The 125,335-nt window shown below is 39.5% G+C and overlaps 3 protein-coding genes across 13 annotated transcripts; 2 read left to right on the top strand and 1 right to left on the bottom strand.

The window, feature by feature from the left end:
• Window positions 1-18,483: 18,483 nt before the first annotated feature.
• Window positions 18,484-64,607, top strand: LOC109413080 (outer dynein arm-docking complex subunit 4). Of its 2 annotated transcripts, none has more exons than XM_029857289.2 (6): window positions 18,484-18,673; window positions 42,747-42,869; window positions 42,940-42,978; window positions 63,467-63,556; window positions 63,690-63,843; window positions 63,912-64,599. In XM_029857289.2, exons 1-6 carry the CDS (start codon window positions 18,644-18,646, stop codon window positions 64,286-64,288), a joined length of 813 nt encoding a protein of 270 aa, XP_029713149.1. In that variant the 5' UTR covers window positions 18,484-18,643; the 3' UTR covers window positions 64,289-64,599. The 2 variants fall into 2 exon arrangements, with proteins under 2 accessions (XP_029713149.1, XP_029713148.2); XM_029857288.2 differs by lacking the exons at window positions 18,484-18,673; window positions 42,747-42,869; window positions 42,940-42,978 and adding exons at window positions 50,670-51,238; window positions 62,929-63,020; window positions 63,208-63,368 and having other exon boundaries at window positions 63,912-64,607.
• A 12,533-nt stretch (window positions 64,608-77,140) lies between these two features.
• Window positions 77,141-118,120, top strand: LOC115257693 (SHC-transforming protein 4-like). 10 transcript variants are annotated; one of them, XM_062842360.1, is made up of 9 exons: window positions 77,141-77,459; window positions 77,819-78,104; window positions 92,557-93,133; window positions 106,190-106,260; window positions 106,348-106,585; window positions 106,652-106,939; window positions 107,000-107,147; window positions 107,210-107,424; window positions 113,364-118,120. In XM_062842360.1, exons 3-9 carry the CDS (start codon window positions 93,017-93,019, stop codon window positions 113,568-113,570), a joined length of 1,284 nt encoding a protein of 427 aa, XP_062698344.1. In that variant the 5' UTR covers window positions 77,141-77,459; window positions 77,819-78,104; window positions 92,557-93,016; the 3' UTR covers window positions 113,571-118,120. The 10 variants fall into 10 exon arrangements, with proteins under 10 accessions (XP_062698344.1, XP_029713096.1, XP_062698347.1 ...); XM_029857236.2 differs by lacking the exon at window positions 77,819-78,104 and having other exon boundaries at window positions 77,141-77,412; window positions 92,604-93,133; XM_062842363.1 differs by lacking the exon at window positions 77,819-78,104 and having other exon boundaries at window positions 77,141-77,412.
• On the bottom strand, window positions 85,672-91,621 carry LOC134290796 (uncharacterized). Its single transcript, XM_062857997.1, has 3 exons — window positions 86,757-91,621; window positions 86,494-86,669; window positions 85,672-86,447 (listed from the first exon to the last, which is right to left on the bottom strand). The coding sequence occupies exons 1-3, from the start codon at window positions 91,619-91,621 to the stop codon at window positions 85,672-85,674; spliced, it is 5,817 nt and encodes a 1,938-aa protein (XP_062713981.1).
• Window positions 118,121-125,335: the final 7,215 nt, after the last annotated feature.

Here is a 125,335-nt window from a genome sequence, read left to right as displayed (position 1 = left end):
CCCAATGCTGATTACGCAAACTCACTGAGTAGATGGCGGTAGTGAGCAAATGTCAAGCAGATTCAAAAACGATGTGAGCGCCATGAGCGAGAGATTTACGAACTACGGAATATTTGAATAATCCGTTACAAAAGGGAAACGATGGGAAATGAGCAGAGTAAGACGTCTGTTTGTCTGTGGTGTTAGGTTCGTGAGTGCAAACTTTTTAAAGGGTAGAGGACCATAAATGGTGAAAAAAATTGTTCTACGTATATGGTAAAATCTCAACCGTTACGTACATAGTTATTGAACTTTCGATGTTTTTGATTGATTGATTTGTCTACATTTAAGAGCCAAGGGCTGAAGGCTGGTTCGTCTCTCCGTTTTTGATGATTATTGCCTTAACTGGCTATAACTTTAAATTGGCCAAACTTATCGCAGTTTTTTCCCCTTATTCGAAAGATTATTGAATTTTCTTAACAAATGGCATTTTTGAATCGTTTGGTTTAGTTACATAATTAAGTTTTCTAAAGCAAAATAGCTCAAAATAGTGTGTTTTAATTTGTTTTTGTCAATTATCTTTGACACTTGCGTAATAAATTAAAATTCTTTCTTTGGCAAAATTGTGGCCCCTACTTCATTCTACAATTCGTTCTTTGACACCAAACTTCTAGCTCTTATCGTTTTCTTGAAATTTTGATTTAAATGTGCGGCACAGTGCGCAAAAAATTGCTAACCTTGACAGTTGCAAATTTATGTTCTAAAATGCAATGTTTAAATCGAAATTGCAAGAAACCGATAAGAGATAGAAGTTTGATGTCAAAGAACGAATTGTAGAGTGAAAAGGGGCCACAACTTTGCCAAAGAAAGAATTTCAAATGAGTGTAATCAGTTTCGTACCTTTTAATTCCGCCCTATTTTGCTTATCCTTTAACAGTTAAGCGTATTTCGACTACCACTTGTCAAAGGATAAGCAAAATAGGGCGGAATTAAAATATACGAAAGTGATTACACTCATTCGAAGAGGGTATTCTGCTTAGAGGGTTCGAAAAGTCGGTACAAAGAAGAATTTCAAATTATTACGCATTTTTCAAAGATAATTTTCAAAAACAAACTAAAACACACTATTTACTCTAGAAAACTTAGTTATTTCACTAAACCAATCCATTTAAAGATGCCATTTGATAGAAAATTCAATAATCTTTCGAATAAGGGTAAAAAACTGCGATAAGTTTGACCATTTTAAAGTTATAGCCAGTTAGGGAAATCAGAGTAAAAAACATGAAAAGTTCAATAACTAGGCACGTAACGGTTGAGATTTGATCATATACGTAGAACAATTTTTTTTTCACCATTTATGGTCCTCTATCACCATTTAAAAAGTTTGCACTCAAGAACCTAACACCCTGTATAAGTGAAGTTCCGTCCGATACAAGCAAGTAGACGTAAAATCGAGTCGAGCATGCACAAGAATGACAAGAATGTTCGAATGAAATGCGAGGAAAACGATAATTTTCCACATTTGGATAGATTGTCTAATTTTAAGCTCACGCATTTTAAGCGACTGCGCGCTGATTATATGGAATGCACCTATTAACTACCATCCGCCTCCTACACCTTCCATTTGCTGTCGTAAATAGTAAGATGGAGTCGTCTGGTATATCATTAAAATTCATAGCGGGAAATGCCAGAGGTCGTATTGCCCCATCTCAAGGTGCGTGTTGTCCCCAACAGTTTTTCATCACCCAAAACGTAACACTTTTTCAAAAATGTTATTTTGTTTCGGTAAAATTGATATCACGCGGACCAAAAGTTGCCGTCTCTTAGTCCTATAAGTAAACTAACTTTCAAAACGCAAGACACCCATAAAATCATCTTAATCTCAGTTATACGACCACGTTTGCTTAGGGGGTGCACCTTCCCCTATGGACTTCAGCTGCGCACAGTTACGCTATCTATTAATTTACGATGCTAAATTCCCTGATTTCCCTAGATTTGCCAGGGTTTTGAAATTAGTTATAGCAAATAAACAGATACTCAGAAAACTGCTTAAAAAAAATCCTGATTTGGAAAAAAATTTGTTTCGGAAATTAAGAATGTTTTAGAAAATCTGTTGGAAAAACTTGAGCTTCAAAACGGTGAATCGAAAAGGAGAGCGCCCAACATAGCTCTGGTCCTCACAAGTTCCTACCTCATGCTTCCATGGGGGAAGCGAGAACAAAGACCGCCAGCTAAGAGTTGTGTGCTTAGCTGGTAGTGCAGCCTGGGCACTGTTGTCCTTCTGACTTCAGCTAGATTGAGGAAGTACGTCTCGAGCGTCTGTTCACCAAGGAGGTGCGGCTCAAACAGCGTCTGTTCTGGCATCCAGCGGCTGAGTATGAAATGCTCCTCCACCGGAAGCTATACCTAAGGTGGCAGCCCCATCACGGTGGATAGGGGGCCTTAGGCCAACAACCTACTGTTTCCGAAACCCAAAAAAAAAACGTTACTGAAACCGAAAATGAATGATTACGAACTGATTTAACGGCAGCGACTTTTAGCGCGAAACAACGGACAACAATTGGAACTTGGAATGTATTAACCCTAGCCCAACAGGGTAAACTGGCACAACTAGCCAATGAAGCATGCCATATGAAGATCCTAGCACTGAGCGAAGTCCGTTGGCCGAACTTTGGAGAACACAGATTGACGTCGAGGTGAACACGCGCCTCGCCACCGTGGAGTTGGTTTCCTGCTTAGCGCTCGCGCCAACGCTGCGCTCATGAAGTGGGAACCTATTATTGAGAGGATAATTCAGTACCAAATTTTGAAAACGACGTATAATCAATGGTGTAGCATTGATTATACGTCGTTTTCAAAATTTGTTACTGAATTGTAGTCAGATTCAGAACACGGGTTCGAAACCTCACCATAATCCAATGTTACGCGCCATTACCGATGCTGTCGAATTGCAAGATAAAGAGAACTTCTACAGTCAACTGAATGCTGTCGTGGACAATATTCCAAAAGGTGATATCAAGATCCTGATGGGCGACTTCAACGCGAAGGTTGGTTCCGAGAACTCGGACTATGAGCACGTCTTGGGACACTATGGTCTCGGAGAAATGAGTGAAAACGGAGAGCTGTTTGCAGAGTTTTGTGACAACAATAACATGGTGATTGGGGATAGCTCTTTCCTCATCGACCAATGAACAAAGTGACATAGGTTTCCCGTGATGGCGTCACGGAAAATCAAATCGGCCACATCTGCATCAGCCGAAAATGGAGACGGAGCCTTCTTGATGTGTGGAAAAAACGTAGCGCCGACATTGCATCCGACCATCATCTTCAATCGGCGAGATCCGACTGCGCATTTTTATATTAAAACCGCACACATTTGCACTCACACTGAGGAGCATGCCATCCCTGGTACAAACCGTTAAAAAAGGAACAATGCACAGTGGTCCACGAACCAGATTTACGAGGAAAGATGCATTCAACGCCATCAAATGAGTTTTTAGGCAAATATGGTCTTCTACAAAGTTGTTCCTAAAAATAAGGCCCTCTTTTCAATATACATGAAAATTAGGGTGGTCCATATTTTCAAAGGAATTGGTAAGCAAACTTTGTTATTTGCAAGAATAACTGTATACATTCTTCGGAAAAGTTGTAGATCTATCAATTTTGAGCAAGTTTGCCCAAGAAACGTTTTATGTAGCTTAAAAATTGACCGATCTAGAGGTATTTTTCTGAATAAGCATAGGGTGGTTCAAGAAAAAACGGTTTTCTGGCGTTAACTTTTTCAGTTTCGATTTTTTATCAAAGTCGCCCAAGAAACACTTGTAGAGCATTTGAAGACGCGTCGTTTCGTGCGCTGAGATGATCGTTATCTCTTTTGGTTCAAAAGTTATAGGCATTTTTCTTAAAAAATCATAGTTATTTAAAAAGGTGTTATGACGGGTTGGGGCAAACATAAAAAATATCTTTTGCCCGCATTCAAAAGAAGAAATGTTGTTATAAAACATATCAAAAAATTAAAGGGGTGTTATTTTTGTAACTCAGGTGAAAAATACTTGAAAAAGGCCTATTTTTTCTAGAAAATCATCAATATCTTTTAAAAGGAATGACGTAGCAACATTCTCAGCGCACGAAAATGCGCGTTTTTGGAAGCTCTAAAAGTGGTTCTTATGCGACTTTGACGAGAAGTTTGAATCTAAAAAGATAAAGCAATAAAACGATTTTTTCTAGCGTGACCCTATGAAAACTATGGGAAAATGCTCCAAATTTGGTCAAAACAGTTTAATCCCTTCATCTTTTTTGTTTCAAATTTCTCATCAAAGTTGTCTAAGAACCAGTTTTATTTTTTATATGTTTTATAACAACATTTCTTCTTTTGAATGCGGGCAAAAGAAATTTTTAATGTTTGCCCCAACCCTTCATAACACCTTTTTAAATAACTATGATTTTTTAAGAAAAATGCCTTTAACTTTTGAACCAAAAGAGATAACGATCATTTCAGCGTACGAAACGACGCGTCTTCAAATGCTCTACAAGTGTTTCTTAGGCGATTTTGATAAAAAATCGAAACTGAAAAAGTTAACGCCAGAAAACCGTTTTTTTTTCTTGAACCACCCTAAGCTTATTCAGAAAAATACCTCTAGATCGGTCAATTTTAAAGCTACATAAAAATGTCTTCGGCAAACTTGCTCAAAATTGATAGGTCTATAACTTTTCCGAAGAATGTATACAGTTTATCTTGCAAATAAAAAAGTTTGCTTACTAATTTATTTGAAAATATAGACCACCCTAATTTTTATGTATGTTGAAAAGAGGGCCTTATTTTTAGGAACAAATTTGTAGAAGACTATATTTGCCTAAAAACTCATTTGAAGGCGTTGAATGCATCTTTCCTCGTAAATCTGGTTCGTGGACCACTGTGCAATGATAAGTGAGTAGAGTTAGACGTCTTTTTATTTGTGCAGGTATGTATGTTCACATCACTTAATTGGAAATTAACTGCAAGTTTGATGATAACTTCTAGTCTATTTTTATTACTTATTTATTGTTTATGCACAAACACTATATATTTCATTGATATTTGTCGCTGATTCAATTTCAGGAAAAGTTTTTCTTTACCCATTACCCTGCACTGTTCATGTTTCCACTATTCCGTAGTAACTAAACCTCGTGATTCGTTATGCGGTCACATTTTCTGTTTAGCTTCTCCTCAGTTTTCGAAGTATATATCTATGTAGGTATAGCTAGCTTGGTAGCAGGTTGTCTATAAATGGTTATGATTTCTTTTGGATTTGTTTATTCACACGAACCGTAACATCTGTATTTTGCCATCGCGATGGTAACCCGCCGAAAAACTATCATCGCAAACAACACTGCCTGATCTTTGTCAAGTTCCTTCGATTCACTAGTTGTGCACGAGGGTGAACACGGTAACAAGAAAGGGTATATGGCGCTTATTGAACCCAAGCCAAAATTGTTATTCTATTAATATCTGTGTTTCTGATTCTAACGTTTGTATAGTGACTAAATATTTCAAGAAATTTCACATTCTCCGATTTTCTTTGTATCCTTAAAAATCGTTGTAATAATCATTATTATTTAAAGAAAAAGGCGAAAATTATATCATCTCAGAACTTCTATATGTGATACGCCCTTTCGAAACGATGGAGAACACTCGGTTTCCCACCGAGAAAAACTTTTCCGAAAAAGCGTCCGAACAAAAACAGGAAGAGGGTGGCTAATTTTCCTTTGCTTTATGCCTTCTAAACTTCGTCAGTTCACGAACACGTGAGTGAGTGGATGAGTGACTGACTAGAATGCTAGTACTATGCTGAGGTTAACAGTAGGCGGATAGGGGAAATCGTCAACCGTGAGACAGCTGGAATATCTTCTATCTTCAAGCTTCTAGCTTCTAGCTTTTAGCGTCTAGCTTCTAGCTTTTAGCTTCTATAGCTTCTAGATTCTAGCTTCTAGCTTCTAGCTTCCAGGTTCCAGCTCCTAGCTTCTTGCTTCTACCTTCTAGCTTCTATAGCTTATAGATTCTAGCTTCTTGCTTCTACCTTCCAGCTCTTAGCTTCTAGCTTCTAACTTCTAGCTTGTAGCTTGTAGCTTCTTGGTTCTAACTTTTTGCTTATAGCTTGTAGCTTGTAGCTTCTAGCTTCCAGCTTGTAGATTCTAGCTTCTATCTTCTATCTTCTATCTTCTATCTTCTATCTTCTATCTTCTATCTTCTATCTTCTATCTTCTATCTTCTATCTTCTATCTTCTATCTTCTATCTTCTATCTTCTATCTTCTATCTTCTATCTTCTATCTTCTATCTTCTATCTTCTATCTTCTATCTTCTATCTTCTATTTTCTATCTTCTATCTTCTATCTTCTATCTTCTATCTTCTATCTTCTATCTTCTATCTTCTATCTTCTATCTTCTATCTTCTATCTTCTATCTTCTATCTTCTATCTTCTATCTTCTATCTTCTATCTTCTATCTTCTATCTTCTATCTTCTATCTTCTATCTTCTATCTTCTATCTTCTATCTTCTATCTTCTATCTTCTATCTTCTATCTTCTATCTTCTATCTTCTATCTTCTATCTTCTATCTTCTATCTTCTATCTTCTATCTTCTATCTTCTATCTTCTATCTTCTATCTTCTATCTTCTATCTTCTATCTTCTATCTTCTATCTTCTATCTTCTATCTTCTATCTTCTATCTTCTATCTTCTATCTTCTATCTTCTATCTTCTATCTTCTATCTTCTATCTTCTATCTTCTATCTTCTATCTTCTATCTTCTATCTTCTATCTTCTATCTTCTATCTTCTATCTTCTATCTTCTATCTTCTATCTTCTATCTTCTATCTTCTATCTTCTATCTTCTATCTTCTATCTTCTATCTTCTATCTTCTATCTTCTATCTTCTATCTTCTATCTTCTATCTTCTATCTTCTATCTTCTATCTTCTATCTTCTATCTTCTATCTTCTATCTTCTATCTTCTATCTTCTATCTTCTATCTTCTATCTTCTATCTTCTATCTTCTATCTTCTATCTTCTATCTTCTATCTTCTATCTTCTATCTTCTATCTTCTATCTTCTATCTTCTATCTTCTATCTTCTATCTTCTATCTTCTATCTTCAATCTTCTTTCTTCTATCTTCTAGCTTCTATCTTCTATCTTCTATCTTCTATCTTCTATCTTCTATCTTCTATCTTCTATCTTCTATCTTCTACATTCTATCTTCTATCTTCTATCTTCTATTTTCTATCCTCTATCTTCTATCTTCTATCTTCTATCTTCTATCTTCTATCTTCTATCTTCTATCTTCTATCTTCTATCTTCTATCTTCTATCTTCTATCTTCTATCTTCTATCTTCTATCTTCTATCTTCTATCTTCTATCTTCTATCTTCTATCTTCTATCTTCTATCTTCTATCTTCTATCTTCTATCTTCTATCTTCTATCTTCTATCTTCTATCTTCTATCTTCTATCTTCTATCTTCTATCTTCTATCTTCTATCTTCTATCTTCTATCTTCTATCTTCTATCTTCTATCTTCTATCTTCTATCTTCAATCTTCTTTCTTCTATCTTCTAGCTTCTATCTTCTATCTTCTATCTTCTATCTTCTATCTTCTATCTTCTATCTTCTATCTTCTATCTTCTATCTTCTATCTTCTATCTTCTATCTTCTATCTTCTATCTTCTACCTTCTATCTTCTATCTTCTATCTTCTATCTTCTATCTTCTATCTTCTATCTTCTATCTTCTAACTTCTATCTTCTATCTTCTATCTTCTATCATCTTTCTTCTATATTCTATCTACTATATTTTATCTATCTATCTATTAAAAACGATCTCACTGATGACTACCCTTCCCTATTTAATAACGGTCGATTATGGCCTGTGTGGCGGGCATGACTTTCCCCAGCATGAGTCCCCCACAGGAGTACATACTGCGGTTCGGATGTTTGGGACCTACAACGCCGCCACGCCTCGACGACCAATCGTCGTTTGTCTGCCGGTCGGAATAGATCAACGTCAGGACCGATTTCGCGCGCGAAGACCTGACGCCCGAATTCCTTCCTAGTTCTGTCTTACTGATCGTTAGTACGGGCGATTCCGGAAATTGTGGGCAGTCTAAGTCAATTTATCCCAATCATGGAATAAAAACGTCTATGAGAGTGTCAGTATTGCGGTGCCATTTCCGTGGAAAACCCCGTCTTTGTGGTTGGATTCCGACGTAAAAATAAATTCCTTGTTCAGTGTTCAGGGTTTACATCGTACACGTGTGTGATTGATGTGCGATGATGTGAACACGTGTGCAGAATGCCCCGAAGCGGGAAGTGACGCGAAAGGGCGTGAATATCATAAAATTTATGGTGGTTCGTGAAAATTGCGCTAACTGATTTGTTGATTGAATGCGATTGTTTTGTTGATATGGGTGCATTACGAAATATGCCGTTGTTTACATAAGTGTTTCCCGCGACATTTGGATACCACAAAGGATAGAACGAGGAAACGCCTCCTGATTGAAGGGGGAGTGATTTTCTGGAGTTGAAAAGGTATGATACGACGTTCAAGAACAAAATCAATTTTGAAGAATGAAATTTAAACGTATTTATTGTCATATTGGTTCACAGAATCGTGGAAATTTGGGAAAAAAATGTCTACCTGTAGATTAACCAATGATTCCAAGTCATACACACTAAGATTTTTTTTGCCGAATCTCGGCAAAACAATTGCCGAGAATGGCACCGCTGAGTGCTCGGCAACCAGCTCGGCAAAAACATAATTTGCCGAGATCTCGGCAATCGCAAATTTGACGTTTGTTTTCAAATTTGCTGAGAATCTCGGCAAAAAAACCTACTGAACTTTGCCATTTGGGTTTGTTTTTATTGTATTTATGCATAAAAGCAAAATGAAAAAAAAAGCCCAAAATCAAAATTCGAATCAGAACAAAACCAATGCAAATTTTATTGTTTAATTCATCAAATTTAGCACTTTGAACACTTTGAAGAACCAGTTTTTTTGTTTTATTGTCGGTAAAAGCCATTAACCTTCCGTAACTCGCGCGGTTGACTATCTGCGTCAGCACCACGCTAATGCTGAGTACAAAAAGCGAGATTTTTTCAACGTGTTGTACAAAATACAACAGCGCGATCGTTCGAGGGTTAACTTTTCATAACAGTCCAAACTCCAAACAACGACTTCGGCGGTCAAACGGTCACTCTGAATAATCTCTCCCCGGACTAGCAGCATCTTGCGACCTGTAAAAAAGCAATAGATTTTAATATTCACATAAAGCCTGCGCACTTTAGAATCGGTACACTTTCAACCGGCTGCCGCTCAAAAACGGTGTCACTTGGAAAAAAGTGTTGTTAGAAGCAATTGAGGCTTATCTATTGTAGATTGTAGGAAAAGTATAAAATTTGCTGTTTTTTATATTTTTAGATGAACTATTGATCTGAATTCGTAAATAGTGCCAGTTTTTTCTGCACACATTGAGCAAAAACCAATCATTGTCAGATTCAAGATTTGTGTAGGAATATATAATTATCAAACCCACCAATTACGCAGTATATAATAGTTCGTGGTATTATGATTGTTGATTAAAAGAGGTAAAATATTCCATGAGAGTTTTAAATTTTCCAATATAGCTATGGTAAGCCTTTGAAGGGTTTTATGGAAAATCAAAGACTTGCATAGATATTAAGGTCAAAAAAGTTGTTTTCGCATAAGCTTTAGTTTGGCAAATACGCATACGGGAAGGATACTATACGAATAGTATTGGTATTCAAGAAACCAATGATTTGATGTAGAACAATATAAATAATCGTGGCTCGAAAGCTGTATGGACTATTGCTGACGAAATTCATTGGATGTGTTTTGATGGCGTGAAATATCTAACGATTTTTTTTAATAAAACTGAATCTACTCAGAAATTTTTATTTGTGATCATATAATCACATCTATAGTTCCATAATCTATATGGTTTTCAGTGTTTTATCCATGAAAACTATCTTATTTTGGGTTTATTATGAGGAGTCAGCCTTATGACTGTTAATTTCCGACTACTGTGAGGGAAAACTGCTAATAATTCCAAAAATAATCCAGGTTTCTATATGAATTAAGTTGGGCCACTTGAATTGGGGAATTGTAGATCCAAAAAACGGCCTCAGGAAATATTTATTCATAAAAAATTAGTGTGAGTAAAATTATGTTTTGAATATAGCGTGAATGGCCAATAAGGCTATAAGTTTATTATGGTCTTGTGAACCATATTTGTCAAGAGTTTAATGTCGTAACTTGTTTTGAGCATATGTTTGATGGGTATAATTTTGTTTCTTGTGGAAATATCAGCCCGTAAGCTGTGAAATTTGAAAATATTGACGATCATTGGTTTTTGCAGAATAAAATGGCATGAATTTCACAATCAGGTCAAAATTTTATCTTGAACAAATAAAATCTGATTTTTTCATATTTTTCTTACAAAACACAATAAATAAGCTTCATTTGCATCTTATAACATTTTTTTCTAGGTTAACCCGTTTTTGATCTGCAGCCGGTAGAAAGCGTACCGATTCTAAAGTGCGCAGGCTTTAGCATTCTCAACTTACTTGTAGAGGAATCTAATAAATACGTTTATTCTACGGAATCTGCGCAGCTTTATCCGATATTTTACCGTTTTCCAGCGCAATCTCCGGCTATATTTCTTTTCCACTCTAAGAACTCTAACTGTGGCGACGGTAGTGACTCGTATGAAAAAAAATACAGAGAAATTGACAAGTAAATTGCCGAAATTCGGCAAAGGAGATGCCGCCCAAGTAACCAGTAAGCATTTAAAATAGCATTCCTTCAGCATTATAGTAGCCTTTACGACAAGGCGTTAAATGCTAATTAGCCGTATATGCACCTATAGTGCTACCTCACAGCAGGTTTTGGCAAAATAACGGGCTGTCTTAGTGCTATCCCTTCAGGAACGTCGTGACGAAATGTCAAAGAAGCGTAACTTCTCGTCGAGCAAAAAAAAACAAAAATAGATTGACGTCTGCTTCTCGTTCTCTTAAGCCTGCTTCCCCGCTTCATCGTCCTTCCATATTCCAGCCGGTGCTAGGTGGTACTTTTTTGCTGATTTTTGTAGTGATGTAGGTTTGAACTTACGATCCGGAGCTTGATTAATCATATCTGCTTCGGATTCTGTTGCTCCTGATCCACGATGCTAAAGCTGTCCTGGTGGCGTGCGTTGATTTAATCGCCAATATAAAGAATGATTCGATAACAGCTTCAGATTCAACATCCAAAACCTGTTTTCATAGAGATATTTCATTGTGGTAGAGCATTACGATCCCTTCTTTTAAATATCTGTGGAATAAGATTGTTTCTTCCCTCTTTCAAACAATCCTATGATCCACCAAAGCATCCACCTATTCGGCACATATTTTCCGACGAAATGATAAATAATTGGTGATTTTTTATGGATAAGTTCCCAATGCAATCCAGTTGCAGTAATGTTTTCTTTGGTGCGTTTGGATGAGTAGGGGAAAATGAAGAAACAAATAAGATGCACAAATTTGTAAACAGAAGCATAGGCTCTGTAAGAGAGAGACAAAATATGTTGCCAAATGCGTAACATATCTCCCAACCTTTTTGCTTCTAGCATTTAAAGAGCAGTTGAAAAGCATTCTGTATGCTCCCAAGTGAAACCACTTCAAGCAGTTGAAATGCCAATTAACAGCCGAAAGCTTTTGAGCAGCACAGCTTATGCTAACTCAAGGCAGCTATGCATTCGAACTGCTTATGTAGGGCAGCAAGCAGTTTAAATGCGTAATACGGGCTGATACACGGCTTATTCAAATGCTTAGTGGTTACCTGGGCGGAGATTCAGTGAACTTTTTTGTTGAGATTAGTAATTTTTTTGTTTGCCGACTAGTTCAGCAAAAACAAATGTCAAATTCCAGTTTGTAAATATAAGTTACTGATATTTCGGCAACGACTTTTGGTCAATCTCGGAAAAATGACTTTGGTTGCCGAAATATCAGCAAAATCGCGGTTTGCCGATTCAGGTCAACATTTTTTTCTGCCGAGCTCAAGATTATTTTTTAAGTGTGTACACTCAGTCAAATAAACTTAAGATTACCATAAGACTCAACTTATGAAACGACCTTTAAGGATAAACGGGTTGATATCCCGCTTCAACAGTGCATCCAAACTTCAAACGCACAAATCTCAAGAAGCCAGCTTTACACAACAAAGCATTTTATTATTCTGTTCTTGCTCACTTGTAATAAGCCTAATAATAAGAAGATCAGATGCACTGGTTTTGTTTACGAAGAGATTTGTGCCCTCGAAATCTTGAGTAGGTGCCAAAGTCGGCCATTTTGGGGTTCTAACAAGTATGTCCTTAATCAATTTATAATTTGAATGACTTTCATAAGGTCGTTCTATGGCGTAGATTCGTCTCGCAGTTTGGCCTCTATATGTACATGTTTAGCAACATGATATTCTCAAGCGTTGGTAGCCGTGTGGATAAAACCCGAACTCAGTGATCCCGACATTCATGGATCGAATGCAGTCTGCATCATTTTAAGATTTTTTTTGTTCTTTTCATAAGTCTATCTTACGAAATTTGTCATAGTAAGCACGATCAATTTTCGTAATATATTCTTAAGGTATCCATAAGTTTAAGTTATAACGAAAATTCATAAGGTATTTCGATGAATTTCGAAAGTTTTTTCGCTGAGTGTGGGATTTGCCACTAAAGGCTAAAGGCAAGGCTCGGCAAGCCTCGTTGGATAAATGTACGACTCGTGCTGAAAAATCATCTTTTTTGGAACTCGTTGTATAAATCGCCCCCTTAATGCTAGAACTAGGTAACTCGTTTTGGAAAGTGCGGATAAAAATGGCTGGTAAAACTTATCCTGGTATAAAACAAACTCTTTGTTGGTCTTAAAAGTTGAATTAATATGTGTTTTCGGATTTTCAATTGGCAAACTTGTGTTTATTGTGGTGTACGTTCAGATATAAACAAATTACTTGCGATTTCGCAAAACCAGTTACCTAGTTCTAGCATTAAGGGGACGAAATAACTATTGTGAGGGCCGACTAAATGTGGTCATAATTCCATCCGACCCTTTGGATGGGCAGATTCTCCTTTCTTCCACTTCTTCGGTGGCTGTTCTGTTTCAAAAATCCAGGTTCTGGTAGGTGACAACTTTTCTGAGCCTGTCTTGATGAGAGCATCTGCGATTTTTAGGGTAAAAGGGTATAATACGCCCCATCGGGGCAAAACGCCTCCCCTTCATTTTCTAGCGATTCAAGCGCTTTTTGCATGCGTGATCGATTAGAGATCTTAAATATTGAAGAATAATTGCCATCTAGCTGGTCTGTTAGTTGATTGGTACAGAAAAGCAATAAAAATATCAAAAAGTCTGAAATCGAGGCTTTTGGCGTAATATTTTATCTCTTGTAAACTGACTTCATTGTAAACGAAGCTAGTTCTGTTCGCTTGTGTTATTTTGCAACTTTTATGCAGTTGAACACTTGTTAAAAGACCCTCCTAGGAAAAGCATGTGGTGGAATTAATCCTTGGTACAGTTTTATCACGGGGCTGGACGTTTTTCTTTTGATTGGGCGTATTGCCCCGTTTGTTTTGATAAGGTAAATTTTGGAACGTTTTCGAAAAACGTTTCAAAGCTTCCATAGCCGTCCCTCCAAAGGAAAAGTTCTCATGCAACACTTCACTGACTTTAGGAACAACGATTTGCAGTGGACAATAGATGGCAATTTCAGATATATTGACATTTCTGCTTAAGGGCATATTATTCCTGTTTACCCTACCAGCTTCATTGTTGGTTTTGAGCTAGTGAATGATGACACCCGTATCTTCCCTCAGCATTGGAGTTGGATCATTTCCGACCGCTACTGCACTGACGTAGTCGTTTCTCCCGTTGCCTTGGTCTCCTGTGTCTGCGCTCACCAGGCCATTCAGGTGCTCATCGAAGTGTTGCTTCCACCTTTTAGTCACCTTCAGAAAGCCGGCACCAGAAGCACGTTATCCGTTGAGCTTCTGGTAGAACTTTTGAGTTTCTTGTGAACCGCATAGCAGTTCCTTATACTAGCACTCGAGCACTGCATATTGCAGGATTACAGCCCGAGCTCCACTCTTCTACAAAATCGCTCTATACTCATCGTCGAACTTTTCGTTCCATCTCGTCGACTCCGCCCCACATACCCGATGGTGCTCCCGGCTGCGTCGTTGATGGCTACCCTCGCCTGATAACGCTGCATCAAGATTCCACGTGTATAGTTTCCAATGGCAAATCGCTCCTAGCACAGTGGCATTTAACTCTCCTAAGATTTTAGGTTTTTGGCACCACGATGGCATAGTGCATGTTCAGCGTGCAGTACCTGTCTGGGTCATATTGATCTCAACATCTCACTAGGGGCGCTAACAGAACCATCAATCATTGCTCTCAAACTTTTAAGATGCAAATCTCGAATTCTACTGCATGAAATAGGCTGGAAATTTGATCGTTTGTATGCTCACATGTGATGAGCAATCGACTAAGTTTTCATCTAGATCAGTTCACTGCAACTTAAAATTTGCATCGTCAAAGTTTTGCGGATAATGATGAATGAAAGAGACGGAAGATAGCAAAATTAACACAGTGTCCCATATCAACTTAACGCTTTGAAGCCGGAATTTTCCCAAACGTATGAATATAATGCAGAATTTTTTTTCCTGTATATCCTTGGTCATCCAAACTGTTCTTGAGTTTAGATCTTTAAGTCTATGGGTGTAACGGTAACTTCTTTCATTACACAAAGCTACGATTTGTAAGCTATCATGTCTAGTAAGTCTTCTGAAAGCTCAATAGACAATATCCGATCAGTCGGGATATCCTAGTCTGGGTCTTTCAAATTGTTCTTGAATTTAGAAATTTAAGTCTATGGGTGTAACGGTAACTTCTTTCATTATACAAAGCTACGATTTGTAATCTATCATGTTCAGTAACTCTTCTGAAAGTTCAATAGACAGTATCAGATTATTCGGGATACCCTAGGTCATTCAAACTGTTCTTGAGCTTAGTCTAGTCTAGTCTAGTCTACACATACACAGCCAGTGGAGCGGACCTGGTGTGATGGTTAGAACACTTGACTATCACGCCGAGGACCTGGGATCGAATCCCACTCCCGACAAACTCACAAAATGTGGGTTCTTCCTTCGGAAGGGAAGTAAAGCGTGGGTCACGAGATGAACTAGCCTAGGGCTAAAACTCTCGTTAATACAGATAAAAAAAACATACACAGCCAATCATTGAAAGAATCCTGGAAAATGATATGATCGACTACTCCTATCATTTTTCTTGTCATTACTAATGGTTGCAGTGCATCAGAGATGCATTACAAGCATAAAAGCGTATCAGTACACGGGGACATCTCGTACCAACCGTTCTGTTAAAAGTTAGAATAAAATTCTGCTTCGATCGGAGTGACTTTGCTAAGAATGTTAATGTCACTCCATGTCCTATGGAATCCCGAGATGGGCAACAGTATATCCCCCGTATGCCCTGGCTCTCAAGCCTAGGCTTAAGCGCCTTTACCCGCTCTCTGAAACGAGTTAAAAAGTTATGGTATCCAGCCCTCCTCAAATACATATGTACCCGTAATATTTGGATATTGCTGATATGAGTACAAACAGGAAAACAAATCAGAAAGATCTCACCATATTGATTTTAATTAGGGCCTTGTGCTCTATCGTTTTGTCATCGACAGGTAGAATCAGCATCAGCATCACTTTATAAATTTCGACTATATGACATTTCCCCGAATGACCCATTACCCCGAATATTTTTTGTCCATAATGAATTGTCTATTTGCTTAAATGAAGGAAAGCCATGCCTTTAGTCCCGGAATAAACTAGCTTGATTGATAAAATTTTATTCTGCTTCTTAGAGAACTGAAACACTTAGAAGAAAGTATATTCAAATCCTTGACCGCTTCGTAAAAATTTTTGACCAATCTAAGTAAAAGAGCAGCCAAAAGCCAAAAGGAAAATATCATTATTGAACTATTGGTTTCAGATCATATGAACGAAGAATAATAATGAATATTAAGAATAATGAACTAGTGATCATGTCACTATTCTTTATGCCTGAGATGAACCAGCCTCGGGCTGAAAATCTCATAAATAAAGACATAAAAAAAATTCTTTATGACAGTACTCCTTGAAAGAACAACCGATGATTAAAAGAAGGAAAAATCTCTGATAAAAGTATTACCAGTTGAAACGCAAACAAATTCCTTGAAATAATAACTAGAAAGAATAGTCTATGTTTGAAAGAAGGATACACATCTGATGATCATATTAGCAGTTGGGATGCCATAATGTTCCTCAGTAGCCTGGTTAAAAAGAACAACATATGCGCAAAGAAGGAAAATCTTTGTTTAAAATATGGCCAATCACTTGAAGCACCGTTAGTTACCCAGAGCGGGTCTCCAGATAGGCTTGCGGATAAATTATTCGGGGCAATAGGTCATTCGGGGTAATGGAATTCGGGGTAATGGGATTCGGGGTAATACAATTCGGGGTAATGGAATTCGGGGAAATGTCCTAAAGCCATATATTTCACCTCTTCCAAACAAAATCGAGATACATTTGTGGGTGTCAGTTTTTGCTCATTAACCAAAAATATGGCCATTTACCGCGATTGATTATGCAACGTCACTCAGTATGTCAGATATAGCTGATGTTACGTGTGTAGACCTGAAGTTCTGAACTCAAAGATAGTTTGACTGACCTGGAACATTCTCATAGTGTCTCTAATTGACATTTGAGATTTCAAGAGCTTTGCGGATCCCTGCAGATTATGCAATACTTTTATATATAGCGAAAACACATAAAGTTATTCTTCTAGATTTGAAGTACATAAAATTATTCTTGTAGATTTGAAGGACTTCCTTATAGAACAGTTTGGACGACCCTGAATGTCCCAAAGATTTATAATAAGCTAGTAGACTTCAGATTGCTCTAGTATTTAGCTGCGGTTGATTATGCAACGTATAACAGATAAAGCTACTGTTACGAGTTTAGACCTAAAGTTCTGAACTCCAGTGTAGTTTGGTTGACCGGGAATATCTATATAGTGTCTATAAATGTCATTGTAGGTGTCAAGAGCTTCACGGACCCCATTAGGTTATGCAATGCTATTATTTGTGGCGAAAATGCTTAAAATTACTTTTGTAGATTTGAAGAACTTCACTATAGGACAGTTTGGAACACCTAGAATATTCCAGAATATAAAACACCTTTTGATATTATTGATGAAGGCTAAACGAATACATATCAATGTAACCCACATCCAAGTTCAGCTTTTAGAACAACTGGTATGTCAACTATTTCGTTTTTCCAAATTTCATAGTGTTCAGGATTTTCTAGATGATCAATAAAGTCACAAGTACAAATATGCCCATTTTTTCCTAATAGAGGACTCAGTTTGCAACAACTTTGCCGAAAACAGTATTCTATGTTATCGAATCGGTGAATTTATACAGCGGTTTCTATGTTGGGGTCATATATGACCCCTCTGGCTCCAAAGGGTTAGGACTGCAGAGTGATTGCACAAATATCATTGAAGTACTTTGTTCGGTCGATACAATGTACAAATTTTCTTGACCCACCCAGATGTAAAACTCATTTTAATGCTGCATTTTGTTAATGTTAGTGATAAACATTACGATCAGGCCATGAACAAGGTTGAGGTAATCTATCATTATGAATCTATCATTATTAGGCTCCGTATAGAGCCGTTGAACCGAAACTACCTATATTGTATTGATTATTTAGCTTCTATTTTCACGTGGCCCAAACATTAAAAAGTACTTCTTCGAACGATCCCTTCTAAATCCAGCTGTGAAGCAACAGCAAATCAACAACAGCCCAAAACTTGAAATGGTGAACGGTGAAAAGGATAATTAGCCACCACCGCCCTCGACCGTGCCCTTTCAACTGCAGCCTTTCGATTCTACAGCCGCATTTGACATACCTACCAAAAGCGTTCAAGGACTTCTAATGGTACGTGGGTTTTCCCTACAATAGAGACAGGAGTGGAAGGGGCTGGCTTAGTTCTGTTGTCGGAAACATTTAGCTGATGGTTTCGCCGACGATGGATGCCGTCATTGCCCTCGGTGTAGGTGGTGAAGCGTTTGTTCCGCAAAATGGAAATGGATAGTAATGAATCCACCTAATGGTCGTCTGAATCTCCCATTGTGAGCGATTGAAAAACATTCCCACACCCGAAAGTAAATTCCAACCGTATAAATTCCGTGCATTTGGGAAAACTTCCACATGATTACAAAAGGAATCTTAGAATCTTATTAGTCCAGCGATTATTGGTGCTTTCCTGCTAGCCTCGGTGCACTAGATTGGTATAATGCCATGTCAAGCGCCGCGCCGCACGTGGTTGGCAATAGAAATTTTAAGCTTCGTAAATGTGCATCCCGATGGGCAACCGTTAGTTCTTTGGAAGCTAACGAGAGCGAAAGTCGAACGCGCGCGTAAATTTTCGTAGAACTCGGGACAAAGTTGTTCGGATTTCGTCTAAGTAGAATTTGAATCGCTTCAGAGTTGTCATCTTTACAGTACTGAAGGATTAATAAGCTGCCAGCAGGATGAATCGTCCAAGATTCAACATTCCTTTGGTAATGGAGTTACTCGGCGTGCATATACAGAAGAACGATATGGTGGGATACAGCGAGAAGGGATTGGAAAGTTTTCAATGTGAAATATTGTCACGGCAGAACCCAGCAAAAGTTTGGGAGTAATTTACGAACCTATTAAAACTTTTGTAGCTATGAAATAATTATAACCGCAAGTTTGACAACACGCGATTGTTATTTTTTATTCATACCGTGTGCTTTGTTGGTAGTAAACTTTATTGGCACATATGGCCAATGTAGAAGTAAAACATTAAAGTTTCAGCAAGACGTAAGGAGTAGGGCAAAGTGGGGTAAGATGCCATTTCTCAATCTTTCATCTTTCAATGATAAACAGCTTCATTTTCAGGCATTCAAAGTGGTAACAGTAACATGACAATATTTTCTTGATACTTTAGCAATATTCACGAGAGTAATACATTTTCATCGATGTTTATTTAGCGTTTCTAAAAGTTAATTCGTAAAACGGTTCAAAAAGTTGTTCAAAAAGTTAATCTGCCGTGGAGTAGATGCCACTTTGTAAAAAACATTCGAAAATTACGTCTATCGCGAAAAATGCTCTTGAGATCCCATATCCCCCCTCTCTCCCGCTCTTTCGTATAATCAATATTTCTCACTTTTACCCCCCTAAACGATAGTCGTCTTATTTGAATGACCCCTCACATGGATAGTGTAGCCATCAACAACCATGCGCCTCCATATGGTTCTCAGCTTAATTGCAAGCAAGAAAAACCAGAAGTTGCCTATTTTCATTGGGAAATCAAGATATTTTCCTTGGATTCGCCTGCCTGGCTTCTAGAAGGATGTTTAATGTAAGCATATCTTAATACCATTCACTTATCCTCTCTTCCTCTTCTTGGCGTAACGTCCTCACTGGGACAAAGCCTGCTTCTCAGCAGTTCTATGAGCACTTCCACAGTTATTAACTGAGAGCTTCCTCTGCCAATGACCATTTTGCATGTGTATATCGTGTGGCAGGCACGAAGATACTCTATGCCCAAGGAAGTCAAGGAAATTTTCTTTACGAAAAGATCCTAGACCGACCGGGAATCGAACCCGTCATCCTCAGCATGGTCATGCTGAATACCCGTGCGTTTACCGCCTCGGCTTTATGGGCCCACTTATAGTAATGATCAAATCACATTCAGGAATGATTTAATGAGTTGGATAATTTTACCCCATCTTGGCATTTTGAACTTTGTTCCCCTACCGGGTAGAAACAACCCCATAAATGCAAATTTCCTGATTTTACTTTGGCTAACCAAACCAAGTTAAAATTACAATGTTGAAATGCTTTCCCAGGTAACCAATAAACATTTGAATAAGCGGTACATCGGTCTTATATTTGCTTGTAATCTGCTTGCTGTCCTAGCATAGCAGTTTGATAGCTTAGATACCCTTAATTAGCATTCAAAATTCATTTCAAAAACCTTTTGCTGTTACGTAGCATTTCAATTGCACATTTTTTTTGGGATTAGGGCATTCAAAATGTCATTTAAAGCCACAAAACTGCTTAAAAATAATGTGTTGCTGCCATGTTTAAAGCACTGAATTCATTTTTCATTTATGTGTCGCATCGTCGCGTCTATGCAAACTATTATCGACGTCTGTTGAAGCTCCTTTATGTGGTAAATGGATTACTCATGTCATACAAAACATGGCGTAGTGAAAAAGATGATTTTACATTTTCTGTACCCATTCCAATCTTTCTCGCTCAACTTCGAACAAACACTTCAAGCGAAATAATGCCACCTGATCAGAACGAAACCCAATCACTACAAAGTCAAAATAGAACAAAAAATCAGCGCTCTTTACAGCTTCAATTTCAGCCTATCCTGTAGCACGCAGGAGCTCCTTCCAACACGTTCTATCGTATATTACCGTCATGCGGGGCTTCTTTATACACTTTTTCAAGGTTTTTCAACTTTATGACATTATAACTCCCACCCAAGTAGCACTTGTAACTTGCGGAATATTTTAGAAAAATAATAAAGATTGCATAGCCGTTTCACTGTAGACAATCTTATATTTGCAGTACACATTCTGGTTGCTCAGACATCCCAATGCAACCTTATTTTGGCAGAAGCTACATTACCCAAGTAACCAGTAAGCATTTAAAATAGCATTCCTTCAGCATTATAGTAGCCTTTACGACAAGGCGTTAAATGCTAATTAGCCGTATATGCACCTATAGTGCTACCTCACAGCAGGTTTTGGCAAAATAACGGGCTGTCTTAGTGCTATCCCTTCAGGAACGTCGTGACGAAATGTCAAAGAAGCGTAACTTCTCGTCGAGCAAAAAAAAACAAAAATAGATTGACGTCTGCTTCTCGTTCTCTTAAGCCTGCTTCCCCGCTTCATCGTCCTTCCATATTCCAGCCGGTGCTAGGTGGTACTTTTTTGCTGATTTTTGTAGTGATGTAGGTTTGAACTTACGATCCGGAGATTGATTAATCATATCTGCTTCGGATTCTGTTGCTCCTGATCCACGATGCTAAAGCTGTCCTGGTGGCGTGCGTTGATTTAATCGCCAATATAAAGAATGATTCGATAACAGCTTCAGATTCAACATCCAAAACCTGTTTTCATAGAGATATTTCATTGTGGTAGAGCATTACGATCCCTTCTTTTAAATATCTGTGGAATAAGATTGTTTCTTCCCTCTTTCAAACAATCCTATGATCCACCAAAGCATCCACCTATTCGGCACATATTTTCCGACGAAATGATAAATAATTGGTGATTTTTTTATGGATAAGTTCCCAATGCAATCCAGTTGCAGTAATGTTTTCTTTGGTGCGTTTGGATGAGTAGGGGAAAATGAAGAAACAAATAAGATGCACAAATTTGTAAACAGAAGCATAGGCTCTGTAAGAGAGAGACAAAATATGTTGCCAAATGCGTAACATATCTCCCAACCTTTTTGCTTCTAGCATTTAAAGAGCAGTTGAAAAGCATTCTGTATGCTCCCAAGTGAAACCACTTCAAGCAGTTGAAATGCCAATTAACAGCCGAAAGCTTTTGAGCAGCACAGCTTATGCTAACTCAAGGCAGCTATGCATTCGAACTGCTTATGTAGGGCAGCAAGCAGTTTAAATGCGTAATACGGGCTGATACACGGCTTATTCAAATGCTTAGTGGTTACCTGGGTCCATATTCCAGCCGGTGCTAGGTGGTACTTTTTTGCTGATTTTTGTAGTGATGTAGGTTTGAACTTACGATCCGGAGATTGATTAATCATATCTGCTTCTGATTCTGTTGCTCCTGATCCACGGTGCTAAAGCTGTCCCGGTGGCGTGCGTTGATTTAATCGCCAATATAAAGAATGATTCGATAACAGCTTCAGATTCAACATCCAAAACTTGTTTTCATTGAGATATTTCATTGTGGTAGGGCATTACGATCCCTTCTTTTAAATATCTGTGGAATATGATTGTTTCTTCCCTCTTTCGAACAATCCTATGATCCACCAAAGCATCCACCTATTCGGCACATATTTTCCGACGAAATGATAAATAATTGGTGATTTTTTGATGGACAAGTTCCCAATCCAATCCAGCTGCAGTAATGTTTTCTTTGGTGCTTTTGGATGAGTAGGGGAAAATGAAGAAACAAATAAGATACACAAATTTGTAAACATAAGCATAGGCTCTGTAAGAGAGAGACAAAATGTGTTGCCAAATGCGTAACATATCTCCCAACCTTTTTGCTCCTAGCATTTAAAGAGCAGTTGAAAAGCATTCTGTATGCTCCCAAGTGAAACCACTTCAAGCAGTTGAAATGCTAATTAACAGCCGAAAGCTTTCGAGCAGCACAGGTTATGCTAACTCAAGGCAGCTATACATTCGAACTGCTTATGTAGGGCAGCAAGCAGTTTAAATGCTTAAAACTGGCTGATACACGGCTTATTCAAATGCTTAGTGGTTACCTGGGTATATTACACATTGGTTACCATCTCATCTCTTATGCGACGAACGACATGTTGCACAATGGCTCCACCTCCTGCGCTTTTTCGGTGACATAGTTGTAGAAATCGACGTTGCAGTCATTCAAAATCGATTTTTGAATTTGTCGCGTAGAAATTACCGTGATTTAGTTGTAACAAAGTGTGCTGCTTGGGCAGAGTAGCGAATGGATTTCCAAATATTTACACATAATAATCGTGAGTGTGTATCTAAGATGTATGCAAAATTTGAACTAAATCCATCAACAAACAAAAAGTTATTCATACACCAATCGGACACATCTCATATGGAACCAGATGGGGCCTACTTTGAACATTTTTAACTATAACAAAACTGCATTTGAATTTTCAGGGTTATTACTGTAGTATACTATATCGTACATGATTTCAATAAATATACGCGTGGAACGGACCTGGTGTGATGGTTAGAATACTTGACTATCACGCCGAGGACCTGGGATCGAATCCCACTCCCGACAAACTCACAAAATGTGAGTTCTTCCTTCGGAAGGGAAGTAAAGCGTGGGTCCCGAGATGAACTAGCATTGGGCTAAAAATCTCGTTAATACAGATAAAAAAATATACGCGTTCTGTTGCTACCTTTGATATTATGAGCAGTTATAACATAGACAGTCTGAAAAAAGGAACCACCAATCCTTTATTTAGATGAAACGGTCATTTACAATGTATAACTATACAAATATTCGAATGTATATTCCACGTTGATACATTTTGAACGAATTAATAAACCCTTTGAAATTTATGAACTGTAGAAACAATGCTTACAGAGCAGATGTTCTGATACGTTATGATTGTTTTTACGTTTTATTCGATTTTCTTACGCCTCCTGACAAGCAATAAAGGGTTTGCTTGAAAAACAACTTCAACCAAATGAAGGGCAGAATATTGCGTCATAATAGTTCCAAAGACATCAAACAAATTTGAACCATATTTTGAATTCAAAAACTCCATATTAAAAAGTGTTCAAAGTCGCCCCGCATTTCAAAAGTAGCCCCGCACGACGGTATTTTCATTTGGGTTATCTTTGGGTGGAACATATTTCAAATTTGGTGGACGTTAAATGGGCTGTCCACTTTAGAATAGGTATCATAGAAAGAAAAATATTTTTCGAAGCCAATGAATCTGACTTATTGTATTTTGAAGGTAAATATAAAATGTGTTGTAGGTAAATATAAAATGTGTAGTTTTTATTTCTTTTCTATGAAATATCGATCTTAATATGTAATTAGTGCCATAGTTTTTTTCCGCACAAATATTTTTTTAAGTGAATCTACTCAGAAGTACATAATATGTGATCATAATATAATATACCGTAAAACGGGGTATCATTGATCAGCGGGGTAACATTGATCGGCTTGACCGACCTCATGAAATGTTCAAATAAGCATTTTTCATTGTATCAGTTTCTACTCTTGAATGGTATTTCGTAATCTGCTATTATTCAGCTATTAAATGACATGTAATTCATCTTGTACCGACTTTTCGAACCCTCTAAGCAGAATACCCTCTTCGAATGAGTGTAATCAGTTTAATCAGTGTAATCAGTTTCCTTAAGTCATTGCCTACCTTTAGGCGTTATACGTGGTTTTGGGGATTTTAGTCCTAAAATTACTCAAAAAGTACAAAACTTGTAAGAATTTGGACAACATATTTGGAATCAGTGATCCCACATTTAGTAAGTAAGGGTATTTTCAACACAAACGAACATTAATCAATGATATGATCAATGTTACCCCAAATCAACAAAATGACAAAATAGATTAAAAAGCTTATTTAAACATGTTTAAAGTTTCACAATACTTTTTCGAATAGCGTTTAAAATATAAAACATGTAACGTTTGCTTCAACAAAAGAATGATTCAAGAAAAACGGAAATTCTGATCAATGTTACCCCGGATTACGGTATATTGAATCATAATCTGTATGATTTTCAGTATTTCATCCATGAAACTATTTGATTGGGAGGAGTTCGCCTCTCGACTTTAAAATTTTTGATACTGCGCAGGAAAATTGTAAATAATTACAAAAATAATCCAGGTATTATGAAACATATAAGGTCACTTGTATTATGGAATCGTTAGTCCAAATAACGATCTCAGGATATAGTTTATTCCAAAAAATCAATTTGAATGTAGCAAGAATGGGTAGCAATAAATTGTATATGGCCTTGCGAACCTTACGTGGTAAAAGTTTGATGTGGTTTTTGGTTTTGCACATGTCCTTGATGAGTACAAATTTGATTCTGGAGGAAATACAGGGGGTAGCCAAAATGTCTGGGATAGGCAACTTTTTTTCTGTCCCAAAAAAGTTTAACATGCTGTAACTTTTCATAAAGTGCATCATAAATTGTCAAATTTTGAATGCATGTTTACCTATTATATGTGCATCATTGCACAGTGGCCGGAAGCCGGAGAAAACCTCAAAAATCGACTTTAATATTTTATTTTTCTTATATTTTTCTTCCATTATAGATACTTCAACTAAGAAACCCGCAAATTTTCAAGTCATTTGGTCAAAAATTGAGTCTTGTAGATTTTTTCAAAGTTGAAGTTTTATGTGCTACAATATTAGTATTTATTGTCTTGATTTTATGAGCTTCCTTCATGAGTTCGTTCTAAAAGTTAGGAAGACTTGAATAATGTGACATTATTTTTTGTGTTTTTGGGTATGAATTACCATTACATTTCAGGGATTGATTGGAATTCAATCAGAAAATTATTATGTTTTAACAATATGCAAACATATTCACTTTTATGAAATTTTGGAGAAAAACTTCCTATTAAAGAGATCCAGTACTTGTTTAGGAAACATCAGAAAACGACGCCGTATCCCGAATCTGACGAGCAATTTTGTCTAGTTTTTGGCTATATAGGTCACTGTTTGCGCATTTTTGCGCTAAGCGCGAAAATTTTTTTTTTCTTTTCTGTCATGCCACAATGGAGCCGCATGGTTGTGGAGGAAGTGATATTGTTTGATAGTATTTGAACATAGTTCAAATTGGCTTCAGAATACTAACAATTTAGTGTAATTTTCATTCTTGTGAGAGGCTTTCACCAAGTAAGATGGTCATAGGAGGAGGGGGTGGGTTTGTCTGATAATGTAATGGCCACAGCTTTAATATTTTTTTATATTTTTTTTTAAATATATTATTTTTTGTCAGAAAAACACAAGAAGGTGGGTGCTCCTGTAAAAAACAGTAAGCTGGAGAGGAAAGGAGTGATGACTAAGTATGAATAAGCCTTTATTTACTTAGACACTACCTACATGTTTCTGCACCAGATACAACTAACTCTTTTAACCATCAAAATAAAAGAAGAACAAAAAAACATGAAAAACATGTAAAAATAACTACAAATCATTGCTCATTGATTTTAACTGGTCGTTTCTCCGATTCATCTTAATCGTTAGAATTGCTCAACACCCTTGGAAGCAATCTCTTCACGAACTTCTATCGAAGTTTCAATATATAGTGACAAATTCGTCGACATCTACGCGTTTTTTTCTACACGCACGTCGCTACAGTTCAAAGCAACAATCATCTATAAAATATAAAAGGAATTCTCTAAACGACGTAAAACGTTACGTTAAATATTTTTTTGCGTAAACGTCACGATCGCAATTTAATGAAACGAACATTTTACGCTCTTAAGTGAAATCCCTTATACTGGTTTTTAAAACTTGAAGTTTTATTGTACCTATGTTATTCATGCGGTTACGTTAAACACATTTCTACTGAACGACACACAAAGTGATAAAGATTTAGAAAATATTTTCTGGAACTCTACTGTTCATCAATATGATTCCCGATCTCTAATGATCGTTTATCAAAAACTCCTTTCAATATTGCGAATATGAATTGCCAATTCTTTATAGATAAGGTTGTTTCGGTTGCTTCGACAAGTGATAGCAGAGATCGATGTACCTTACAACCCAAACTCGGAAGAGCATATATGAAGTTGTTGAAACGAGATTGATAAAAAGCAGTTCAAATTTTACGCAGTTCACTATATTAGACTATCTGACCCCATAACGATTGAATTAACACATCTCCGATAAACATAAACGATTTTTTCTAATGATTTATGTAGTTTTGAAGATTTTGGACCACCCTAACAGCAACAAATACACAATTATAGTTTATTTCAATACCAATACATGATTTGAGAACCCCCAAATTAAAAGGTTAATCAAAATCTACGTTCAGAAAGCATATCGTGATAGCTTATCATCGATTATTTTTATACGCTTTCCATAATCAGCAGCTTTCAAAATTTTGAACCACCCTAATATAGTAAAATCAAAATATATGAAAAGTTCCATATCAGAAATAGATTTAGGAAACTAAAATCATCATAATCTGTGAATTTTAGCAATTTCGGTTAACATTTGAGGTTTTGTCCGACTTTTGTATGGAGGCCCGCCACTGTGCATTGGTACAAATTTGGGCTCGATTGGTTAATCCTTCGCAAAGCTAGAACCGTTCTCGTGAAACACTATTTTTTTAGGCAACTAATTTTCGAACTGTCATATGATCTCGGAAACCAGTGAACCTAATTGAATGAAATTTTTAACGTCTATCAAAAATATATTGATATTTATTACGACGTTATAAAATTTAATATTTTATCACGACGAATAAAATTAAAGTGGTGTGACATTATCACCCATATGGAGGAAAATAACATTCTGTGTTAGATGTTAATCTAATCCCATCCGAAGGGGGTTTGGATTGTGAAAAGAAGATAACCATTTGCGATTGTGGAATCGAGTTCAGTTCTAGGCCTACTGGCGACGGAGATAGTCGAGTGACTCCGTAGCTTGAAGGAATAGAAGCGCCCGTCTAGCGAATTGGGAGTCGTAAATTCGAGTCTCACCGGCATACGTGGATTTCTTTTCATAATTTCAAATCTCAATATGTTCATCGAGCACATGTTCTGTTGTGCACATGGATGTCAAAGCATTTTCAACATTAATATATTTTTTTTAATTCTTAATCACTTAACCTAATTTGCAGCTCTATTGTCCACTGGGGCACTACATGAGCAATTTCAATTGACAGCTGCACATACATTTTGTACAGCGCCTAGATTCTATTCTACTTTATCGAACTGGTTGCCTTTCTGCTGCTTTCACTTTTTCTACATTGTACCTAGTAGAATGATGAGCACAAGAATGATGATGGATGGCCGTTGTTCCTTTCCAGTCCGATTGGGGGTCCATTATGAGTAGCAGTTCGCCGATGTCCAGGTATACGGGTCCGTTTGAGCCATGCGGCTCAGAAGAGGGTCAGTGTCAGTTGCTCTCGGGGAAAAGCAACTGACGAAAAATTTCAAGTGCCGGGGCTGGGAATCAAACCCAAGACCATCCGCATATGAAGCGAACCTGTGACCAACTACGACACGGGCCCCGGCTAGCATTAATATATTGTTGATAAACGTTCAAAAATTCATTCAATTTGGTTCACTGGTTTCCGAGATATGACAGTTCAAAAATTAGTTGTCTTAAAAATATGTTTCACGAGAACGGAATTCGTACCAATGGGGCACATATAATAAATTGACAAGCAGTCAAAATTTGAGAATTTTCGATGCACTCTATGAAAAGTTACAGCTTGTTGAACTTTTTAGTGAGAGAAAAAAATATTGACTATCCCAAACATTTTGGCCACCCCCTGTACCAGGTTGTGAACTTTTCAATTGGCCCGAGCAAATGATGTTTTTTTATGCTGAAAAAAATGCGAATTACAAACTTTGATCTTAAAGAAATAGAAACAGCAAGTTACATATTTTTTCCTCAAAACATAAGCTTCAATAAACTACATATGCTAAACATATTTTGCTAAGTCAAACCGTTTTTAATCTGCAGCTGGTGGGAAGCGTACCTATTTTTAAATGCGCTCGCTTTACAATCTTGGCTATTATAGCCATGGTTACTTTTGGACGTTGAACACGATTGGTTGAAGTTGGTGTATCTGAATTTCTATTGCTAGAGATTTTTTGAGAGAAGTAAACTTAGCCCGATTTAGGATGCCACTAACCAGACTGTGAGCTTAGTGCAACGAACGAAAGCATATCGTATTCAAAAATATTATTATTATTTTTCATATTAAAAAATACAAAAATTGAAAAAATGTACAATAAGGTGTCGAGTCGAACCACTTGATCATTTTTGGCACTTTTCCGCTAATACTCGATCGATTTCGAACCAATTAATTTGAATAGATACTATGCGTATCTCTCCGCGTACAAAAAAAATCAAGTCAATTGATTCAAAATTGACTGAGTTATAGCGGAAAAAGTGCTCATAATTACCAGCCCAGCCGAAATGGCCCTATTTCTCAAAAAATGACTCGAAAATATGACGAACTGGAGCAAATTTCAATCAGAATTTGGACTCAGCGGCAAAACACAGTGGTCTTTGAGAAAGACAAAACGTGGTTTGGCTGTGTAACTTTGAAAGAAAATGAAGCAAAGTTTTAATCATGTCTCAAATCATTTAGCATACTGTGTCCTAGGGTGCCATTGATTGTTTATTTACTTAATTCTAGAATATATTATTAAATATTTAAGTTTTTACTTGTGATGCGTGATTTGTTTGTATGAATTTGAATTATTCTAGTCTAGTCTAGTATAGTCTAGTCTAGTTTACACATACACAGCCATTCATTGAAAGAATCCTGGAAAATGATGGGACCGACTACTCTCATAATTTTTCTTGTCATTATTAATGCTTGCCGTGCATCGGAGATACATTGCAAGCATTAAAGCGGCCAGGCCTACTGTGCAGCGTCATTAAGCAATACTGTGAGAATCAGTTCCGAACTAGATTCCACAATCCACATTAAAACCGTGAAACGGGGACATCTCGTACCAACCGTTCCGTAACAAGTGGGATTATATACAACTACGTTGGGAGTGACTTTGCTAAGAATGTTAATGTCACTCCATGTCCTCTGGAATCCTGGGATGGGACAAAGGTATTTTGCCATATGCCCTGGCTCTCAAGCCTAGGCTTAAGCACCTTTACTCGCTCTCTGAAACGATATCAAAAGTTAACCCTCCCTTACATACATTTATCCGTTATAATTCAAAGTTATTTTTACAAGTATAAATAGAAAAAAAATCAGAAAGATCTCATCAAATTTACTGTCATCTTGATTGCAATTGGGGCCTTGACATCCATCGGTTTCTCCTCGGTAAAGCCGAATCCAGCAAGCGTGTTTAAAGCTTATTCTGATAGAAGCTTTGCTGTTGAGTTCACAATTTCACATTTTCTTTTTATTAATGCTTTTAAGGGAACGACTGTTACTTTAACTGGAAACTTTTGGTGGCTACGCAGTCTTTATTCTTTAAACGGGTTTATTGTTTACCCAACGTTTCGGCACTTAGGGATGGTGCCTTCATCATCCCTAAGGGGCTGTTCATAAACCACGTTGTCATTGGGGGGGGTGGGGGTTGGTGTTGGGTTCGGCCAATGACCATTTTGTATGGACAAATAAAAAAATTAGTATGGACTAATGACCACGCGGGGGGGGGGGGGTTGAAAAGTCCCAAAAAAAAATGACCACGTGGTTTATGGACAGCCCCTAAGTGCCGAAACGTTGGGTAAACAATAAACCCGTTTAAAGAATAAAGACTGCGTAGCCACCAAAAGTTTCCACTTTTTATTAATTTTAGTTAAAGTTTTGCCATTTTTCGTGATTTTCATTAACCTTAAGCACTTCTTATCCACATAAGTACAAAGACACAGAATCTTGAAATTCACTAGGTATGGCTTCACAGGTCACACATTCTCCTCAGCAACAGAACAACCGACATAATAGCTATCTGGATGGTCCTTTCTGCCTGGATTCCGGAAAACTAACACGTACTGCGGAACTGTGTGTTATCCAAGCCGCAAGATAACAGGAACACATTTCACTCCTTTTTGGTTTATTTTCAAAGATCATCTACAATCACTTTAATAATTTTGTTGTTTTGCGTAGCACCATGAGCTTTTTCTCACTTTTTTCCACCGACCGAATCGATAAACGTGGAAACGAGCAAAATTTGACGGACGATCTTTGTTTTAATGAATTTGAATTATTCGAGTCGAGTCTCTTACTAAACGAATTCCTATTAAACGAACTCCTACTAGACAGGGGTGAGCGTTATAGGAGACTAAGGGTCTGTGTCAATTGGCGAACTAAAATTAATTTTCACTTAAACTTGACATTTCGATAATTATTTCATTAGGAAAACTATCAAGTTTAAGTGTTGAACTGTCAAATTTAAGTAAAAATTAATTTTAATTCGTCAATTGACACAGACCCTAAGAGCTTATGGGATTTCGGCTTTTTGGGGGTGTGGCCTATTATCTCGGGTGTATTAAAGACCGGTCCAGAAAGTATGGAGCCAGTAAGAAAATACTGGCATTTCATAACTATTGATGACTTGATCTTTTTGAAAGCTACATCCTGTTGGTCAATCTATTTTCTCAGCATTTGTATGACGGTTTTTGCGGTTCCAACAGTGTATTTCAAAATACATGAACTTTCAACGGAACATCATTGAAAAAATGTGCTCAAACGATGTACAGAGTTTGAAAGGTCACTTAGGAAAAGAACAAAATATGGTGGGAGTAAGTGAGAAAATTGTGCAACCAGCAATTAGCAACCACGATGGAATAATACGTTAAAGCATAGGCAAAATTGGGTCAAAAATAAAGATCCTGCTATCCCTCGTTTGGATAAACAAATAATAAAGGTGTTTGAGCACAACAAAAAACCTTCTAACTAACACAGAGCGGGGTATGACTAAAAAAGTTACCATTTCGAATTCCAATGTTCATCGGGGCAAAGAACGTTTGAATTTTCGATCCTATAGTAAGCAGAAACAGACAAAACGGAGCCCGAAACAAGAACCATCGATCACGCCCAGACAACTAAAGACTAGGTGCGTCCATACTTTCTGGGGCAGTCTTTAAGAGTTAGCGCAATACTTTCTTCGACAAAGTTTTAGGGCTTGATAAAATCTACCATTTAGAACTTTGGTTCACATGATTAGTTGGCAACTTGGCCGCTAGAGGGACCATCAACAGTTTGATGCTAAATTGCACTACAGGAACCATATCAGGTTGCCAAGCAAACGTTACGATATGCGACAGCTCAAGACCCTGATAATTTGGAAGGATAGTGTCTTCGGGAAAGTTGTTGGGTACGCCAATAACTTACTGACGATGAGTTGCGAAGTTCCAAATTCCTCCACTGGGCGGCGCTAGTGAGACACCAACTTTCTAAGTTATCGGGGGGAGCGATACTAGTTTTGCCAAGCCGAAAAACCCCAAAAAAGTCGAAAAAGTCGAAAAAAACCGGTAAACGCCACCCAGTGGCAGAATTTTGAAACTAGTGTTTATTTTTATGTCATACTGATCAACTTTGCCGAAGACACCAACTTTCTAAGTTATCAGGATTCTGAGCTATGAGATTTCTAGAATTTGCATGTTTACTAGCGCCGCCTAGTGGCAGAATTACGAAACAAGTGTTTATTTTTATGTAAGTTTATGTTATACTGATCAACTTTGCCAAAGACACCAACTTTCTAAGTTATCGGGATTCTGAGATATGAGGTTTTGAAAATTTATTTGCTCACTAGCGCCGCCCAGTGGAGGAATTTCAAACTTCGCAACTCATCGTCAGTAAGTTATTGGCGTACCCAACAACTTTCCCGAAGACACTATCCTTCCAAATTATCAGGGTCTTGAGCTGTCGCATATCGTAACGTTTGCTTGACAACCTGATATGGTTCCTGTAGTGCAACTTAGCATCAAACTGTTGATGGTCCCTCTAGCGGCCAAGTTGCCAACTAATCATGTGAACCAAAGTTCTAAATGGTAGATTTTATCAAGCCCTAAAACTTTGCCGAAGAAAGTATAGCGCTAACTCTTAACACACTCGAGATAATGAGCCACACCCCCAAAAAGCCGAAATCCCATAAGCTCTTAGTCTCCTATTAAGCGGATTCCTATTGCGCCCCCCGACCAGTGATCTTATAAGAGTCTCGACTGTACTTTGTTAACCACTAATGTGTTAACCAGTAATGTTTTGTATTCGCATCACAATTTATGGTCTCAGAATCGCAATTTTGAGTTGAAATAGTTTAGCAGAAGACAGGATACATATCGTTTTTCCGCCAAACAAAAATTTTCATTACTGACATTTTGAAACTTATTTAATTACGGTTATATAACATAGCGTATTCTGGTGGTATTCTAAACACTGGTTTTGTGAAATTTTGTAGCGTTAAACATAATGAGAAACATACTTATGTTTTCTCTGATTCTTATAGAAAATATAAGTAACATCACAAAGATGTTGCATAGGCTCCACCTTCTGCGCTTTTTCATTTGTAGAGAAGTCTTAAAAACATGGTTTTATTGATTCAAATCCAAATATTCTAACTAGTCATATTGAAGTCAATGTAATTCCTATAGAATATGCTGTGTTACATGGGAGTGTTCCTATAGTGGTGGGTCCCATAAGAGTTCAATGGGTTGCGCCACTTTAGGAACCAATGTTAAGTTTTACCTCCATAACAGGAACCGTGTACTGGTGCAAGTAACTTATTAGGAAAAGCAGAAATAAACGATGGTTATTACATTTTTGCTAGCTAATTTAAATGAAAAACTACCGATTAACGTTTTCAGACTTTTTATTCAGAGGTGTTATCAATTTTATTTAATAATTTTACTACAAGGAGCTACTAATAGCACCACTATTGGTACGTTTATTCTATAGAACATGAAAAACGTTTATTTATCTTATTTTGTTTCTGATTCCTTGCTTGCCTCCGGGCCGATTCCGCAAAACTTGTGTCTTGCGTCAACTAACATTAATTTGAATCACCTAGTAACGACCCAAGTGCAAAAACTAAACCATTGCGCTCCGTATCAAAATTGATTGCCTCTGTCAGAGCTTATTTTGCCAACCAAATCAAAAGCCATAAATCACTTCTGGCCGGGTCGGTTGTGTAGGAAAATATAGCTCATCATTGACGTTCTCGACCCAGTCTCGGCAGTCAGAGTGTTTCGCTGCAGTTGTTGTTAAGAATTCCCAACGTGGAAACTGTAACCAAACGTAAATAAAATCGATTATCTTATTAGATTTATGTCACATTTCGATGTTGTTTATGTTGGGATTGTTTTCGCGATTACGCTAAACTGATGGAGAAGCCCAGGCCGACGACGACGACGACTGCCGCGGTTCCGCAGTCAGTTGTTTTGGTTGTCGAACGTTGTACGATCCACGTTGTTTCTACTTATAGCTAGGGTACAGAAGGGCATTTCACCCCATCAAAGCAAATGTGACCACGTTCCCCATAATTCAATGATTGAGCTGTGAATAAAGAACCAGAAGCTCCATATACTTTACTTCGAAGCAACAATGATAGAAAAAGGACGCATGGTAGTTAATATATTGATACAGGTTCAAATAGCCATGCTGAATTTGGTCTTTTGGTCATCCGAATTTAAGCATACGTATTAAGCATTACACACTTGGTTTGCTTCTCATTCCTGTATTTTTGTTAGAAATGTACACGCATGATGCCGAAAAGGGCGAAGATAGTCGGTGTCCAAATTGTCTGTTTATGAAGTAAATTAAACAGAGGAGCCGAGGATTACAAAGCGTGCTTATAATCTATGTGTCCTTTAAATTAGATGATATTTCCAAATTTGAAAAATCTTCGTTCTCTGATCTGCGCTAAATTTAAAATCCAGTTCACATTTACAGCAAATAAAACTATTATGATAAAATGACGAAAAATAGTTTTCGGGAGCGATTTCAGACCTTTTCCCCTACCCGTTTGCATTTCCGTCGATACTGCTTGTTTATTTCAGTATACGCTGTAAGGAAGTTTCGCGTTGCAATCAATGAAGCAAAGATCAGAAAATGTGCCAGCTACATTACATTGCCTAGTATCACACACCGATTTTCTTGTTACCAGTAGGTAGTTGTCGACAGATTGAATTATCTGATAAGTATCTTCATGATTGTATTGAAATTAGCCGGTGTATTAGAACATTGAAAAGGAATATGTACACATAAATACTACATGTATGGTTGTTCAAATTGTCCAGTTTATTCAAGAGTTCGTGTAAAGTGTATGATGGTTTTTTAACTTTTTTTATTCTGATTCATCACAAATTTATAAAGGGGTTTTACTTGATTTTGAAAAGACAATAAATTATACATACAGTGCTTTTTTTGCGGTAAGAAAGGATTCATTTTGATTTATTCAGTTAACATCAAATTCATGATAATACCGAATCAACAATTTGCCGCCATAATACTCGATTTGCAGCTGCAGCTCTCCAACGTCGGTCACGCCCAATGCTCGCCAGGTCACGCTCCACCTAGTCCGCCCATCGTGCTCTCTGCGCTCCACGTCTTCTTGTACCAACCGGATGGTTAGCAAACACCAACTTTGCAGGATTGTTGTCCGGCATTCTTGCAACATGCCCTGCCCACCGTATCCTTCCGGCTTTGGCCACTTTCTGGATGCTGGGTTCGCCGTAAAGTGCATTCATTGTCGAGTAAAAAAAAAAACTTCGATTTTTGGTACTTTGGCCGAATACGCCTAAATGCAAACTACCTTCCTCAACATCAACTCCATCAACTCAAAATTGGCTTCCCGCACGCAACCTCGAAGTTGGGTGGATTGAACTCACTTTTGGGTACTTTTGTTTCTCCGTGCATGGTACATTTGGTGCGGGCGTGAATCTTTTTTAACCGCAGTTTCTTCTGGAGCCCATAGTAGGCACGACTTCCACTGATGATGCGCCTTCGTATTTCACGGCTCACGTTATTGTCAGCCGTTAGCAAGGAACCGAGGTAGACGAATTCTTCTACCACCTCGAAAGTATCCCCGTCTATTGTAACATTGCTGCCAAGGCTTGTCCTGTCTCGCTCAGTCCCACCTACCAGCATGTACTTTGTCTTAGCCGCATTCACCACCAGTCCGACCTTTGCTGCTTCACGTTTCAGGCGGGTGTACCCCAAGTAACCACGAAGCCGTATATAAGTGCATCAATTTTGCCATATATTGATAATTAAAATTATGAATATAATGCTGCATTACTTTAAACACCCCATTGAAGCAATATTAAAGTCGAAAAGGGCCCCACTAAAATCAAATTAGTGCCACATATTGCAGCACGCTGACAGCCATTGCTAAAGTAATATAAATGCATGTGCTGTACATTTGCATTTGACATGCTTGATACGTGCAACACGAAAAACCAAAACAAAAATCTATTTTTAGCACCGTTTCGTTATCGACGGTACTGATGCCCTCACACATTAATGTTTTAACCATTATTTTTTGTAGTCGGATCGGGAGTCGAACCAGAAGTGTTGATGACCGCTAGATGAGTTCCATACGCGCTGGCACCTTGGACCGTTTCTGCTGCAGTGATAACAACAGATATTTCATTAACTAAAAGGAAAATGTTCTTCTATCTCAATCATTGTAGTAGAGGGTAAAACGACTATGTCATATGTAATAGAATACAGTAAACTATCACATTCCGATAAATTACTGAAAATTACATAATGCATTTTAGAAGATATTTAATCAACATAAGAAAATAAAAACCTCGACTAAAACACCCTTCGCACATTGCTCATATGCTAATTGTGTTTTCTATCGTTATTGGCATGTGATTGCAGCCTACAGAAAAGAGAAAAATTCATCTCTAAATAGCTTTTGCTGTCGTCGATCGGTGGCTCAAACGGGGATTAAGTTGGTCGGGAGTCGAACCAGAAATGTTGAAGACCGCTAGAGTTGACCGTAAAGTTGTTCAATCTTCTTGATTTCATTTGTTTACCATTAGAGTCAAGCTTTTATAATTGTATTGTTAGAGCAAACTTTGCTAGTTTGTACATGGCATTTATTTAGTTTTTGCAGTGTTGAATTATTGGATTATCTTATATCACCTTTTAATAAACCCGAATGTAAAGAAAAATGCAATGCATCATCACATTGATAATGCCAATCTAAAGGATTATTGCATGACAAGTGTGGAATTACTGCATTTCGCATTGCAAAGGTTGATATTCTGTCTAATTCGTTCAATGTTATAATGCTTGTGGTTACTTGGGACTGTTCTGCCACCGTTCCAAATGTTCTAGCAATAATATCCATGTCATCCGCAAAACAGACAAATTGGCCGGATTTCGTGAAGATCGTACCCCGGCTGTTGAGCCCGGCTCGTCGCATAACACCTTCCAGGGCGATGTTGAATAGTAGGCAGGAAAGTCTATCACCTTGTCGTAGTCCCCGTCGAGATTGGAATGAACTGCATAGTTCACCCAAAATCCTTACGCTGGTCTGCACACCGTCCATCGTTGCTCTTATCAGTCTAGTCAGCTTCCCGGGAAAGCTGTTCTCGTCCATAATTTTCCATAGCTCTGTACGGTCGATACTGTCGTATGCCGCTTTGAAGTCGATGAACATGTGATGCGTTGGGACCTAGTATTCACGGCATTTCTGGAGGATTTGCCGTACGGTGAAGATCTGGTCCGTTGTCGACCGGCCGTCGATGAAACCGGCTTGGTAACTTCCCACGAACTCATTTACTTTAGGTGAAAGACGACGGAAGATGATCTGGGACAGCACTTTTTAGGCGGCATTCAAAATGGTGATCGCTCGAAAGTTCTCACACATTAACTTGTCATCTTTCTTGTGGATGGGACAGATTATCCCTTCCTTCCACTCCTCCGGTAGCTGTTCGGTTTCCCAGATCTTGACTACTAACTGGTGCAGACAGGTGGCCAACTTTTCCGGTCCCATCTTGATGAGTTCTGCTGCGATACCGTCCTTACCAGCCGCTTTGTTGTTTTTGAGCTGGTTGATGGCATCCTTAACTTCCTTCAACGTGGGAGTTGGTTCGTTCCCGTCATCTGCTGCACCAACATAGTCATTTCTTTCGCTGCCTTGGTCCTCCGTGCCTACATTCTCTTCGCCATTCAGGTGCTCGTCGAAGTGCTGCTTCCACCTTTCGATCACCTCACGTTTGTCCGTCAGGAGGCTCCTGTCCTTATCCCTGCAGTTTTCGGCTTAGCAGTTTAGCCTTTGCGGGATGCGTTGAGCTTTTGGTAGAACTTACGTGTTTCCTGTGAACGGCACAGCAGTTCCATTTCCTCGCACTCCGCTTCTTCCAGGCGGCGCTTTTTCTCCCGGAAGAGACGGGTCTGCTGATTCCGCTTCTCTCTGTATCGCCCCACATTCTGTCGGGTTCCATGTTGCAGCATTACCGCCCGCGTTGCATCCTTCTCCTCCAGAACCGCTCTGCACTCCTCGTCGAACCAATCGTTCGTCGACTCCGTTCTACGTACCCGATAGTGCTCTCGGCTACGTTGTTGATGGCTGCTTTGACTGTACTCCAGCAGTCCTCTAGAGGGGCCACATCGAGCACACCCTCGTCCGGCATCGCTGCCTCGAGATTCTGCGCGTATGCGGTGGCGACATTCGGTTGCTTCAGCCGCTCCAGATCGTACCGGGGCGGCCGCCGGTACTGTACATTGTTAATAACGGAGAGTTTTGGGCGCAGTTTAACCATCACCAGGTAGTGATCAGAGTCAATTTTAGCGCCACGATAGGTCCTGACGTCGATAATGTCGGAGAAGTGCCGTCCATCAATCAGAACGTGGTCGATTTGAGATTCCGTTTGTTGTGTTGATCTCCAGGTGTAACGATACGGGAGGCTGTGCTGGAAGAAGGTGCTACGAATGACATGTTCTTAGAGGCGGCGAAATCAATGAGTCGTAGGCCATTTTCGTTCGTCAGCTAGTGGGCGCTGAACTTTCCAATCGTCGGTCTGAATTCCTCCTCCTGGCCTACCTGAGCGTTTAGATCCCCTATGATGATCTTGACGTCGTGGTTTGGGCAGCGGTCGTACTCGCGTTCGAGCTGCGCGTAAAATGCGTCTTTGTCATCATCAGTGCTTCCGGAGTGAGGGCTGTGCACGTTTATTATAGTAATGTTGAAGAATCGGCCCTTGATCCTCAACCTGCACATTCTTTCGTCGATCGGCCACCATCCGATCATGCGCCTCTGCATGTCGCCCATCACTATAAAAGCTGTTCCCACCTCACGTGTGTTGCCGCAACTCTGGTTGATAGTATGATTACCTCTAAATGTTCGCACCATAGATCCTGTCCAACACACCTTCTACAGCGCTACGATTCCGAACCCACGGTCCTTCAGTATATCGGCAAGTATGCGGGTGCTCCCGATGAAGTTGAGAGATCTGCAGTTCCACGTACCAAGCTTCCAGTCGCAAGTCCCTTTTCGTCGCTGTGGTCGTCGCCATTGGTATCGGTTCGCATTCTTCTCTTGTTGATTTTCCGGTGCTAGTCTTTTTTACGGCTGGCTTGCAGCGCCTGACACCAACCCACTAACCCAGGGAGCTGGGCTTACCTTCACGGAAGCAAGGGTTCTGCATTGGCATTTCCTCCAACTGTAGTGCTAAATAGCTAGGCTCAAGCGCCAGTCTTCGCCGGGAGTGGAAGGTTATAAGAGTCTATTTTCTGACACAACGATGCTTATGACATTTGTACAAAATTCTAATAGACTTGGACAAGTTTATTATTGAGTTTAGAAAAAAACATGTTTATGAAATTTTTAATGATATTTTTTTTGCATAAGGGTTTTTTTTATATTTCTGTACGGGTCTGGGCCGGTCTCAGATTTGAATTGAAATTTTTTCCACAGGCAGGGCTCATGGATATATGAACAAAAAAAATGAACAATAACTCAGGGTCGCCCATTTTTCCGGAAAACTCAGGGGGATTTTTTTTTGTTTTCCCGTGACACTACTTACTTTGAAAAATCATAACTCAAGAACAAAGCATTGTAGAAACAAAGTTTTTTTTTAATAAAAATGAAAGCAAATTTCTCAGAAATCCATAAAAAATATTAAGGATATTTCATGAGCTTTAAACGCTGAAATTTTTGAATGCACTTTTTTTTCGTTTTTGAGTAATGGTCAATTTTGTTAAAAAATGTCCAAATGTGCCGAATAGAAACAAAGATTATTAATGAAAATGAAAACAAATTTTCTCGGGAATCCAAAAAAAAATATCAAGTGGAAAAAGTTTTCCACAAAATGTTTCACCGTTGAGAAAATTCACAAGGAAATGCCGGAAAAAGCTATGCCGGAACTCGCGGAAAATTTTCAAAAAAATGTTTTGAGTAGGTAATTTCACAAGCGTTCTATGACATTTCTGGAATGCACTTTTTTTCGTTCCTATGTTATGGCTAATTTTATGAAAAATACCTTATTTACACCTTGTCTTCAAAAATATTTAAGGTGGCTATTTTCTGAAAGTCCTCGCTTAACAAGTAAGGAAAATGTACTTGGTTGCTCAAATTGATGGACTCCCCATTAGTTAGAGCCGCAACAATTTTTGCAGACCCCTCGATTTTGGTAAAATGGTGGCTTATTTAAACCGTCATAACTCGAAAGTTTCTCCAAAAACCACCTCAAAACGAATTGTTGTTGAAAAGAGGAAAGATAGAGCTACTATTTACAATTATAAAAAGTTGGGTCGCCCGTATTGATTTTGGCCGCCATCTTGGATTTTTATACCAAAACATTTTTTTCACCATGATTCAGTAAGTTAACTGGAGACTCTATATCGCCAGCTAAACGTTTTTATAGATAGGTTGTTCCTGAGACTTCCATCATAGATCCTCTCAGGCTTTCTATTAGAATTTTTCACGAGGTCTTTGCAGGACTAGCTCCCGGGATTTCTTCCAGAGAATTTTCCGATATGCTTCTAGAATATATCGCTGGATTCCTTCAGGAATTTCTTCAGGAAATCACAGGAGTAGCCTCGGAAGAAACACCGTTAGGAATATGGGAGCACTAAGCAGTGGAAACAATATGGGGAGGCATTCCTGCAAAAAGCTCGAGAAAATATTTGAATACAACCTTGTTCTAGTACAAATCTCAGCACTTCGGTGGAAACTTTGTGAGAAATCCTGGGAAGAAGTCCTGGAGAAATCCGCAACTCCGGAAAGAGCATGAGCATATATGTATGACCGTACAATTAGTAGTTGCAACTCCGTGATTGACCAGAACAATCGAAATTGCACAAGAAACCAACAAACGGAGCTTGGGAGTAGCTACCGCCCTCAATGTGCATTTTCGAGAATTCCACGCTTTATTAAGTCAATAAAGGTGCCGGCCACGTCCTTACGGTTATCAAGGAAGGGAAGGATTGTTAGTGTGACGTACGTGGCTACTAGAGACCGAGAGCACCTCATCTTCTCCACGACTGTCACGGGAAGAAGTTCATGTTTGTGGGGGTGTTGTTGAAGTTACATGATCTGGATTCAAGTAAGTAAGGGTCTGTCCATAAATTACGTAGACCCTGTAAGCGAATGTCCAAAAACTCCAAAAAACTCCGGAAAGATGAATAAAAAGAACCAGAAAGCGAAATACCGCAACAATCCTGAGAGAAACTTACATAGAAACCCCTAGAAAAAATCCCACGAAATTGTTTTCGGTAAAACACAGAACCTCTGGAAGCAATACTGGGAAAACCTCTGCAATAAATTTTGCAGGATTCCCGTGGAAAACTCGAGGAGACATTGCATTACTCGGAATCTGGGAATTAACTCATCACCTAAATGGACTTCAAAGTTGCAAATGAGTTTAAAGAGGATAAAAAAAATTGTAAGTTTAAGTCATGCGAGATTTCAGGGGGCCTTCAAAAGAGTACATATTAAGATGATTAAAGAGGAGTTTCCAGACGTTTTAGAGGGCCTTCATCAGGTTTCAGAATGGTTTCCGGGGGGCTTAAGGAGCTTTCAGGAGAGCTTCACGAGGGTTTCAGGGAGGTTTCAAAGCGTTTCAGTGGGAGTCTCAGGAGGAATTTCACAAGGATTTCCGGGAGATTTCAAAGGAGTTTTACATATTTGTTTCAGATGGATTTCAGAGGGCTTTTCAAGACAATTCAGGGTGTTTCAGAGGGGCTTAGGAAGTTTTACTGACTCCCAGGGCCCAGGTGAACTTTAGATGGAGTTATGGGAATTTCAAAGCGTTTTGATGCGTTTTAAAGCATTTCAAGGCGTTTCAGGGAGTTTCAGAGAAGTTTTAGAGAGTTTTGGGTGGCTTCACAGGCTCTCAGCTTCAGAGAAGTTACAAAGACGTTCTAATGCGTTTCAAAGAAATTTCCTGATAGTTTAGAGGGTTTCAAATGGTGTTTAGCATTCTTCACAGGCTTTTATGTGAGCTTAAGGGGGATTTTAGGAGGATTCAGAGCTTTCTGAGGCTTTTCAAGGCGTTTCAATTCCTTCTGTCGGGGTTCAGAGAGGGCTCCTCTTGATAGATTCTCAGTTGAGCTTCGGGGGGTTTCATATGGGGTTCACAGCAGTTTCAATACATTTCAAGACATTTTAATGCATTTTAGGGCGTTTCAGGAGATTTAAGAGGAATTTTATGGAATTTTATTGGCTTCACAGGCTTACAGAGATTTCAGAGGCATTTCAAGCGCATTTTGTGGCGCGATTAGGAGGGGTTTCAGTAGAGCTGCCAGACGTTTCAGACTGATTACGTTTGAAGATCTGACGATCTTTACTCGGATACGCTTAGACATTATTGAACTTATTGAACTAGTTAAAACTTGCCTATGTTAGTATAAACTTTATCCATAATACTGTGACCAAGAATACTTTTGGGGAACATTAAAAAGTTTCTAGAATGTTGATCATATTTTTCTATAGTTGATTTCAAAATGTTTGGATATAATCCATCTAAAATGTTTTACAAATTGCGTCCACACTCCTCATGTGCTTTTAGGGATTTCTCCACAAAATGTTCAAACAATTCCTCATTGGTTCGTTGAAAAATAAATACCATACCACCCTTGAATAGATGTTGCAAGTTTATCAAGCTTCAAATGGAGAACATTAGTACCTCCCAAATTGCAGAAACATACATGTCGTCAATCAATCTATTCCTTTACCTTTTGACCACGGTGTATCCTGCCATACATTTTCTAATTCACCAATCTTCCAACACTTTCAGCGGAATCAAAAGAAAACCATGAGCAAGCCAGCGAAAAAGCGCCCCAAAAGCTCCAAACCCGTGGTGGACGAAATCGAGGTGGCGTGTAAGAACCTTCGTGATGAAGCACTCAAATACATGAAGGTATGAAGCTTTTAGTTTAGTACGGTGAATAAATTGTGTTCTAAGCGTTTGTTTGTTTGATTTGTTTCAGGTTCGAAACTTCAATAAAGCTCTGGGCCTATACGATCAGGTAAGGATTGGACAGGTGCTATTTTTAGTAGTAGTCGTTAATTTGCACTCCAAGCACGAACTTATATTTATCGATGTAATAAAACCTGGAGCAATGGGTTGATTTGGACTGATATGGCGATTATGTATCAAAACTAACACCATTGTAATACTGGACTTCAGTGATGATAAACAGACAATCAGTTATAACAAGTTTCAAGGCGAAGCTACGTAGACTCAATTTTGGTCATCTCAGACCCCTCTCCCCCTCGTAGAGTTTTGCCCATACAAAATTTTTCAAATCTGTATGAAGCGTATACTTTGGCCAGGTCTCCACCCCTTCCCCATTATAGTCAGACCCTGAATACCTGGAGGAGCTCATTACCTGTTGATTCTTGGAAACCAGCTTGTTGGTATTTGCAAACGAAAAAGTTAGTGTGAGAAATGTTTCACGTAGAGTCAATAAACAAAAGGAACAAGGCAACACCACACGGTACGGTGGATATAGACCACAGGGACTGGTTGTTGGTAGGTGGTAGTGGTGGATCCTTGCAATGCAATGTATCATTTGCTGTTTGGAATGGTACGTTCGCGAAAAAGGCCTCACCTGTCTCATCACGCAAACCCACGCTACTATGTCCGAAGGTATGCAGGATTTTGCTACCAGTTACCACTTTTTCAGTTTTTACGCTTCTTATGGGTTAAGAAAGTAACTATATCTTTGAGATTTTGGTTTTGATTATGAAAGTGAAAACAATCAGCATTAGCAATAAGCAAGTCGCCTGAAATCCTAGGTGGTACAGTCTCAAACCGCTGTTAAATGGGCTGCTTCCTTCCCATTTGTTATCGAAGCACAGAGATTTGTGGCTTATCACTGACTTCAAGGGGTGGTTTCTTTACCCTGGCTTAAGCGTTAAACTAGGTTTAACTATATGGGAAAGCCAGGGTTACCGGTTTAGCCGAGGTGAAGAAATCATCCCTAAGACAAGTTCTGCGCAATCCTTGGCCACGTCCTTGAGTCATCTGAGGGATGGGAAAGGAAGACTTTGGACACCTAAGAGAGGTGGAGAGACCTCTACGTTCTCTCAGGCCTAGATGTCAGGGGAGTTTGGGTGTTGTTAGCGGAAGGGTTAAGTCCAAAGGATACGTTTGGTCAACTTTTGGACACCAACGTTTCAAAACGATATGCTGGAACAAACTCACCAAATTTCATTTGTTTAGCGTTACATACCTCCCAAGTAACCAAAAGTTCCGCTTCCCATGACAAAATGCACTTTCAAGTTCCGCGAAGTTCAGATTAAGTTCCAAACGGAACTTTCTGGCTGCTTAAGAGGCTAACGATGAGCCTTGCTGGAACTTCGGTCACAAATTCCGGCAAGGCTAATTGTTAGCCTCTTAAGCAGCCAGAAAGTTCCATTCGGAACTTTATCTGAACTTCGCGGAACTTTAAAGCTGCTTAAGATGCTATGTCGGAACTTTGTCGGAACTTTCAAGTTCATGGAAGTTCAGTTCAGTAGCGTTGTGTTTCAATGAAGATTAAATTTATTTCTTTTACAGAAAACAACTGTTTAAGCGTACACGAATAAAAGACAAAATGAATATATCAAATCAATGAATACTAGGTTTGATAAAAAAAAAACTGCCGCCCATCGGATTCGAACCGACAGTCGCTGCGTGAGAGCCCTACGCTCTACCGCAGTACTACAGCTGCGATTGAGCGGACAGCAGGTAAAGTCTGACTTGAATCGATTTTCTGTCGGCAGCTAGTTTTGCACATTTGTACAGTAGTGAAGTTAGCTTGACTTTGTCAAGTGTCTTCAGCAGCACAGCGGTAAGTCGGCAGGCTATCACGCAGGAGGTTCCAGTTCAAATCTACATAGCAGCATCATATGTGAAAATATAATTATCAGTAGCAATTTCCAGACGTGAATCACAAACCCCCACGAACAGGGTGTGATTCTGAAACACATTTTTGTTTCTGCATGAATTTTGACAAAGTTCTGTCAGAAGCTGCTTAGAAGGCTATCCAGCGTGCTTATGTGAACTTTCAAGTTCCAAAATTACTTAAAAATGAAGCTGCTTAGAAGGCTAATGAGCGACCTCGAACAAGCTGCTTAGCTTATAAAGTACCCTTTTATCTGAACTTTTGGTTACTTGGGCTAACAATTATTAAAAAAAACTGAATACATTTTACGCCACAACACTCGGTTCGTTGCTGCACCTGGTTCGCTCACCTTCCTCGCTGCACTCCTGGTTTTCTTGTACCATCCTGATATCTCTTACGAAAACAAGCTTTGCAAGTTGTTGTCCGGCATTCTAACAACATGCCCTGCCCATCATATCTTCCAGAGCTCGTGGATCATTTATCGCCGCCACATACTTTTTTCTGCACATCGTCAAAGATGGTTGTTGCGAAGAGGCATTGGTGGAACGACTCTTTCAGCGGACATGTAGAAAGCAAACAACTGATTGCTGTTCAATCTGCTACAAAGCTGTAAATATATTTTATTAGATTCGTCAATTACAATGATACATGAAGTAACACTTACGAATTCGGTAACTACATAATAGAAAACAGATGATTTCTAACCGTCACCTCCTCACTAAAATTCTTCTGGGGTTAGCCACATTTCTTCTGGGGTTAGCCACATTTACACTTCGGTAACTACATAATAGAAAACAGATGATTTCTAACCGTCACCTCCTCACTAAAATTCTTCTGGGGTTAGCCACATTTTCTTCTGGGGTTAGCCACATTTTCATTGGCGTAGTGTATCTTCCACCTGAACACGCTACTGATCCTAACTATATCGAACGACACGTTGAGTGCATAAACCATGTTTGTGACTCCGTTGGCTTGTCTGACATGCATTTGTTATTTGGCGATTTCAATCAGTCTGGCCTCGTATGGAAGACTTCTTGCAGCGGTCATTTATATCCTGATCCTTGTGAATCAAACTTCAATGGTGCCAGCTCTGCACTCATTGATGGTGTGTCGCTATTAAATATGAGACAACTCAATCCTATTGTCAACAACTATGGTCGGAAGCTAGACCTTGTTTTCGGAAACGAACTAGCCTCTTGTCAGTGTATTGTCACAGAAGCTGTTGAGCCGCTCGTTATGATAGATGAACATCATCCTGCTCTGTCTGCTTCCCTGAAATGCCCAAGAGCAATGTCTTTCATTAGATCTGAAGTAGTTCCACATTTCGATTTTCGAAAAGCTGATTTCGCTGCGTTAAACCATGCTATCTCAGCAGTTGACTGGACACCGCTGCACACTGCTGATAATGTCAACAATGCTGTGGAAATCTTTACCCACACACTTACCGAGTTGTTCCGCGTACATATCCCCATTCAACGAACTATGCAAAACCCGCCGTGGTCGAATAATCGACTGAGAACCCTGAAAACTGAGCGAGCTAGAGCTCTGCGACATTACTCTAGAAACAAAAACCCTAGTACCAAGCGAGAATTTCAGATTTGTAGTAATGTATACAAAAACTACAATCGTCTGCTTTATTCACAGTATGTGCAGAGAAAGCAAAAGGAGCTGAAGCGCAACCCCAAGCGTTTCTGGTCGTTTGTTAACGAAAAGCGTAAGCAGAATGGATTGCCGTCGATTATGTCATATGATACCGACTCGGCTGCGTCTCCAGCGGATATATGCAGATTGTTTGCATGTCATTTCTCGAGCGTATTCAAACAGGACAATGCCTCTTCGCAGCACATAAACGCTGCCCTTAGGAATGTTCCACAGGATGTGCTGGGAATGCAAAACATCGTCTTCTCAGAAGCGGACATCAGCGATGCCATCAATAAACTGAAGTCTTCGTGTCAGCCAGGGCCTGATGGCATTCCACCGATCGTACTCAAAAGATGTGCTGTAGCACTTTGCGCTCCGCTGACTTCGATTTGCAATCAATCAATTGCCCAATCGACTTTCCCGGATGAATGGAAAGAGTCAGTATTGTTTCCTGTTCATAAAAAGGGTGACCGCGGAAATGTAACCAACTATCGTGGTATCACATCGCTATGTGCCGGTTCCAAACTGTTAGAAATTCTTGTCAGCAAAATTTTGTTCCACGAAGTTAAAAATCACATCTCATGCGACCAACATGGTTTTTATGCTGGTAGGTCAACGGTAACCAACCTCACTGAATTCACATCGTTTTGCTTACGAAACATTGAAGACGGGGTTCAAGTAGACACCATATATATACATACTTGAAAGCTGCGTTTGACCGCGTTGACCATGCGTTGCTTTTTGCGAAGGTGGAAAGGATGGGTGCTGCATCGAGTTTTGTTCAGTGGCTTAAATCGTATTTGGTAGATCGTCGTCTGTGTGTCAAAATTGGAACAGCTCAGTCCAGTTACTTCTCAAACCCCTCTGGTGTTCCCCAAGGCAGCAACCTTGGCCCACTTCTTTTTTCTTTGTTTTTCAACGATGTGTGTGCTGTACTGCCTCGAGGATGTCGGCTATTATATGCGGATGATCTGAAAATTTACCTGATCGTGAACTCGGCTCAGGATTGTCGGGAGCTTCAAAGACTCGTCAACGTGTTCGCAGAATGGTGTGGGATCAATGAATTGACGATCAGTACGAGTAAATGCTCGGTAATCTCCTTCACGCACAAAAAAGATCCAATCAATTGGAGTTACAACATTGGTGGTGAACAGCTGGAAAGAGTTTCGGTGGTAAAGGATCTTGGAGTTCACTTGGACTCCAAACTCTCCTTCAGAGAGCACTACTCCGTGATTATTGCAAAGGCGAATCGGAATCTTGGATTTATCTTCAGGATCTCCAAGGAATTCAGAGATCCATACTGTCTACGTGCGTTGTACTACTCGCTGGTGCGATCCGTTCTTGAGTATGCTGCTGTGGTATGGAGTCCGTATACTGGCACCTGGATATCGAGAATAGAAGCCGTCCAATCTCGGTTCATTCGTTATGCGTTGAGGTTTCTTCCCTGGCGTGATCCTATAGAATTGCCCCCATATCAGAATCGCTGCCGACTTCTCGGAATGGACACACTTGCCAGGCGACGTCAGCTGGAGAGAGTATTATTTGTGCAAAAAGTGCTTGTCGGTAGTATAGATGCACCTAACATTCTTTGCAAGATCAATATCAATGTAGCATCTCGTAGCTTAAGACGCTCTAATTTTATTAGATTACAGTTAGGACGCACCAATTATGGTCAGAATGAACCAATTCGTGTAATGTGTTGTTTGTTCAATCGTGTGTATGATTTGTTTGATTTTTCTGTTAGTTTAAACTGTTTCAAGCAACGTTTGTTAATTTCAAATGCGTTAATGTAATTTTAATTTAAGTTTTATTCATGTAGACACTGTTGTCAGATGAATGAGGGGGAATAAATAAATAAATAAATAAATAAATAAATAAAATCACAACCTGATGGGGGTATTATCATCAGCCGAGCTTTGTCTTGTGCTTGAGTTACATGATGGTGTTCAATTTTGTTGAATCTAAAGTGCGCTACAATGCGCAACAATGGTCCTATGCTTCAAGTGCTTGTATGTTCTCCTTGAGCATATTCCAGGTCTCGTTCCTGTAGAGAACCAACGGTTTTTTCAGCGTTTTATACATGGTGCATTTGACGCGAGGATGAATCTGTTTCGACCGCAGGTGCATGTGGACTTAATAGTAGTCCTGATTTCCACTGAAGATTCGCCTTCCTATTTCACGACTAACGTTGTTATATGCCGTTAATATGGATCCTAGGTAGACGAAGTCTTCCACCACCTCTAAAGTGCCCCGTCTATCGTAACACTGCCTGCCTCGTCGTTCGCGGTCCCGTCTGACAGCATGTACTTTGATTTGACGCGTTCACCATCAGTTCGACCTTTGCTGCCTCATATTTCACGCGGGTGTAAAGTTTTTTCAGTCTAGTCAGCTTCCCAGGAAAGCCGTTTTCGTTCATGATTCTCCAAAGCTCTTCGAGGTCGATACGGTCGTATGCCACTTTGAAGGCGATGAACATGTGGTGCGTTGGGACCTGGTATTCATGGCATTTCTAGAGGATTTTCCGTACGGTGAAGATCTGGTCCGTTGTCGATCGGCCGTCAATGAAGTCGGCTTGATAACTTCACACGAACTCTTTCGATTAAGGTGACACCCGACGGAAGATAATCTGGAATAGAACTATGCAGGCAGCATTCAAAATAGTGATAGCTCTTAAATTCTTACATTCCAAATGATCGCCTTTCTTGTAAATGGGGCATATTACCCCTTCATCCCACTCCTCCGCTAGCTATTCGGTTTCCCAGATCCTGACTATCAACCGGTGCAGACAGGTGGTCAACTTTTCAGGGCTCATCTTGATGAGTTCAGCTGCAATACCATCCATACCAGCTGCTTTGTTGGTTTTGAGCTGATGAATGGCATCCTTAACTTTCCTCAGCGTGGGTGTTGGTTCACTTCCATCCTCCGCTGCACTGGCGTTATCATTTCCTCCGTGGCCGTGGTTGATCGTTCAAGTGTTGATCGAAGTGCTGCTTCCACCTTTCGATCACCTCACGTCCGTCCATCAAGCGGCCTTTGTCCTTATTCCTGCATATTTTGGCTCGCGGAAACCGTTGCGGGATGCGTTGAGCTTCTGGTAGAACGTCCGTGTTTCTTGGGAACGGCACATTTCTCCGCAATCCGCTTCTTCCAGGCGCTGCTTTTTTCTCCCGGAAGAGACGGGTCTGCTGTTTCCGCTTCTGTTTGTAACATTCCACGTTCTCTCGGGTCCCTTGCTGCATCATTACCACCCGCGCTGCGTTCTTCTCCTTCAAAACCGTTCTGCACTCTTCGTCAAACAATTCGTTCCGTCGATTCCGTTCCACGTATACCCGATGGTGCTCTCGGTTGCATCGCTGATGGCTGCTTTCACTATACTCCAGCAGTCCTCTAGAGGGTCCGCATCGAGCTCGCCCTCGTCTGACAACGCGGCCTAGAGATTCTGTGTGTATGCTGAGTTGACATCTGGTAGTTTTAGTACTATATTGTACCATGGCGGTCGCCGATACCGTACATTGTTGATGACGGAGAGTTTTGGGCGCAGTTTGACCATCACTAGGTAGTGGTCGGAGTCGATGTTGGTGCCACGATAGGTCGTGACATCGATAATGTCAGAGAAGTGCCGTCCGTTATGATAAGTTAAGACGTGACCGGTAATCATTATTGACTTTTAAAACAACGATCTCTAGAATTATGCACATTGAGTAGAGGGGGTTAGAAGCGAAGGGGTGTAAGTGACAAAACCCACTTTCAAGTGAACGAGGTTTAAAGTTTTTGGCCAATTTTTCATCCCATACAAAATGTATGGAGTTTTAAAATCAACCCAATTTTCTCTAATTTATAGTAATTTTTCCAATCATCGGAGAAACAATTTTAAAAAAGTTCCTGAAAGCTTGAAATCTGAAGAATTTTATGGTATGCTCAGCTCTCATAATTGACCAAATTGATCACTTACACCCCTTTGATTCTGGGCCCCTCAGTAGTAAACCTTATGCAAACCTTGCGTATCGCGCAATTAAGATTATTCAGGTCAATCATAGAGTAGCAATTATGAATCAAATGCCTATGATTTTTGTAAATATTTATTACTACTGAATACCATAAGAAAGTGTCAATCCCACCAAAGGTGAATGCATTTCCTACGATGTTAGGCATTCCACCGACCCTAAAGTAGCTGGCATGCAGTTTAAGGGTTCTGGGCTTCTTTATGACAAATCGATTATCAAGTGTTTGTTTCCATGACTCTGTCGGTATCACCAAAGGTGTAGTAACCGTTCCAACAGTTCTCGCTCGGGGTGTCGCGATAGAAAGTCAATAAAAATACTTGAACATTCTTCCACCGCTAGTTCTACATTCCGTTGCATTGTGCTGGTCGTGTGTCCTTTTGCGAATTCTCTCGGTTTGCCCATTAGCTGGAACTGTGTCATTTTGGGGTGAATTTATTGTGCAGTTAATAAAGCAACCGAACGTAATTTACAAAGATGAGCAAAACGGCTGTCGCCATCCTTGGAGGGGACGACGAATTGCTTCAAAGTTTCGTACGTGTAGGCTTGCAGGAAGGCGAAGATCAGCATCACCATCACCAGTCTCAACAGTCGAGCCATGCCACAGGCGGAAGTTCCGGTGGGGGCGGTGGCTCGCACCAGCCAAGCTCTACGCCGCATCAGTTGCAGCAACCGAAAATCGAAACCCACCTGGTGCGACAATATTCGGACCACTTTTCCGAGGTCAGCGATAAGAACGCAACACGGAAGTACAGGTATGGCGTGGTATTTTTTCGAAGTGGAGTATTCATGAAAAACAAGGTATCCAATACACATGGTCAGTCGTTTCACGTTTCTGGGATATGAATGAAATGTTTATTTAGGTGGGTTTAGGTTTTCAAAAACTTGTTACAAATTGATTACTCTTCGACATTATATCGAGCACAACTAACCATCAATTGAAATAATGGTTGTACTAGGTGTGCAACACTTTTCGAATTTGTTTAATCCAATTTTATCCAGAAAGTCTTTTACTTCAAAGATCAGAAAAAAACTGAAGTTTCCGAAAAGATCATGTAGGGCACTAATTGGTATACCTTGAATATATTGTGATATTGATATATGCATGGACATCCATTTTATTCACATAAGCTAGTATGACACTCTTTGACCAATGCCAAATATTTGACCACTTTTGACAGTTAAATTTTGACCAAGGTGTACCTGGCAAACAAAAATATTTGTCACTCTCGAAAAACGAATAGGGACAAACAGAGCCAAATAAACTGCCAAAATTTATCTGTCAAAAGTGGTCAAATATTTGGCGTCTGGGCAAAGAGTGTAATAGCACCCATAGCGTGAATCAGAAACTCAGGAGTGAGAGTCGACGTAAACCTGAAACATACACTGAGGAGCATGCCATACAGCTACGTAAAGGTACTGTGTAAATTTTCTGGTATCAACACAAAAATGTGTAAAACCAATGTTGCACAAATTTTGTGTGGTTTGGTAAATATGCATCATATGCTCATGTTCGATCTCGACCCGTTGTCGGCGTCATCTCTGGCTGATTGATTCCATCCCAAGCATGTGCTGAGCAGAGATCGTGCATTCAAAATGTTATCAATTGTTCTATTCCTCATCGCAATAGCTCTATTATCATCGTCCAGCGTGCAGCATCTCTGCTTTGGCGCCGCTACACAAGCGCGCCAAACTGCAGAAAGCAGCGCGCGCGGCAAATCCAATAAATGATTATTTTATCCAATTGTTCACCCGTACTTGTGCGCCTATAAAAGGCGCACCCGATTCGAATGTAATGAGAATAGTAAGTGAAGATCACTCCCGAGCAGGCGCGTGCCTCTCGGGGGCAAATAAATCCAAATAGTTTGAAACAGTAGTTGTTTTCGTCGTCGTCTGGAACCCTCCTCTCCTACCACACAACGTAGAACCCTAACCCTTGACGAAACAGCTCATTATCATAAGAGCAGACCGATTAGAGCATTTATGGTAGTTTTTTTCCTCCCCTGTTGGGGAAATTAAGCCACTGCGTCCAAAAAGCTGAACTTTTGTGGCATGTCCTGTTTTAATATTCGCATCTAGACAGCTAATTGTCATGTGTCAAGTAATCAGCTTCTGCCTCGATGCGTCGTCTCCCAGTCAGGTGCTATGGAATTTATAAACTCCAAGACCTTCCCAGGTTCTGCACACCAGATCTCACTGGGTTGCAAGCAACCACTATTTAGAAATCTTTGCCTGCGCGTGTATAAAGCTCCACAACTGCCAAGCAGATGTTCCGAGGTTTCACGTTCCATATTACAGAAACGACAGATATTACTCTGAATCAGGCCAATATTTTTCAAGTGATACCTGCTCGGGCAGTGTCCAGTTACTAGGCCAGCGTATGTATGTTTTCTGTATCTCTTGTTGAGCTCTAAGAGCTTTTTGGTGTTATAAGCATTTGGTGTTATAAATCGTTTTGACTGATTGCAATTTTTGACATCCATCCAATTGGATATCACCCTCTGCTCAGCCCAGCATTTCAGGTCCATTTTTATTGTACAGTTTGATATACCGCAGAATGTTTCTGGGGCAGCAAACTGTAAATTGGAACCACTTTTAGCAAGCTCGTCTGCCATTTCATTCCCTTCAATGCCGCAGTGACCTGGGACCCAGTATAAGTTTACTGAGTTCCCATGGCACAACCTGCGCAGTGAAAGAATGCATTCCCAGACAAGCTTTGAAGTGCATTTGTCAGCGCATAATGATTTTTGTGCAGCTTGACGGCAGCCTATTTAATGCACCCATAGATAAACGAAAGTGCACCATAGAAAAACAAAAATGCACCATAAATAATTAAGTAATGTACCGATGAAATGCACAGCATTCTCCATAAATAAATATAAATGTTCCATAATAAATTAAAAATGTAGCGGTAAACCAAAAAAAAATTTAGTCAAAAAGGAAACATTGTATCAATAAAAAATTAAATAAAACACCATAAACAAATAAGTTTGCTCCATAAAAAATAATAAAAATATCCATAAATAATGAATATTTGCTCCATAATTATACCATATTTGCTCCATAAAAAATTGAAATTGCACCATAAATATCATCAAATTGCACCATAAACAAATTGTAAATTTTACCACAAAGAATGTAAAAGCTACATAAATTTAATCTTATTGTACCATTGCTGCAGTGTCCAACGACATATAGTTTTAGGATGTGGATGGGATAATGTTAATAAGTAAAGAAGAAAATAAACAGAAACCATGTACCAAAACACGCATCTATGAAAGAACGACTTAAAAGATGGAAACACTATGAATGCAATTTACCGGATAATCGCTTCCTGTTCGAACTCGCTAACGCTCACGGGATAACATCTCTGTTTGCATTATACCGGGAAATTCTTGGATTTGTGGATTACCTAGAACCGAATCGACACAGTTACAACGCATCCACAGGCTACGCCGCATGTATTAAAAGAATCCGCATTTTGAAAGAAGGGTTAACCATATTCTTGGAGTTTACATAATATGTAATGTAAATATATTATATTTATTAATGATTTCAATTTGATCGGAAAAATTATCAAAAAATTAATCCATGTTTTATATAATTATAAAATAAACTAAGTATCCTGATAACAACTGACGTTCTTTTTATTAGATTCTTTTTAGATTATCAGGAGGAGCAGAAAACGGGCTTGGTGGTCTAGTGGCTACCGCTTCTGATTCGTATGCAGAAGGTCATGGGTTCAATCCCTGGCCCGTTCCTTTCATCCTACTTTATATCTTTCTATCCACTTTCTCTCGCTCTCTCTTCTTTACATATACAACTAATGTATATTCATATGTTCATAGTCTTCACTATAACGCCTACGATTTATGCAACCAAAGCGTGCTGTGCCGCTTGACCTTATTCACCTTATTCACCACACAATCTATCACGAACACTATAAAAATAACCCTATTCCATGGATCGCATCCGTGCGTGGATAATCCGTGGTTGTGGGGATGCAGAGGTGATCTCGGTCTTAAGTAGCAACAACCAGTACACTAGAATGTTAGAACATTCCTTTCCCTTCCCAACTGACTATAAGGACGTGGCCGGCGCCGTTATTGATCAAGAATGTATGAGCTGCTTAAATTGCACTTTTAGAATAAGTGGAGTGTCCCAGCCCTTATTCATTTGGATCCCAGTGCAATTGGTACCAGCTCAGATCAATCACGGAGGAGCAACCATTGACATGTATAGTCAGATTTGATTTTTTTTAAATTAAGGCAGAAGGAGCAGAATATAGCCTTTTAAATTCACATATTACTATATATTTACATATTTCCAGTGCTACTAGCCATTGAAATACTGCTAATGATGCAGAATTTGATTAATTTTTGTAGATTTTGCATTCTTTGAGGTAAAATTTATAGTTTGTTAATGGTGCATTTTGATGATATTTATGGTGCAATTTTAATTTTTTATGGAGCAAATATGGTATAGTTATGGAGCAAATGTTCATTATTTATGGATATTTTTATTATTTTTTATGGAGCAAACTTATTTGTTTATGGTGTTTTATTTAATTTTTTATTGATACAATGTTTCATTTTTAACTAGAAAATTTTTTGGTTTACCGCTACATTTTTAATTTATTATGGAACATTTCTATTTATTTATGGAGAAAGCTGTGCATTTTCTCGGTACATTGCTTAGTTATTTATGGTGCATTTTGATATTCCTATGGTGCATTTTGTAATTATTTTGGCCGAAATAACCTTTTACCCAGCTTGACTATCTGAGAAAACACAAATATTTGCATATCTGTATTTTCTCTCAAAGCAGATATTTGCGCATTTCAAAATAGCAAAAAATCTCCGCTTGAAACACCGTAGGATAGTGTCCCATCGCCACTGAAATTTGTATTCCAGGTTCGTAAATTCCTGCTCCCGTTTTTATTACAACTTTTGAGCCATCTGTATAGAATTTGATTGATCCTTGACGAACAGTTGGACCTCCGACTTCCCCATCTGCACGAGTTGTTTCGAACACCATGGTTCTCCACAGGTTTCATCTGGTCTTTAATCATTTCCATTACTGGCATATTTTGGAAGTATTGTGAAATGCTCAGGTGACCTTCAAGATCACCTGACATAAACTTTTCAACTCGTTCAAGTCTCAGCAATTCCTTTTCTGCTTCTAATTGCACGTACTCGTGCAAAGGAAGCAGATTGAGAATCGCATCTAAAGCTTTTGATGGAGTGCTTTGAAACCACATTATTATTTTTGATTTCAAGCCCCACTTTCTTCCAATAGTTTTGGCGCACTTGTTGCCTTACCGATCCAGGGCTCAATTTGAGCATTCCAGTTCAGTTTGGAATCCAGAATCAAACCCAAGAATTTGACTCAATCACTGGGATGAATTTGTATCCCTCCAAGCCGAAAAGCTCTTAGGTTGATCTTCCTTTTCCTAGTGAAAGGGACCATTACGACTTTTGACGAGTTGATGCTAAGGCCCTCCTTAATACACCATGAATGTGTGTAGTTTAGGTCCCTTTGCATTCTCTCCTAAACAGTTCCGTCATACTTTCCTCTCACTAGTATGACTATATCGTCTGCAAAGCCCACAGCTTCGAAACCCTTTTTCTTCAAGCCTCTTAGAAGATCGTCTACAACTAAGGACCACATTAGTGGTGAGAGGACTCCTTCTTGAGGGAAACCCTTCGTTGCCATTACTGTTATAGAAGAACCTCCCAGCTCAGAGGTGATTTCTCTTTTTGCAAGCACAGTATAAATCCAATGTATGATACAGTCAGGTCTTTTATTTCGCGGTTTTCATTTAAGCGGCCGCGTAAATCAGCTAAATCTGAGGCGGTGTTTATTGTCCTACATATTTGACTCCGTAGAGATTAAACTAGAACATCCTTCACCTTCCAGAGATATTGTATCATTATCATTGGAATCCACACTTAGAATCGAACCTGGAAAATGGGTTTCCATCATTAAATCCAAAGTTTCACGAGGAGTTTTGGTAAAAGCTCCATCGTCGCGCTTTAGGTTTCCCAATTCATTTGAATGATTGAAAGCGTTTTCTGTAGTCTTGCAACTACAGGAGTGCTGTTTATGTTTTCACATGTCAGCAGCCAAGATTTTCTTTAGATTTTCGTATTTCGTTGTTGTATTCAGTCAGGGCTTTCCTGCATTGAGTCCAATCTCCCGTTTGTTTCGCTCTATTGAACATTTTACGAGAAAATTTTCTAAGGCGATCCAGTTTGAAGTTCCACCATGGCACGTGCCATCATGGTTCACCAAATCGAACGCAGATTTTAAGTCGGTATACAGGGTGTTAGGTTCATGAGTGCAAACTTTTTAAAGGGTGATAGAGGACCATAAATGGTGAAAAAAATTGTTCTACGCATATGGTCAAATCTCAACCGTTACGTAGTTATTGGACTCCCCATGTTTTTGACTCTTATTGCCTTAACTGGCTATAACTTTAAAATGGTCAAACTTATCGCAGTTTTTTTGCTCTTATTCGAAAGATTATTGAATTTTCTATCAAATGGCATCTTTGAACCGATTGGTTTAGCTAAATAACTAAGTTTTCTAGAGCAAAATAGCTAAAAATAGCGTGTTTTTATTTGTTTATGTCCATTATCTTTAAAACATACGTAATAAATTAAAATTCTTTCTTTGGGAAAGTTGTGGCCCCTGTTTTACTCTACAATTTGCTCTTTGACGCCAAACTTCTAACTCTTATCGTTTTCTTGCAATTTTGATTTAAATGTGCAGCACAGTGCGCAAAAAAGTGCTTACCATGACGATTGCAAATTTCTGATCTGAAATGCGTCGTTTAAATCAAAATTGCAAGAAAACGATAAGAGATAGAAGTTTGATGTCAAAGAACAAATTGTAGAGTAAAACAGGGGCCACAACTTTGCCAAAGAAAGAATTTTAAATTATTACGCATTTTTCAAAGATAATTGACAAAAACAAATTAAAACACACAACTTTTAGGCTGTTTGATCTAGAAAACTTAGTTATTTAACTAAACCGATCGGTTCAAAGATGCCATTTGATAAAAAATTCAATAATCTCTCGAATAAGGGTTTAAAAAGTGCGATAAGTTTGACCGTTTTAAAGTTATAGCCAGTTAAGGCAATAAGAGTCAAAAACATGGGGAGTTCAATAACTACGTAACGGTTGAGATTTGACCATATGCGTAGAACAATTTTTTGCACCATTTATGGTCCTCTATCACCCTTTAAAAAGTTTGCACTCAGGAACCTAACACCCTGTATATGGTGTCGATTTGTCCTCCTGCTTCCATTTCCTTTAAAGCGAACGATGTGAATTCGACCAAGTTGGTGTTAATCGACCGTCCAGTAAAGAAACCATGTTTGTCCTGCGCAACATAATTCTTCATGGCAAAAAAGAGTACGCGGCTCACTAAAGTTTCCAATAGTTTAGATCCAGTACATAACGATGTTACCCCTCTGTAGTTCTGAATGTGCCGCTTATCACCCATCTTGAAAGCAGGGAAAATGACTTCCAGCTTCCAGCTTTCTGGGAATTTTCCCAGCGCTATGGATTTAGTACAAAATTTAAATCATTTAATGATTAGTAAAGGATGCCACAGTGAACTTGCACATCTCTTAAGAATGATTGGTGGAATTCCATCTGGACCAGCGGCAGTTGATGATTTCAGTTTGTTGATCGCATAAAGCATATTATCTTCGTCAAAGCCAGTAAAGGACAAGGCAACTACATCACTAGGGGCATCATCAAGTGCAGCTCGAGTCAATAGAGTACTGCAAGCACCGGTCTAACCTCACTTTGTTTGACAGTTCAGCGAGCTTGTTTACAAGGTGTTAGAATTTGAACGACCGGCGAAAAATTTAAATCTCGTTTTCCGTTCCGATATCATTGTGATAGGTAAATGTCGAGTATATTCAGCTATACTAGTACAAAACCAATCGTCCAGCTCTCATTATACCGAAGTTCTATCGAAAAGCAATTTTGCCGGATCTTGGCCAGAAACTAAGTCCATGTAAACAAGCTCTGTGAACTGTCAGTGCATAGCTTCGTGACGTCATCTTGCAGTATCCTATTCTTCATCATCGGACTGTTGTTGAAACACACTACCAAAGTGTTTCGCAAAAAGGCTACAAACATTCTTTTGAGCTGTTTGCAGTTTGTGATCCCCGAAACATGCTACAGGGAAGCCCGCTTTGCTTGCGCTTCTTATTCACAAAGGACCAAAATTGTCGAGGATTGTGCTTGTATTGTAAAGCTTACAATTGGGAGTCTTATACTTGTTTGTAGCTAGCATAAATACTTGCTTCGTGTAAACATTTCTGTTGTACGCGCCTTCGTTTCAAATGCCGTAGTTGACCAGTTGACCATGGTGGGTGACAACGAGGTCGAAAGACAGGTACGTAATCCTGGAAGATAACGGTGAGCGTACTGTTGAATCTAGCAACTGCTACGTTGACGTCATCAGTAGCTTCAAGATGAGACCAATCCACATGTCTAAGAGCTAATCTTAGCGCATGAAAATTTGCCTTACGAAAATTGAATTGCCCTGTGTCGTCTATGTCCTCAAATCGTACAGGCGGCGAGCAGTCCAGGAGAGAAAACATCGGGGGATGAAATGCGTCAGGATTTACCAACGGATCCGAAACCGGAAGTATTTCACAAGACTCATGTCTGTCACCACTCGCGAATACAAGATCCAGAGTACGGCCAATAGAATTCTTGATCACATTTAGCTGCTTGAGATCCAGAAGGGACATGTCATCTAAGAGAGCAGAGCAGGTAACATGGAAACCCGATACAACAGGATCGGGGAAGGCAAACCCTGAAGGAGCGGTATTTCCGACTAAATTCGGTTGATTTCAATCCCCAAACATCAGGATGATATCAGCTGGTGATAAGCGGTCAGAAATGGCCCTAACAGAATCAAGATGATCTTCAATTGTAGATTTAACCGTGACCTGATCAGGACTGAAATATACGACACCGATGTAGACATTGACTCCACTCAAACCTATTTGGACGTAGACTTGGTCCAATTCGACAGTGGTTCGCACGTAGACTTGACTTGAAGAGAGATGATTAGCTGTAGCAATCAATACTCCACCTCCTCTCGATATTCCTGTGACGGAAAAATTTCGATCATCCTTGTATACCGCATAGTTGCTTCTGAATAATTGGTGGATAGATGCTCGTCGTTTAGCCACGTCTCCGTTAAAACGATGATGTCATATTCCATTTCAGATACTGCCAAGTAAAACTGGTCCATTTTGGAAGACAGTTACTCTAATAGTGACTCACCACTGTTAATATCAGTGTCGAAAAAATTCAGCACAATGATGTTCAATTTGTGTGAAAACGAGCACAAATAAACAAACACAGTTACCCATAGACACGAGGCCGAGAATGAACATGACAAAGAGAGACGAGACAATGAAAGCGGCGTCTTGTGGTGTCATCCACTGTAATTGAAGTTCAGTTCAGCTGAACTTCAGCTCGATGAATTCGAATATGAATTGAAATTGATTTATTATGGTTTAGGCATACAAATACCGATATGTTACCTCCATTCAATGCATTATAGTTACTTTTGGTGAGTGATGCAAAACAACTGCATTTTTTGCTTCTGCATCGTGCTTAATTAAAAATAATCAGTTGAAATTGAAAATACTGACTTTGAGTATCAGTAGGTGATTGAAGTTCAGCAGACAGCGGTCAAAAGAATTTCGAAAGCATACATTTCTGAGAATGCCGCTCGGGTTGTCAAGACGACTATCAAAACAAAAACAAATCAACGACGCTGGCGCCGCTGGGCGTCGGTGCAGACGACCGTATTTTGACAATTGTCGTCACTGGTTAATATCCCTACTACCCCAAACCGTGTGATGCGCATTGGCGTCACAGCCAATGATAAACGATTTGTTGTTTTCTTTACAGAGTTGAACAAATGATGCGATCTCAGGAAGAGGTACCTCAGAAACATCACCAGGAAAGTAAGCTGAAGCCTCAGCGATCTCAGTTTTACCCCTAGTGGTTGGTACCTTTACCATGACCGCAACAATGTCCTTTCTGATAAACTCTGTAATAGGATAGCATTTTAACGTTTTGCGTACTAAGACTGCGGTTCTGGGAGAATCTTGTTGCTCATCATAAAATAGTTTACTATTTTGTGTCAGAATCCCAAAACTCTTTCGTTTATTGGACCATGGCTCTTGAATAAGCGCCACTTCCAGTCCTTCTTCTTTATACCTTCGACACAACACAGCAGAAGCACCTTTTGCGTGATGAAGGTTTACCTGTACGAACTTAATTCGTGTCATGGAAAATTGCATTTACCCACTTTTATTAAGCCTCGGAATTGAGACGTAAGAAAAGTAGCCGATTATCCCGGAGACAAATAAGGTCCACTGCGTCATTGCTCCGTTTAACACAGTAAGGGCAAAATACTGTGGATGACGCCCTGGTACTCCACAGGCTCCGTGCACGGTTAAGTTTTTATTAGACCCCTAACCATTCATTCCTAAGCACGGTACGCTTGACACCATGAATTAGAAGTCGCTTGTTTGGTGGACTTTTACCACCGGATCATTTTTTTTATTAATGTTTATTTTAACTTAAATGCTAATTCTACACTACCATCGGATCCGTAGTGTAATCCGTAATCTTTTTCTTTTGTTGGGTTCGAGGGACTTTAACCCGAAGGTCATTCGTCCCTTATCGCAAGCACCTTTCGTAATCCGTAGTGTCATTCGGTGTCAGGCCATTCGGCCGAAGGTCATTAGGCCGAAGGTCATTAGGCCGAAGGTCATTAGGCCGAATGGTCATTAGGCCGAATGGTCATCAGGCCGAATGATCATTGGGTCTTCTTCTTGCCGTTACGTCCCCACTGAGACAAAGCCTGCTTCTCAGCTTAGTGTTCTATGAACACTTCCACAGTTATTAACTGAGAGCTTCCTCGGCAAATGACCATTTTGCATGTGTATATCGTGTGACAGGCACGAAGATACTTTATTGATGCTGAATCTACTGATATTTTACCCATGAATTTTTCCTTCTTTTAAACATAGGCTGTTCTTTCTAGTATCATTGCTAAAATAGTTTTTGGCGCAGAAACTGCTGATATTCAATTCATAAATTTTTCCTTCTTTAAAACATAGGCTATTCTTTCTAGTTTCATTGTTGAAGTAGTTTTCGGCAAAAAATTTTTGGAAAAAGTAAAAACAACAGATCTCTTTACAGGCCCATAACGGCTGATTTTCAATTCGTCCTGATGACTATTCGGCCTAATGACCATTCGGCCTAATGACCATTCGGCCTAGTGACCATTCGGCCTAATGACCATTCGGCCTAATGACCTTCGGCCTAATGGCCTTCGGCCTAATGACCTTCGGCCTAATGACCCAGCATCGTGACATTCTTAGTCAGTTCAGGGAACTGCTACCGCCACTACACGGCTATCTAGGCTGATCGGGAATAGAAATTAATATTGATGATGATTATGATAGTTAATATTTTTTTAGTTTTGAAATGATTAAATACGACAAAAATTCCTTCAAAATCAGTTGAGTGTCGACGGAGTATCGGTGAAACAAGAAACTTACCATTTGATGGAAAGGGGAATGACTTTCTTAGTCTTCGAATCAAGAACGATTTTTTCTACATTCCCGACGTTTCGACCTAAGGATTTCGCCTTTTTCAAGGGTCGTAGTGTCTACCTTGAAAAAGGCTAAATCCCTAGGCCGAAACGTCGGGAATGTAGATAAAAATCGTTCTTGATTTGAAGACTGAGAAAGCCATCCCCCTTTCCATCAATGTTTCCAGTCGTTAAACCCTATACTTACCATTTGTGATCTTGATTAAAGCGCCAGTTCAGCGAATACGGAGTTGTGGGTTCGAATCCCACCAGAACGCGATCTTTTTCATAAATTCGTCTCTCAATTTGTCAAATAGCATCATTCACCAGACAAACAGACGTAACGTGATGACCTTTCAATGTCCCTTCGGCGGAATGTCTTTTCAGCCTTATGACTGATCGGATAAATATAAATAAATATTCTAAAATAGTGAGTTTCTGAACTTCAGAATAAATTCTCGTTGAAATTTCTGAAATTATGAACTACGAGCTCGCGGCAAATTCAGCAAGCTGAAGGTAGACAAAGTCGGAAGGACGCGGTATCCGAGCCATGTTGCAAAACTGTTGGATAGAAACCCTGATTGTGTTCTGTGTGCAAATTTTTATAAAGATGGGAACATTTGTAAGCATCTCATATTTAATCCAAATTTATTTTGTAAAGTTGGAATAAAGCAAAGAAATTTACGATGGATAAGCAAAAGAATAACATGGTGTTCTAGGAATTCTGTTGAAATTAGAACCAACGACAATGGAGCCAATTTTGGTATGCATTTTAACTTTTCGATTATATTGTAGGGATCTTTTCAATGAGCCGATCGACATGAAAAAACGACGTTACTTTGATGAGGTGTACACTGACAAAGATCGAGCTGCTGCAGTTAGCATAGGTAACTAACGATTAACGACCCAGATAATCGATGAACCATGAGATGCTTCATGTTTATAGTGTTGTTGTTATTGAGCGTTAAGATTCATATATGAAACTAATTTCTGTAGTGTGGTCTCCATGGTTATCTGGGAATTATCTGCCCTGTTTGATTGTAATACTCATCCTCCGTATAACATTCTATTCAGGTAACTTTGACATCAAGCAAAACCTGCTTAATAAACGTCGTCAGGAGCGCCATGAGCAGCTACAACTTCCGGAGGAAGCCGATCCGGGAGCCATTCTGGCCCTAGGAATGCGTGAGATCAAAAACCGTAACCTGGACAACGCTGTTCATTTTATATCCAAGGCACTGTAGTTTGCACAATTATAGTTCAGAAATAAATGTCTATTCTAGTATTAGTATCTTAAGTTAAACTTTTGTAACGAGAACTTTTTCTTATCTAGGCTCTGGAAATGAACACCAATGATCAGAGTGCATTGGTGGCCAGGAGTAAATGCTATCTGCAGTTAGGCGAGCCAGCTAAGGCTTTGCAGGTAATAATAGGGTGTCAAAAATAGGCGGTAAATGTTAGAATCTTTAATTCTATTAAATAATAAGCTAATATTAAAATGAAAAACGTATCAAAAAGAAACTTAGAAATATGTTGATAATGTAATTTAATTCCAGGATGCCGAGACTGCACTGTTGCTAGACAAAACAAATATTAGAGCAATTTATCAGAAAGCTGAAGCACTATACTACTTGGGACAGTTTGAACACAGTCTCATGTTTTTCCATCGTGGTTTGAGATTGAGACCAGAGCTTGCCAGTTTTCGTTTGGGTAATTATATCGCTGCTTTCTTGCATGCATAGAGCTTCATTACTGCAATATTTCCCTAAACATTTCAGGTGTTCAAAAGACACAGGAAGCAATCGAAAACACCATCGGCAGCAATGCCAAGAATCAGCCACCCCAGAAGAAAGCACCCAAAGTGGATAAGCCAAAATCGGCCAAGAAGCCTCCGCTGACTAGGGAGGAGCTGGATAAGCGGGCAGCCCGCCGTCTGCTGGGCGATCTGTACGTGGACAAAGAATATCTGGAGAACTTGCTGAAGCATCCGGATCTCAAGAAAGCAGATACCAACACCGAAGGCGTTTCGGAATTTGCAAAAGATGCTATCAATTTCTTGAACAACAGGCAGGAGTTTTGGCGCCAACAGAAACCGTGCACAAGTTTGAATTCAAAGAAGCTCAATGGCAATAATGGCGCGATGCCACGATGGTAGAAACAAGTTAATGTAATATGTAGTTCAAAGAGAGTTCAATAATTGTTCAATAGAAATGAAAATGTTTGATATTAGTACATTCATTTCGGATTACTTCAGTCCGTGTTGAGTTTACTGAAAGGAATAAATTAAAATTGTCTAAAATCTGCAAATTAAAAGAAAAAATCATGTTTATCAATAATGAGGTATCAGATATTACATTATTTGTTTCTACTGATTAAAATAACTATGAAATGTCCAGATGTATCAGTTTGAAGCCGAATATTCATCGAAAACTAATTACAAAAATTATTAAGTTTACTGTACGTATAACTATGAATACAATATAACAAAATATAAGGATTTTTTTATTTATGACTAGCTGTCCCGGCAAACGTCGTACTGCCTGCCTACTGTGTTTTTTGACGTACAGCTTCACAGGGACGTCCCCCGCAAAGTCATCTGTATGGGAGCCCCCCGTTCCAGCGACCGGAGAGGTCCCGCACCAAGCTAAGAACCTTCCCCGGCCCCAAAAATACCCACATACAAAATTTCACACCGATCAGTCCAGTAGTTTTCGAATCCATAGCGGTCAGACAGACAGACAGACAGACAGACAGAAATTCATTTTTATATATATAGATAGAAACCCTTAATGTCTTGGGTCGACATTTCCGCTTATGTATTCAGAATTGTAAGGATTGGTAATAATACGGGTAAGTAATCCCTGATAAAAAATATCATAAAAATACGATAATTTTATCAACACATTTTTTTCGAAAATTTATTCATCTATAAAAAATGCAATAGAATTTAAAAAAAAGTCCCTAGAGGAACGCTAGCAAAAAAAAACCTAAAGCAATCTTTTGTGAAACTCCTAGAGTAGATGTATTTTAAAGAGTTCTTTGAAGGAATTCTAGAAAGATTTTTCGAACGGATTCCTATAGATTATCTTGGAAGAATTTCGAAAAAAAAAATGATTTCTTGGTTATTTTAATTTATTTTTTAGGACATCTTCAAAAGAATGCCAAGATGGGCGATTAATGCTTGAGGTAATACCAAGATAAATCTTTGGAGAAATCTCAGCAGGAGTTATGTGAGGGAATAATTAAAAAATCTTTGAAGAATATTTGGAGAAATACTTGACTTCCGAGGATAAATAATAAAAGGAATATTTGGAGGATCTCATGAAAGAAACCATAAAGGAATGTTTGAAGAAATTCTAGAAGAAATACTCTCCCTCTGGCGGAATTCTGAAGTAATTTATTGGAAAAGTATCTAGTTCCGACAGAATCATTGGAGAACTTATTGTAGTAATTTCTTTCTTAAGAATTGTAGACCAACATGTGAAAAGGGCGGAACAACTATTGTAAACATCTTCTTCTTCTAGCTCTCCTTGGCGTTTTCGTAGAAGGGAGCCTTGGAAGAGTCAGTGTATCTGTTACTGGTAAATGATTTCATATCATAACTGATATCCCGAGCAGAGTCTAACAACAACATGATAGCAAATTGAAAACTCGATTTGTAATCAGCAGTAAATTGATATCACATTTTGATATCTGTTTGTCTTGACTAAATTTGATTTCAAATTTGGATTTCATTTTGCTGTCACTTCAAACTATGTATTATAAAAAATAAGTTTTTAGATTATTTTAAAACTTCTAGGCAACCTTGTATAATAAATAACTCCAAGAATATACCATTAGTGTAATTATTTTATGGTATTTAGGAGCTCATATCAATTGAAAAAAAAAACTATATTTAACGATTTTTTTATTTTTTCTGACTGATAGCAAAAAACAGTTATCAAATTGTTATCATTGATAGCAGGAATTAATTTCAACTTGCAGTTACGGGAACATTTTTCTGCTATCATTTTTGATGTTTTAACCTTTTAACGACAACAACCTGAGTTATCATAATTTGCAATATCACAACCTTAAAATTTGTTTTAAATTTGCTGTCCCGCCATTCTGCTTCGGCGTCCACTGATAAGCCAGCACCCATCGCCTCGATTCCTTCAGTTCACAGCGCAGGTCCCTCAAGGTACTAGATCCTCACCAAATGTTGGTCCCCTTACCGCCTCTCGGTATCTCAACGACTATTGGCTCCCGGCTTCATCGCATCTTGATACCTCATCGTCTCTTGGATGGTACCACATCTGGGTTTCCTCGTTTCCAGAACCACCACCGTGGGCCCTGGGCCCATAACCTGTTGAAAATTAACCTTTCGTAACTCGCGCGGTTGGCCACCACCGCCAGCATAACGCCAAATTAAAACAGACGACGCTTTTTGTCCAATCCCAGGCACTGAGATGATGTCACTACTAGCTCCAATGCCTCTCCTTTATTTCATCTAGGTTACTTACCTTACCGATCAGGCTCTCTGCTGGTGTCGTTGTCGTTGTGAGCCCAAGTACCGTAAACCGGAGTCAAATTGATCTCCAGGTCGAAATTGATCAGAAGTTTTTCTGATAAAGATAAAGCATACTTGAAATAGTTTCCTGGAAAATATCGTTTAGTATCAGATTCGAACAGCATGATACTTGAAAGGGAATTATTTAAAGTATGTTTTATCCAATAGAAAAACGTCTGATCAATTTCGACCCGGAAATCAATTAGACCCCGGTTTACGGTACACGAATTCTTCAACCGCCTCGATTTCATCACCGTCGATATAAATTCGGGATGGCGGGCGCGGTGATTCCTCCCTGGAGCCCTTTGCCATCATGTACTTTGTCTTCGACACATTAATGACTAATCCGATTCGCCTGGCTTCACTCTTTAGACGGATGTACGTTTCCGCCATCATCTCAAATTTACGAGCAATAATATCAATATGATCAGCGAAACCAAGCAGCTGAACGGACTTCGTGAAAATCGTACTACTCGTGTTAATCCCCGCTCTCCTTATTACACCCTCTAACGCAATGTTGAACAGCAAGCACGAAAGACCATCACCTTTCCGTAACCCTCTGCGGGATTCGAAGGGACTCGAGTGTGTCCCTGATACTCGAACTACGCACATCACTCGATCCATCGTCGCCTTGATCAATCGTATCAGTTTATCCGGGAATCCGTATTTGTGCATAATCTGCCATAGCTGTCCTCGATCGATTGTATCATATGCCGATTTGAAATCGATGAACAAGTGATGTGTGGGCCACGTTGTATTCGCGGCACTTCTGCAACACCTGGCGGATGGCGAACATCTGGTCCGTTGTAGCGCGTTCACCCATAAATCCAGCCTGATATTGCCCCACGAACTCTCTTGCAATCGATGATAGACGGCGGCATAAAATTTGAAAGAGTATCTTGTAGGCAGCGCTCAGTAGTGTGATCGCGTGATAGTTTCCGCAATCCAACTTGTCGCTCTTTTGTAGATGGGACACACGATACCTTCCATCCATTCCTCCGGTTTTACTTCCTGCTTCCAAATCTTGGTAATGAACCAGTGTAGTGCTCTCACCAGTGCTTCCTCCTCTTCCTCTTCTTGGCGTAACGTCCTCACTGGGACAAAGCCTGCTTCTCAGCTTAGTGTTCTATGAGCACTTCCACAGTTATTAACTGAGAGCTTCCTCTGCCAATGACCATTTTGCATGTGTATATCGTGTGGCAGGCACGAAGATACTCTATGCCCAGAGAAGTCAAGGAAATTTCCTTTACGAAAAGATCCTGGACCGACCGGGAATCGAACCTGTCACCCTCAGCATGGTCATGCTGAATACCCGTGCGTTTACCGCCTCGGCTATATGGGCCCTTTGCTTCTCCACCGTATTTCAGAAGCTCTCTTGGTAGTTGATCTGCTCCAGCGGCTTTGTTGTTTTTCAACCGGCCAACCTCCTCCTCAATCTCTTGGAGGTCAGGGGCCGGAAGTCTTTCGTCCTGTGCGCATACTCCTAGACCTGTTACCACGCCACCTTCGGTACTTGCAACGTCGCCATTGAGGTGATCATCGTAATGCTGCCGCCACCTGTCGACCACCTCATGCTCGCTCGTGAGAATATTCCCGTAATTATGTCGGCACATGTCGGCTTGTGGCACGAAACCTCTGCGCGAGCGGTTCAGCTTCTCGTAGAACTTTCGTGTGTCCTTAGCGTGGTACAGCTCTTCCATCGCTTCGCGATCTCGTTCTTCCTGCTGGCGCTTCTTCATCCGGAAGACTGAGTTCTGCCTGTTCCGCGCCTGTCTGTAACGTGCCTCGTTCGCTCTCGTACGGTGTTGCAGCATTCTCGCCCATGCTGCATTCTTCTCGTTTTTCAACTGTTCACATTCGCCATCGTGCCAATCGTTTCTGTGATTCGGAGTCGCGAAGCCTAGTGCTGTAGCCGAGGTACTACCTATGGCGGATCGGATGTCCCTCCAGCCAGCTTCAAGTGTAGCTGCTCTTCCGTTGGTAGGGCCACTGCTAACTGCTGCGCGTAGTCTTGAGCCACTTCTACGTTACGAAGTTGCTCGATGTTGAGTCGCGGCGTTCGATTTCGACGCGTGGTGATAACTGTCGATAGTTTTAAGTGCATGCATACAGCTACTAAGTAGTGATCCGAATCTATATTCGCTCTGCGGTATGTGCGGACATTGGTTATATCCGAGAAGAATTTACCGTCGACTAGAACGTGGTCGATTTGGTTTTCTGTTTGATGGTCGGGTGATCTCCAGGTGGCTTTGTGGATATCTTTGCGGGGGAAGAAGGTGCTTCGGACTACCATACCACGAGAGGCTGCAAAGTTTACGCATCGCTGGCCGTTATCATTCGATATGGCGTGCAGGCTGTTTCGCCCGATTACTGGTCTGTACATTTCCTCCCTTCCTACCTGCGCGTTCATGTCGCCGACAACGATTTTCACGTCACGCGGCGAGCAACCATCGCATGTTTGCTCTAACTGCTCGTATAACGATTCTTTCTCGTCATCGGGTCTCCCTTCATGTGGGCAGTGGACGTAAATGATGCTGAAGTTGAAGAAACGGCCCTTAACTCTCAACATGCACATCCTTGCGTTGATCGGCTGCCACCCGATCTGTTACCCGCTAACCCACGCAAGCTAGGATAGAGAGACAATTACAGGGTCGATTACCCTAAGGTCGCAATACTAATACACTGCCTGAGAACTCACCTTCAGCAGGAGCATACACATCCACGTGTGTTGCGCGACACGTGCCCAGCGGTGTTGACAAGGTGGAAAAGCCGACAAACAGTGTCCACGAAAAGGTGCTCAAAGGCTACCCGAGAAGAAAATTCTACGCCAAACCACAGTGGGCGAGGCTTGAAGACTCCTTTGCGAGTCCGGTTACGCACAAAACAAGAGAATAGTGGTGAAAATTCTAATAAATGGCTTGCCTTCTAAATAACTGTCGCTCTATACAATCTCTCATTTTACATCATGCTAATTTATTCGCCATGCATGGCATTTCTAATAGTGACGTCACAATGGTTTATAGGTACTTGCGGTTTTACATTCTGTTGGCCAACGAGCGACGAGCGACGAGCGACGGGGGGGGCTGGAGTCATCTGGGGGACCAGCGATAGCAGCCGGCAGGGTTGCCAGTTCGGTGACTTTCTGGCCGGAAGCAGTGGGGATCGCCGGTTGAACCAGCTCGGTATCCAGCTAGCCGATCCAAAACGTGGCTGCGAGTCCGAAAGGATGATCCGCCGGGGCACGGGACAGGTTTGTCACACCGTTACCCAGCGATAGTATTCGGCAGGGCGTATGGCCGCCGGGTTGCACGGGACAAGGGAATGTCACACCGTGGGGGTCGGGAAAGGGCATTCACATGCGCGACCCACTAGACGTCCGTTGGGAACTCCTGTACGTATGGGTACGCACTAGATGATCTGCAGACACGAGGCTCCAACAATGGCCGGAGGACAATGGCCGGCCGCGTGAGAGAACGTAAAGGGCACGGCGTGAGGTGGTCCAAAATGGCCGGAGCGAGCGCACTTTCTGAAGTCTGTCCTTCCTTCTTGACGTAACGGGAGCCAATTGGTATGGCGAACCAGTGCGCTGGCGGGAAAGTGGCCCTGCGTGACCTGCGAAGGAGATATCCACCCTGTTGCTCCTCGGAGCGTGGACGGGAAAAGAGAAAAAGGCCCGTAGACTGGACCTAACCCCAGTTTTAGTACCTATCACTATGACGTCACTTTACTAGTTTTATCTAAGCACCATATAAACCGTGTTTACCTTTTTCTCGACGTTTTTACTATTATTTGATGATAGCTATTTAAACAATGGTAGGCTTTTGTATAAATTGCTGCTAAACAATGGAACAAAGAAAGTCACATTATCACAACGTGGTCACATTAACTTTTCCCCTATAAACTAACCGTACTAACAATTACGTATTTCCTCCAACTAACACTTTTATAACTTTAAACTTTCTTCGTTTTTTACTTAGACTCCTAGAAATAAAGACACTTAATTAGAAATATCACCACTTTTCAAAAAAGGCTTGAACAAACGTTGCACGAATTAATTTAAGTACCGACGCGCACTACGACTCCCTCGGTAGTATGGGACAGACTGATCTTCTCAGATTCTGCCGAGTAATCTCTAACTCTAAATTCGTTGGACGATTTCTAACGAAGTTTTACGATTATATTTCGTTTGGCAACTCTTCCTCTCTTCCAACACTCATGAGCATGTGAGAGTCGTATGCCGAACTTATTATTTTTGTTCGGGCTCAAACCGCTGCCAATGAAGTATCTCAGTGTCGGGTGTTGGTATTGGGGTCTTATCGGTACTCACTTTTCATACTGGTAAGAAGTGTCCTCTCACCGGTATGCTGTGAGTTGATACACGGTGGGCTTGATGGGTACGGGAATTTACACTTGCGGCGAGGCCAGCAAGCAACCATTTGGAACCACAGGTTACAGATCAGACGTTGTCGCATCTTACCCAACACTATAAATCATGTTCCCAGTTCATTGGTGGTGCCAAAGCTTTGGTAGAAGGTAGCCGCTCGATGCCCGCTTTTCCACACTTTCTGTCCAGTCCAACAAAGTTTCTGCAACGCCACGATGTCGAAGTTGCGGGAATGTAGTTCGTCGTAAATTATTCTGTCACATCCTGCGAAACCTAGTGACTCGCAATTTCATGTTTCCAATCGTAGTCCTTATTTCGTCGCGTGGGTCTTTGCCGATTGTATCGAGTCGTATTTTCTCCTATGTTATTCGCAATGGCGATTTTTACGGGTGGCTTTTTGGGCCTACGCCAACACTCCTGTCTCGCCGGAGGGCCACCGTGCCAGTTCTGTTTAACGTCCCAACCAACACTGGGACGATCACGCTGATGGGGCTACCACCTTGGATCTAGCTGGGCGTGGTGCAGCGTTTCTTACTCAGCCGCTGGATGCCAGAACAGACGCTGTTTGAGCCGCACCTCCTTGGTGAACAGACGCTCGGATCGTACCTCCTCAATCTAGCTGAAGTCAGAAGGACAACAGTGCCCAGGCTGCACTACCAGCTAAGCACACAACTCTTAGCTGGCGGCAGTGCTACAATTTTTCGACAGGCCTTTATGATAGCGATATTTTGCTTTTTTCATTTTCTCCGTTTTGGTTTTCCTGTCAATGTTGCTTTCCGATCAGCAACACGGGAGTGAAATGACATAGGTACTCACACTCGCACGCAGCGTGCTGAAAGCGAGAGCTGACAAGGCTAAATTTCTATTCAATTTTCTGTAGTTGAGTGTTTTCACTCGTGGTAGCGTATAGGGCACTCACTCTCACCAGCCATTGCTTGAGACGAATGGCCTTTCAGCATGAGTAGTGTGTGGAATGTGGATGATTGGGAATTGATCTTGTTGGGTCGCTCACGAATGGAGCTCTCGAACTCTGTCAGTTCTCACATCGAGGAACTGGAAACGACAGCCGCAGTCATTCATTTTCGGCTGAAAAACAGGCACTGAGACTGATATTTTGCAGGACTGGCTGGCGGTCTTTGTCATCGTTTAACCCGTGGAAGCATGAGGTAGGAACTTGTGAGGACCAGAACTATGTTATACTTATGACACACATGTGATACAAGAATCACTGTACAATGGATCATTGAAGCCGACTTTTCCGCTACTCACCGCATCAAAACAAAAGCGCCACCGTATATGGACGATAACACAGTGACAGCAGTCGAGTTACGTCAAACACACAAGGCTACGGTGGCGCTATCTGTTCATTTCATAGCGGCCGTTTTAGTTATTTTAGTGATCCATTGCGCTTGAAATGAGTGCCATACTGAAAATTCTCTCAGTTCAAGTCAGTCTTGTTAAAATTTTCTTGACACTACGTACCGTTGTACAGGAATCACACTCGTATCACATGTCTGTCCGGGGTATTAGACGCTCTCCTTATCGACTTACCGTTTTGCAGCCCATTTTTCATCTAGGTATACAACCATTACCACTAGGTGGGTCGATCGGTGGACGATCTGCGGACCCTTCGTAGAATGCGGAACTTGAGACACACAGCCATGGACTGAGCAAAATGGACATTACGTCACGCTCTGAGGGGGGAGGGGTGTCAGCAAAGTGTGACGAGCCAACGAAGATTTTTGGTGATCTCATACAAAAAGTGTGACATAGGAGGGGGGATGAGGGGGTTGAAAATCGGCAATGCTTACGTGTTATTATTATTATTACTTTATTATAGAGATTTTCAGCCCTAGGCTGGAATGCTTACGTGCTTTTCACTAAATTCCGGGTATTTTATCTATGTAAATACAGGGGATAGACAAAATGATCGGGACAGGCAAAATTTTCACTTTCCAAAAAATGTTCAACCAGCTGTAACTTTTCGAAAAGTGCATCGAATATTCTCAAATTTTTAATGTAAGTTCTTCAACTAAATGTGTAACAGTGGACAGAATTTAGAAAAGATCGGACAATTCTTCACGAAGTTATAAAGGTTTTTGAAAAAGATATAATTATCCGATAGCCAACTTTGAGCTGTTATACCTCCGGATTCAATGAATCGATTGCAATGAAATTTTGAACATTCATGACTTATATAATGAACTCTGAAAAACATTTGACTTAACTTGAAATTTTTAACAAGCGAGAAAGTTATTGCGATTTTATTTTTTTCACGATTTTTTAGTAAATTGGTCTGTTTTTAATATGCATCCCATTACTTTTTCAATTTATTGACGGCTATGTTGTAACTTTCCTTCAAAACGCATTTATATATCAGTCAATTAGAGGGAAACTAAATGAACTATAATTTGCATCTTGAATTTTGAAACGATGTTGATGTTTTGAATAATTTGGTGTTTTATTAGAAAAATAATCTAATCGTTATAATTTTCTTCCGTGTTAAGAATATTAAGTTAAGTCAATGGTTTTTCATAGATCATTATATAAGTCATAAATGGTCAAAATTACATTACATTCGGTTCATTGAATCCGGAGATATAACAGCTCAAAGTTGGCTATCGGATAATTTTACCATTTTCAAAAATATTTATAATTTCGTGAAGAATTGTTCGATCTTTTCCAAATTTTGTCCACTGATACACAACTAGTTGAAGAACTTACAGTAAAAATTTGTGAATATTTGATGCACTTTTCGAAAAGTTACAGCCAATTGAACATTTTTTGAAAAGTGAAAATTTTGCCTGTCCCGATCATTTTGTCTATCCCCTGTATAGGTTTATTGGTGTGAAGTTCAATTATTTTATGTTAATTAATGTTCATCCTTTCACTCTAGCCATGAATGGTGTTTTTTTTCTATTCATGGCATTATATCCCAACGCGGTACGCGGCCTGGTTATCAGCTTTTTTCATTTTTTCGTCTATTTAGAACACAATGATTGCCTTATAATCGATCTTTTCCCAAAACCAAATTCGAACCCTTTGTCGGCATGCGGACGTGTGTAGAATTAGCATAAGCTAGTCAAAGTATACTAACCGAGAGTGGTGTCTGAAAGTATACGTAAAAATAGACCGTTTGATGAAAAAATAGTCAAAATCGACAAAAAAGTAACATGGGACAACTATGCTGCACACGTGTGTTGTTGAAGTTGCGAGAAATAAATAATAGAACAACACAGATACCCAAACTTTTGCTCAAACAATCAAGAAGTCATGATACCCTGATACCCTCACGCTGTTCGCACCATTTCATTGCAGGAATGGAAAATTGATAATCTCACCATACAAAAATCCAGCTCACCTGCAGCTCATTGCTTTCATTCTTGGACTTCACTGATTGCGTCCTATTATGAAGATTTAAAATGATCGTTAAAAGTGTAGTCGATGGAAATTTAGCTGTATGTTTATCTGTGCATTTATCATACAATTTAGAGTTGTTCTAGATCATTCAAAACCATTGTGATGTGACCGATGTGACTGAAGCTGGTGAAGCTCCATGTGGGTTCATCAGCGCGTAGCGAGCGTAGCCCACTTCGAGCCTAGCTCCACTTGCTCCGCTCCAGCAGTTGCGCGCAGCCAATCAGGAGTCAGAATGCAAACGACGCCGTTGCGCGCCAAAGCTAAGCGCAGCACATTCAGTTTTTTTTTTTCTCTTTGTGCATTAACTTCTCTCATACTGCCGGGAGATTTTCTCTCTGCTCGAGCCTCGGCTTGATCTATCTCTCGTGAAAGATATTGGATTGATACTTGGTTTGATCCTCGTGATTTCATCAATAATCCTTGAGAAAGAAATAATTGATGGAATGGTGGAATAAAGGAAACAAGAAAGCGCTGCCAAATAAACATTTTCAAGCACATGTTGCGCATCGTAAATTTTCATTAGATTATTTAGGAATAATGTTTAATATTTAACATTGGTTCATCATGTTTTATATCACATCTTTAATTTTCACTAACGCATATGCGATTTTCTAGTACCTTTAGTATAAAATGCTACAAAACTCAGTATATTGTCGACAGCTTTGTTCGTCATGGGGTGTTATCTAAAGTCTGATAAACTGAAAGTTGGCGTCACATTTTTGCCAATCAAACTGTTTACAACTAAGTTTCAAGCTATTTGGACGACAAAAAACTCTTATGGCAAAGAGAGAAACACTGCCAATAATACTCAAAGTCACTCTCAAGGCATATAATTTAATCATCGTTCAGTAATCAATCTAGCTATAGATAAACCTGTTAATAACGGATAAAGCAAACATTTTCAATTATAGCCGAAACAACCAAATCAATATGGCAATAACCTCTTATCAGCCTTTGTTTTCCGAACCTCAAGTGCTTTACATATTTACTATGACATTAGCAAAAATCAAAACTTGTTCGAACCTAACTTTTATTTAATTATTTATTTATTTTTAACTTTAAATTTTGTAAGAGGGAAAAGCCCCTTAGAGTGATTTCCAAATTTACATGTTGAAGTTCGAACCTAACTGTTTATACTTATTGTTAAAGCTCCATTTTGTATGAAATATTTTGGTTCACCGGTAGAAGTTCATAACTTGTGTTAGAAATTAAAAAACATTAACCTTCTCAAGACATTAGGAAAAATAGCATGATGAATTAGTAGATAGATCCACTATTTACCAATTCATCATACTTATCCGAGAGATTGGGTTCAATAAATAAGAGTTTATGAATGCTTACAAAAAATCGAATATGGCGTGGTAAATAACCAGAATTATCAAAACATTATTTTTTTCATAATCATTAATGGAATTGAATAAGCAAGTGAAATATCGAAATTTGCACTTTTCTAATGATCAAGTCTTTATTTTATTTACAATGCAAAAACGTGACACTTTATTCACAGACAAACAGACGTAACTCTTAAAGGAAATTCATCAAAAACTTTTGCCCGGTGTCATTTTCATGAGCACACTGCCACCTGTTGGTAGAACCGCGCGCGAACCTGTCGGCCATGATGGATTTCGATTTGACGTTTTGCTGACACGCACACTACTACACAAATTGCCTGTAATTTTCGTTTGCATCATTCAGCAACGTGTACACTGACAAACGTCAAAGCGATCGAACACTAGCGCAACTGGTGCAACAATCGCGCAAATCAAATGAAATTTGAATTGATCGTTAAATGCATGTGCCAAGCCGTTTTGAAAAGTGTTACGTCTGTTTGTCTGTGCTTTATTTCTAAAAATTTGCTTTCAAAGCATTCCATAAAATTCAATTGAGCTGGCCACCATGAACGCCGTGAACCACGCGCTGAATGTTGGTGAATTGCTATCTCTTCCTCACTGATGGAATGGTCTTCGCTCAATCTGCTGACTCTTTTACCACAGACAAACAGACGTATCACTTGGAACAAATTGCGATTAAAATCATCGTCTCGAAAACATAATCGCCCAATGCTAACCAGGCTGTGTTACGCAAAACACTCAGTAGATGGCAGTAGTGAGCAAACGTCAAACAGGAGCAAAAACGATGCGAGCGCCGTTCCCGAGCGATTTGCGAACTACAAAGTATTTGAACTAACCGTTAAAAAGGGTAACGATGAGAAGTGAGTAGAGTGAGACGTCTGTTTGTCTGTGCTTTTACCCTGCTGGAATGATCGAATAAAACAACTCAAGGGGAAAGTTTGACGGACTTGGATGATCTTGATGGTTTGGTCAAACTGGATGATAGCGGTGGTTGGATCAATCTTTCGGAGGGGAAATTATTGAAGATATAAACACCAACCTCAATCTCGCTTTTGCAGGTTGGTCAGTATTTATATCAAGATTCAACATTATCATCCATCTTCTTCGCAATAAAAATGCAAGCAATACAATCATTTTTTTAATAAATAAATGATAATCATTGCTGACCCACTGCATTCAAAACATGCTTTGTCCATAAAATCCATAAAATCAACCATCAGAGAGATGTGTCATCGAATGAACTGTCAGTGTTCTCCCATAAAAACACATCGCTCTCACTTACACCAACATCGCATTGATTCAAATGCATCCATCAGCAGCGCAGAACAAACGCTGAAAGCAGAGCGAAGAAAAGTTTCTTTCAAAAAGTTTGTTTTCGACATTCCTCCGCACCACACAGGAAGAAGCTCCTGCCTGATGGTTCGTCGGAATTCGCCGCGAGTGCGTGCAAAAAGTTGATCCTCCAGTCCGTCGTCGCGCGTGTGTTAAGTGTGACAAATCTAATCGTGCGATTTGTGTAACTCGGTTTGAAATCCCATCAGGGAACATCTTCCGGTCTTTCTGCTCTGTAGAAGGTGCAAAAACATCCGACCGAATCGGTGTCGCCTTGTATTAGTCGTAGGTTGGTGTGAGAAATTTGGCTTGTGGTGCTGTTGTGCAAGGAACTGCCAGCGGAACGACGAAGGCGACGGCGACGACAGTGAAAAACGCATTCAAAAGGGGCAGAGCCTTTTGAAATTGAGATTTTTTCTTCCCGAGCTACTTCTATTCTACATCTACTGCCTGCCATTTGTTGGCGTATCTCTCTTTCTGCCCCTTCGTTTGTGTCGCTGTCGGTCGTCGTCTTATTAACAAACACTACACTATACTGCATAGGCGAAAGTTCAAGCAACTAAAAACGTCGTCACACCTAGATTCTCTTTGATGCACTTTTTTCACGTTTTGTGTCTTTTCGGTGTGAAATTTTGGGAAAATTTTCAGTAGAACGGAATTTGTAGCTGACGATGAAGAGTCCTGAATAGGATGAAAGTGGTTCCAATTTCGGACGAGAGAAAGATATATGAAGTTATGTGCCCCGAATATGACAGTGATAACAAATGCATAAAAAGTCTAGGATCGAGCAAAAAGTTGGAATACGCGAGTTTCATGAGCATATAATAATCATTTCCAGTTCTGCCAAACCCAGGATAACAAAGATTCTAAAGTCATTACTGTGAAAATCTTGTATAGGATTAAACAAACCAACAGAGATTCTCTGCTGATAAAGGTATACGGTAGCGACAATTGATTAGGTACAGAAGGGCGTGTGGTTTCTGTTTACGTGATAACCATTTTTCCGGAAACACCCTACCAGGATATACAACACAGTTCTTCCATATAATATTAAAGATGCGGTACAGTTGGCATTAAAGTTTAATTCTCACACTGTTAGAAAGTTCGACGACATTAAATACCAGAGATAGAGTGTTTAATGAACTATGAAAATGAAATCCTTGAGTTTTCGTCGTTCATGGTATTAAACAGTACCTAAAGATTCGTGCAAAAATGATAAGTTCATGGGAAAAAATCTGGATAATCTCAAAACCTTCCTTGTTCAAATTGAGATGGAAACTATGCTGCATGAAATCGCATAATTGTCTCATATGGAGTGGAAATCCAGCAAAGATGGGACTGATATGAGGAAGGCAGCATGAGAATCAGAAAAAAAGTGATGAATTTTCAACCTTAGCCCTAAATTTAACTAAAAATGCTAAAATTCTTTTAAAATAATTCCAGAAAAATAGTTTTTTATAAGCATAGCACAACATGAACACTTGCGAAAATCGTGGATGGAACTCATTTTTTATGGTGAATTTCAATGAGCAATATCTGACAGCGATTTCCAGAAATTAAACTGGGTGGTGATAGTAATCACATTTACCGTTTTAGATGGTTTTTTTTTCTATCTGTATTAACGAGATTTTTAGCCCTTGGCTAGTTCATCTCGGGACCCACGCTTTACTTCCCTTCCGAAGGAAGAACTCACATTTTGTGAGTTTGTCGGGAGTGGGATTCGATCCCAGGTCCTCGGCGTGATAGTCAAGTGTTCTAACCATGACACCAGGTCCGCTCCACATTTTTAGATGGTGATTTTGAAAAGAAGGTTTTGCTTTGGTTAGTGGTCGACTAACCACGATGGATGACAAGTCTGGATGGACTTGCAAAGAAAAAAATGTACTGCATAATATTTTCATTTTATATTTATTGTAATTTTAATATTGCACTTACACCAATTTGCCTCCGGACAAATTTCCTCCATGGGTAACCGTCATACGTGGTCATTCTTTTTGTTACATTAAAAAAAATATGAAAACATTTTTTAAATTACAAATATGTACGTACACTACAACCTCGTTTTACGTCCATCGTTGGCTGAGCAACAAAAAATTCTACCGTACAAACAATGAATACACTAAACATTTTTGTGTTTTTTATGTAAACATCTATTGATTAAAAAGATGTTCCAAAAAGTATAAGTGTTTAGTTTGCTTCTTGATTTGGCGGTGAAAATTTTTGTAGCTGTCAATTAAGGACGTGAAAAAGGACTAGTTGTATCTCAATTTTGAATTTTTGGTCACTTATACCCCTCTAGCCCCTCGCATACGAGAAATAATAATATAGCCTTTCCCGAGTAACAATTTTGATTTTATCGAAGTTTTTTAGCGATTCAAAAACTCTAAACATAAAACCATTGATGCCGACTTTGAAGTCATCTCGAGTTCTAATATGCCTCCATAAGCTCACGTTCTGACTAGTTGGCCCAGTTTTATTACGATCTACAGGACTTTCGTATGCAAACCGGCTGAGGATTTCGGGTTGTATCATAGTTTTATCGTATCCCCGATACAACCTTCTAAATATAACCATCTTCTGACTTGTCAAACATTTGTTTTGTTTATTTCTCACTAATGTTGGATCTTCAGAATAAATTATGCTTGGTTTTTATATACAGCCATCAATTGGAAAGATGTCGATCTGAAATTCAGATTTGTTTTCCTATTTAATACGTGTTAGGAGACATGCCACGGGATATTTTGTGGTGAATGTGACTGTGATAATGACAAAAAATAAGTGCGCCACACAAACTGTGCATTAATTGAAAGTTAAATGCATTTAATTTACTCGATGGAATTGGGTGCTTAACCTTCTTCGTGCATTAGCTTGCGCGCACCTCGCTGATCTAGTGCACGTTTAAGGGTCATAATGACCCTAATGCACGAAGAGGGTTAAAAGGTTTTTTCAACATAGCGGTGTTTCAAAGACATTATGTAATTTTTTTGAAAATAAGCATGACGGAAACGTGTTGAATCGTTAAGTTTGATCTCAAGCTGTACGTAAAATCATAATATTTAGTAATGATTTTTCTGTATTTACATAAATTATCCCGGCTAGGCGACATATTTTTCTGATAAAACTCTGTGTTCCTGATGATTCCTCCAATATGACTAACCCTCTTGAGGTTGTCATATCAGAGCTCATGACAGAACTAGCGGTTTTATCACAGCATTTTTTGGTCTATGTTACGGCCACGAAATCTTTTGTTGGTTTTATGCATTGCCTCACAGTTTTGTGTATTTGTTTACAAAAAATCTCTCCGACAACAACCGCAAATGAAAGTTTTATTGAAATGGTATATAATAAGTGATAAAACCAATCCATGACTACTTGCTAGTCTTTAACTGAAGATGTTTATAGCAAAAGTTATATGATAGTTTTATGGAATGCCAAAGGTGCAAAGTAAAAAACTAGCACATAAAACTAATATAGAACAACTAGCTTTTTCACATGCTCGTATAAAACCAGGATAAAACATGAATAAACCTTCAAGGCTTGCTGATTGTTACTTGAGTTTGGAGGCGGAGCGCAAAAATGGCAATTTTCCATACAAATGGCTCAATTTTGGCTCTTCAGAACATTTTCATTTCCCAAACATTGTTGTTCCTCATTTGGAAGAACTACTCTTTAAATCGGAAATTAAAAATTACGTAAAAAACGTAAACAAAATTCCTGGATGAAATCCTGGAGGAACGCCTGAAGGAATTCCTGGACGTTTTCCTTTGGGAATTCCTGGAGGAATCTTTGGAGGAATTCTTGCAACAATTAGTATGTATATGAAATGCTGGGGGAATCTCCAGATGAACCCTGGGATAAATTTCTGAAAATATCCCCTGAGAAATTCCTGGAGGAATTTCTAGAGAAAGTTCTGGAGGAATTCCTGGAGAAATCCTCGAAGGAATTATTATTATTATCTTTATTTACGAGATTTTCAGCCCTGGGCTGGTTCATCTCGGCCTCGAAGGAATTTCTGAAGGAATCCCTGGGGCAATCCTTGGAGAAATTCGTGGAGAAATTTCTGGAAAAATCCCTGAAGAAGTTTCTGGAGCAGTTTTTATCGGAGTTCCTAGAAGAATCCCTGCAGCAATTCCTGGAGGAAAATATGGAAGAATTCTTGGAGGAATTCCTGAAAGAGTTCTAGAAGGTATTCCTACAGTAAATCCTGGAAGAATTTCTGAAAGAATGCCTGAAGGATTGCCAGGCTAAATGTCTGGATGAATTGCTGACATATATTATGACGTAATTCCTTGATTATTTCCTGGTGAAATTCCTGGAGGAATCCCTAAAGAAATTACTGTAGGAATTCCTCGAAGAGATCCTTGAGAAATTCCTGGATGAAATCCTGGAGGAATGCCTGCAGGACTTCTGAAGGAATTCCAATTAGAATTCTTGAAGCAATCTCAGTAGAAACTCTTGGAAGAATTTGGAGGAATTTCTAGAGGAGTCCCTGAACAATTCCTGAATCTGGTGGACTTCCTGGAGGAATCGCTGAAAAAATCCTGGAGAAATCTCTGCAAGAATCCAAGGAGGAATCCCTGTAAGAATGCCTGGAAAGCCTCCTGAAAGCATACCTAGTAGAATTACTGTTGGAATTCTTGGAGGATTCTCTGAAGCAATTGCTGGAAATTTTTTTGGAGGTATTCCTGTAGGAATCTCTGAAAAGAAAATCCTTGGAGTAATCCCTTGAAAATTTCCTGGATGAATTTCTGTAGGAACTCCTGGTCTAATTCATGGAAGAATCCTGGAAGCAATTACTGGAGTCATCTCTGGAGGAATGCATGGAGGAAGTCCTGTAGGAATGCATGGAAACCATGGAGCATTTTTTGGAGGAATCTCTGAAAAAAATCTTGTAGAAATTCTAAAAGGGATCCATGGAGAATATCTTAGAGAAATGCTTGTAGGAACTCCTGAAAGAATCTCCACACGAACTCTTGGAGAAATCATTTGAGGAATTTCTGGCGGAAATTGTGGAGGAACCTCTAGATGAATTCCTGGAGGTATTTTCAGAGAAATTCCAGTAGGAATTCCCAGAGAAAATCCTGGAAAAAATCCTAGAGGAGTTCATGAAGAATTTCTTGGATGCATCTAGTGAGGAATACCAGGGATAATTCCTGAAGAAATCGTAGATGGAGTTTTTGTAGAAAGTGTGGAGGAATCCTTAGAAGAGTTCTTGAAGAAACTCCAAAAGGAATGCCGAAGGCAATTTCAAATGAAATTCCTAAGGGAGTCCCTAAGCAATTCCATAAGAAAGTGCTGATTATTTCCTGGAAGATCTACTTTAATAATACAAGAAGGAATTCCTGAAGGAATCCTAAGAAGAGTTCCCGGGAGAGTTTTTGGAGGAATTTTTAAAATAATTTGTTCCAGAAAGGATTCAGTAATAATTCCCGAGTTAAGCCCTGCAGAATTTCTTATATAATCGCAAGAGGATATCCTAGAGGAATGCATGTAGGGATTAACGGAGAAATCTCAGAAATACTCCTGGAGGAATTTCTGGAGGAATCTCTTGAGGCATTTCTGAAGGAATACCTGGATGAGTTTTAAGGGGAATCCTTGCAGAAATTCCCAGAGGAACGCCTGAAACAATTCCTGGCGAAAATGCAGGTGGAGTCCTCGGAATCCCGGAAGCGATTCCTAGAGGCATTCCTAAGGGAATCCCTAAACAGTCCCTGTAGAAAGTGCTGGATTAATTCCTGTATGAGTTCGCCAGAGAAAATTACAAGAGGAACTCCTGAAGGAATTTCAAAAAGTGTTCCTGGGGGAATCCTTGGAGAACCTTTTGAAGGAAAACCTGGAGGAATGTCTGAAAATATCCCATGAGGAATTTGTTACGAAATACTAGGAAAGCTTTCTTAACAAATTCCAGGAAGAATTTCTGTAGGAAAAAAAATTGGAAAAAATATGAAATATATGTCTGCAATATTTTTTTGACGTATTATTGTTGGAACCTTCGCATGGACTCCCAAAAGAATGTTTTGTGAAATGTTTTAAGGAACTCCTGGATTAATTGTTAGCTTATCTCTGGTAAAATTCTTGTATTCCTGCTGAATTATACCAGATAGAATTATTGGAGCAATCACAAGTGGAATTCTTGAAGGAATATATAGAGAAATCTCTGAAGGAACATTTACAGAAATATCTAAAAGAATTTCTGTTGACGGGAATCCCTTGAAAAATTCCTTGAGAAATTATCGAAAAAAGCACTGGAACAATCACTGAACGAATCTCTATATATAACCCAGGAGTAATTCCCGGAAGAATGTCTGGTGAAACCCATAGAGGAATTCTTGAAAAAACCTCTGCAGCAATCAATAATGGAAGCTATGGAAAAATTCCTGGAGAAATTCGTGGGTGCATCCTTACAGAAGTATCTGTGAAAAAAATCAGAAGCAATCGTGGAATGAATTCATGAAGCATTTCTTGGAACAAACCCAAAAACCATCACTGTTGGAACCCTGCAAGGTGCCCATTACCCATGGAAGAACTCACGAAGGAGAAACTCCTGGAGAAGTACTTTGTGGAATTTCTGAAAGAATCCCTGAGAAGTTCCTGAATAAATACCTAAAGGAATTTCTGAAGGTGCCCTTGAAAAAAAAAACCTAAAGAAATCTCAGGTATTTTGCTCTTAGCATGACATTTGTTTGAATTTAATTCTAATGAAAGTTCGTGTAGCAGCAGCACGTAACTGCACTATATAGCAGCCTATGGTTCTACAAAGTCGTACCGGAACCGGTTCCAGTATATCTGGAAAATTTGGCATGCTGTTTTTGTATTCCATGAATAAACATCACAAAATTTAGCCATTCAACCAAGCTTGATATTTGGTAAAATTCTACGATAAGATTAAAGTGGTTCTCTTGGAGAAATACTTGGCGAAATGTCCTGTGGTTCTCGAGTAAAAAATGTAATTGTGGATAAAAACCCAAATTATTAGAATAGTTTATTTTTTTTGCGTTATTTTTTCTGGATTTCTTAGCTAAAGATAATCTTTGAGTTGGCTCAATTTAAAAAAATAATAATCTGGCGGCTAGCAGAGGGCCATTGTAGTTACAATACTTCGTGCCGATGCCAGTGTATCATTACTACAAGAAAAGACGCCAGGTTCATCCCAAGGTTCATCCGAAGTTGTAATATCCACACATCCGGGGAAGTGTGTACTGAATAAGCATTCCAGAAATTCCTCATCAGAGGAAGAGAAATCACCATTTAGTAAACGTAATTCGTTCACTCCGATTTTGCACTGTGTACACTGTGTAAATCGCATAATGCGAAACCACATAGGTGAAAATTCAAAATAATCTATGGCATCTTCATAATCCCTCCTTTATTCAGCCTCAAGTTTGAGACTACAGAACTGCAGCTGATTGTCTCGGAGAAACACAAGGTCCATTGCACCATTGCTCCGGTTTGCGCAGTATGGGCAAAGTACTGTAGAGGGCGCTCTGGTACTCCACAGGCTCCAATAGACCCCCCTAGCTATTCATTCCTAGGCACGGTAGCATATAGCCGCATCACACCATGAATTAGGGGTCACCTGTTAGTGGATTCTTACCACCGGAACAAGAGGTTCGTAGTGCTATTCTTAGCCAATCTAACTAACCGCTACCGACATTACACAGCTATCTAATCTGATCGGAAGAGAAGTTCATATTTATGAGGCGCTGTCCATAAACTACGTAGACTCATTCTTGGTCATCTCGAAACCCCTCTACCCCCCCCCCCCCCTCGTAAAACTTTGTCCATACAAAATTTGTATGGAGCGTAGTAGACTATGGCCAGAACCCCCTCCCCCCTCCGAGTCTACGTAATTTATGGACAGGCCCTGATCAACTTCATACGGGCCCGAAAAGTCGGCATTATTGCTTTACAATAGAAGCCGCCTGTTCGGATGGGTCACTGATTTTCGTAGCAGCTCTTTTGATGTTCAGCAGCTCGAAACTATAAATAATGTTTTATTTAACGATTAAACATAACCAAATATAAGTCACAAAACTTACATGAATAGTTTCCTTCAAGTGAACAAATTCTCCTCTTCTTTCTTCTGAACCTTGCCTCACTCTTAGCGAAATTTCCTTCCTTTCAGCATCAATGATGTATATGGTAAATTTTATATTTAGTAATTATTTTCTGATTACTTATTTCTACTTACTGACTGATCTAGTGGAATTTATTAGAAAACTGTAACTGTAAGTTCCCGGCAGCTAGCGGCGAAATAAAGATACTTCTAGAAATGAAATCAATTAATTTGCTTGTCTGTTAACGGCAATTCTTCACTTACGTCCAAATCACTCAACTAATAGAAGAAAAAGGAATATATTTAAAGGAATATCTAACAGGAATATCCGACGTTAACTAATTTATAATTTTACCACGTGATAATAGAAGATTATGCAATTCACTCTCGTTCTGATTAGATTTTGTTTTGGTTCTTTTTCTTCGTTGACGTATAATATTTAATCTTAAGGTTGCCCCAACTTAGCTTCGCTGCTGTGGTCGTGTGCAGTACCCGTGTTGCCAGTGGGCGGTGCCTCAACAGCCCCTCCCCGTGACTCTTGCGCAGATTCATTTGAGCCAGAGTTCACCGTCCGAATTTCTGGTACCGCTAGTTTTGCCACTGCACGACGATACAAACCTTTCTTCGTTCGAACTATAGCCTGTCGAACACGTCCATCAGCACTTCGAATTACCTCTTGTACAACTCCTCGTACCCAAAGTTTCCTGTTATCTTCGTCAGCTACAAACACAATGTCACCCTCTGTAATTGGCTCCGACTCTGCATGCCACTTCGAACGCTTATTTATCGACGGGAGGTACTCCTCCAGCCAACGCTTCCAGATCTTGTTAGATAACTGCTGAGATCGCTTGTAGCTGTCGCGTAGAGCTTCCGCATCTCCAGTCATCGATTCGAAGACATCACGGCCAGCTGATGGTAGGCCACGAATAAAATGATTTGGGGTTAGTGATTCAGCCTCTGCAGACTCTTGCGGTACGTACGTTAGAGGACGACTGTTAATCATATCTTCCACATCTGCCAAAGTCGTCAGTAGAACCTCGTCTGTTAACTTACGCCCGTCTTCAAACACTTTCATCGCCTCTTTTACTGAACGAACAAGCCTTTCCCAGGCTCCACCCATATGGGGTGCAGCGGGTGGATTGAAATTCCATTTTGTCCTGGCATCCGTGAAAATATCACTACAGTTTTCGCTGATGCTACCGATGACTTCTTTACTCGCCCCTACAAAGTTTGTTCCGTTATCGGAAAAAAAACTCAATTGGCATACCGCGCCGGCATGCAAAACGACGAATTGCCATCACACAGCTTTGTGAGGACAAACTGTGCGAAACCTCTAAGTGTATGGCTCTAGTAGTCAAGCAGGTGAACAATGATACCCAACGCTTCTCTGTATGGCGGCCGACTGTGACTATCAATGGACCAAAGTAGTCTACTCCGGTGAAGCTAAATGGACGCAAATTCGGGGTTAGACGTTGGATAGGGAGCGGTGCCATTCGTGGAACTTTTGGGCGACATTTATGTATTTTGCACCATATGCATTCCTGCATTACCTTCTTAAGTTGTGCTCTGATGTGCGAGATGTAGAACCTCTGCCTCAATTCATTCACCACTGTTTCACGATTTGCGTGACCGAACTTCTGATGATAGTACTCCAATAGCTTGATAGTAATGGGATGCTTCCTTGGTAGTACAATCGGAAATCGAACTTCGAAAGGGAGAAATTGGGCTTCCGCTGTCCTGCCTTCGTGGCGAAGTATACCAAACTCGTCAAGAACTAGTGACAGCTTATGAAGGTCACTGTCCTTTTCTGCCTTCGGTAAATTCTTTCCACTTCTGTTTTGTTGAAGAATCCGAATCTCGGCTGCAAACCGCTCACCTTGGGCCATCTTCCACAGGAACCGTTCGGCATCTTGGAACTCCTCTCTTCGCAATGCTTGTTTATTCGATGGGACCAAACGCCGAACTACGCTTCTCACTTTGTCTGTAGTTGGAAGGGCTTCAATCGGCCTCCCCTGTTGCCTTCTACGAAGATTTCTGATGAATCGATGAACGCATGCGACTGTCCTTACCAGAACATTCCATTTAGAGAATCTCATCACGTCCACAATCGGCTCCGCAAACTCCAGATCGTGAAACAAAAACGTAGTACAAAGCTCTTCACGAACATTTGGTGTTATCTCCGGCTGAGTTGGCCACGCCTCTTCCGGCAGATACAAAAATGATGGACCCTTATACCATCGACTGTCTGTCTCCAATTTCGGCCCGTTGCTCCACTTGGTTACTTCGTCCGCTACGTTGAGCCTGGTCGGTACCCAGCGCCAGTCAGAAGCCATCGTTCGATTCAAAATTTCACCTACTCGCAGTGCGGTGAAAATTCTATAACGCCACAAATCCGATCTAATCCAAGAATGAACCGTACGCGAGTCAGTCCACAAGTACACCCGTTGTATCTCCAAGTTGTGACTCTCCTTGATCGTGCTCACCATACGGGCGCCCAGCACAGCTGCCATCAATTCTAACCGCGGAATAGTGCACGGCTTTAATGGCGCCACTTTTGACTTCGCTTGCACTAATGAACATCTAGGAACTCCACCAGCCATAATACGAAAATACGCTACACAGCCGTAAGCGCACTCACTGGCATCAGTAAAGATGTGCAACTCCAGGGAATCTTTCTTGAGCAGGATGCCGTCCCCGAAATGGTAACGAGGAACTTTCACAGATTCTACAACTGACAGACGACTTATCCATAACGCCCATTTTCGCGCAGATTCATCATCTATTGTTTCGTCCCATTCACATCCTGTTCTCCACAAGCTTTGAATCAGGATTCTACCGTAGATCGTAAACGGTGCTAGAAGCCCTAGCGGATCAAACAGGCTCATAACGCAGCTCAAAACTATTCGTTTGGTAGGTCTTTTCCCTTCGAGTAAATAGGGTAGCAAATCGTCCCTTATTTTGGTGGAGAACTTGAACACGTCTTCAGCTGGACTCCAGATAATACCCAATACTCGTTCTGTATCCGTAGATTTGTCCCGATTGAAGTGTACCGCTTCGCTTCTCTCCGTTTCACCCAACTGTTGCAGGAACGCCTCGGAATTGGATACCCAGTTCCTTATTTCGAAGCCGGCCTGGGAGTGTATGAACCGGACTTCTCTAGCTCGCTGAACTGCTTCTTCGACGGTATGTGTGCTGTCAAAATAGTCGTCCACGTAGTGTTTCCTAACGACCGCCATGGACGCTTCTGGATACTTTGACTCCCACTGCTTGGCGTTACTATCTTTTACGTACATGGCTTGGCTAGGGGAACAGGTCGCGCCAAATATGGCACAATCCATTACATAGACCTGTCCAGAGAAAAGGAACCGTTGAGCTTGTCTGTCTTCTGGCCGAATCCTCACTTGGTGAAACATCTCCCTGATGTCGCCACCAAACCATATACGATGTTCCCGAAATTGACAGATCACTGATGGCAACGACGTGAGGAAATCCGGTCCTTTTAGTAGTTGCGAATTGAGTGAAACACCTTGCACAGCAGCCGCAGCATCCCACACTAAACGCACCTTACCCGGTTTCTTCGGATTTAGCACGACACTCAGTGGCAAATACCACACCTTCCTGGGATCGACGCTGGTCAACTCGTTTTCTGTTGCTTTGTGACAGTAGCCTTTGTGCTGGTACTCCACGATCTGGGTCTGAACGTTCTTTTCAAGCTCTGGATCCTTTTGCAGTCTTCTCTCTAAGCACTTCATTCGCCGATGCGCCATCGAGTAGCTATCTGGAAACTGTGGATCATCTTCTTTCCACAGCAGTCCCGTTTGGAATCGATCACCTATCTTCTCAGTTGTGCTTTCCATGATATGCCGGGCTCGTAGATCCTCGTTTGACTCCGGCAGCACATCCACTGAAATACCAGCATCTTCTAAAGCGTAATGGGACCGTAACAAATCGTGTAGCTCTTGGTTGGTTACGCCGTCGCACGAATGATATCCAACATAGGGCGATGTCACTTCATCGGGAATTTGCGAACCATAGACCGTCCATCCAAGCTTTGACCTCACGGCGATTGGCTCTCCTGGTTTACCGACTCGTGACTCCAGTGGAGCGAACAGATGGAGATGCTTTAGTCCAATTAGAATTTTTGGCGGCTCCTTGTCGTAGTCTACCACTGGTAGATTTTGAAGATGTCGGTACTGGTTTGCCATTTCAGCATACCGCAATGCTTGTTCTGGAAGCTTGAGGGATTGCACTGTATGTACATTTCGGATCAAGTACTTCTCGTTCGATCCTCGTGCGGACAGCGTCAATTGGAGCTGCTGTGACTCTCTTTCAAGTCTTGTCATGCCAGCCGTCCAGGTTACCCGAAGTGGTAAAGTTTGGCCCTTTATTTTAAGCCGGTTTGTCAGAGAACTTTCTATCAGTGTGTAGGACGAGCCTTCGTCCAAAAATGCCAGCGTGTTGATTGCATGGTAACCGTTGTAGATAGTTACTGCCACCATTCGAAATATTATCGGTTGACACAGGCCGACCTGCATGTGGGTGTTACAGTCGGAACGAAGCATTGATCGTGGTTGGTGCAGAAGAGTGTTGTGTCGTTGCCCGCAATTGTCTACCTTGCACACTATATTAAGCTTGCATTTTGCCTTACCGTGATCGTTCAGGCATATCTGGCAAAGCTCCCATTTTTCAACGGCTTTCATCCGGTCGGCTGGTTCCAACTTTCGAAATTCTGAACAATTCCGAACTCGGTGGTCAGTTCTATCGCACATCGGACACGGAGTTCTGCTCCCTTGGTGTGTTTCTGCAGGCTTCTTACCACTACCTACATTAACCGTGGCACCATGCGTATGAACAAATCCCTCATGCCCTTCTTTGTTAGCTTTCCCTTTCCTGCTTGGGCGGTTGTCGTGCGGCGCCCGAGGCAGAAGCGTTAAATCGTTGTACAACGTTGCTTCACTGGCATCTCTCACTATTTCTGATAAGAAATCAGATAAAGTGCGTAATGTTACACCAACTACTTGTCTTTTGTAGCGTACCCATTCCATTTTGGTACCAGCCGGCAGTTTTTCCACCAACTCTTGGATCAGCATCGGATTCACCAAATGGTCTCTCATATTCGTCGCCTCTAAGTGGTCGACTAACTGCTGCACAATCATACCGAAATTGATGAATGTATTCAAACGGTCTGCTTTAGGCGATTCCGCTTTACGAACCTTGGAGAGCAGCATATTGAGCAGCTGTTCTGGACGGCCGTATAACATTTGCAGCGAGTTGATAATCTGGGGCACTGCATTGGGCAACAGTAGTCGACTCCGAACGGCCTCCAATGCTTGTCCTTTTAGACATTCTTGTAAACGAGCTAAATTTTCTACGTTGGAAAATCCACAGGCCTCGTTTGCCGTCTGGTAACTCGACATAAACATTGGCCAATCTTCTGGACGACCTGTGAATACAGGCAGCTTCTTAGCGAGAAACTGTCTAGCTGAAAGTTGTGCACTTGTGGGCCTCGCTGCTTGTAGAACCGGAGCAGCATCAGGAACGCTTTGTTCCTCATCTGACGAAATGTCTGCTTCTGGGTTGATTTCGGGTGCCGGTCTCTGTTCCGTCCGTGGTAGTATTGCCGGAATTTCCTCGGATCTCTTCGGTGTAGAGTGTTTGCTGTACGCACCGCGGTAGTCTCTTGGCCGAACTGACGATTCTGTCTGAACTACCGTGGCCACATTCTCCGCCGAACTCTTTCCCGAGCTTTGTGGTGCGCAAATTGCCTTCATTTGCAATGAGTTTCCTGTCTGCCGTTGCCGCAACTGATCCAAATTACCTTGCAGTTCATCTCGCATCGCTTGTTGTTTCTTGCGGAATGCATCCTCTTCTGCTATCGCTTTCTGTAACTGCTCCTTCTCGAATTCCAGCTCGATTTGCCTTTTTTCGCGTTCCATTTTCTGCCTCTGCTCGGCTAGCTCGCGCTGTACCTCAAGTCTCCGCCGATGTACTTTTTTCTCCAACTCAAATCTACGCATTTGTTCGTTCCGCATTTCTTCTATTCGTTCTAGTTCCCGCTCTAAATCTTCAACAGCAGACACTTCCGCGCCCGGATCTTCCAACGCCGTTGACTTTTCAGCGGGCACTGTGTCTGGTTTCAAAACCCCTTTCTGTTGAATCGCTGGTTCTACCTTGTCACCGCCTTCCGCTGCAGCCATAGGTTTCTCTTTACAGGTGATACAAACCCATGAAATATCCTTTACGTCAGCGGAAACTCCAACACACTTGAAGTGAAACCACTGGGAACAGTTGTCACATCCCACCATACCGACGTCATCATGATCAGGACCGTTGCAGATGGCACAGCTACAGTCCGTTATCTCGGTACTATTGAGGTTAGGTCCTTGGATATTCATTTTCGAGAATGTTCGGATGGGTCACTGATTTTCGTAGCAGCTCTTTTGATGTTCAGCAGCTCGAAACTATAAATAATGTTTTATTTAACGATTAAACATAACCAAATATAAGTCACAAAACTTACATGAATAGTTTCCTTCAAGTGAACAAATTCTCCTCTTCTTTCTTCTGAACCTTGCCTCACTCTTAGCGAAATTTCCTTCCTTTCAGCATCAATGATGTATATGGTTTTTTTTTTTTTTTTTTTTGTATTTATGTGTATTTTAACTTAAGCTAATTCTACACTAATATATATGGTAAATTTTATATTTAGTAATTATTTTCTGATTACTTATTTCTACTTACTGACTGATCTAGTGGAATTTATTAGAAAACTGTAACTGTAAGTTCCCGGCAGCTAGCGGCGAAATAAAGATACTTCTAGAAATGAAATCAATTAATTTGCTTGTCTGTTAACGGCAATTCTTCACTTACGTCCAAATCACTCAACTAATAGAAGAAAAAGGAATATATTTAAAGGAATATCTAACAGGAATATCCGACGTTAACTAATTTATAATTTTACCACGTGATAATAGAAGATTATGCAATTCACTCTCGTTCTGATTAGATTTTGTTTTGGTTCTTTTTCTTCGTTGACGTATAATATTTAATCTTAAGGTTGCCCCAACTTAGCTTCGCTGCTGTGGTCGTGTGCAGTACCCGTGTTGCCAGTGGGCGGTGCCTCAACACCGCCCTTAAGCTCGATTTTGAAAATATTGGCTGGTTAAGCTGTTATTCAGCTTATTTAACTGGCAATTGTTACTTGGGTAACGACTCATATTATTTATTATTACAAGATATGTTAATCTACATAAGTTTATTAAAATTAAGTCCACTGTGTTGTGAAATCAACTGTTTTGAAATTTGCGTGACTCCAATATTGTTACTGTAGCCTTTATCAGCAGACTAGCATCAAACAAATCGAAAATTTTCTAACAGAGTTGCAAGTGTGAAGTGCGAAAAAAAACGTAAATGTATATGAAGCAAACAAAATATGACTCAGTGCTTTCAGTTGAAAAGAAGCATTTGGTGCAAAGCAAGAGTGAACGACGCGAGTGAGAATATCGGGAATCCAGTACCAAGCAACAACCAGCATAAATTACGTCAACGAAGCCAAAAGATGCGTGTGATCAAGTTAACCGTCTAACGATTAAGAAAAAAAGCAAACAACGCTTCCAGAGTGGGTCCTGCTCCGAGCTGAAGAAGAAACAGAAGAAGTGAAAGAAATCCAAAACGAAAATTAGTTGCTGCAATACCAGTCAGCAAACAGATCACATTCTTAAGCCGGTCGATCGTCGGTCAGACGGTGTGCGGTGTGACGAACGGAGCGCATTAGCAGCAGCAGCAACACAATGCCACGCAACGGTGAAGCTTCCGGCTTGGATAAGGGTTTCAGCAGCAAACCGACACCGGACTGGCTACATCCGGATCACGTCATAATGAACGAAGGTGTCACGTTCGATGTGCGGGTAAGCGATTTTTAATTGCCTCGTTTTCTTTCTAATGCTTGTTACATATATGTCACAGAGGATAAAAACAAAATAATTGGGAATAATATTTTTCTTTAAACCAACAAAAAATACAATATGAACCTATTTGTTAATTGTTTTAGGGGGTTTCAGTTGGTGCTGGGTGACAGCTTTTTTTGTCAAGGCTGAACCCGTTGCTCAAATTTCACCTCTACATACTTAGGTCATAGAATTGAGTTCTCCAAATTTTATCTCGCGAAACCTATTGCAAGCCTATCCATATACGGGAGAACAAAAGATGTTTACAAAGTTCTTACAATTTTTTATGCCCGGGAAATTTGAACACAAATCACTATCACAAAGGAATTTGGAATAGTCAATAAGCTATGTTGTTGCCTACTTTTACACAATTTTATTTGACTTATAAATCACAACAGCTATTGAGAATTGATGTTTCTGTCTATAAATCAAATAAAAACAGATCCCCGATGAAGATCCAAATTGGAATCGAAACGTTGGAGCCAAAATAATACATTCGCTGGCAACTTATTAAGACTGCAAGCCAGGCCAAAGTTCATTCATTCTAGTTTACGTTATATATGAGTAGTGCTAATAAAAGAAATCCCGTAGATATATCAACCGTAGATAGTCATGTCACGTCTATTCGCTGGTATTCAGCAAGACCATGCCGATTCCCGATTCAAGGAAATGTGGAGGGCAATGCATGCCAAAATATGTGCTTTATACAGCGATGAAGCTTCAACGGCGTGTATTGGGTTTCTCATTAATGTTTAGACTACTGTGATAATTTGAGAATTCACTTAATCATCATTTCCCAGTGAAATTTCACACTAATCAAACTTATTTTGTTTACCTGTTGTGCATCCGACGCCCCTGTCTTGAACTCAACCGAACTTGTGCATGCCAGCCGCTGCGAAGTCGTGTGCGAAATTCGACTGTGATGATAATGAATTTCGGCCGAGTCTAAATGGGTGCAAATGTCGCAATATTATTTTTGGTGCTGATTTCGCTGCCGGTATCGATCCAGCGGCGTTAGCATCCCACGTTGTTATCGAATCGATTTCGATGATAACGTCACAACAAATACCGGCAACTGAGTCTTATGTTGCCTGCCCAACGTGAAGTAGACACTCACCCGTAGGAGTATTACTCATTCATTCGCGTACGCTAAAGGTCAACCGGTGATTGAATTTAGCCAGCTGAAGGGAATGCTACCAGGAAGACCCATATGGATAACGTTGTTGTTGCATGTTGCTGCAATGCAACAGAATTATTGACTCGCTGGCGTTGATTAGGTATGCTGTGCGAATTGCTGGACGATGAATCATGTGTAAACGTAGTCTATTTTTGCGTGAGCATCAATAGCTTTGAGCGCCCTTTTATATCAACCATTGAGAAGAGTGGCCATGTTTCTTTCCCTTAATGAATACAAGGTAACCCGAAATTTGACGTTCCTGAGTTGAATATGCCATTATATCAAGCTGATTGGGCTTTTTGAGATGAGAATATTCGTCATTTTCAAAATTATGCAAAAATCATGTTTATTTTCAAAAACAATGCTGAAATAGTTATTTAGGGTCGTACATTTATCCAACGAAGCTTTCCGAGTTAGATAAATACGATGAGTGCTGAAAAAATCTAGTTTTGCAACGAGTTTCGTACATATTTTTTTTTTTTGTCATTACGAAAATTGAGACTCGAATAGAAGTTTTTCTAGGTTACATACTTCTACAGAATAAGGTACGATTGACTATCATGGCCAATCAACCTTATTTAACATGCAGTTTACCCTACTATTGATTAATCACACGAAAATAAATGAAAAATGTATGTTGGCAAAAGTGCGGAAAAGTAGTACTTTCCAGCACAAGGGTCGAAAAATAGTACTTTGCGGAACTTTTGTTTTAACGAAAAAAAAGTTGGCAGTTTAGCGCTTTTCTGCTCAGTAAACAGTAGACGTTTTCACAACGTCATGGCAAATATGCAATTTCAACATTACCTACAGCTCATTTCAGATGCTGAACCTGAAAATATGGTGAATGAAAAACTTGTACGGCTAGACCAGTTCTACAGCAAAATCATTGAAAATCTGCTCTATTCAAGGTAAATGTAATCGACTGGACTGTGTGGGGTCTCCAGTTAGCCTAGTGGTTAAGGCTATGGATCGCCAATCCGGAGACGGCGGGTTTGATTCCCGTTCCAGTCGGGAGAATTTTCTCGACTCCCTGGGCATAGTGTATCATTGTACTTGCCACACAATGTACAAATTCATGCAATGGCAGGCAAAGAAAGCCCTTCAATTAATAACTGTGGAAGTGCATTTAAGAACACTAAGTTGAAGTGAGGCAGGCCTAGTTCTAATATGAACGTCGAGCCATAAAGAAGAAGAAGAAGAAAGAAGAAGAAGTAATCGACTGTTTTCGAAAAACGCCAATTCATATTCATCATGTATATTGATTAATATTTATCGAAGATAGTCGGTGACATTTACCTCAAAAATTAAGGTAAGTGCGATTTTTTCGCGACTTTCTTGTAGACCTGGTATAGCCGCACAAGTTTTTCAAATACCATATTTTCTGGTAACTATGAGAGTTTTTCGTCGTTCAGTCACGAAAAAAATATCATTGCCAACGTTTCGATCCTTGGGTTGAGATCTTATTCAGGGCCTGTTATTAATTGAAGGATACCTGTTAGTTAGTACCACCCACCCAACATCCTACTACAGTGCAGATGATGAAGTAAATTCAGTATAATATTAACCCAATCATAAACATTTCAATTTAATTTCAAATCTACAGCGAAAAAAGTGCAGTGTCTTTTCGGACAAAAATTTCGTCAAACGATCGTGTGCCAAATACGATTATCGCAAGTTGATTAAGATCGTGTGAGTAAGAGACAGAACTAACAACTCTGAAAAATAACTATACGGGGTGTTAGGTTCCTGAGTGCAAACTTTTTGAAGGGTGATAGAGGACCATAAATGGTGAAAAAAATTGTTCTACGCATATGGTCAAATCTCAACCGTTACGTAGTTATTGAACTTCCCATGTTTTAGACTCTTATTGCCTTAACTGGCTATAACTTGAAAATGGTCAAACTTATCGCAATTTTTTTCTACCCTTATTCGAAAGATTATTGAATTTTCTATCAAATGACATCTTTAAATCGATTGGTTTAGTTAAATAACTAAGTTTTCTTGAGCAAAATAGCTAAAAACAGCGTGTTTTAATTTGTTTTTGTCAATTATCTTTGAAACATGCGTGATAAGTTAAAATTCTTTCTTTGGCAAAGTTGTGGCCCCTGTTCAACTCTACAATCCGTTCTTTAACACCAAACTTCTAACTCTTATTGTTTTCTTGCAATTTCGATTTTAATGTGCGGCACAGTGCGCAAAAAAGTGCTTACCTTGACAGTAGCAAATTTTTGACCTGATATGCGATGTTTAAAAAGCCATAGCAAGAAAACGATAAGAGATAGACATTTGATGTTAAAAAATGAATTATTGAGTGGAACAGGAGCCACAACTTTGCCAAAGAAAGAATTTTAATTTATTATGCATGTTTCAAAGATAATTGACAAAAACAAATAAAAAACACTATGTTGAGCTAATTTGCTCTAGAAAACTTGGTTATTTAACTAAACCAATCAATTCAAAGATGCCATTTGATAGAAAATTCAATAATCTTTCGAATAAAGGTAAAAAAATTGCGATAAGTTTGGCTATTTTCAAGTTCTAGCCAGTTAAGGCAATGAGAGTCAAAAACATGGGAAGTTCAATACTTACGTAACGGTTGAGATTTGACCATATGCGTAGAACAATTGTTTTACCATTTATGGTCCTCTATCACCCTTTAAAAAGTTTGCACTCAGGAACCTAACAGCCTGTATATTCTTAAGTATCAACGCTTTTCTCGTGACTGAAAGCCGAAAAACTCCCAGTTTAATCATTCCATATTTTCAGGTTCAGCTTCTGAATTGTACACTATTTATGAATGACTAAAATATTAACACGCACTGAAACGGCAAAAATTAGCAATAGCCAATATCTCACAGATATAATATTGAAAACTATCAAAGTCTTTGATAACAGAGAGATGTTCCTTCTTTTTATCATCTGCACAAAAAACTATTGAAAAATATCCATAGGATTGCCAGTTATTCAACAAAAACCGAAATTTTCATTGCTTCACCCATACAAAGTGTTAGGCGATTTTGATCAAGTTTATTGCTAATTTCTAATTTTTAATTGAGCGATAATATAGCTGCCATTTATGAATCGCCATGTTGATCAAATGAGTAATCCATAAACTGTGGTCATTTTTGCCGATTCATAAATTGTGGGTTCACTGTATTTTCATCGAAGTTTTTATGGGAATGCATAATTGAACAAGACCTAATTTTGTGTACAACAACAATATATTTCGTTTAAATTGATTTAGATTCGTTCTATAAGCGAACAAGATATCAGCGTTTGACTCGTGAGAGTGAGATTTTGCATGAAAATCTCGCGTATGAGTAAATGATTCAGAAATGCGCGTGACTTTGCTCACGCAATAACGGTTCATAAGTGTGCTTTGAGTGCGAGTGTACCAATACTCCAATACCAAATTTATTGGAAGAATCCCTGGAGGAACTCCAGTTAACATCTTCGTATAAATTCCTAGAGAAATCCTTAGAGTTACTTTTTAAATAACTCCAGAGAAAGTATCTCCATTCCTCAAGGACTGCCGTGTGCAGCATAGTTGTCCCATGTTAATAGGGATTCCCATAGAACATGGGACAACTAAGCTGCACACGGCAGAGGAGAGATCCGAAAGAGATTTCATTAAGAAACTTGTGGAGTAATTTCTGCATGAAGAAGTTGTATATGGGTAATTCTCGCTGAGACCGGCCCACTGTCTACACCTCGTCTTCAAAAATGTTTGGTGGCGATTTGCTGAAAGTCCTCGCTAAAAAAGTGAGGAAAATGCATTTGGTTACTCAAATTGGTGGACCCCCGTTAATTAGAGCCACAACAATTTTTGCAGACCCCTGAATTTTAGTCAAATGGTGGCTCATTTAAACCGTTATAGCTCAAAAGTTTCTAAAAAACATGTCAAAACGAATTGTTGTTGACAAGAGGAAAGATAGAGCTACTTTTTCCAATAATAAAAAGTTGGGTCGGCCATATTGATTTTGGCCGTCATTGACCACCGATTTTCAAAATTTTGGCATCAATTGAAAGCTGAGACATTAGTCTGTTACACGGTTCATATGGGAAAATATAAAAAATGGAAAAACTCCAACTCCTGTATACTTTATGAGTTCCATTTTGGTCCCATATCAACTGTGCCATTCTTAGTTTTTCATACGATTTACTATGGGGAGAATTTACTTCTTCAAAGAAAAATCGCTTGAGGTCAGCCATTGATCCTTAAAAATAAGTTGTTGAATGATTTATGTTGAAAAATTCACGAGGAATCAGACCTCCGAAGACCGTAAAGGGATGCGACATTCGTTGAAAAAGTTATTAGGCCTTACCCGATCGATAAAATGACGAGATTTTATTATTTATTGTTATTCCTTACATGTTAAACAGCGTTGGCATGCCATTCGGTTTTCAGTCAATAACTTTTTCCACATGCCTTAGATCGCTTTGCGGTCTTTAGAGGGTTTGTTTCTCGTAAAATTTTCAACAGAAATCATTCATCGATATATTTTTAGGGGTTAAGGGACAACCTGTGGCGATTTTTCTTTGAAAAAGTTATTTTCCCCATAGTAAAACGTATGAAAAATTAAAGCGACTGGCGCTAAAATATAGTTTCTCCGATCGAGCTGAAATTTTGCACAGTTGATATGGGGCCAAAATGGAACTCAAAAAGTGTACAGGAGTAAAATGTCTTTTTGTGTCCCACGCTACTGAGATATTTATACATAACATATCAAAAAATAGAGATGTCTTTTTCTTCTTTCAAAAGTTATCTGCCGTTCTGTAAACCATGCCACTTTTGCGCACTGGACCCGGTGCCGGCCATTTACACGAATGCAGCGTTATTTCGCAGTGTTTACGAACTCGAATTTAAAATCTGAACCCTCTAATGGAAAGCTGAACGTTTAAACTTTTCAAAACACTAAAAAAGTTATAAAAACAATGCCCGCATCATTGAGAAACAGCCAAAAACGGAAACGAACCTGCGATTTGCCTAAATTTTGCGGCAGGTGCCTTTGTGTATACATGCAGGCGTAAACTCGGATGCTGTTGCATGTCGTTGCCGGCGCGCATGGAAATGTATGGAAAAAACTTGGCTTAGTTTACAAAACTGCAGATAACTTTTGATAGGAAAAAAAGACATCTCTAATTTTTTGATATGTTATGTATACCTGTCTTAGCTTTCAATTGATGCAAAAATTTTGAAAATCGCTGATTGCCGTCATGGTGCAAAAAATGTTTTGGTATAAAAATCCAAGATGGCGGCCAAAATCAATATGACCGACCCAACTTTTTATTAGTGTAAAAAGTAGCTCTATCTTTCCTCTTATTAACAACAATTGGTTTTGAGTTGTTTTTTTTGAGAAACTTTCGAGTTATAACGATTTAAATGAGTCACCATTTGACTAAAATCGAGGGGTCTGCAAAATTTGTTGTGGCTCTAACTAACGGGGGGTCCACCAATTTAAGTAACCAAATGCATTTTCCTTACTTTTTTAACAAGAACTTTCAGAAAAGCGTCACCAACCACCAACCAAACAGTTTTGAAGACAAGGTGTAAATAGTGGGCCGGTCTCAGCGAGAATTACCCATATCATAAATTAATTTCTAAAGAAATTCATAGAATAACTTCTGGAAAATCCCAAGAGGAACTAAAATTACAAAAGTTACAAAAATAACCGATTCAATATGAATGTATTTTAGTATTGAGATGCAATGGAATAACAGTGACAACCAAATCTCGCTGTTCCGTTGAACAATGTCCGCCGTATATTTTTTTTCAACAATGTTTTTTTTTATGTTCATATTTTTGTGTATTTCACCAAGCTAATCCTACACTATGGGTGGATTACTTCTTTGTTTTCGACAAAGTTTTTGGCTCATACTTGGCTGTATTGTGCCATTATCAAATACATAAACATACATAAAGAGTCAATTATACGGACAAGTATATTTGTCATTGTAGTCCGACGTTTATCCAAGGTTGCCATGATTTACGTTGTGTTGGTCATTTGTTGGGCTTGTTTGGCTAAATATTTGTCATCATAGCAAACAGTCTAATGACACCTCAAGAATCATTTGAGCCTATAGGGCAGTAGAGCACTGCACTGTTTTGAAATTGCATGAGATTTTAACGTTTCTTGGACTTGTTGTTTACAAATAGATGGGGGAGAATCGACTGTATTCTGTGCAACTCGGATTTTGACGGCTACGCAGTCTTGTTAAATCAAAGTTGTTAAATCGAGTTGTTTACAAAATTTCTGAAAGAGTGAAAGAGAAGGAGAGAATTTCATGCAGTGCCCTATTTGGGTGATTCGCCAAATTTTGAACAGTTAGTAGTGTAATTTTTGTTTTCGTTTTTTCCGTGCAAAATTCAACGGTAGTTGAAAAATATCCAGTGAACCTCTAGGTTCGGTTGTTTCCTACACTTCCCATCCAGTTTAAGAGAAATTTGAACATTTGTACCGGAAGTCTGGAATGGAAATGTGGAACGCATCTTTAATCTTCCTAATATTGACCTAATTTTTAAACGGATCACTCTGGCAGTCGAAATTTTAAATTATATGCTACAAATGTATCAAATTTTCATTTTCAAATTTCATGAAAATTTCAGATAGGTTTAGAACATTTTCCCGAGGGTTCCAGAAAATTACTGAAACCCCTCGTGAAATGTATTTGGATATTTTCTGAATGCTTCAGGAAACCTACAAGGAGGTTTCAAGGATTTTCCAGAGCTTAGGGTTTACCAATGCGTTACAGAATTTTACAGGAGGTATTAGGGGCTTCCGAGGGAATTTCAAAGGGAGTTCCAGTGGGCTTCAAGACGTTTCAATACATTTCAGAAACCTCCTGCAACCCCCTGACACCTCTTGAAGCCCCCTGGAACCAACTAGAACCAGAATCTCCCTTAACCCGTAAACACCCGGGACGATCGAATTTTGGCAGAAATGTAATACATTCTTCTTTGTTTTAAAACATTTTACGCTGAAGTTTTTTCATAGTCAAGGAGAATAGTTGTATTCAGAAATGCATGATACCTCCTCCCTTTTGCTGGCAGCCGAAAATACGTGGCTTTTTTGTATTTTTTTTATAAATTTTACATGTTTTTGCTCAAATTCCATCGTCTTGCTAATCATCAATAGTTTTCACTGATCCTTGACATGCAATGTATCACTACCCATCATAGTCTGTTGAAGTTTTGACTCCAGAGCTGTTCTAAGGCCTCCAAAGTACTCCGAAGTTTGTGTCACAAATCCAACATCCTATACCAAATTGTATGCACGATGAATCATCACAGAACATAATCTACGGTACTCAGAAAGCCTCAAAGCACTCCTAAAAAATTCATGGTACATAAATTGGGTGATCTAGGTCATCCAAACTACTCTGGAATTCATTTTCTCAAGATCTACAGCTTCTACTATCATTTGTGTTCACTCTGTTCAAGAAATTTAATCACGTTGATGCCCACTAGACCTCGCAATGCTACGAGCAACTCGTTATTGTCGTAGTTGGACATTCCGTGAGATACAAAACTCTTTGGCGATACATACTGTATCATGCTTAAATTATAAAACATATTCGTGGAATGTAGTCTATACTGTTGATGGTGTCTCAGTGCACAACAATAATGCTTTTGGTACATTCATGGGATATTCCAGGCTTTCCAAACTATTCTGGGATTAGGACCTTCAAGGTCTACAGCTCTACTCTTGTATCTGTTCACTCTATCGGCATAATTCTTTCACGATTGTGTCTGTTGCGCCGCATAATATTACAAGTATTTCAATGTGTTGCTTTTTGGGTGTCCACTGGCATACAAATGGACCCAATGTATTTTGAATTATGGGTCGCAATATCTGTAAATCTTAGGATATTTTATTGTAGCGAATGCTCGCGGAATATAATCTACGCTACTCTTAGAGCCTCGGAGTGCAATTCTGATAACTTAGCAACTTTCACTTGGTGATCTAGGTCATCCAAACTATTCTAAAATTAAGACTTTCCAGCTCCACGTGCTCTACTCTTGTATCTCTTTACTTTATCGGTGTAGTTCCACCACAAAATCCTTCAGGAATTTCTCCAAGACTTTCGTCACGAATTCCTCAAAGAATCTTTCCAGGTATTCCTCCAAGAATTTCTGCCAATAATTCCTGAAAAAAATCTTCCAGGAATTTTTCAAGAAATTCCTCCAACGTTCTTCCAGGAGTTCTTCCAAGAATTCTACCAGAAATTCTCACAAGAATCCCTCCAGGAATTTGTTCAAGAATTCCTGCAAGATTTCCACCAGGAATTTCTCCAAGAATTTCTTCAGATATTACTATAAAAAAATCTGCTAACAATTTGGTATTTCTCCACAAATTTCTCCTGGAATTTCTAATAGACTTCTGCCAAGAAATTCTCCAAGCATTCCTCCAGGAATTCTTCCAAGAGTTTCTACAGGAATTCCTCAAAGAATTTCTCCAGAAATTCTTCCAAAAATTACTCCAGAGATTTTGCCGAGATTACTTTCAGGCATTTCTCCAGAAATTCCTCAAGGAATTCTTGAAGAAATTTTTCAAGGAATTCCAGCAGAAATTATTCAGGAAATCCTCCAAGAACTTCTTCCGGAATTCTTCGAAAAATTCTTCCAGCAATTCCTCCAGAATTTTTTTAAGTTTTTTTCAAGAATTCCTCTAGAAATTCGTTAATGAATACCTTCAAAATCCATCAGGAAACCTTTAGTAATTCCTCAAGAAAATACTCCTAAGATTACTCTAAGAATTCGTCAGAGATTTCCCCAGAAATTCCTCCAAAAATCCTTAAAGGAATAACAAAACAAAAAACTCCAGGAACTCCTTCAAAAATTACTCCAGGATCTCTTACAGAAATTCCTTAATAAATTCTTCTTGAAAGAACTTGGAAGACCTTCAGAAATTCCTCTTATAATATCTTCAGGAATTCTTCGAAGAATTCCTCCAGGAATTCCACCAATAATTCCTAAAGGCATTTCTCCAAGAATTCATCCAGGAATTCCTCCAAGTCATCTGCCTAGAATTCTGCCTAGAATTTTTCCAAGAATCCTACAAGACCAAGAATTTCACCAGGGGGCCCTCTTTAACTTCTGCCAAGAATCCCTTCAGGAATTTCTTCACAAATACTTCCAAGGATTGTTTCAAGAAATTCCTTCAAGAATTCATCCAGAAAATCTTCCAACAATTCCTTCATGATCACTTTCAAGATTCTTCAGGAAATCGCTAGAAATTCCTCAAGAAAATACTCCTGGGACAACTCAAGGGATTCCTCCGAGAATTCCACCAGGAATAACTCCAAGAATTCTGTTAAGAATTCCTCCTAGAATCCCATCAGGAATTTCTCCAAAACTTCCTTCAGGAAATTTTCCAAGAACTTTTCCAGTTATTCCTCCAAAACTTCTGCTAAATTTTTTTTCCAAGAATCCGTCCAGAAATTCCTCCGGAAATACTTTCAAGAATTTGAACAGAGCTCCAGATAAGAATTTCTCCAATCCCAATTCTGTCAAAAATTCCTCCAAGAATCCCTCCAGGAATTTTGCCAGGGATACCTTTATAAATTACTCTAGCAATTCCTCCAGGTCTTTTTCAACAAATACTTTAAGGAATTCTTCCAGGAAATCCTTCAGAAATTCCTCCAGAAATGTATACAGGAATCCCCCCAGGAATTCCTTAAAGAATTCCTCCAGGAAATCATCCAAGAGTTCCTCAAAGTCATCCGACAAGAATTCCTCCAACAATTCAAAATTCCTTCCAGAATTCCCTTCCACGAATTACACAGGGATACCTACAAGACTTCTTTCAAGAACTCCACCAAGAATCTCTCTAGGAATTTCTCCAGGAATTCCTTGAAAAATTCTTTCAGGAATTCCCCAAAGAATTCCTACAATAATTCTTCCAGGATTTTCTTGAAGAAATTTGTGGAGAAAATCCTGAAGGAATTCTTGGAGTACTTTCTAGAATAATTCATGTAGTAGAATAACGTTATGGAATTCTTAAAGGAATTCCTAAAGGATTTACTTGAGTAATTCCTGGAGGATTTTTTTTTTTTAGTTATTTTTTGAATTTTTATTTTCTGGAGTGATTCCTGGAGGAATTCTCAGAATATTCCTTGTAGAAATTCCTGTAGTACTTCCTGGAATAACTCATGGAGGAAATCCTAGAAAAATTCGTGGAAAAAATCCTGGAGGAATTTTTGTAGTATTTCCTTGAATATTTCTTGTAGGAGTTCCTGGCGTATTTCCCAGAACAATTTATAGAGGAATACCTGTAGTAATTTCAAGAGGAATTCGTAGAATAATGCCTGAAGAAATTCTTGAAGGAATTCCTGGCGGAAGTACTGGAGTACTTGCTGGCATTCCATGAAACCCTTGAAACGCCTTTGTCATTCTTTGAAACCCTCTAGACCACCCCTAGAACGTCCCTGGAACCCTTCTGAAACCTTCTAAAACCCACTGGAATCAACTGGAACCTGAACTCTCTTAAGCGTTTGGAGCCGGATTATTTTGCCGGATCCGTGACACCTCCTGAAACTGCCAGAAACGCCTCTAAAACCCCTGAAACATCATTGGAATGCTCTGAAAACCCCTGGAATACTCTAAAACCCCATAAATAAAGGCTTGGAACGCTTTAGAAATCCCCTGGAACACTCTTGAAACCTCTAGAAACCCCCTGAAATCCCCTAGAACGACCCTGAAACCTATTGAAACTTCCCGAAAAGTTCCTGAGATCCCCTGCAACGCCCATAAAGAAATCCTGAAACACTACTGAAACACCTATGGAACGCTCCTGAACCCTTCTGGAATCCTCTGAAACCGCCCGAAATACCCTGTAACACTCATGAAATCCCATGGAACACCCCTGAACCGCGATAACAAGTATATAAAATTGACAAAAGGCAAATGACATCCTCCAAATTCCTGTAACTATGGTGTGACTGATATTTGTGGCTGGTTTGCCAGCAAAGCTTATTTCGTAACAGCGTTTCTTACTTTTGATTTGATTTTTTTTTATTAAAATACACGTTAATAAAAAAAATAATTTGAAACTGTTTTTAAGTTTTCGTGTCATTAGTGATAAACATAAAACTTTTGGAAATATATAATAATAAAAGAACAACAGAAAAACCTAACCGTTCAATTCATTTTTATTTATTTTATTAAAAAAAGGAAAATGTAATTATTAGGGTGCTTGTACCATTTATGGCACTATTTAAGGACAACTTCGGTTCCTTTTCGCACTATTTGCATGCATTTTTAATGGGATTAGCCATAACTGGTACCCTATGGCGAAAAAGGGTGCAAGGAAGCCGAAATTTCAAGGGAAATGATTTATTTCTACCATAATTTGAGCAAAATGTAGAGTTTAAATTAGTGCAACCATCTTTTGTGAACGTGAACTGTTAGTCACATTTTTTTTGTTCATTTACATCATTAAAGGGTGAAAATCAACTATGGCGAATAATTTGTACTATAGCCATAACAGGAACACTTACCCTAATTCGATATTGATCCAACTGATTTTCAGAGATTCTGTGAAAAACTATTCCATAGTTATATTTGATCCATTTAAAGAAAGCATATCAAATCATAAGTAACATTCCGATGACCAATTAGTCTTGTTGAGGTTTTGAGAATCGTCATAAACACTGATGTCTTTTATTTTGGCTTTATGATGGTTTTAAGAACCTTTTCTAGTATCTTTGAATAAAAAATGTTTCTAGGGATCTCATTATCATTTACTTGGTATACCAATGAAAATACCGAAAAGTGCATATCACAGTGATACAGATTGTATGCTGAAAGTTTCTTTCTTGTTTTCTTCTTCACCTTGCAGTACATAGGATGTTTAGAGATCAAAGCTTCAATGAAAATACTGGATTTCACCACGCGATCCCAAGTAGCAAAGTGAGTATCCGTTTCACTCCGCCGATTCACAGCAGTGCAGTGTGGCAAAATGCCCTTGAAGCCAATTAACTGCCTATCATTTTGCAGAGAATGCATCAACCGGGTATGCGAAGCGGCTAGTTTAAAATCCTCAAAGAAGCGGCGCGTAGACAAACGGGTATTGCAGTGCATAGCGGACACGCCGAACATGCAAAACTCCGGCACCAACGTAACGCTGACCGTGTCCAGTAAATACCTCTCGCTAGTTAGTGTCGACACGGCCGTTCAATGCCTAATCGCCCAGCACGATATGCCCCGAATATCCTTCGCCTCCGGTGGTGATACGGTGAGTTTTGGGTTGTTTGCGGGTAGTTGGTGGATTGCTTGAACATAAGATTTCTTTGATTTTTAGGACACGTTGGACTTTGTTGCATATGTAGCGAAAGACACGACCGAGTGGCGAGCGTGTTACGTACTGGAATGCGGCGGTGGAGTTGCGCAGGACCTAATAGCCACAATTGGCCAAGCCTTCGAGCTGAGGTACAAAGAGTTTTTCAACAAACCGGAAACGCAAAACAAGTTTAGGGAGTTTGTGAAAACTGACAAAGAGTATTATAACGATCTGCCGGACAAAATGCCTCCAGATCTGCTTACCGAGAACGACCATTCCTCGCAGTCGCACAGTTCTTCCAGTGTGAGGGTAGGTTAATAACTTTGCAGGAATTTTTATTTGAAATTTATGAATCGATCTTGATTGCAGACACGGGAAAGGATATCCAGTAACTTAATAGATCTGAACACACCCCTTCCGAATCACGACTACGTGAACGACAAACATTCTAATACCAATTCGCACAGCAATAAGTCGGTATCTTCCAGTTCGATTGTGAAAGATGTTTTTGATATGCGTAAGTTTTTTTTACTAAATTATTCCTCATCCCTCAATTTTATCCAAATCTGTAAATTTTAGAGCCATTTACAATCTCGTCAGAAATCCAGAAATCTCAGCTCCTAACCGAATCGTGGTACCATGGTAACATTAGTCGGGCGCAGAGCGAACACCTCCTGAAGAACGATGGGGACTTTTTGGTGCGGGAATCGGCCGGTACGCCTGGTCAGTACGTGCTGACGGGCATGCAGAACAACCTTCCCAAGCACCTGTTGCTCATTGATCCGGAAGGAATAGTAAGTTGATGTAGTATAAGCGTTGTTCGTATCACTCGCTAAAATGATGACAAGCAGCCGAACGGGCTATGGAAATTCTCTAGTCGAATATTTGTGTTTGGGGTCGTCCCCTCAAAGACATGGCAATTTTGTAAGCCCACATCACCGTCAATTTGCATGACTTAGAGGATATTTTCCTACAAATGTGTGTATGAAAACTTTGAACATTTGCAAACAGTTGCAACATTTACTAAAACATCAAATAAAGCTTAAGGCAGTGTCGCTGCGAATTGGATTATTCACAGATAACAGATGTTTATCCTAGAACAAAATTGAACTCAAAACCTGTGAAAAAACTGTAAAAAAAACAAATCCGTTATTCACTGTTTACATCAATACAACGAATTTCTGCAGTAATTGGGTTCTTTAGGGGTATCCAATTTATTGCATAATCGGAATCTCCGTCCAAAAATTAGTCGAAATCCAAAATTTCATCATTTTTGGTGCCCAGGAACTATTTTTAAAATGCATTTAAAGTTTGTATGGGGAAAATTTTTTGTTCGGGGCGAACTGTCACTTTATCGATTGAAATGTCATTATATCCACGAAAATCAAAACTGTTTTGTTTAAATGCCATTTTCTTTATCCTAATCGAAAGAGCTAATTTTTTTTGAGTATAAGGTGATTTTATTGCGTTCTGATTCATTTGTTTTGAAGGTTAAATAAACAAAACAGATGATGATTAACCTGGGCTTGTTAGGGGAATATCTGTAAATAAAAAGAAAATCGCGTTAAGTACTGTTCCTTTTAATTCCACTAAGAATTTGCATCCTTTGACAGATACGTATTTCGACCTCAACTGTAAGGTCGTCTTCAGTGTCTTGTACTTGACTCGACAGTTAACATAACAAATTTGATATTATATGTACAGAACTTGTATGGGATAACCTCTCAATATGATGCACCAGCTAAAACTTTGGGACCACTTTCATAAAACATGAAAAGGTGATTTGTTGATATCTTCCCTATAGGGAAAGTTACGTATTTTCGGCAGTTTTGTATTTTTTTACATGGAATGTTTTCGAATCCTGTCGGACTCAAAATTGGCTTCAAATCTTTCCCTACAAAACTGAATCATACAGCCAAGGAAATTTGGCTGATAAAAACTCCTCATGATTCGAACAGAACAAAACTGCCGAAAATACTCAGACAACCTATTTTATTCAATGTTAATTCTTCGTAGCCCGTTTTAAACATAAAGCTAACCTCATTAAACATTTTCCCGATGAAGTCTATTGATAAATCGGCTGATTGTTGCACCGACGCTTATGGAAGCTTAACACAGGAATAAATCGATTAATCACCAGATTAACTAGGGTGTTCCGATGAAAACCGGTCAAGTTAACGGATATGTCGGTTGATAAGATTTAGACAAACTAAATTGACCTACATAACACCATACTAATTAGCCGAATTGTTAATTTTAATCGAACGATTCGTAGGTCAATCCCTGTGTAAAGCTCCCAAAAGCGTCGGTGCAACAATTAGCCGATTTAATCAGAATTACGTTTAATGGGGAACTGCGTGTATGTTAAACCGAAAATATTTGCTAATACTTATATAATGTAACATAAAATTACTTCATTTTTTTGAAAAGTGGAAAAATGTGTTAACATTACGTAAGATTCAAATTAGTAAAATAATATTGAATATGAATACAATAAACTAAAGGCGTGATACGTGAGGCAATAAGAACTATAATTGAGCGTAAAATGACGAACATGTGAACAAATCATAAAATATGATATATCACGAACTTTTGGAGCAAGACCAGTCCTACAAGAAAGTCAACGAAAACTGCTCTTACTTTAAATACCGGGCCCCCACATTTTAGGGGCCCCACAAAAACCTTTTTTGGTTACTACATAGGGTATGTGTTCCATCAGTAATCTCACGCTCCCATATTCATCATATTCGAAAACTAGCGATTACGGCACCGATTAATTCCGTTCTTTTTGTTTTCATGCGTGCTCACTCCTAACATAAAATACAAAAATAAGAAACAAAACAAACAACGCCTCAATCTTTTGTTTTTCGTAGGATGAAAATGGGAGCCACATGCTTAACCCTAAAAGGGATACCTTCATGGCCTCAGTTTCGTCACCTCGCTGAGTGTGTTCCATCAAAGACGAGCTCTGAAAGGTGCCTGGGGTCCAATGGACCCCAGGTATCCCTTTTAGGGTTAATAAGGGAACCAGTACCCTATTAGCTTTATGTTTCAGATTGCTCAAATACTGTTTGAAAACAACAAAACAATTGTTTGATCGCTTTTATAGCTCCAAGGGGCCTCAAATCCACTCGGACCACGACACGAACCCCCATATTCCTTAATCCGGGCTTTTTCATCGACTGTTGCTCATTGGCTGTCTTGTAGGACAGCCTAGCTAGCCCCACAAGTTCGTCATATATCATATTTTAGGGTTCAGCTTCTGAAAAAACTGGGAGTGATTCAATCCAGATAGCTGCTCTGATTTTTCTTAGATAACATAACCGATGATATTGTGCTATAGCCTTAGATATACGAAAAACTCTGCCGAAAACCGTAAAGTGATCAGATACTTGTGAAAAAAGGCATTACTTACAGACCGTCCGGTGGTTGCCTGAAGAATAACTTTTCCCACCACAAGCTTCTGAGCACTTTACGGTCTTTAACAAAGTTTTGCTGTGTATTAAAGGTTGTATTTCTATGTCATTGATTCTGTGGTTTAAAGGTATCGGAATTCCTCGCTGACAAAATCAAAAAGCGATGTTTCCTATAATAATTCCCATACAAATTTCAAACAAGTTTAGCAACGCCTAATGAAAATGGACTTCGTTTGATTGACTGCAAATGAACAAATTAATATCTCTACATATACAACACATGTATAATCGCTAGAACCAGAAACGGTTGAAAATCCGTTTCCCTTCCTTTCAACTTTCACAGCACAGTGGTAATCATCTAACGCCTACGAGTATGTAGGTAACACCTACACTGTAAAAAATCCACACATTTTTATTGGTAAAATCCATGGATATGATTTATAAATATTATTTGTACATACATTCTCGTTTTCCACGTTGGATCACACATAAAATTGATGGACCTTATATAAACTATGTGTGTCTACATGGAAAAGGGTTATCTATGTGTCGACACACATATTAATTATATTTTGACAAATTACAAAAAATCTATATGTGCGACACATGCATTCAATATTTGCAGTTTTTTCAGTGTACAAATTTTTCGCAAAACAATATGCCAGATTATTGACTTAATGTTCATTTTTCGCGATAATAATAGTAAACCAAATTATGAAAACATAGTTTCACAATAAATCAAGCGAACTGTACCGCATTAGCTTTTGATAGTAATAATCACACAAATCTATCATCCTACGTCTGGCATCCATGCACCAATGTGTGAACCCTCTGGCAACCATATCCCTCTAGCACTTTGACATCCGAATGAAATTTATGCAGATGCAGAGGTATATTCGGCCTGATGTGGATACAAACGATAGTAATCATAACTTCCTTCCCCTTCCCCACATTGCACTGCAACCTCACGTGGCAGGCGCCATTGTCGCCTCAATAGAAGATCACCAACACTCACACACTGAAGATGCCTACTAGTACCCGGCAGATATTTCATTGCATCCTTGTGTGGATGTAAATAGCTGGTCTGGCGATACTGGAGTAGCATCCAAGGGCGGTTAATCAAGTTCATGCTCATTATTTCCTAGATGAACCCTATCGGGCTCAACTAGTGTCTAAAGCTCTGTCACCATTGCAAATATGCAATTATGTGCATGGTGCTCGCAAAGCAGACAAAGTGGAGTGAATTTCGTAAAAACTACTGCTACTCGTACTATTCTTTCCAAGGAAATTTTAAAGCAGTAGACCCAAACTACCTGGAACGCCATCACCGAGAAATAACAATAGAATGAGCAAGGCTCCAGGTACTGGACGACTAAAAAATGTTGAAAAATAGTTAACAGCGCGATTTGATTAACTGGACAGTTCACTCAAAACCATTACCCTTTGGACTGTCTAGTAAGCTTTCCGGGAAAGTTGTTTACATACAAAATTTTCCAGATTGTCGTAAGGTTCATACTGTTGTATGCTGTCTTAAAGTCAACGACCAGGTTATGTACCGGAACCTTATGGAACCTTATGCCGAACGGCCGTTGACGAAGTTGGTTTGATATCATCCCACTAATTCATTAACAGAGATGCTTGGTGACCAAACAAACTGTCCACTCTTCCATCTGAAAGTTTTCCTTCTCCTTATGGCTGTTAGTTATAAACCTATTATAGAATGTTTCAACATTCTTCCGCCGGGAGGCTACCAACCGGCCCTTGTATCAGGCCGATTCACGACTGCGTAGCCAATTCGCCTTGTTGCCGCAGCTGTGTTTGACTATGCCCTTGTACGTTTACTTCATGTATTCTGTCCAATACATCTCTTGTTCGCACCGATGCCGGACCTTCAGTAGATCGGTTAGTGTACAGATACAGAGAGGTCTATAGTTCCAGGTATCAAGCTTCTTTTATGAATTTTCCCGTTCCGGTGCAGTCTTCTACCACACCCAGTTGACCATTGTGTAACATCTCTACCTATCGTCCCAATCCTAGCTCTTTTGTACTCCATACAGCTATCATGGTACGTTTGGTGCGGGGTTAATCTTTTAAACCGCAGTTTCTTCTGGAAGTAGGCACGACTTTCGCTGATGATTCGGCATCGTATTCCACGGCTCACGTTGTTGTTGAAGTAGACGAATTCCTCCTTCAAGGTATCCCAAGATAGTCTAAGGCCTGTCCTTTCTCGCTCAGTTCCACCTACCTGCCAAAAGTAAATCTTCGTTTTTTTACGTATTCATCACCAGTCCGATCTTCGTTGCTTCGCCGTTACATATGTTTTACCAATGACATCTATGAATCGTACCACGGTCGCTACACCCGACTTTTCACATGACACCCTCTAAGAGTCTAAGCCAATGTTAACCTTCTTCTTGCATTGGCTGACGCTCACCTCGCTGACGTAGTGCACGCTCATTGTGCTTGTCTGGGTCATAATGACCACAATTCACGACTAGGGTTAAAAAGCAGGCACGCACTCCCATCACCCTGACTAAATACGACCCGTCGAGACTCGAATTAAGTAGAGGCCCGAAATCTTCACGCAGTTGTCGTTCATGGCTTTCCATAGTTCTGCGCAATTGATACTGCCGTAATGTTACGAAATCGATGAAAAGGGATCTAGGTTCCCATACGGTAAAGAACGGGTCCCTTGACGATCGGCTATCGACGAAACTGGTTTGATAACATCCCACGAACTTTTTCGTTATAGGTGATAGACGGCGTATAGCAATTTGTAGACGGCATTCAGAATGGGGATCGCTCGAAAGTTCTCACTTTCTTGGAACTCTTTATCAGACTAGCTATTTGTTGCGTCAAAGCTATGCAGATAATATGTAGTCTCTTAACAAGCTGTTAAGTGTTAAAACCGACATTTGCATTGATTCCTTTTAATTGCTTGTCAAGTTTCTAACGAGCAACAACGTCGCGCGGTTTAAATTTAACAAAATAACGATAATGATGATCCTCATCGTGATGTTTGGGTTTCTGGAGCTTCTCGAACATAACGTCTGAAAAAGGCCACCCATTCGATAAACAAAGCATTGGTCTATTTCAAAAAGGTTTTAGTGCATTTCAATGAACACATCTGTATCATATGTCCTCATAGTATCCGTCAACATATAAAATGTTTGTAATCAAGCCCATATATTTCTTCCCGACTACGTTTTAATTCGCAACACGAAGCTTGTCAATCATTTTAGACTTCGTGATCCATGGTCATATTTTGCTGCACAGAATTTCCGTTTCAATGTTAACCCTGTCCCTTAACTTTCAAGGTACGAACCAAAGATCGAATATTCGAAAGCATAAGTCATCTGATCAACTACCACTGGACGAACTCGCTGCCGATCATCTCGGCCGAAAGTGCCCTACTGCTGAGGCATCCCATCCTTCGAACGACGGACTTGCTGTCGAAGGCGAAGCAGCAGCAGCAGCAACAACAGCAAGCCCAACAACAGCAGCAACACTTGGAGCTCAACTGAGGGTGCGAGTGCCAGTGCTGCTCTCACGGTGGTCAGTCGCCGGAGCGCAGCACGATGCTGGATCAACATCAACAACAGGGCTGTAGTAGCAGTAGTGGCGGCAGTTACAAGAAAGGGAAAAAGTAATCCAACTTCTGGGCGGGGAACTATGTATGTATAAAAACACAAACTCAAAGAACTGTAAAACGGAAACTCTATAGATCCTATATTTTCTTTTTACTTATACTACTATCGTATCGATCAAATGAAACAAGGGAAAAGGGAATAAAACTTCTAAAGTTATGTCTCTGATCTGATACTGAGCTAGAGTATGAATCCAGTGGAAGAATGAAGAAAGTTTGGCATGAAACGTGGGAAACCAAGAGATTAACAAAAGATTATATATAAATACGAGAAAACAAATATATTCAACTGCAAGCAGGTGCATGAAATCAGAAAAATTAAAATTACTAGAAGTTAGTAGATTTCTTCTATGACGAAAATATGAAAACAAACATACAATTACTATTACCAGAGGTAAATTAAAAAAAAAAAAAAGAACAAACAAAATATATTACTTATATATTGTTATCAATTACAGTACTGTTGGTTGAAGAACAAAAATAACAAAACACAACAAAGAACAAAGAGAACATAAGAATTCCAACTGGGTAGCAGTATTTATTTTTTCGATTGTCATATTTTACACTTCTTTAACAAGCAGCATGCGTTTTGAGCAGAGCTAGAATCAACACAACACATGGTTTATCCCGATAGGTACAACGTCGTTTGGCATACAATTTCCAACAAACAAAAGTATTAGTATGTTTGCAAGAAAAAACCTGTGGTATTTCTCAAAAGGTGGCCCTAAGTACATAATCTTAGATTTTCACATGCGACGGTTCGAAGTAGGTATTCTGGGAATACCAGCGACAGGGAATCGTACCTGCCGTTTCCGGATTGGCGATCCATAGCCTTACCCACAAGGCTAACTGGAGATGAAATGAATTGTCTGAGGTCTCTTCGGGAATTTCACCAGAAGGTAATGTTGCTTAAAAATTTCCCCTCCCCCCCTACCTCGGAATTGCACCAGCGATTCTTACCTGATTTCAATCATGGAGTATTCCTCTTAGAATATCTGAATGCATTCTTTCACACGAATTCCCCCTAGAAGTTTTTTCAGTTGGGTGCCGGAAAGTGTCATGATAGATGCTTCTGGAATTTCCATTAACGGTTTCTTTACATAGGTTTTGGGACCATTTGGATAGGTATTATTATTTTGAGCAGTTTGGGATATATATCAGTTAATTTTATATCTATTGAATGATTTTTTCTGTACACTGTGAGATCCCTACAGAACCACTTCTACACCCGGATAGAGGCAAATAACAAACCAAAGACAAAATAATAACAAGTTTTGCCATCATATCTTATTTTACCATTCTTATGTTATTTATGAATAACAATAAATAACTCACTAAGAACAAAAAATGCTATCATTTCAAAATTGGTTATTTCTGAGCATCCTAAATTAAATAACATCTCAACGGCATATTTGGCAATCATAACTTGTTTTGTTATTTATATGTAATTTTGAATTTATTTTAAACATTGATGAAGAGCAAATTTTGTTATTTATTTGTTGGGAGTAAGAGCTAATCCGGGCAGAAAAGTATAACAAAACAATTGCAAGTTCTACAATTCAAAACGAATTGCTGAACGTTAAAATTTGTCATTGGTTTGATTGAAATAAGTGACAAAAGGGCAAACATAATAACTGACATTGTTCTATGAAATAACTAAAGAATGACAAATTTTGACATGACAGCGGCAAACCAAGAACAAAAAGAAATTAAGGTTGAGAATTGAAAAATACACCGTTATTGAGTTATTGAAAACAGAACAATATCAAAAGTAGTTATTTGCCTGTCACAAAAAAATATCAAAAGTTACCATTAGAATAACCAATATTCAAACTTGATTGATTGATTTGTCTTTATTAAAGAGACTTTCAGCCCTTGGCTGGTTCGTCTCTCGAATATTCAAACTTTGTCATTATGTTGTTTTCAATAAGTGCCAAAATTGCGATGGTTCATCAAACTCGTAAGAGGTTAACAATATCTCACCAATTGCAAAATTTGTTATGATAGCAAAATAAGACATTCAGTAGTTATTCTTCCAAATTTGATAAGTTACAAGGGGATTGCATATTTCGATAAGACATCATATTATGCTATTGATATGTTTAAAACAACTCTTCATGAAGAACTCAACAATGACAAAATAAGTTATGACAATAAAATTTGCTATTATTTTGTTTTTGGTTTGCCAGTCACCTCTACCCGGGAAAAGAACACAAATAATAACTGACTTTGTTTCAGAACAAAAAGTAAATAATTGCTAATTTTGTTATTATAGCATCAAACCAAGGACAAAATATTTCTGAACTTACAACACTGTTTTTTCCTATTCATAAATAAACAAAAGTTACAATGATGATCTTTTTTGAAATAACTTGTTGTGTACTTACTTTGTTCTCAATAACTTAATAATAACTTATTCAGTTATTATCCAATTCTAAATATTTTGTCCTTGATTTGTTCTTATAAGGATAAAATTAGTTATTATTGAGCTATTTTCCGGTACAAGTTACAAGTTTTTTTTTTGCAACTCAACACTATAAATTCTATACAGTGACCCCACACCGATGAATCACCTTAATATTGTACACTATTTATGAATCACCATGTTGATCAAATGAGTGATCCATAAACTGTGGTCATTTTTGCCGATTCATAAATTGTGGGGTTACTGTATTTATACCTGAGACGAGACTCGCGAAGACGGTCTTCTTTTTCTCCAGTTTGTTATTTTTTTTTCTTCTTTCTATCTGTGTTGACATTATGTTTTGAACTGGTGGTTCAAACACGTACGTAACCGCATCATCTCACATGCAGTGTGGCTGAATCCCATTCACGCACAAAATCATGTTGAGGTGAAATTTTGCATCGCCAGCAACCGCCAAGCAAAGTAATCATTAGAATATGTTGTTTTCAATTTATTTTAGACAGCATAGTATTTGCTGCTCGGAGTGAATTTTGACTTCAGAGTTTATCTCGGATAGCAATACTTTCCTCGTTATAGGAAACCTAATCAAACGAGCTACAACTGACAGCTACGTTTGAGCTACACTTGACGTTGCTTTTTGTCCTCTTCGCGAGTCTCGTCTCAGATTTATACTAGTTATTTCAGCAACAAAATGGCCTACTTTTCCGTACTATATCAAGCAATTGCATTATGGTTCATAATGCTCGGCAAGCCTCGTTGGATAAGTGTACGACTTGTTCAAACTAACCAATAACAAATTTTGCAATTCAGTCCATAATTTTTATGGCAAAATTTGATCTTCGTTAGTTTTTTTCTTCTACACGGGTACCCAAATCTGTGATGGTTTAATGTATTTTGTTTTTTTTTTGTTTTGTTTTTGGATATTTGTATGCCAAACTACACATACAAAAACGGGCTACATTATGCAAAATTATGCGAGTAAATACTAACAAAAAATACAAATCACTTACTGGAAAACCAACACAACAATACCTTCTTAAATTCCATAATCTTAAATATACAATAGACAAGGACGACACACAAATACATTCAACTATCCAACTCGAATGAGGTTGCATTTTTTATTTTACCTTATAGCACACACTCTTTTTCTGTGCGTGTACGTCTCAAGTGGGGTGGGTGAGCAAGTTTTTTGTCATGTTTAAATTGTGACTGCACGGAACCGCCAAACCACCCAAAATTGAGTTCTTTTGACGCAATCCCATAGTTCGGCCCAATAAGCCAAATTTGAGTAAATCGATTAAACTCACACTAGGTAAACTGCCTTCACCTCCAGCAAAAACATTTACTTAAGAGTAGGTAAATTCAACCCAAGACCCCCCCTCATTCAACCCAAATTTGAGTAAACCTGCATTTACCCAAAATTGGCTTATTGGGCTCAAGGACCCCCGTTGAGTAGATGCTTCTCTGTTTGTTTTTGACAACATCGGTGAGGGAAAGAGGGAAAACAACCTAATTTTGGGTAACTAGTTTATTCAATATACTCAGCTTTGAGTAAAATCGACCCAAAAATTAGGTAGTTTGATTTCTTCATGTGTGGTTTCGGGTTGAATGACGAAAGGCGTATGTGTAGTCACGTATAGGGATGAGTCTGATATTCAATAGAGAAGTAAACACTCTAGTTTGTGAATGGGTGAGATGTGAGATGAAATTTATTTATTCGTTAAAGTGCTGATAAAACTTGTATAGAAACAATAGGCAAATGAAGGACTAACGAACAAAAACAAAACAAAATGTTTCCAATTTAAGATTCAACCATTCATTATTATTACCACGTATTATTTGATAAAAACAAAAAAAAGAAAACAAATGGATATCTTTGCACGTTACCAGATGTAATGGCAGGATGGCAAAAACTAAATGAGATGCAACATTTATCAAGTTACTATATGAAACAGGAGAGCAAACAAATGCTTGAAATAAATATTTAAAACACAGTTTAACTTATGTTTTGATCGAAGGTTTGTTTTGTAGTATGATAATATCAATTCCATTGTTGATGAACAGAGTTTGCAGCATAACAAAGTGTGGACAAAAAACATTTCCTAAAGCCACTCTACAGGGGATACTCAAAATAACTGGGACAGGCAAAATTTTCAACTAGCTGTAACTTTTCGAAAAGGGCATCAACTATTCTCAAATTTTTACTGTAAGCTCATCAACTAGTTGTATATCAGTGGTCCAAATTTGAAAAAGATCGGTCTATTTCTACATGAAATTAGAAACAATCTAAAAAAGGGTATAATTGCCCGATAGCCAACTTTGAGCTGTTATATCTCCAGATTCAATGAACCGAATGCAATGAAATTTTGATCATTCATGACTAATATAATGAACTTTGAAAAACATTTGGCTTAATGTGAAATTATTGATAAGAAAAAAGTTATAGCGATTTCATTTATTTTATGTTCTTTTAGTAAATTTATCTATTTTTCTTATGTATCCCATTACTTTTTCAATTTAATGCCGGCCATTTGGTTGCTTTCCTCTGAAACATAAATATATTCAAGTCAACTATAGGGAATTTAAATTAACTATAATTACTATCTCGAATTTTGAAACGATGATGAAGTTTTGGTTAAATTGGTTTTATATTAGAAAAAAAATCTCATCGTTGTTATATTCTTTCGTAAGAATTTTCAGTTTAGTCAAAAGTTTTCAATAGCTCATTATATTAGTCATAAATGATCAAAATGTCATTGCATTCGGATTGTTGAATCCGGTCGGAATCAAAGTTGACTATCGGATAATCATACCTTTTTCTAGAATATTTCTTACTTCGTGTAGAATAACTCGATCTTTTATCCAAATTTGGACCACTGATACACAACTAGTGGCATGTTGCAAGAATGCCGGACAATAACCCTGCAAAGCTGGTGTTTGCAACGGATCCGGTTGGCACAAGAAGGCATGGAGCGCAGAGAGCACGATGGGCGGACCAGGTGGAGCGTGACTTGGCGAGCATTGGGCGCGACCGAGGATGGAGAGCGGCAGCCACAAACCGAGTATTGTGGCGTACTATTGTTGATTATGCCTTGTCTTAATGATGTTGAACAAATAAATGTATGTATGTGTATACACAACTAGTTGATGGACTTAAAGTAAATATTTGAGAATATTTGATGCCTTTTTCGAAAAGTTGAACATATTTTGAATAGTGAAAATTTTATCTGTCCCAGCTATTTTGAGTATCCTATGTATGTAGCTTAGGCCATGGTCCGTCGAAAAAATCCTAACTAATGCACCTAGCGGTGATGGCGCCTTTCTCGTGCCTTCGAATGCCCATTTCAACAAAACTCAAGTGACATGTTGATGAATATCGCACTTTCATACGTTTAACAAAAATCCATTTCATGGCACCAGAAATCGTATCGTTTATCTGGGTTTTGATATTTGAGCCCTAAACTAGTAAAAAAAGGAACAATTTTGAATTTTGAGCCGGCATTCCTCATACCTGATATACTCATATTGAATGGTTTTAGAAAGAGCCGTTATCTTGGATATTGTACCACCGTCTTGGTTATTCTGGTAATGCTATTTTTGAACTCCAGAAATTCTCCCTATACCAAATATACCCATATTAAATGATTTATTAGATTACAACACTATTGAACAGCCGCCATCTTGAATTGAATTTTGGGACGCCATCCATTTTTGGACTCCCGACATATTCTCTATACTATATATACCCATATTGCGTGGTTTTGGGGCCTAAAACTTCATTGAACAGTCACTATATATTGAATTTTGCGCGGCCATCTTGGATTTTAGATCCCCATATTTGATGGTCGCAATTTTAGGATTCTATTAAACAGCCGCTATCTTGAATTTTGAGTCGCCATCTTAAATATTAGGCTGCTATCTTGAATTTTGGGCCGACATCATAGAATTGCTGGTGTGGATTTCGCTAGTGGTTACGGGATTACACCTCCCGGTCAGTTTTCTGTGCGTGGAAGTTTAATTCTTAAGCGTAGTGTCATTCACGAGTTTCGGTGTGATGCCAGTAACCACTGGTTTGGTTGATCGCTCCACGTCGTTTTGAGTGTATGTGGTTTCGGTCGTTGCTGCACCAATGGAGAAATGGGAGTACAACTATATTTCGACGGAGCTTGGTGAGGTCTTTCTAATTAAAAAAAACATCATTTTATTCACACATGGGATATTTACCATACCAAATACGCGCCAGAAACAAAAGATGTACGTGGAATACTTGGCATACTTGAAAAGGGTCGTTGGATGTGCAGTAGAGCTATCACCTTCCATCTCCAGCACTAAAAATGTTTGAGTCTAAGGATAAAAGTTAATGTCAGAAAATAGACGCAGATATTTTTCTTCCATAAAAGCACTGCCGGTCAGTGGGAGATGGATTGTACATACATACATATACATCATAGAATTGCTGGTGTTTCTTTCCGCACAAAATTCATTAACCATGCTGGGTTACAAAAATCGCCGCAGTTTTATATGTCGCATGATGGGGCTTGGTTAAGTTTTATACATGGCCAGGTCTACCGGTGCTAGTCCGGATTACTGAAATGACCGATCCGAACCATTTTCAATAGCAAACAATGCGATGAAATTCCGGTTCGATTCGTGCTAAAATCCGAATAATCGACCAATGGGAAGTGCCTTAAAAGTGAGTGAACTTTTTGGGAACAGACATACATACACAGACACAAATACATACGCACATACAGACAGCATCTCAATTCGTCGAGAGTTGATTGGTATATGTGATTTGATCCTCCAAGCCTTCTATCGAAAATTTGATTTTTGAGTGAATATATAGCCTTTCAGTACACTTTGGTCTACGAGAAAAGCAAAAAAAGTCAAGCTGAGCATTTATTAATTCTATCTAGCCATGATAACTGTACATTAGACCTGTTCACTTTGAAACTTTTTTTCTCCGATTCTCCGTGACACATCAAATTATCAACCCACATGCAAAAACAAGTCTTCAGTCCAAAATTGAGCCAAATTGATAAAGATTTAAAGGTGTATCAAATCAATTTTGTGTTTTTTAACCGTTTTCACAGAAAATTACTCATAAATCCTGAAAATTGCTCCGAAAGGGTGCCGAAAATACCGTTAGGATATAGTTAGTACAATATTCTACAACTTTGCCGAAGATACTACGGTGTTTAAATTGCTTATTTCGAAGCTATTCAATAATTTTAGTTGAGAAATCACGAAAAAACACGATATTTTTACGATTTTACATATAAAAGTCATGTAATTTTACATTATTTTACGTGACTAAATTAATTAGCTATTTCTCCTTTGTGTAACGAACATTTCGTCCATACATCGTTTTTGTGTTGGAATTCGTTTTCAATGACTAATTATCAAAAGTATGTCACGTTGATACTAAAAATCGCGTAGAGTTGCCAGCACGAATTAAAACAAAGTTACCCATGATTAAGACGTCATGCCATCGTATTCTAATGTCTTTCGATTCAAGTATCAGAAATGGCGCAGATGATAAGGCTCGAGCCTGCGGATCAGAAGGTCCCAGGTTCAAGTTCAAATACATAATATTTTTTTTTTCTTTCTTTATAGCAGTTAAGATGATGAATCTGCCATGAGCCATGGCCCATGACTTCAACGCAATCTCCCACATAATGATGATCGGGACCTGCCAATTAAGCCCATTCCAGGACTAGCTAGATATTTAATTTACTTGTTGACAAGAAATCGTGTCGACGAGATCAGCTGGACGAAATATTGTACATCTGTTTGATACCGATTAATTTAGCTAAAACAATTCAATACGATGATGGAACTGCTTCTGGATGCAAAATTTATCATACAACTGTGGAGATTACTTGCATCTATCTAGCCACAAGCTACACAACTACAGATAAAGGGAAACTTCATTCTTACTATGCACTCTACGGTTTCGAAACAAGGCTATGATGCCAAATTGCAATGAGATGCAGAGTGTAGTCTCATTAACTTATAGCTGGATCGAGACGCAAAAAATCCTATTCCAGGGCTCGAACCTTGAATCTTCGAGTCGGCAGTCTCATGCTCAACCATCTACACCAAATTGAAACTGATGCAGATGCGACAAAGAAATGTAATGACGTTTTAATCATGGGTAACTTTGTTTAATTTTGTGCTGGAAACTCTATGCGATTTTTAGTATCAACGTGACATACTTTTGATAATTAGTCAATGAAAACGAATTCCTACATTAAAACGATGTATGGACGAAATGTTCGTAACACGTAGGAGCAATAGCTAATTAAATTAGTCACTTAAAACAATGTAAAATTACATGACTTTTACATGAAAAACCGTAAAAATATTGTATTTTTTCGCGATTTTTTAACGAAAATTGTTGAATAACTTTGAAATAAGCAATTTAAACACCGTAGTGTCTTCGGCAAAGTTGTAGAGTATTGTTCCAACTATATTTTAACGGTGTTTTCTGTATCTTTTTGGTGCAATTTTCTGGATATTGGAGTACATTTTTGTGAAAATGCTCGAAAAAACACAAAATCGATTTGATACACCTCTAAACCTTTATCAATTTGACTCAATTTTGGACTGAAGACTTGTTTTTGTATGTGGATTGATAATTTGATGTGACACGGGTAGGTCAAAAAAAAGTGAACAGGTCTAATGCCCAATGTTGTTCTAAAACAACATACCTAAAAACGCTCCAAAATAATTGACCTTCACTTTTATTATTAATTATTAATTTATTTTTTAAATCAGTTTTTTATTGTCGTGCGCCTTTGAGGGTTAGTACTCACTCTCACAGAAATTTTAAACACAGTGCTCGCAGTATAAGCCAAAATCTCGCAGCATGCACAGGCTAATTGTAGCTAGCTGGGAGCGGATCTGGTGTGATGGTTAGAACACTTGACTATCACGCCGAGGACCTGGGATCGAATCCCACTCCCGACAAACTCGCAAAATGTGAGTTCTTCCTTCGGAAGGGAAGTAAAGCGTGGGTCCCGAGATGAACTAGCCTAGGGCTAAAAATCTCGTTAATACAGATATATATAAAAAAAAAATAATTGTAGCTAAAAGATTGTATGTCACTCCATAGTCCATTTTACGAGCCGATTTTATGAATGAATTTTGACAGGAGGTAGCGTCCAATAACCCGTGAAAACCAATACCATCATCAACATTGTTGTCACTTCGTAAAATGGCTCATTGGCCATTTCGCTTCAGGGATGGGACACAGACATTCAAACCATGTGTCCTGGCTAACAATCTAGACATCATGGTCCGACAAGGAGAAGTGAGGAGATAGGCGCTGGGAGTTGCGTACGCAGCTCAAGCGTGGGTGCTCCAGTCCACTTCCCGGCAAGCCAGCCGGTGGAGGTTATGGACGGAGCGTGGTTGTTGAGGGCCGTCAACCGAGGATCCAAAGGACGGTCCGCAATAGAGGTGGCTGAGCAGCAGCTTGGCAAAATCATCGACTTTGCGTCCACTAAGTCGAACATAAGCAAGGACCTGAAAACGGCCTTGCTTCGACTTAGGGCGTCGATCGACGATGCCAAGCAGGAGCACGCGGCACTCGCGTTGCTGACTGCTGCAGCAGCGGAGCCTGCAAATGAGAAAGTGCCGAAGTTTACCCAAACGGAGGCCTTCTCCTTCGCAGGAAGTCCGAATAAGGCGGAAGCGCGAGAAAAGCGACGCTATCGTCATCAAGACGGAACAGTCCAAGTACTCGGACGTCTTGAAGATGATGCGAAGCGACGTCAAGCTTGAGGGTCTTGGAGCCGACGTACGCAATATTAGACGTACTCGTACGGGCGAGATGATCCTGGAGCTGAAGCGCCAGAAGGAGCACAAGGGCGCCGCCTATAAGAGGCTGGCAGAAGAGATCCTTGGTTAGGGTGTGCAGGTGAGGGCTCTGACACATGAGGCGACTCTGAAGGTCAAGGACATTGATGAGATCACCGAAGTGGAAGAGCTCGTCACGGCACTGCGGCAACAGTGCGATGTGCAGGTGGCCGCCGCAGCCGTTAAGCTACGGAAAGGGCCAGCAGGGACACAGATAGCTTTGGTTCAGCTACCTGTGGCGGACGTCAAAAAGTCCGTTAAAGTAGGGAGCATAAAGGTGGGTTGGTGTGTATGTCACCTGACATTCCACGAGCCACCAGAGGTTTGCTTCAGGTGTCTGGAACCAGGACACAAGTCGTGGGACTGCAAAGGCCCCGACAGGCGCAAACTGTGCAGGCGATGCGGCGCTGAAGGTCATAAGGCCCAAAGCTGCACGAGTCGGCCCATCTGCATGATCTGTACCGGGAAATCCTCGAACAACAGACATCCGATGGGTGGTCCAGGGTGCCCGGCCTTCAAGAAAGCCGCAGTGAACAACAAATCACAGTGCAGGTAACGCAGCTGAACCTGAACCACTGTGATGCGGCTCAGCAACTGCTTTGTCAGGCAGTTTCTGAGTGGGAGACGGATATCGCCATCATATCGGACCCATACCGAGTACCCGCCGGCAACGGCAACTGGGTCGCGGATGGGACCAGAAAAATGGCGGCGATATGGACGACGGGTAAATACCCCGTTCAGGAGTTGGTGTCTACTACCTATGAGGGCTTCGTGGTCGCCAAAGTAAACGGGGTCTTCTTCTGTAGCTGTTATGCGCCTCCGCGGTGGCCGATCGAGCAGTTCACGCAAATGCTGGACCGCTTAACGACCGTGCTAACAGGGCGAAGGCCGGTGGTAATAGCGGGCGACTTTAATGCCTGGGCCGTGGAATGGGGAAGCCGTTTCACGAACCAGCGGGGTCAGATCCTGCTAGAAACACTGGCCATCTTAGATGTCGACTTGGCTAATGTCGGTACCAAGAGTACCTTTAGTCGAAACGGAGCGGAGTCAATTATTGACGTGACCTTTTGTAGTCCTGGCCTAACAAGTAGTTCGAACTGGAGAGTAGATGATGGCTACACTCACAGCGACCACCTGGCGGTTCGCTACAGTATCGACTACAATAACAGCAGACAGCGGATAGAAGAAGAGGCGGCTAGGCCAAGGCCAAGCCCTCGCAGGTGGAAGACATCATACTTCGACGAAGGGGTATTTAGGGAGGCGCTCCGCCGTGAGCGAAACTTAATCGGTTTAGACGGCGACGAGCTGGTAGCGGTGCTCTCACGTGCGTGTGATGCGACCATGCCTAGGCG

The sequence above is a fragment of the Aedes albopictus genome, chromosome 3 (assembly GCF_035046485.1).
Source record: "Aedes albopictus strain Foshan chromosome 3, AalbF5, whole genome shotgun sequence".
Classification (NCBI taxonomy): Eukaryota; Metazoa; Arthropoda; class Insecta; order Diptera; family Culicidae; genus Aedes; species Aedes albopictus.
This window is presented reverse-complemented; position numbering and strand designations above follow the sequence as displayed.

Excerpts from the sequence above, each read along its gene's own strand:
- LOC134290796 (XM_062857997.1), bottom strand. The coding sequence starts at position 91,621 with ATGAATATCCAAGGACCTAACCTCAATAGTACCGAGATAACGGACTGT. Across the intron at positions 86,670-86,756 it reads GTAATGCAGGAATGCATATG|CTTCACCGGAGTAGACTACT; the intron begins GTGCAAAATACA and ends GCGTCCATTTAG. Across the intron at positions 86,448-86,493 it reads TCGTTTTGCATGCCGGCGCG|GGGCGAGTAAAGAAGTCATC; the intron begins GTATGCCAATTG and ends CAAACTTTGTAG.
- LOC115257693 (XM_029857236.2), top strand. The coding sequence starts at position 93,017 with ATGCCACGCAACGGTGAAGCTTCCGGCTTGGATAAGGGTTTCAGCAGC. Across the intron at positions 106,261-106,347 it reads ACGCGATCCCAAGTAGCAAA|AGAATGCATCAACCGGGTAT; the intron begins GTGAGTATCCGT and ends ATCATTTTGCAG. Across the intron at positions 106,940-106,999 it reads ACAGTTCTTCCAGTGTGAGG|ACACGGGAAAGGATATCCAG; the intron begins GTAGGTTAATAA and ends TCTTGATTGCAG.
- LOC109413080 (XM_029857288.2), top strand. The coding sequence starts at position 50,961 with ATGAGCAAAACGGCTGTCGCCATCCTTGGAGGGGACGACGAATTGCTT. Across the intron at positions 51,239-62,928 it reads AACGCAACACGGAAGTACAG|GGATCTTTTCAATGAGCCGA; the intron begins GTATGGCGTGGT and ends ATTATATTGTAG. Across the intron at positions 63,844-63,911 it reads GCTTGCCAGTTTTCGTTTGG|GTGTTCAAAAGACACAGGAA; the intron begins GTAATTATATCG and ends TAAACATTTCAG.